Raw genomic sequence first — 121756 nt, 5'->3', positions numbered from 1 at the left:
TTCTACTTACAGTTTTATTTTAGCTTTTTTTCTCCCTGCACTAATTTATTGGGTAAAATTGCTAAAGGGAATTGAAGAAAATCTTGATTAGTGAGATTACTGCCAGGTCATTAGATGTTTCTTGGCAATGAACTGTTGTGGCGTTCATTATAACACTAATTAGTTCCACACAGAGCCCTGCACTCACACCAATAAGCTGGATGGAGATGTTTGCCCACTTCGAGAGATCCCAAATCCTAGGCCAAGGAAATGCCTGGAGCAGAGCAGTTGTTATCCCCATGGAGGAAAATAGAGGAAAGCACAAAGTCTTGCTAGCAGAGTATTCACAGCCTGTCAGGAGAGAGATTATCAGAAGAGAGAGATCAAAGGAGAAGCTCATCAGAGAGATGTTTTTGACTTAATTAAGTTTTTTGGTTTTTGTTTTTTTGGGTTTTTTTAGGAGAATTTAACAGAGAAACAAAACACAGCAGGGTTTTTTAATCAATCAGTAAAGAATATTGCAAGGATTCTGGATGCTCCTTGCCTTTCCACAAGACTGCATTATACACTAAAGTATTTTAATAAGCACACAGGATACACTCCCTGATGTGGAAAAACTACAGTTTGCACTCAGGATGTTCAGTTTAAAGCAGCTTCTAATTAGTTTTACAAATTTCAAACAGTAATTAGTTCTACAAATTGACAGGACATACAAATTTTTTAAGGTTTTACACCATTCCACTCAGTTCTTTTATAGAGTGTTGTGGTTTACAATCACCTTTCCATAGATTCTTTTGGGGGTTTTGTGATGTTTATAAAAATTTCTGTATCTTTCATGTATCCTATGAGTCATCTATCCTTTTCCTTTGGTCCAGATTTTGTAATTCTTGAAGTCTGGGATTTTTTCATTACTGTCTATGTGAAACATGATGCCACCGGAATTAATTTCAGCAAAACGTACTGGAATTACATTATCATGGAATCATGGAATGGCTTGGGTTGGAATGGTCCTGAAAGATCATCTAGTCCCAAGCCCCAGTGCCATGGGCAGGGACACCTGTCCATTTTTCAGACAGTAATACATCTCATTGACTTCAAAGCCACATAACTTCATGTCTATTGCTGTCTTGACTCTGTACCACCAAAATAAGAAACAGTTCTTGAGATATTTGCCCAGGAAAGCAAGTTAGATTCCCATCTTTCATCCCACCTGAGAAAATTTCTCAAATTCACACTGGTGTAGTGTGAGCTCTCACTAAAAGAAGTTACAGCCCAGACCTCAAAAGTTTCTTGTTGAATAGAACTAATGACTAATTAGCTACCTACAAACTAGCAAACTGTTTAAAACGGTAGCACAAACATGACCCAGTGGAAGTTGTTCAGGCTGAAACAGCAGAAGAGAGGTTGTTAAGGGCAATTTTATTGTACAGTCAAAAAATCTAAAAAGCCAAACAAAAATTAACAACCAGAGGAAAAAGTAACATCTAGTACTCATTTAAACAAAGAACCTATGAACAACAAAAACAACAAAAAAGGTATCCCCAAAATTAGGGAGACAAGAAGAGAGAAAAACAACAGACATGTTCTGGTATTAAAAAAAGCTACTGATGCTCATTCTTCCAGGAACTGGCATAATCCTTGTGTTTGTCTGAATGCAAGATGCTGTGGTCAGGAAAACATTTTTGCAGAATTGGTCATGTTGCAGTGTTTTCAAATGGCTGATTAAAAATAAAGGAAAACAAGTCTTTGCATCCCAGAAGTTTTCTTTCTTTTTCTATTTTTTCCTTCCTTTTGCAGCATTTTATTCAATGAATAATTGTAAGTTTTGAAGCAATGGTGTACCTCACTTTTTCTAACCAGCTGTATTTTGGTTTTGGAAACTACAAAGCCAAGTGGATTTGGTTTTCAGCAGCCTTCCTTTAGAGCTTTCAAGTCATGACTTGTGGTCCTCCAGTGGTCTGGAGCAATGGCAGCTGGGGCTGCTGCTCCCCTTCTCTTTGCCCCTACTCACATGTGTCTGCCCCAGTGTGGCTCATGCTGGTAGAAGACTAGTCCCATGTTTAAAAGTTTTCTATTACTTCAGTCTCCCCCTCTCTAGAAGTGGTATAATGGTATTTAGGAAGTCTGTATTGGTAGAAAACTGGATGATTTTGAGGTTCTGGCAGTGTTTGTAAGCTTATGAAGGCATCAACGCTCTCTCCTCCTGCTTTCTTTCTCTGTGAGTGACGTAGGTAGAGAAAGATCCATCCAAGACCTTGATGTGTACCCAGATCCTGAAATTGCTGTTGTCTGTCCCAAACACTGACGAGTTACTTCCTTTCTCCCATGTTCCTTCCCCTCTCAATTTCTTGGCAAGCATCTTTCTCACACAAAAATGTTATCTCCCCCTCTTCACTGGCGAATTCAATCCAGACCCTCCTACTATGGGCTACCATCCCAGCTCTTATTCCCAAGGCAGGGAACAGAAGGCAAGTTAACTCTCTGATTCCCAGGAAGAAATGCCTCTGCATCCCTTGGATGACACAAACTTGCAGTACAGTAATGACTGCCACCACAGAAATCTTTCTGGTGCTTGCCCAAGAAACTGCCAAAATCTCTTAAAAGGAAAGCAGCTGCTGCTGAGCAAGCTGTTCTTGAGTGGGAGGAGCAGCTTCCAGCTCCTAGATCCCATGTAAAATCCAGTGGTTATGAAATGCCTAAAATTCTGAGACATGCAATTTTTGTTTGTTTGTTTGTTTACTTGATCAAAGTGATTATTTACTAAATCAAAGTTTGCTTACTTAAACAAAGGCAAAAAAAGGACTGCCCTGGAAAATCATCATGAGAGCCCTGGAACATGAAAACCAGAGAAGCACAGGAATGACGTGGTGGAAATAAGAGCATCAGTCTGATTTCAGCTACACAGGTCTTAAGCCACTGCAATTTTTTTTTTTTTTTTTTCACTTGAGAAAGGTCAATCCATTTCATTGCACATGCAAAAAGTGAATTAGGTTCTTTATAACCCACTGGTTCCAGCATTAATGCCAGAAGACTATGTAGCTGGCTGCTACTTCATTTTGTTGTAGTGTTGCTTCATGTTTTAACATCTTCTGTTATGGCAGCTAGATGGTCCAGTCACTCCCTTCTAAAAAGAAAAATCTGCTGGAAAAGGTTAGAGGGGAGTAAACCTCTGCAAGATGCTACTTGCAGCTTGACTGCCAAGAACTTTGAAAAGCGCTGATATTGCTGTTGAGTGAAACCTGGGAATTGTTTGTGTAAAGCTTACCAGCATGCTTCTTGTTGAACCTTGTAAGAGATGCACTGTTCCTAAAGTGTTTGGGAAACATTTTGACATCTCTGGCAGTAGAGATGCATGTTTGTCAAGAGGGTCAAGTTTATTCTGCTTATTCATTGCTAATCCCCAAGGCAATCTCCTATCAAAGGAGTGAAAAGTGGTGCAAAACTTCTCATTCTTTGCAAATGATGTCCCATAGCCTCAAGCTGGTGATAGTGCAACATTTCTCCACTGTTAGATGGGGAAAGTATTTTAAAAAAAGCTTTTTGCTTACTTCGGAAAAACAGAAGCTGTAGTACAACTTGAAAATGCTGCAAATACCATAGCAAATTATGCACCAAGAAGGGACAAGAACTAGCTAAGGCAAAATAATGGCTCAATTAAAGAAGATATGTAAATTAGCTTCAGATGGATTTCATCCAGAAACTAGGATTAGGGCCTTCTAAGTCTTTGAAAAGCTCAGTCAGAGCAGTAAATGAAAAGTAAACTAATTTAAAGGCATAGCCTTATACAGGTAAAAAAAAAAATCTGATAAAGCAGAAGTCAAGATTTGGTGATACAACAGATTATTTGTCCATATTGCTAAGTAAATTGGCCAGTGGACTGTATTTGACTGGGGTAGAGTTATTTTCTTTCCAATGTCTGGGATGGGGCTGTGTTTTGGATTTTTGCTGAACACAAATTATCAGGGTTAGTAATACAGACATGTTTTTGTTATTGCTGAGCAGGGCTTACACAGATCCAAGGCCCTTTCCGCTTTTCATACTGCCGTGATGGGGAGGGGGCTGGTAGCACATGGGAAACTGGGAGGAGACATGTCTGGGTCAGCCAACACCAACTGACCAAAGGGATATTTATATGACATCATGCTCAGTTTATAAAGTGTGGGAATAAGGAAGAAGGGGGGGACATTTGGAGTGATGAAGGTTGTCTTCCCAAGTCACTGCCATGTGTAATAGGGCCCTGCTCTCCTGGAGGAGCCTGAACACCTGCCCGCCCATGGGAATCAGTGAATTCATTCCCGTTTTTGCTTTGCTTGTGTGCACAGCTTTTGCTTTGTCTATTAAATGGTCTTTATGGGAACTCATGAGTTTTCCAGCTTGTACCCTTCTGATTCTCTCCTCAATCCCACTGGTGGGACAGAGAGTGAGTGCCTGCCTGGGGCTTGGTTGCTAGCTGGGATTAAACCATGACAGCCAGTCAACACCAAATGTTAAGGCTGGACATCAGGGCATAAAGGAGTCAAGTCAGAGCTCTTTCTGCTGAGATTGAAATCACCTATGTGATTTTATGGAATCAGTGCAGCAAAATCAATCCAGTTGCTGCATCCTGTACATTCCTTATACTGTATGAATTCATACACTCAGTTCTTGATGAAAGCTCTGTATCTTATTCTTAAACTCATTTTCCACATGAACCTTATGAAAACACTGATGTGAGCCCTCAAGGCTGCACGAGTCCTTTGTCATGTATCATTCTATACAAAACCATGCCTGACCATGCAGGTGTTTGCAGTGTAAACACCAATCCAAACAAAAAGCTATTGTGATTTCCTGTACCAAGGCATGGTTCAAAACAGGGGGTCACTGACTGGGGCATATTCAAGGTTGCAATTTTGATGTTTCCATAGCTCTTGTAACATGTTCTGTTTTGCAGGTCATCATTTTGGGCTACCAGTTTTGAGAACAGTTTGTAAAGACAGCATGATGATTGTCCTGAATGAGTCCCTGGAGATGACAAGAACTGTCTCAGTTTACTTTTGGTGATGCTGACATTGGCTTGCTCAGTTGCTTTCATGCTTCTGGCATAGGTGACACCTGTTACTTGCTGCTTGAAAAGGGAATGTGAAGATCAGCTTCACCCAACTATCGGTTGTGTGGTTGGAGTGATAACTGGAGATCTCTACCTCAAAATTCAGGCAGTCTTTGCAGCAGGTTGGTGATACCTTCTTGCCTTCCAGCTCACTGCAGGAGCTGCCCAGCGAGGTTCTCATAAATTACAATTGGATTTACTGAATAGACATGCTGTTTCCTTCTAGCAGTATATTCCACAGTACACTATTCTTGTATAGAGTGGTGCAGTATCTGGTTTACCACCATTAGCTTTGTATGAGGTGAAGGAGCCTGTGTTTACTACCAAATGAAAGGAGAGCATACACAATTCTCCTTTTAATTAAGCTTAGCCTTATAAACTATGAAAAGGGTTTTATATTAAGGCCAAAGTTTTATTGTCAAGCAAGTAGGCTTCTATTGTGCATAGTGCCAAGGAGAGATAACAGGGCTCTTGTACTTCAGAAATTTGTCCTGCCAAGTGAGCATCAGGTTTGTCTAAAACATACCCAGCGTGTGCTGCCAGCCAGAGTAGGTTTGAACTTCACAATGATTTTTCTCATTAAATCCGCAGGCAGAGAATGTACATTGATGGGTTCTTCCTCTGCTTACAGAAGACCCAAACAGGGACCTCCCAAACAAGGCTCAAATGAAAATTTTCAACTGAGAATGCACCTATCCATCCTGACCTTATGATAGTTTAGGCAGTGAGAAGGGTGTCTGTAGCCAGCTTGTGATGTCACTCCTACCTTTTTTTCTGCATCAGTGGAACGTGGTGTTCATTAGGAACACTCATGAGGCAACTGCAAAGGAGAAATTAAAATCCAATTGTAAGCCAAGTGGTGAAAGAGGAGACTTATGTCTTAGTCCTTAGTCTTACATACTAAAGTTGATTCCTTTGTTTAGATTTAACAGTGAGAGGGATCTTTGCACTCCTAAAAGAAAACAGGAAAACAATACGAGAAAGGAATTTCAGAGGGAGAAAAATCTCATAATTTTGATGATGAGAAAGAAATTCTCATCAATCCATAAAATCTACAGGATAAAAGATAGAGTTCCTTTTTTTTCCCTTTTGTTTTTTTTCTGCTATGAATAACATTCTTGTGTGTTGAAATGAGTTTAACTCATATTTTGGGAGTGTGACCTCCCTTCTTCCCACCACTAGTATAAACAGCCCTGAAATGCAAAGGATTTTTGATGTAAATTCCAAATTCCCTTTTTGGCTCTATGTCCTTTATGAGGAAAAATTAACTCTTAAAGAAACCTGCAGTTTTGCAAAGTTTTGACCACACAATTTATAATTATTTCTGGTGATGATGATGCATTTTTCATTTCAGGACAACTCTTTGCTCAATATTTATTCCAATTTCCTTGTACAGCAGTGGTAGACCTGCCTGTTTATGGACCTCACAATCTTGCTCCAACACAGATAATCTGAGTTTGTTCAAACCAAAAAATAAATAAGTTAGTGTGCTAACTTCTTTGTTAAAAAACTTGGTAGGTTTTTAAATTATATTAATATAATATTTTACAAGGGGGTAAAGAATAAACTTATTGATTGATAGCTTTAATTTTCTAAGGAGGAGTAATAATATAGTAATCTCTTAAAATAAGTAATAACTTGTCAGGACCTTAACTGCACCAAGAGGTGCTGATTATCCTGACATAACTAATAGCTAAGAAACTATCTTGAGGAGCAGAAACTGGAAATATGCACAATACAGCCTATTTTATAAGTCTAGCTACTTTACACTCCTTCTCAATCAGTTCTTGTGGTTTCTTTAAAGATGATGGGTGCATTAGGTCCAAAAATCCTGCAGTGCTCTAGGAGGCTTAAAATGTCATTCTTAGGGCAATTAAATGCAAAAGAAAAGTTCTATACTAGGTCTGCACTCTAAGGGTCTGCAGACTTGCCTTCATCACACATAGATCATGGAATCCTATCTCTCAATTTCACAGTTAGAAAATCTTTAAGAATAGATGAGAATAAAAAGAGTAATGGAGTAGTAAGTTGTGAAGGTATAGCTCAAAGAGAACTAGCACTAATTCTCTTCAGCAAAGCAATCAGCAAAGTGAAGGCCAATCTTCAGAACAACCTTAAAGAGAAGATACCATGGTCATAATCTTTCCTATGATATTAGAAGGGTCTTAAAATGGATTAGAAAATAAATCTGGTGCTCTGGCAGAGACAAAATATCATTTCACCAAAACCCAAAGAGTCAGAAGTCTCATTTTGGCACTAGGACATATTAAAAAAATCTAATTCAACTCTTCAAACCTTGGCTGAAGTGAATCTGAGCTAGTAGTGCCAAGTAATTCCTTAAAGTAAAACAGGTGGCTGAAATGGCAGTGTGGTCCCTGACCCACTGATCCAGGTGTTCATGCAGTCAATAGCAAGGGAAGAGCCTAGACTGTGAGCATTTTGGACTTTATGTGAGCCACTATTGTTGACTTCTGGGCATGTGACTTGACTGTAATTCCTCTTTTTAAAAAGCTCAGATAAACTGCATCTTGGTGGGAATATCCCTTTGGCTGCTACATGGAGAATGGGAGCACTTCAGCATCTGGGTGACTTAGGTCATAGCAATTTCCAATAGCCTGAAAACTAAGGAAATCAGACCACTAGAAATAAGAAAGGATCTGGGAAGCTGGGTCCCAAATGATTTGCACAGAGGATGGGGAAAAAATTGAACTACTGTCTGGCTTTATCCTGCAGGAAGGGAAGGTTAACAATACTGTGGGAGTTCAAAGAATTCCATCCAGATGCAGAGATGCCTGGGCGTGTTAACCCACAACAACAGAAAGTTCATAATATCTTATTTATTCCATCACAGGAACAAGGACATGAAGATGTCTTTGAGGAGGACACTTATGGCACACCTATTTTTGGACTTGTCACCCAAAAAAATAAGCTCACACTGAGGGCTGTTTGATTGGTTTACCTAGTCCAAGGGAAGAAGTATGATAGGCGAGTAATCAGGCTCAATGTACGTGTGCTGTGTTAGTGGCATATCAGGAGAGAAATGTGGAAGAAAAAGGAATGCAGAGATTTTTGAAGATAAGATTACTTAAATCCTGCCTTAAAGCAAGACATGTGGCTCCCTGCTCTTATCTTCATGAAGCATCTGTCAGCAGATCAAAGAAACAAAATCACGCTACAGCTTCTTTTTTTCAAGATAAGCCAAATTTTCACTGCCTCTCCTCTAACTTGCACTGGCATGCTGTACACTGCTTGCTTTTATGTTTGCTTATCAAAAGCTATCATGAGATAATTAATGTATATAAGTGAGAGCTTTCCAGCTGAAATAATTTTTCCTTTATTCTCAAGCTCTTAAAATCCTGAAGTTTTGTTCCATGACCATTCTGAGAATTTTACAGATTAACTTTTCATGGGTAGCTGAAGGACACCACAGCAAGCACAGCCTTCTATTTAGTCTATTTCTTACTGAGGCAAATTATAAACTAAAATGTTCCCTGTGTATATAATCTAATATAAATCTTAAAATGCAATTGAGGGAAAGGATGTAATACATTATTTGAAGCTAATCCATCAACCCATAGGTTAATAGCATTCATACCCTTAAAAAAATCCCATTTGATAGGAAATTCAGAAAACTAAATAACATCTTTGGAATATTAGTTATCTATACACAGGTCTTGTGAAACAGCAGACTACTTTCCAAAGGAAAAGGTGGAAAGCCCTCTGAAGACATTTCGTCTGCGCTGATTCCTGTACCAAATCCTTTCCAGCGCTAGGGGCAGACCTAGAGTCCTTTTAGCTCCTTTAGCAGGAGAGTTCACCTTGTCCCCTTCTGTCTGTCTTGTACAAACCTGAGTCTTGCAAGCTCCTTCTCCTCCATAAAACTCTTACTCTTGATACAAGGCATCTACAGCCTTCCTTTCGCTAGTTTCACCATTATTCCAGTAAGCTGTCCTACCTCACAAATGCATGCATTTTGCCAAGGGAGCAGTTAGGACTAGGCAGGGCCAGACTAACAAGGTGGTTATGCCCTCGGAGTGCATCTGAGTGGACAAAGCAGGGATAAAGGCAGAATACTCTGTTCCTACTGTTTAGCAAGCAGTATATGATAAAAAAGGATATAATTCTTGATCAGGAGTCAAAGAAGAATCAAACATAATGTATTTATACAGGTGTTTCATAAATGTAACAGCTTGATTTTTAATAATGGAACTCAGAACAGGATTATCCCTCCTGCCAGTATGAAGCCCTGTAAGTAGGGCTCAGTTTCTCAGTGTTAGAGCTCCTTGTTCTCAGTACGAGTGGCTTCTTAGTCTCAGAAACAAAATCAGCACTGTGGTTTTCAAAATACTGCCTGGAAGGAGATGCAAACAGGAAGAGTGCAGAGAGGGTGAGGTACATGCATGCAAATGTACAGTCACAGCATACCCAGCTCAGTATGCTTATGGATGCCAAATTAACAGCAAAATTGCATTTAAATAAAAATGTTGCAGCCACTCCATTAGGGAAAAGATAGAATTTTCTTACGTGTTGCAGCTGCAGACAGTGTTCCTTTAAATCAATGTTATTTTTATTAATTTTAATAGTTTTCCTGTCTTTTACTTCCAACAAGTACTCTGACTGTAGTCTCATTGCCAATGGAATATCTGAGGGTGAGTGCTGCATCTTTTTTAGTTTTTATTATTCAAAGGGGTTCACTGGAATAAATGACAGTTGGAAATATACTGAGTTTCTCATGGGCTAAATCCATCTTCATTCAGAAAGAAGATTTCCTGTATGCTGTGCTTGACAAACATATTACACTAAATCAGTACTTTGATCCCACCCAAATTCCAATACCACTGTGCATACTTTGTCTGTCTTACTTTATGAATCACTCAATAAAACACACCCAGTTCAAGATATTATTGGCAATGCTACAGTGTATGTACATTAAATCTCTTTTTAAACAGAAACCTTGGAACCTGGAATGTTGCCAGTGCTTGAATCCAAGAAAAAATTGAAATGCATAATGTAAAGCTTCTTAATATACCTGACACCCTTCAACTGTTCCCACAGTTAAAAAATATTACAGCTTACATTTGTACCTCAACCAGGCACGCAGGAGATCAAGCCCTATATGATGGTAAAAGAAAACTAAATAATCATATTTATATCAGGTGAGCAAGGCTGATTTGGAAATTATTGAGAAAATCAGGCTAGTCAGGAGCTCCTTTAGGGCTGTAATTGCTCTTTCACATCATAGCTAATTTAATTAAACAGAAAAACTATTTTTGGACTAAACAGCTCTTTAAACTTTTGGTACCTTCTATTACAAACCATCTGGCCCTGTATGTAGTCAGATTTCTTAACTCATACTTTATCACTGTCTTCTTCAGAAATTGTACTTGGGGTTTTGTGTGTATTTGTATTCCCTACAATTCCGTGTACATTTATTTCAGATAAAACAGTTAATTCTTTGGATTCCCTCCCAGTTCAATAGCTGAAAATTTCAGTGTAGGAACCAACACATGTCAAGAACTGTTATTCAGTTCTTCTCTTTATTTTGGGTAGCAATTTGGTGGTTATTTCCTCTGTTATATAATCCTTTCCTCATAGTCTGTAATACTTTTCTAACTCTGTAAATGAGATAAGCATTGAGGGTTTTTTTTTTATATTGTCAGCCTTCATTTTGACAGGAACAACAGTTTCAGTTTTAATTAATTTTTCAGTGAAAGCACTTTTGCTATATTTTGCATATATTTGGCTAGTCTCCAAGTGTTGTGCCACAGTCTGTCCATACCTCTATCTGGGCCCAGTGCTACATGAAGTGTAATTACACAGTTGCTGATTGAGTTGGAGCAGAAGCAGAATGAGTTCACATCTGCCCTCAAAAGACTGAACCAGCACACACATCTGAAAGCTGCCTTCTCCAGAGGTCTAAAATACACGTGTGTGTAACTGACCCTGAAATTCAGTGTTCTTCCTGCAGCAGCCAGGGTTATCTAAACAAAGGGTTCTTAGGAAGTAACCTCTTGACTTCTCCACCCCTCACATTTTTAAGGATTGACAAGTCCTAGCACTTGCACAGACCAGGGTAACAAGCCGTGTCCCGTAACAATCATTCTCCTGACATGCTTCCCACTGGCACCTACCGCCCTTCAGATCAGCAAAAAGAGAGCTTGGCTGCCACTTGGCTGCCTGCATAGGCATGTACCCAGTCCTCCCTGAATAAATGGATTACACCGTTGTTGGCTGAATATGGTGCCAAGAAGACTCCCAGCCAGCTTGTATTCATGTGGGTTATGAAAGAGTGTTACTCCTAAGTCCAACTTAAGTCCAGTTAAAACATGACAAAGGTCTGCAGACAAGGTGCCAGACTCCACTTCTGCCAGGATTTAGGTTTTGTTTCTGTTTTATTTTGGAAAAATGCAATGTCAGTATAAGAAAATAAGAAAGAAGGTTCCAAAACCATCAACAATAACAGAATTAAATGTGCTGTACACAGCAGCCTGCTGAGAGGAGTTTAGAATGAAGGAGAGTGGGGAGAGTTGATGCTGAAGTAAGAAGAGAAAGGATCTTAGGAAAAGAACAGTTGGAGGGGTATGAAACACATGTAAAAAGAGGTTTGGAAGTAGTGATAATTCAATCCCATTTGTCCCTTTGAGATATGTTTTGGGATTTTGGTAACTCATCTCTGGTTCAGAAGAATGTGAGCCATCAGCTCATATGTGTACATATGCCAATATCGAAGCAGATCTAAAGAGATGCAAATTTAAACTCAGTAGACCAGGAAGCAAAGGAATGAATAAATGCAAATATATTAATCTGAATATCAGGTTAGGTATTTCTAGGCAGGGACTAGTTGGGTGGGGAGGGGAGACTGCGTGGGCTGAGGATAGGTTGGAGAGCCTGGCTGGCCCAAGGGCTAATCTAACAGGGAGGGTCTGGCCTGGCATACAACTGAGAGCTGGCACAGTAGGAAACATGCATTAGATTGCTACTGTCATAGTTGTAATGGAATCAGATAGCAAAAAATAGCACAGAAGAATTTTTTGTGTGTATTTTATTTCATGCAGACCACTTTGCTTCTTCTGTTCTCTGTTTCTTTACCTGTAAGATGACAATAATTTATTTCCTTTCAAAATGATTTGCAGATCTAAGATGAAAGGTTGGGGGATAAATGTATCTACAGCAATGGTATCCCTGCTGCACATAGAGGTGGTTGCTGGAATTTCCTGAAATAGCTAAAATTCACCCTTTTTTTTTCTCTTATCAAAGCAAACAAAACCAAAACAACAAAACAAACACAAACAAACAAATGCTTCCCTCCCCCCCAACCAAAAAAACCAAACAAAACAACAAATTCCCCCCCAGGCAATACAGTCAGGAGAAGATTCAGTCTCTTGTTGCTCAGTCTTGTTCCCTTCTGATATGACAGTGAGATAGACACCTCTGAGAACCAGGAAATCCAGAGCTAACATAGAGCAGTACAACCTGAACTCTGCATTGTTTGATCAGTGATTCAGTCTTCCTGTAACACATACACATATGCATGACACCATGACTCCTGAAGCAGAACATCTCAGAGCTGCAGCACTTTAAGCGCTCTTAAGGAAAACTTTATTTTAAGTGCTCTTAAAGGAAAACCTGTGTCCGGGTGAGTACTACTAAATGAAGAATCCTGCACATATGCTGCAGTCAAACTCTGAGACCCATCTCCTTGGAGCAGCCTCTGATGCAGTAATTCTTTGTGCTTTTTCATTGTCAACTTCAGCACCTGAAGGGTAAGATACAGACAGAGATTTCCACTTCACTGCTATTGAGATGACAGACCACTCTTTCTTTGCTCTTTGGTCAAAAGAGTTGTGGATATCACCACTGGTCATGGTCTGAATTGAAAAATGAGGCATCAGGACTTGTCTCCTGACTTGCACACCTCTCTTCCTTTTGTCCACTCAGCTGCCATCCCCATGTCACCACTGCAAGAGATTTGCTTGTAAATTAATGCCAAGAGCCCCGGCAAGCTCCAGGTGCAGCCTTATTTTCGCACTAGGTGGGTATTTCCTAGTTTTAAGAGGTTTGATCATCACTGAACTTGCCACAGAATTTGATGCTGACCTGGAATGATATTAGGAACCCACAAGACAAACTTTATATTAACCAGGCTCTTTCGCAGCAAATTTAGGTGTTAATTTATTAATGGTTGGCATATTGTGTGTTTAAAATCCTTCTGCAAGGCCTTATCTGAGAGCAGTGGTAGCAGAACTTTAATGCTAAAGTCACCAGGTTTGCCAGTAGTCACCAGCTCAAACTCTTGCCCAGGAAACAGCAAAAATTAAAAAAAAAAACAAAAAAAAAACCAAACAAAAAAAAAAAACCAAAAAACTGAGTGATGCAGTTAAAAAGTTTTGTAACCATAAGAAATACAGATATATAAAAAAACCCAACCCAAACCAAACAAAACTCCACCCCCTCCAGTATTTTTATTGGAGAGGGAAAAAAGAACAAGAGTAGGAAAGGGAAGGGAAGGGGAAAAGAGAAGGAAAAGGGAAAGGAGAAGAAAGGAAACGTTTCCTGGTGAACACCTCTTTTTAGCAGAAATGCTTTAGTATATTTTCAAATGCATATTGACTGTAAATGCCAGACTTCAGCCACTGGGTTTTCACATGCTTCCATACATATTAAAGTTATGTGTGTGCTTCTGTATGTATATGTATCTTAAGCTGTATATTTACTTATGGGCCAAATTTGGTCAAACACTCTGTAAAGAACAAAATGGCAGTCCAGAAAGCAAAGAGGGAATGGTTGAACCATCAAGGACAACACATGCAGGCAGATGGAATCCTGGGGGTGGCCAAGAAGACAATGAGTCAGGATTACTCAAGAGGATAAGCAGCTGCCTTGGTGCACCAGCAGTCTAACCCTGATCCATTTCTTGATAGGCTTCACAGGAAAAGAGTTTCACAGAGAAATCCAAAGGAGGATGGAGAGATGTCTGCAGATATTTATGGGAAGCTCTTCCCACACATGAAGGTAGCCTGGGAGAAATGCAAAGCAAGTTAATACATGGACACTGAAAGCTGACACTATCTGATCAGACCTGCTTCTTCAAGCAAATGAACAAAAATAGATAATACCTTAGATAATAAATAAAATAACATGGGTGAGTTCCATGTGGAGCAGTGTTTTTGAGCCTGAGGTCCTTAGAACAGTTTTAAATGAAAAGATGTCACCAATCAAACTATAGAATAACTTACTGCAAGTATGTCTAGGTGGATGTCGGGTATCTTGTGTACAATGTGCAAGTATGAAAGGATTTATATAGTACTTTATGTAAATACTACACTTTATGGAAATGTCTTGCTGATTGCTATGGACTTTTTTGAGATACATCCTGGAGATAACAATACAGGTGTCTTTTATCATGTGCAAAGGATCTTGTCAAGGAGTCTTCCATTTGTATCCTTCCATCCCTAGCTTGAAGCAGTGGTGTAGTGTTTGTAGTGTGGTTTTTCCTTGAGATAGAGTGTGAGAATGTGAATTTATCATTCTTCAGTTCTTTACTTCCCAGTGCCTGTAAGGGTACTTAAGCTGACTATAAGAACTCCAGCAAAGTCTGCTGGAACGTTTTGGTAGGTACTATATTATGTGCTCCTTAACAGGTCTCGTCTAAGAAAACAAAGCTGTCATGAAAAATTTTTTCCATAATTATGTGTGCTGGTTTGGAATGACCCCTCATCTGCAAGAGCCAGAATGTGTCCTACACTTACAAGGCTCTCTGTCTGCCTCATCTGTGACCAGTGGCAGGGAATCTTACCATCAACTTGAACTTTGGATCAGGCCCTTGAAGAAGTACCTCTGGATTTACTGAGGACAAGTTTAGAAGAACCTGGTTACTTATTTATTAAATGGGAATGTTCATTGCGTCTTGGTGCTAAGACTTTTTTTTTTCTTGTTTTAATTAAATTATTTTCCCCCACCATGAGTGTTGTGACTGTATGAGCCAAAGGTTTTGACAGAGTTCCTACTCACAGAGGGAGAGACCTATCCTGATGGCTCCTAGTGATGGTGCTGTGCCTGAGGAGCAAAGTCTAATGCTGTAGAGGTAACACCAAGCACAAAATCCCCTGCAATTCCCGGACAATTATAATCTGTAGCACACTGATCCTTGTTATCTGCGCTATTTAAATACCACATGGTCCTGCCGACAGAGAAAGAACCAATGACCACTGAAGATCACAAGCACATAGGAAGTAATTTAAAAGTAATTTGTGTGATCTTATGTTCAGTATGACTGCTTGCAACTGTCATTGCTTTATTCAATAAATTATACATCCTCTCTTTAAACAAATACATAGAAATTAAAAAAAATCCTAAATACTCTAGAGTATTATATATGGAGCAGTAATTAATTGATGATAATTAACACTATTAATACATTTTAAGAGCAGAAATTCTGGTCATTGTAAACCCAGTGCTCACAGATGTATCTCATTAAGTTTTCCTTATGATAATAACTCTAATAATGCTTAAGGTAACTTTGATGCTCTCAGATCACAGTAATCTATGGCTTGTGAGCATTAGTGCCTTTTCCTAAATGGTTAGAAAAAGGAGTCAGACCCCCTTGATTCATTCAGTAAAATGAAGTGCATCAAATTATAGTTGTGAGAGAGATTCTTAGATTCACTTCTACTGAATTCAGTGGGAGCAAAACTGATTGTAGTGAACGATGCAGAGGAGATGTGAGAAAACTTCCTGGAAATAACTTGCAGTTACAAAGATAATAAAATTATGTCTTGAAGTACACCTTCTGTTTTAAGTCTACTTTTCTGTTTTAAGTCTACTGCTATCTTACCTAGCATTGCCAGAGATTTGTGATGTCAAATATTTCTCCTGAATCCCTTCTTAAATTACACTGGCAGAGAATAGCATGGTTCATATAACTTAGTCACGGTGAATTTACTTGATTTACTCAGTATTTTGAGGTTATATATCTGAACAAAAGAAAATGTTAGATAATCAGTATCCAGTAGGTCCTAGTGGCTCATCCAAAGATTGAACAGGTGTCAAATAGGACAGAGCTTATTCTACAGGATTGTAAGGAAAGAGATGTATGGATTTTAAAAGAAGATTACACATTTTCATTCACCATGGCAAAGAGAATGAATGACTATGGAGATTTAATCCTTGTACAATTCACCAAATAAAACAAAAAATTGTTAAAAAGCAGCTTACAAGACATACTATCAAACACACAGTTAAAAATAGTGCTAATGATATTGCATCTTTTTTTGCAAGCAAAAAAAATTATTTTGCTTTTCTTTATTTTTGCTTTTTGTGTATTAACAACTTCATCAGTTATTATGGAGGTTCAAAACAAGACTGTGGAAGACTCAGGTAATATGCCCACATAGCACTGGTACCAGTAATGGTCCTTTCCTCTATCAAATGCCCAGGTTATCAACTGAATAGAGCGTTTATTTCATCCAATTTACAGTGTGGAAAAATCTATTAAAACAGTTGAATGAGAACCATCAGCAGTGACCAAAAGGTACAGCCAAAAAAGCAGAAAGGCATGTGCACCTTTGTGTCTATGTACAACTAAACTGCCTGTTTTTAAAGCAGAAGTCGGAAGGCACAGTGCTGCAGTGGGGCAATATCCTGGGTGTTCAAGCCATGGGATCCCAGCTGCAGAAACTTGGCAATTCACATGAGAAGGATGCTCGTGGGCTACGCAGTGGTGGTGGCACAGCTGCCTGTCACAGAAGCATTAGGGTTGGAAAGGACCTCTGGAGACCATCTGGTCCAAACCCCCGCCAAGCCACGGTCACCTGGAGCAGGTGAAGCAGGAACACATCCAGGTGGGGTTTGAATGTCTCCAGAGAGGGAGACTCCATGACCTCCCTGAACAGCTTGTTCCACTGCTCTGCCACCCTCAGTGTGAAGTTCTTCCTCATGCAGAGGTGAAACTTCTTTGTTTCAGTTTATGGCCATTGCTCCTCAACCTGTTACTGGGAGCCACCCAAAAGAGTCTAGAACCATCTTCTTACCATCTGCTTTTGAGATAGTTATATGCATTAATGAGAACCCCTCTCAATCCTCTTTTGACTAAACATTGCCCGGCTCCCGCAGCCTGTCCTATGAGAGAGGCTGCAGACCCTTAATAATCTTTGTGGCCCTCCACGGAACCCTCTCTAGGAGCTCCTTGTCTTCTTTGTACTGAGGAGCCCAGAACCGGACACAGCACTGCAGATGCGGCCCCACCAGCGCCAAGCAGAGGAGGAGGACCACCTTTCTGACCTGCTGGCCACACTCTGCTCTCTGGTAGGTCCCGGAACCCTTCTCCCCAGGTAACCCCAGGCGCCGGCGGCAAGAACTACTGCGGCCCCGCCACCGCGTCTGGAAGCGACCCCACAGTGACCAGGGCGAGGAGCACCGTCGGGGCCCTTCCTCCAAGTGGCCCCACCAACTTTGCGCAGCGGAGCCCGTCGGTGGGCGGCAGGAGGAGCCCGAGCCCCGAACTGGCGGAGGAGCGTGGAGGGCAGGTGAGCGCGGGCCGGGCCGTGTGGCCGAGCCCCGGCGCTCTCCAGCCCCAGGGCCGGCGCGGGCGGCTCCGGCCGTGAGTCAAGCGCGCCGAGGGTAGGCGCGGCCGCCCGAGCGAGCAGCGAGCGAGAGCGGCTCCGCCGGGCGGAGGCGGGGGCAGCGTGTCCGGCCCAGACCCCTCCTCCCGCCTTCCTCCGCCCGCTCCCTCCTCTCTCCCTCCCTCCCTCCCTCCGTGCGCGGCTCTCCCGGGGACGCGGAGAGGCGCCTCCGGGCCCAGGGCCTGGACAGCACGGGTGCCCGCCCTCTCCCACCGCCGCTCCCACCGCCCGGCCGCGGGCTGGATGTAGCCGGGCGCCCCGCGGGGGCTGCAGCAGCAAGATGGCGGGTAGGCATCGCCCCCCTCCCCCTTCCCGCACACGCCGCCTCCCCGGCGAGGCGCCAGCCCTCCCTCCTCTATCCCCCTCCTTCTCCTCTCCCCCGCCCCGGCTTCGGGAGCGCTGCCCGCCGCTGTCCGGGCTCGGAGCGCAGGGGCTGCGGGGCGGGTCGCTCGGGGTGGGGGGGGGGCGCAGCCGCGGGCGGGGCAGGGTCACGCGTGGCACCGAGGGTCGGCGGGAGCACTGGCACATGGTGCGCGCGTGTGTGTGTCTCCCCCACCGCAGATCTGTCGCTGCTCCAGGAGGACCTGCAGGAGGAGATCGACGGATGTGAGTGGGGACGGGGGGAGCGGCGGGGCGGCTTTGGGGCGAGGAAGTGGCTTCCGCGGGGAGCGCCCAGGGTGCATTGTGGGAGGCGGCGGGGAGGAGGAGGAGGAGGAGGAAGCCATGGCCATGCTCCGCGCTTGGCGGTGTCCATGACCCGGTCCCGGTCGCGCGTGGGGCTGCGCCGGGCGGTCCCGCGGGGTGCGTTGGGCGGCGGGCGGGGCGGCGGCGCCGTTAGCGGCCGCCCCGGAGGGAGCGAGGGAGGGGGACGGAGGGATGGAAGCAGGGGAGGCTCTGCCTGCGGGGCGGCGTCCCTTCACGGCCCGGGCACGGCGTCCCCTCACGGCCCGGGCACGGCAGGGCGCCGGCGGGGAGGAGCAGGAGGAGGCTAAGGCTGCTGCCTCTGCAGCAGCATGTGGGTTGCTCGTTCCTTTTATATCTCTATTTGTATATCTTTTTTTTTGTGTCCCCCATCCTTCCTTCCCTCCACCCCTCCCCCTCAGGCTCTCTCCTCCTTGTGAAGGGTCTGGAGCACATGTCCTGTGAGGAGCTGGGGGTGTTTAGCCTGGAGAAAAGAGGCTCAAGGAGGGACCTTACTGCTCTTGGCATCTCCCTGAGCGGAGGTTGTGGCCGGGTGGGGGTCGGTCTCTTCTGCGGGGAAAGCAGCGATAGGAGAGAGGACATGGCTTCAGGCTGTGCTGGGCAGGTTCGGGTAGGACACCAGGAGGAACTTGTTTTCAGAAGGGATGCTTAGATACTGGAATTGACCGGCTAGGAGCTGGTGGAGTCACTGTCCCCAGAGGTGTTTAAGGAAAGTGGACGTGGCGCTCAATGGCATGGTCCAGTCGACAAGGTGGCATTTGGTCCCTGGTTGGAGACGACGATCTCTGAAGTCTTTTCACACCTAAATGATTCTGTGAATCCTGACCCTGCTGGAGAGATCTGGGGAGAAGAGTTAATGTCAGGGTGCAAAGTCGTAGAATTGTGGCTGGGGTGGTGCAAAAATTAGTAAGTCAGGGCTGAGTAGCCTTAGCATGGCAGACTAAGATGTTACTCAGATGAGAAGGTGTCTGTTGAGCGTGTAGATACTGAGGGAGCTTCTTGGAAGCAGAGGAGGATGAATTTTGGGTGCAAAGTGAAAATGGAGGTAGAGGCAGGCGCCTGCTGTGGGTGTGCAGACCCCCTGGTTGCTGCCTGAAGGTGTTTTGTTGGCTGTGCAGTCTGCAGGGCATCCTCTCACCGGGGCTGGAGTACAGGAAAAAAACTTGTGTTTTGTGGCTTACATTTTTAGAGAACAGCTATTTAAACTTTTCAGGATTTAACTGATACATCTTCTTTTTCACATTTGTCAGCTGACATTTAGAAGGCTCCTATTGTGCTTTGCCTTGCACAAAGAGGGAGCCTTTCCCTCAGGCTGCTTTTTTTTTTTCTAATTCAGCGTGATAAGTCGCTGTTCGAAAACTCTCTGTGATTATAGAGGACTTTTTCAGAAGAGTCACACTTAACAAAAAAATGAAATGCATTCTTAAGTTTCCACTTAGATTATGGTTTTAGTTGACTATAAGACAGTAGTTGAAATTATCTGTAGTCCTTGGAGGGGTGACAGAAGCTGTGGGTTCCTGGTGCTGGTCTTACTCTTACGGTCTTCAAAAATGGAAAAAAATGAATACTTCGAGATATGACTCAGTCCAGATGAGAGCATCCTGAAGGCAGAAACCATAGAAATACAAAGATTTGAAACCTCATTAAAAATTACTGAGGTTTTGATGGAAGTAGATAAAAGCAAATGTCTCAATAATTATGCATGGTATTTTTGGAGGAAAAAAAACAGGACTCTCTATGAATCAATATGTGCTATTTGGATGTAGTTCAGTCACACAGTGACTTTTATGGTTCTAAATTATACATAATTCTGTTCTTGGGTGGTGTCTGTGTGCTAAAGAAAAATAAGATCAAGGAGACTGTACATATCTAGTCAAAAGTACTGTTTCTTGTGCAGTATTATTTTAAATAGCTATGTTTTGTACCCATATACAACATCTTTTGCACAATTTCCAGTTGATTGGTTGCACATATGAAACAGACAATTAAATAAGACACAAAGTTTTAGCTCCTGCTTGAACCCTACCCTACACTATTCCTCTGTTGTAAATATTTTAAATGTTTGCAGCTCTTTCAAGTAGCAGAGTTAGACACCAGTTTAGCGGTGTATTACTGAAGTAGTAGAATGCATTCTGCTACTGAAGTAGTATAACACTAAAACTGAAGTGCTGGCAGCTTTTATGTCTGTGTCATTCTGCCAGCTGCATTCTTGCTAAAAGTGTACTAAGCTATACTTAAATAAGAGAGAAATACTTGCAGGCATACCTGTGGTCCTGGTTGTGTAATTTAGGAGGAATTAGATAAATACAAAATAGTATGATTGATTGACTGGCTATTTTGAAAAGTGAACTATGTTCTCAGTGCATTTTTTGGGCTTTTAAGGGATCTGATATCAAGCAATATTAAGACATCTGTGAGGGTTTGTTGGAGAAATTGGGAGTGTTTAAGACAGGGTGCATGTGTCAAGGTCTGATTTGGACATCTGAAGCTGAGTCTCTGATTTTGCATATGGCTCAGGACATTTCACTAGATAGGTATTCATCTGTAGCTCATCAGTGAGCCTAGGTTTTAAAATTTTTTGTTGTTGTTATATTGTTTTGGTTTTTTCCCCTTTGGGAATAAGAATTTCCAGTGTGATTCAGTGCTTCCTCCTAAAGAAGGAATCATTAAAAGGTGACTTAAGAGCTACATTCTGTTGGTCATGTTCTAAAGTAATAGGAGAAAGTCCTGGAGCTGAGCAAACAACCATGCACAGTTCCTGCTGAAAGTAATGAACCAAGCATCTGTGCATCTTTTAGACAGGCAGAGTGAAGAACAGCTGTTTTATGATCTTTGTCTTTTAGGGTTTCTGGAGTCAAGTGTTTTACTGGCAAGTTGGAGTTTAATCAGCAACTTGTGTAACTGTAGAGTTCATTCTTCTTATTTGTTATGCCAACTTGTTGGAAGCTAATTAACCTGAAATATAGAACAGTAAAATATTGTCTCTTTGGAGTACTGTTTTAATAGCTGCTTTTGAAACAAAAGGTTACCTTTTCTCTGAAGAAAATGTGATAAATATTTAGGTTAATGAAACATTCTTAGATTTCAATAGAGAACAGTAAATCTGCTGTTGGAGTAGTGGAGGCCTTCAGAATATATGCTGTGGAAAGCATCTATTAAAAAAACCCCAACCTTCCTTTTGTTGATTTGTTTAAAGGGTCAGAGATTAAACAAGAGCTATTATAGAAAAGGCTTTCAGAGAGTGGTTGATAAACCAGCTGGGTTGACTTTTAAATAATTAATTTCAGCTTTGGTTTGCATTTCTATTTTGAAAGCGTCATATTATTTTTCTGCTCTTGGTTGCTTGGTAACCACTGGAAAGCTCTGATTTTTTTTTTCTTCTTGAGGTGAATGCATACTTTACACCTGGTACATTAAACAGATGATTGCTTTAAGTAGTTACATAGCTTGCAAATGAAATGGCATTTCAGTATTTTGATTTTAGCTGATATTTCACTTCTGTATATATAACTCCTTATGTCAAAGGCTGTGATAATTGAAGAAATTCTTGTTCTTCCAGAATTCTTTAGGCAGTGGCTTTTCCTTGTTTGCTTGTTTGAAGGAAAAGGAAAAATAACCCAAACCCAAGACAGTGAGTGTACCCTAGCTGAACGTACAGAAGGCTAGAAAAGAAAAATTAATTCCTAGATGTGAGTTCTTACTGTGAAAGACAACTTAATTGACTCTAACCCCCCCAAATAAGGAGCATACAATTGCATTTCATTTATGTGAAGATAAAGCTAGGAAGAATCCTTATATTATCCATTAAAGGAAAAAAAGAATAAAGGCATCTCACTCTAAAGACAATAGAGTGAAAATTAAAAAATTCGAAGTGGAAGCCTGAAGAAGAATCTCCATCCCACTCCTTGGATTGTTGATTTCCTTGCTCTTCTGTCTGAAATCTTGCACAGTATACAAAAACTCAGGGAAAATTTGGCTTTTATTAAAATCTTTTGTGTTGTGCCTACAAAATCAAAACAGAGTAGTATAACTGTCTTAAGATAAGTACAGAACAGAAAAGAAAATAGGCAGCAAAAATGGATGAAAAGCAAACGTGGGCTTGTGGAAAATTGTTCTTTATGACTCTTGCCAGACAGTTTGTGTTTCCCCCTCCCCTGGCTGTTTCTGAAGGCTGAGCTGATCAGTCCAGATAGATGAAATGAAATGTACCATGATGCTGACGTCTTTCAGTCTGACCATTGATGTGTGCAGGATGTGTGCTCTAAAAAATAGAGCCATCTGCAATTAGAATTCAGATTTGAGAAGGGGATAGCTTTAGTCAACTCATTATTTTAATTGTGATTTAAATCAGGAGAGAAAAGAAATCCTGATCTGATAACTGGTTTTAATATTGTTTTACATTTGTTTTCGGAAAAAGTCTTTGTCAGTGATAGCTGACAGCTGCATTTGCATGCAGTGTCAGGACTTCTGGTAGTTGCAAGTATACATGCATGCTTTGGTGGTTATGGAGCTTACTCAGATTTTGAAACTTTACCTTTTGTTGTGCTGACAATGGTGAATTTCCTTTTTCTGTACGCTTAGTTCCCAGATAATTTAAATAAAAATGCAGAAAATTGAGTTTTAATATCTACACATTGTTTAGACAGTTCTAGTTTAATACTGTTAAATGGGTTTTTGCATATATATATATACATACGCCTAAGTGTGAACTTGTTTTCTTTAACACAAGTGATGGTGTGATGGATTGTTTTCTTAACACAAGTTTAATGGTATGATGGATTTAAAATTCAGCAATAAGGTAGTTTTTGCAATTGGCAAATCTAATGTTGGATTTTACTAGTGGATGAAAGAGTTCTAAAAACTAAAACCAGAGTAGTGCTGATCCAACATGGCTCTATTTTATAATTGAGTTATTTTCCATTGATTAAAAAGGAAGGACAGATCTTCCTAGCCTCTCCTCCCAGCAGGCTTCTCAGTGAGTGAAACACTTTTTTAGCTGAGCTGAAGAAAATTCTCTTTGTGCATCTGCAGATGTCAAAAGCTGTTTTATCATTGATGCTATGTTCTTTTTCCAGGTGATGAGCAAATCATCTGGCATTAGCAGTGAGCTTGTGTTGGTTGAATGCTTTTAATTGAATTATTCTCTTAGACTTTGAGTAGGACACAAGTCTCTTTCTAAATGGAAGCTAATTTAAATTTTTAACCTTTTTTTAATGATAATTCAAGTTAAAAAATGGGTTTTTTTCTGTTGTTGTTTTGTTTTTATAAAATCAGTCTGTATTTCCCTGTGGTGTCAAATCACAGTCACAGCTTGATGCTGTGTTGTAGTTTTTATTCTGTGGCAGTGAATTATGCTGGCATAACATGCATTCATTATATTAACATTCACCTTCCCTTTCCCACAGCTGTTCATAGTAATATCAGAAGGTTTTGCACCGTGGTTCCTTTGTTCCTTCACCACAGAATACGAATTAGCAGATTTTATTATGCTGGTAGTTGTTTTGTGTAGGCTGAACATTGTGTCACCCTTAGACTTAATTCCAGCTTTGAGTATAGCTAAATTTCCAACATGATGTTCAAATGCCCTGTTGCAGTACTGACCTTTTGGTCCCATCAGAGTCTGAGCCCTGGTGAAAGAGTGCCGAGATAGTTTGAGTTACTGGGTTGGCATTTAAGCATTGCAAAAAAGTAATAAGAGAAATTAATGGCAGACTTTCTGTAGTGATTGGAATCAGTTTTCTGGTGTGACTGAGATTCTGCTCCTTTGGGAATTCAATAACCATTCCTTAATGCTAATGAAGCACACTTGTTAAGTCTGTTTTCCCTGGCGATCAGGGTTTAATTCTCCCAACACTTCAGTTCATTTCTTTGTCTTTTAATGTGGTGATTGACCCTCATTGAAATTGGGAGACTCAGGTGGATGGCTGTGTCCCCATGGAATTCTGGTGTTCGTGGTCTCGGGTGGGTAATGGTTAGTCTCTCTCCTGCAACCTCTTAGGATCCTAGAGAAAAGATGATGATGATGTGAGGAAAGGATTGTGCTTGATTTGATGTAGGCTAATGAACCTTTCTCGTGCAGCTGCACATTTTTTCTCCATTACACCTAGTAGAGGATTGAAAAAGTAATTTTCTAGGCTTTCAGCTTTCTGAGGCCACTAGCATCACTTCTGATGTGGGAATGTGCTTTTCACCAGCCAACTTTTATTATCCCATCTCTGGCAGGGATCCTCAGTTAAAGTTGCCAGTTTTGTTTTTTTTTTTCCCCTTGTCTTATGGTTTATCTTCCAGGGCTTTGGATATTCTCCTCCTTCTCTCTTTCTCTCCCACTTGCAGCTAAAAAACAGAGGGAGTGAGAGAGTTATGAAGGGGCTGGAAATGTTCAAAATCCTAGGCTTAAGATAGTGAAACCCTGGTGCTTAGTTATTTCTGACTGCTGACCTATTGTGGAGCTGGCAGGTTGCAGTGTGTTGAAGCTGAAATGCTTTTCTTTCCTGTGTGCCTTTTGCTGCTAAGACTTTCCTCTGTGTGGGCAGGAGGTTTTCATTGCAAGAGGTATAACATGAGCAGAACTGGATGAAAGGATAGCTTCTGCTTCAAGAGCTGGGGGAACAGTTCCCTCTTTGGAAGAGCCAGGCAGGGACAGCTGCCTCTAAAGGTTCCCAGAATATCAGGCCTCCTCTCTCTGCTTTAGAAGGTACAGTATAAGAGAAACTAATGTGGCTGTTCCTTGGTTTGAGAGGGATGCTGCAGTTCTTTCTGGCAGTAGGGTGTTAAAACCCTACTGGATAGGTTAAAGTGTCAGAGTATGTTTGTGAAGAGTTTGTTTGCAACAGTGGAACAACTTCACTGGCAGCTGAGACCACTGGTTTGGTGGGTTTTTCTTACTGTTTTTAAGGTAAAGAAAATAGGCAAATAATACCATAAATATGCATTTTTCTCTGTACAATTTCTGCAAAAGCTAAATAGAATAATGTCTAAAATGGACGCGGTATATGAGTGATATTGCAGGCTGTTGAAACATTTTTCTCTGATAAACAAATCCGTTTAGGGAATTTTTTTTTGTGTTGTTGCCATAGCGTCTGAATAGTTCCAAAATATTTGAATGGAGGAGAGACTACCTTTTCCTTCCTCTGTAGCCTACAGGAGGAACAGCTTGATTAGTCTGTAGGGATGCATGCTTGGCGCAAGTCATGTAAACATTAAATTGCATTGAAATGAACACCCATGAACACCCCAACCATGTTCATGCTTTTTCTAAGAGTGAATCCACTGCATTCTGTACCACTCAACCTTCTTCCATAGACCAATTCTAGACTATATACTGAGCACAGACAGAAAGAGTGTGGAGAGTTGCAACAGGAATTTCTCTGTATGCCCAGAAAACACAGAGGTTTATCCCACCTAGAGTTTTGAAAGCTGTCAAGCAGTATCTCAAGAACATTGTCTGGGATTTAAGCAGAGAGAGGAAAAGTGCAGTTAGAAAGTTGTGAAAGGGGTTTATGTTGCAAAGCCATGTTTTATAGCTTATGGATGTCCTAGTTGTAGAGCTAGCCTTCTCTGCAGTGTTTAGCCCAAGTAAGTGTATTTTAGTTACTGCGATGAAGATGTCCAAGTCCCTGCACAGTGGAGCAACACTTAGTAGCTGATGTATCATAACTCATGGTGTCACACCAAGCATTGCCAAGCTTGCACAAGTCTTTGGAGTGTTTGAGCTTCAGCTGCTTGCTTCTTATCTCTCCTCCTTCTAGTTAGTCTAACGTTAAGGCACATATGGTTTGAACTTGGTCGTTTTGCGTATACCAGATACTCAGTTGTGTGGCAGAATTTGAGCATAGCCCCAAGTGCAGTGAATGCATGTGTCCTATTGTGGTAGGACCAGAGAGAAGTTGTTGGTTGAAGATGGAAGTAGGATTTTCCCCCCAGCGCTACAAAATTCTCAGTCAGTCATTAGGTCAGTTAAAAATCCCGTGAACAGCAGTGCTTTGCAGAGAGAAAAGGGATACCTTTCTTTGACGATAATGACCTTGTAGAGGAGAAAAAAGTACCTTAGAGGAACTTCCTACTTAAACTAGCTGGCTTTTGCTTCACTCCTACCTCGTTCCACAATTCTTAAGTGCATGCAATTGTTTGCAAGGGGTAGAAGACAGGGACTTAAATAGCAGGGAACTTGAGTGCCTTGGTGATGGGTGTGACATGCTCCTTACAGGAAATAGGCAGCCAGAATATAAACTGTTGATTGTTTAAACTGGTATCTTGAATATCCTTCTCTTTGTTTCAGTTTCCTCTGGAGCAGCATTTGTTGCAGGTCAAACTGTTAATCAGTACAAGGTACATTCAGCTGTTGTGCCAATAAATGACTAGTGAGCAATATAAGATCTATTCATTGTTTTCTCAGAGCAAATTAGGATATTCAATGCTGCTTGATTATGCCTGAAAGAAACAAACTTGTGTGTAGCTCCACCCCTTATCCTTGGTTAAAGAATTTTGTACTGCCCCTTGTTTCCTCTGATGCTTGATGAGAAATGCAGCTCCGGTGGCAGCTTGATAGCTATCTTTTGTGAAGGCCTTTGCTAAATTAAAAAATTCTCATAGCCTGTTATATTTAGATGACTGGGTCTTTGAAATTTGTTTTTCCATGCTTGCATCAGTTTTGTGTGCAAACAGCTGCTGATTTTTTTGATTCCTGTATCTTTCATCTGCTGAGTGCTCCCCGTCCCTAGCTCCCCAAACCTGTACTGAAACTTTATTTTAAAGAGTTTGCTTTGTCTGTGCTTCCAGCTGTTAGCAAGCTCTGCTGTCAAAGTGCTGCATAGGAGCTAATGTGGTAATTGCATCAGAGCTGCTTTGCATTTCCACCTTTCTTATCTTCTTCCTTGCTCCTTCCTCTCTACTCCTTCTGCCCAACCCCCAAAACCAGTCCCACCAAACTTGGAGTTCAGACAACAAAGTCTGTGCATACAGGAGTGGTAACTTGACATTCATAAGAGGCTCAAGTCTGATAGTGATCCATGGTTTGAAGGGCTAATTTAGGGGAGAAACACAGAGAACAGTGGTTCTTGTTTCTGCTAATAAGGTAGGTGGGCTGGAATCTAACATTACCACTTGCAGTGATGACTTTTGCTGAGTAGAATCACACATCTTGTGGTTTCTCAGTTGCATTTTCAGTCTCGGACTACAGCAGGAGGAAAACAGAGAAAGTAGATTTTAAGTGTCTCATGGAAAAAACAGCTCCTGCTTTCTGATGGTGGTTTCTGTGATGACCAGTGAGTGATGCCTGGATGGGGCAAGCAGTGTGGTAGAATTCAGCTTGACAAGAACATTTTGTAAAATTTGTGTGATTGCTGTTGCAATAGCTGTTGGTTAAGGTTACTGAAGCAGTGCAGTAAATATGTGGTAGCAGATTAATCTGAAATAATGTCACTGATGCTTTGGTCTATGTTGTCACCACAGAACCAGAGCTGGGACATGGTGCAGTAGGAAAGAGTTGAGTAGTGAGTTCAGCTGTGAACAAGTGGGGTTGTGGAAGCATTAGTGCTTATGCTAAGGTGAATTTCTCTTTGCAGCATATCAGATGCAAAGTGACATTTCTTACAGAAAGTTACCTGGAAATTAATGTGTTTACAATATTGGAGGGCTGAGAATACTACTTGTGTTCTGCAGAAGTCTGAACCTAAGGTGGATTTATTCTCTTGTAGCATGGAGGGTAGTAATTTAGAACAAGACTTGCTGCTCTTATTTTGTGGTCATGATATCAAATGTCTGGGCTCATAAGATTACAATTCTTGCTTTACAGTTAAGCAGAAAAACTACTTGCCTGAACAGCAGAACAGAGCACAGTTCTTTCTGCATATAAGTGCTGTATTATCCTGAATATCCATATGATAGCAACTGATGTAGAGTGCAGTAAGTAGCTTATACTAAAATAGAATAAAAATTTGTCTATTTTAGTAGATATATCTGCCACATAGTTTTTGCAATAGATCTTGAGAACTTCTTAGGGATGCAGAAGATAAAATGAGAGAACTGTTAATATTAGCTGGAAATCCTGACTCCTTAAAGCTGTTTGTTGTTCAGCTTTCAGAATTGAAAGTTGCTTATTTTTTTAAAGTAGACTTCTTGTCACTGAGTTTCTATGCCAAAACAAAGAAGAATATGTTTCTGCCATGGGGCTCATGGGAAATACAGAAGAATAAGAATATATGTAGGCCTTGTTACTGAACAGTCTGTGGCAGAGAATTGTTCCTGCATTATTAAATAAGAAAAAATGGTAGTTATATTTTTTAAATGTGATTTTGTGCACCTCTGTAAAAGATTTAGTATGGAAGACCTTTGTGAAAGATACTGTGAAGGGGAGATACATAGTAGAAAAACCAAATCCCTTGAAAATTGGCCTAGGGGCTGTGGTTTTACTGGGAACTGAGTTTTTAAATGGACCACTGTATTATTGTTGTATGGTCAGCCAAGCTTGGCAGTGGTTGACTAAGCACCCTAAATGTAGTCTGCCTCAGCAAGATCGCTGTATAGCTCACATTAGTTAATAACTGGGTCTTGTTACTGTTGTATCCTTGCCATAAACCAGAGGAAAGCTTAAGGGAAACAGGAGAGCTTAAGGCAGGGAATGTTAATATATATTTTCACACAATGCAGTATGGACCAGGTGCAAGATAGACAAGTTTGAACAGCTTCTACAAAAAATACCCAAACAAATGTTTTCATAGGAAAATGAAGGTACACAGAGAAGTTACTTGGCTTCTGTAATAAAACAGAAGTTAATGGCAGTCAGGCATGGAAGCAAAAGGCAGTGCCTGTCTTGTTATGTGATGCTTCCTTGTGTTTGGCAGTCATTTTTTAAGTTTTGAAGAGAAGCTTGTAAAGTTTGTCTGGATAAATTATGAATGTATTCATTTTGCTGTGCTTTGGTACTTGAATGTATTGAAATAGAAGCACTGTGGTTGCTTTTGACATCATTGTGCAATTGCTGTTTCTCCTCCTGACACCATTAGTGACTTTGAACTCCTGGGGTAATGTGTTCTTATGGAAACTCCTGTTTTCTCTAGCTCTACTTTTGCATGCTGGTATGAAAGACCAGATTAGAAGGTAGTAAAGGCTCTGCAGTAGCAATAGTTTTCACTGGTATCTTGTAGCTTATATGCTTTCTGTGGATTTAGTCCATACTTACACCTATTTGCAAAAGTGCAGAAAAATAAGAAAATTGACCCCTGGTTTTTCTGCAGTAGATAAGTAATACGTGGTCCTGTCACCTGGTCTGCATTCTGAAGTGGGAAAAAATTTGTGTATTCTGCATTTGAATTAGCCAAAATTTGTACTGGTTTTGACTGGCATAGAGTTAATTTTCTCTATAATACCTTATCTGGGACAATGTTTTGGATATGTGCTGAAACTAGTGTTGATAACTCACTGATGTGTTAGCTACTGTTGAAGACAGTGCTTAAACACTGTCAGGGCCTTTTCTATTCCTCATCATGCTCTCCCAGCGAATAGGTTGGAAATGTGCAAAGTATCCCAGTATGAGCTACTGTGGAGAACTTTATTGCTGTTCCAGCCAAAACCAGTACAGGGTGTGGCTTGCATCTGTAAAATTCACAGAAGTTCCTGTGGTTCTTAGTCAAGTGCTCAAAGTTAGGTGGAAAGCAGGGTAGGGCTGAAGAGGCAATATTCAGTTAACAGCCTTTTTGGTAACTGTTTTAGTGTAACATGGAGGGAATAGCACAGTGACTTGGTTTATTGAATAACACAAAGTATGTCCTTTATGCGTTTTAGATCAGGAGTGGTCAGATGCTGTTGATTCATGTTTGTGGCAAGTAGAAGACAAGCAACAACTTGAGGGGCTTTGTTGGAATGGGAGTTCTTTGTTAGAATGGATTGTCTCTTTTGACTTGGACAGATCTTGTGAAAGTGAAAATAAGTATGTAATGTAACTGTAACAGTACTTTACTGGAACTGTAATACTTCATGTGCTGATTGATTTATTTTTACTACCCTTTTCTTACCTTTATTATAGTTGTGTTAATCAAGATGCTGTCAGTTGAATTATCTCTTCTGTGACTATGAGCTGAGATGCTGGAATTATTTAAATAATAAATGTTGTTTGGTAGCAGAGGCACATCAGGCTCAATGTAGTGCTAAGCCTAATTTTACAATTCATAAACTCAGCAGAGCTAAATCTACACAACTCACTGTTTGAACTAGTAGGAGACATCAAACAGATAAATTGGAAGCAGATGCTCATATTTGTGTCATTGGTGTTTATATCTGATATAGAGTGGATTTAGCAGTTGGGTTGATTTAACTGGTTTTATGAGGCAAAAACTAGAAAAATAAATGTAGAGGGTACAGGGAGGAACACAGAACAAGGCTGAGATTGAGAACAGGGAAATTGTGTAAAACTGGTGGTGCATGTAATGGTCAGCATTTTATTTTTTTGTATTCGTGCATTTGATAGCTAAATAATTATTGTCAGCAGTATAATTATTTTCATGTTTGTATTTTGACATATTTAATATTTCTTCAATTTATGTTTTTAAATTTACAGTGTGAGCAGTAGACACTGAAACTGTCATGGAAGTAATTTTACTGTCTAGTTTGGAGAGAAGGAGGCTGAGGGGTGACTTCATCACTTTCTGTAGATTCCTGAGACTGGGAAGTGGAGAGGGAAGTCTTTTAAGTTTTGGTCAGCCCTGAGGTGGTTGGGCAGTTGGACTGGATGATAGTTGAAGATATCTTCAACTGAATAGTCTAGGTGTGAGATGGCAGAACAAAAAACACAGAAAAATCCCTGGTCTCTGTTGGATTTGTGGGTTGAATTAAAGGCCTATGAGCCTGTGAAAGGATGTAGCCTGTTCCTTGTTAACTTAACCTGGCATAAAGTCCTAGTTTGGACTATGAGTTCATTTTTACTCGCCTCCCACTTCCTGTGAAAATAAAGCGGATTCTTGCAAAAAAGCCCAAACTAAACAACAAAAATTAAACCCAAACAAACCCACAAACCCAAACCAAATACAAGTTCAAACAGTTATGTAAAGCTGGAGTTGCTAAACACTTTCCTTTTGTGTTGCAATAGCTTTTTGCAGCTGATCTTTCTTTTCAGCCTTCCCTTCCTCCCCTTGCAATTAGTTATTCTATCCTCTACCTTACAAATATCTAACAACACTAATTCCCCTTCTCAGATTACTCTTCCATTTCCTTTAGCTCCTAGTACAGTTTTTTTCCTTTCTTCCATCTCCTACATGGTTCTTACACACTTGCTCTTTCCCCATCACTTTCTGATTTGATTTCTGGCAAGAATTTCACATCCTATCAGCAACTGCAAAATCTGGTCCTTTGTGCAAGATTGGGTCAGTGGATGTCCATGGATTCCCTATGTAGAAAATGGGAGAATTACTTTGTTGGTAAAAGGATGCCATTAACTTAGTTTATGTCTAAAAATATAACTCTCCCAGAGCTCAGTGTTTCTTTTGACATTTGAAGTTCAGTAAGGAAGATGTTTAGGCAGTGGTAGCTGTTTATGTATTCTGAATGTTGAAAATAATGACAAACTATTTGGTAAGCAATTTATGTAGCACAGCATAATTGTATGGAGGGTAGGAGGACAATAATATTTTTTCTTCCTTTTGTAGAATTCATTTTTAAAAAGTCATTATTGGGCTTGTAGGTCTGTCTTCTGATTTTCTCTATTTGCAAGTTATGAAAAGAGATTTGGCTGGACTGAAGAATAGGGGTACTGCACTGTAGTGTTGTGTTTTCAGGACTAATGGAGGTGACCTTACCAAAAGGTGATCTCATTTGCAGCCAAAAGTGTGTGTTTGCTATGGGATTTAGTTTTAGAGCAGTTTTGAGGACATAAGAAAACTAAAAAGGTGGTAATTCAAATCCTAAGCAGCTCTGCAGAACAGTATTGGACCAATTCTTTCCACTTCTTTGATTCCATGTTGATCAAGGGGTCTGTATATGAAGTTCCCTGATGATTTGCTGGTTAATAATTATGCAGTAGGTGAATTGTACCCATTTTATTTCATAGTCAGATGTAGCTTAGTTTAGATTTCTCTGTTTTAGAACAAAGTCTTTTTGGTCTGTTAGATCATGTTGTATAAACTCTGGGCTACCGTCAGCTATGATTTGAGTATGTATCTTCAAAAAGCTGACTTTACAATTAGGTAAGAGTAATTTGCTTGAGAAAAATATAAGGTTTAAAAATGCTCAGGAAATTTAGTGATGAATCTTACTTGGGAACTTAGAGCAGATGACTCAAAATCCATTTATACATCATCACTCACACTTGTATAGAAAATACTTTATGGGGGCTGGGGAAGTTGGTGGGAACAATGTGATGCAGTTACTAAATATGTTGTCAATGGGACCTTGCCTAGGCTTCTATATTTCAGACCAACAACAGACATCATTTTAGTGTCAAACTACTGTGATTATAAGGAATATTTCTGATGTCTCTGATAGTTGGTGTGGATGACTACAGCTCAGAGTCTGATGTGATTATTATACCTTCAGCCCTGGACTTTGTCTCACAAGATGAGATGTTGACGCCTTTGGGAAGATTGGACAAGTACGCTGCAAGTGAGAACATATTTAACAGGTATGCTTTTTAAATGTCCTCTCTGTCTAATGGTATGCAAACTGTTCATCTGATTGAATCTGACAGAAGTTAATTTGCATGGAATACAAATAATTTCAAAAAATCCAACACCTTAACGAAACTTCAGTTTCCACCCCTCCTTCTGTGTGCTCATACAGCTCCTACTTAGAGAGAGCAAAATATTAATAATAACAGAAAAACATTAGTTGACTTTTTAAACAACTATAGTTGACTCCTTGAACTTCATTAATTGGAGCAATCGTTTAGGGTTTTTTGCAGGTGCTAATATTCCCATTGGTACAGGACTGTAAGGTGATAGTAAACTCCATCCATAACTTTGTGTAAAAGGAAGTTTAATAAAATACTATATGAACAGTCAGAAGAGTACTATAAGCAGCCAAGAGAAACCGAAGAACTTAACTTGAGAATCAGTCTTCTCTGTAGTTTACATTTTGAGTATTGCTACTTCTGGTTATTGAAAGTGAACTTGCCCAGTTAATACTGTGTTCTACAGTTTCCCCTTTTTATTTCTGTAGTGCCACCGAGGTGGTTGTTTCATTTGAAAGCAGGTATTGTTGCACACTTCAGACCAGCACACATCCCCCTCATCCCCTTGGACTCAGATGCTCTGCTCTTGAATAGAGAAATTCAAACCCATAGTTTATTTTAATTGGAACTTTAAACAGTAACAGGATCACAGAAATGTATAAAATATGTTAACATCGAGATTTTCTGGTATTTTATTTGAACATGGTTTAGTTTGGGCTTCAAGCTTTTAATAAAGTGTGTTGGCTTTAATGTTGAATTCTTAATACAGTAATATGCAGAAGCAAAGTCTGTGATCAGCCACCCAATAGGATAGCCTCTGTTTTGTTGTTCATGGCCTGGGTTCGGAAGGGATTTAGCCCTGTGTTCTTATCTTCAGTCACGTGAACTGTACTTAAAATTCCACACTACATGTGTGAACATACCATTGAATCAAAGCTGAAAATTGCAGAATGGTTTCCTCTTCTTCTAACCTGCATAAACATGTATGCATAGATTAGTTCTGAAATACACTTTATTTTCAAATTTTGTTTTTTCCTGAAATCCAAAATTTGCTGTTTTTTACAATTTAAGATGGAATTGGCACTTACACTATCAGGAGAGAATTTCTGCATGGTTTGACTTTTCATGGGGAGGGAGGGAAGAGGAGCTTTCAGGGCTCCAGGTGACAATTATATAATAAAAGCCATTATGGAGGAGAACAAACTCAGAAACTCAAGTTGTTTGTCTTGAATTTTAACTAAGAATGCTGGTCCTAATATTTTCTTTGCCCACCAAAGAAAAATCTGTGTCCTATTTCTCAGTATGGATTGCATTGGATATGGACATGCCTAAACTGGAAATCCTTTTAATTGTTCTGTCCAGCTTTATGTGTCCTGTGCTTTCCTGCAGGGGAGGGTGGTCAGGGTAACTGTAGTTTTTCCTGCGTTTGCTTGTTGGATTATTTTTGCTGGTACAAACATGTTTTTTAATCCTAGCTCTCTTTGTAGGCCTATTGTATTATGTGGCATAAGAAAATATAGGAAATAGCAAATGATAATTATTAGTGGTATAATTGAGTAGCACTTAGAATAAATGATTAGTGACTACTGCAGTCACTTTATGATGATTCAGCATTAGTCAGTCTCAGAATAATAGGAGGCATTTCTGCTAAGCAGAGGAACCGGAGCATTTAATAGGAAAAAGATTAATTAAATTACATTTGTTTATTCCTATGTCTTAGTATGGTATCAGCACATCCAATTACTAACGAGTAGTTTAAAAGTTCTAAAATACTATGATTGAGTTAATAATGTTTCAGTTGTTTCTGTGACCTGGCACCTGCATTTCTGTAGAAGCTTCATGTTACACATTACAGATTCTTGAAACATAATCATTTAATCCAGGTAAATAGGGTAAGATTTTTTTTCCCCCTTTAATTGGATGAATTTACTTTTAGTAAGGCAGTTTTTAATCTTTAAATTTCATTTTAGGTATTCTGTTTGCATTTGGTTTTATTATCCTTTTCTATCTGGTTAATCATCTACCTGTGCAGCATATTTGCAGTTTGTGATTGCATTAAATGATTAAAATGAAGGGATTTTAACAACTGCTGCAAAAGTCTAGTCTCCTTTAAGTGGATTTCTTGAGCACTCATGATTTCTCAGCCACTTCTTCTAAGATGGAGATGGGTCTACGCCTGTCTTTAAAAATTTCAGGAGATGAGGCTTGGAAGTAGGAATGTCTTCTTTGTCTAAATATGTAAGATTTTTGATAGGATTAACTGAAAAAGAGAGAAGTGGGAAAACCTTTAACAGCTTCCCAAGTGGTGGAAGGAGTTGCTTTGTGACAACTTTTGGTATGTTATAGTTTACATTTTTACTGATTTAGGTGTTGCTCGTAAGCACCACAGATGTTGCCAAGAATGGAGGGGAACCTGACAAATATTACAATAAATTATCCCTGTTTGTCTGTAAAATAAGGCAAGTGGGAGTCTGGCTATGGTATGATTATTGAAGAGGCAGCCTCCAGACCAGATTTGAGAAGCATCTCTAGCAAATGTCTTAATAATCCAACATCACACTGAGCAAGAGTAGATGTTGAGCAGAAAGCCAAAGCCTTCACCCTAAAACACAGGGTCTTGTGTCTGGTAGCACTGGTGTGTGTGCATACATACAAGGATGCTGATTCCCTTTTGCTGCTTGCTTTAAAAACCAGTTGCTAGTTGCTGGTGCAGTTTGGAGCATAGCTTTTGTTGTCTCTTTTTTTTGTGTTAAAATCCCTTGTGGGTTTTTCTAATCCTTATTGCTATGAACTTGCTTCCATTCCTCATTAGGAAGGCTCAGAAGTGTAGAGCACTCACCTATAAATCTATTTGAGTAGTGAGGCAGTTCCTGAACACAGATCCTTCATTTTCATAAGCCTGTGAGGAATTATTGCTCCTTTTTCTCTTCAGACCAAAGCACATCTTTGCAGGAAACTCTGCTTCATGAGTATGGTCAGTCTTGGCTATCAAGACTGTATCTGCATATCGATGTAGATTATTTGAAGCTATCCACTCACCAGACTTCTTTGTGTTTTGAAGTACATTTTTGCTTTTCCCTTGGGAGAATGCTTGATGTCCTTCAAAAGAAATTTTTGGCAACAGTCAAAATTCTCATAGAACTGCAGTAAGTGAGGATATATTGGATCTCAAAGAAGGATTAAGCATGTGTGTGTACTCACAGCTTGTAACACTTTCACAGGAACTTCATTTAACTGTGTATTTCAAAACTGGGACTTGCATGCATGAAGTACCCCCACTAAAACAGGAATGCTGTAATTACAGGATCCCTGCTGTAATGTATATGAAAAATCTCTCTAAAACAGTTTTGGGGGATGTCGAAACTACCTTGCCTTATTGTCATTTAGGTAGGGTCAGATTAAAGTTAGTTGTGTATTTGATTGTCCACAGCTGCAGTTGTTTTTCTTTTGCCTTCTGTCTCTGTAATGTAGCCCAGTGTAGTTTCTTTTTGGGTATTTGAGTACTGACAGTAAGGAAATGCTAAACTCATCTGAAGACATGCAGGTGAAACTATACTGGCTTGGTTCTGATATGGTCATTTCTCATCATTTTAATATAAATTAGGTTATTTCTCCTGATCTCTGACTTTAGTTTGTTTCTGTCTCAGTGTTTCTGATCCTACTGGATGTCAAAAATTAAAATGTAGTAAAAAATGAAACAAACTTCAAAAAGGGTTTTTTTTTGCACATAAATTAGCAGGTCTACACATACCAAATAAATTACTTAAATATAACAATATGGCTTGAGAAATTTTACCTTTTATATGTATGTTAAAATGATTTAAGGTGAAGTAACAAAGGACAGAACTATCCCAAAGCACTAAGAAAAGTCGTAATTGCTTCAACAATGCTTGAATGTATCTCTGCATGTTTACCCTTTCTTCTTAAGGGTACAAAGATGTTGATTTTGATATTGAGAGTTTATTCTGTGTATTCTCTGAGCTTGTTTGGGGAAAACACTGCTAAGCTCAGTTACTACTGCCAGTATTAATTTAAACACAAAATCTCATTGCTACTCTCAGGCATGTGCTGTGACTCTTGTGATGTCTTGTTCAGGGCTTATGGATCCCTTCCAACTCAGCATATTCTGTGATTCTGTGAAATTTTGATTTACGAGTTCTGAAAAAATGGGCAAAAAAAAAGTATCTTTTTTCCTTTTATTTTTCTCTGGGATTGCTTCAGTTTTTTAAACATATGGTTATTATCTAAATGTGCTCCTTGTGCAGATGAAGTAATTTAAATTCTAAAGTAGAAATTTCCTAAAGGCCTAATAATGTTCAAAGGAGTTTGAATAAGCAAAACAAAGATATTTGTAGTTCTTCTCAGAGTATATTGTCACATTTTATATTATGTCTGTGTGTACAGTCTTCAAAATACCTTTCACCTGCATGTGAACATAAAGGCAGGGTGTTTGTAATCCATTCCCATTTTGTCCTGCTGGTAATTGCAGTTAAATCTACCTACAAGGTATCCTATCAGTTTTTCCTAATGTTGGACAGGCTCATGAAATTTTGAATTTTGCTAAATATTCTCCACTTCTGCACATAATATTGGAAGTGTTTTACTGCATGCTACATTGCAGCCTTTGACCTCTGGCCTTTCTTTGGTGTGTGAACTGTTTAATGGATAAATAGATGCATAGCTGCTTAGGTGACAGTCATAGACCAAGCACACCTTGGCAGAACTAGATCACAGGCTATAATGTTTGGAGAACATGAGTGGCCATCATCTCCCAGAACCATGGATGGATGGATGAATAAATGGAGTGAGTTTTGTATTTACTCTGTCTATCCAGTTAGGTTTGCTAACATGAGTTTATCTTACTCTGGTGCACTTCACTGTTTTGCTTTTTACCAAAATTTGCTAATTGTGAAGTAGACCCATTGATTCCTTTACAAGCTAAAGAGGGAAATGCCGTTGGGATGCAGGTAGGGGCCATCTTATATTTAGTGTACAGAAGTTGAAAGGGTTTAATAGATAGGTCAAGTCTACTTCAGGTTAGGATTTCTGTTTTCATCTCCTCATCTTGAGCAGGTTTATGGCCATCTGCATAGCCACATGTCCAACCTACAGGAACTAGTGAAGACACTGTGAGATTCAGCCACTACTGTCCAGCTCTATGAGGAAATGAGAGTCTTCTCAAAATTCCCAGCATAGTAGAGAGCCATTCCATAGTCCCCAGGAGTCAAATGGGATTTTGAGCTTTTATTAGATGGGTTCTAGTGCTGTTTGCTGTGCTTCCTTACTTGCTGAGACTCAGTGGGTTAGTTGATTTATCTCTCACTTTCCAAGACTACATTTAATATGTAGGAGACACGTGTCCACATAGGCTGGTTTATGAAATTGCTTCATCTGTTCCTCTTCTCTTTTCAGAGGTGTCCAGCTCTTTAAAAAGACCAAGTCAACTCTGCTTCTAGGTTAGTGTGTCATGCAGTCTGTTTCCCTTCATTAGGGCTTTTATGGCTGTATTTTAACTGCATATCACAATCTCTGCTAAGACATGTACTTTTGTCGAGTTGAAAAGAGTGAGGGATTCATTAAAGGCAAATGGCTTCTTCAGTTTGTTTTTTTAGAAGATTTTATACATCTGTATGTCAAAACAGTTTAATTTAAAATAGTTCTGCAAGTGGCCAGTATGAAATATTTAAATTACTGATTTTCAGTAGGAGAAAAACAAATGTGTGCTTAGCTTTGGGAATTCATGGAAACCTCCTGCCTTTCTCTGCATAGAATTGTGAAGTTCTTGAGCTTCCCTTGTGCACTAGGAATGTAACCATCTGTTCCCTTATCAGTTGTTGACCACTGCTTATGTTCACTGCTTGTAGTAAACGTAATAAACTTTAGGTATGCATCTGCTCTTGTCTATGGTACTGCTGTTTGTCAACAGTGCTTCTACCTAGGCTATATCCTAGGAGTGTTTCTGTCCTTCAGTTCTGGAAATACTTGGCACTTGACACTTCAGTGTTTAGTTGAGTTGTTCCAAGGCATTACCAGATCTATGGGTGTCTTGGATGCTGTTCCTTGGCCCATTCCCATTCCATTATCCAGGGATAATTCTGCTAGCTCTCTGAACTGACATGTAACCCATGTTATCCAGTAGGGTGAGAGAAGAGTTATGCCATTGCAGGCTGTTTTTGAGGAGAAAGGTTGATTGCCACACATTCCCAGCTGCATTTAGGGCTATCTAGGTACCTGATGAGTATGACTTTGTAGCATAGCCTGTGACAACCTCAGAGGACAAAATCCCAAATCGGAGTATATCTTGTCACTCATAAATTAATCCATAGAAAATTTTCTTATGCATTCGAAGTAGTAACTGAGTTGATAGACTTATTTCATATTTTCTTAATGTTTCTACTTTGCTTAACGTATGTCTCAGGTACACATGGGTTGGGTAGTATGTGTTATTGTCACAGTGTGTACCTACCCCTCACAGTACATACCCATAGCATTCGAATGAAGTTTGACTTCCAGATGTCAATCACCATTGGTTTAAATGTCAATTATAACACCATTGGTATGAAAATGTTTGGCTTGAGTGTTCATGCTTTTGTGAAATAAATTCAGAGTTCTGTTTAAAAATATTTTAACTAGTGTTACTTTGTGTTGTATGGAGCAAGTTAGGGACTTCATAGATGAGGATGGAAGGATGATTCTGACTTCCTAACATTCAGCTTATGTTTGCCCACTTAGTAGATGATTACTATTTCTGGTCTTGGTGGCTGATTTCTCTTATCCTTGTAAGTGAAAGGGATACTTTTAATGTTAAGGCTTAAAATTCTTTAAGATTATGCCAGGTATCAGAAGTAAGAATTCCCAAAGCAGGACTAACTAAATTTACTATAATTTATAAATTAAATTTAAAGTGAGTATATATGAAATTCTGTTTGGTGTAAGAAACTTCTATGATTCACAACTTTTTGATTTAGCTGTATTTCTGGATACAAATAATTCTGATTTTTAATCTTTCTTGTAAACTAGGCAAATGGTGGCTCGAAGTTTGCTGGACACTTTGAAGGAAGTCAGTGATGATGAGAGAGATTGTATTGCTGTGTTGGAGAGAATCAGCAGATTAGCTGATGATTCAGGTAGGTAGCACTAAACGTTTTACTGGGTTGATGTGGGAAAGTCAGAGCTGCTGAACCTGTGTTTAGCACAGGAGCAGTATGTTCTTTCTCCAATATTCAAACTAGGCTTCTGCAAATTCAATAAAATAGTGTAAAATTTAATTTTTCTTAATCATGTCCCAAAGATTTACTCTTTTTCTTACTATTTTCATCAACAGATTTACAGCCCATCAAAATGTAGGACTGCAGCTTTACAACAGTACATTTTTTAGTAACTTTTATTATTTACTTTTGCTACTCAAAACATCTACATGATTGTTTCAGATTTGTAGATGAAGATTAGTTTCTTTCCTTTAAAATAAACTTGGGAACCATCTGTGCAAAACTCGCATAAGTTTTGATAGAATTAAATACTCAAGTTGTTCCTTTACACCTTTTTGGGTAGCCAGGTGTGCAGGTAAGAGAAGCAGCAAGAATTGGTAAATATATAATAAGAGGATGGTTTAGGTTAGAAGGGACCTACCATGGACAAGGACACCTTCCACGAAACCAGGTTGTTCAAAGCCCCATCTAGCCTGATCTTGAACACTTCCAGGGATGAGCTGTCCACAGCTTCTGGGTAGCCTTTTCCAGTGCCTCACCATTCTCATAGTGAAGACTTTCTGCTACCTGTTGTCTTTCAGTTTGAAGCCATTACTGTTTATCAAGTCACTACATGACTGTGTAAAAAGTCCCTCTTTAGCTCTCTTTCAGGCCTCCTTAGGTACTGGAAGGCTGCAGTACGGTCTCCCAAGAGCCTTGTCTTCTCCAGGCTGAACAGCCCCAGCTCTGTCAGCCTTCTCTCATAGGACAGATTATCTCTCTGATCAGTTTTATTATCCTCCTCTGGACTTGCTAATACAGGTCTACATCCTTCTTATTCTGGGGTCTGCAGAGTTGGATGCAGTGCTCCATGTGGGGCCTCACCAGAGCAGAGGAGCAGAATCCCCTCCCTCGTCCTGCTGGCCAATTTTGCTTTTGATGCCGTTCAGGATGTGTTTGGCTTTCAGGGCTGTAAGTGCACATTGCTGAGTCATGTTGAGCTTCTCAGCACCTCCAAATCTTTCTCCTCAGAGCTGCTCTCAATCCATTCTCTACTAAGCCTGCATTGGTACCAAGGTTTGTTCCAACCCAGGTGCAGGACCTTGTTCTTGGCCTTGTTGAAATTCATGAGGTTTGCGTGGGCCCACTTTCTCAGGTACATAAAAGTCCCTGTGGCTGCTGTCCCTTCCCTGCAGCATGTCAATCCCACTACAGACCTTGGTGTAGTGGGCAGACTGGCTGAAGGTGCTCTCCATCCCACTGTCCATATCACCCAGGTTGTTGAACAGTGCTGGTCCCAGTATTGATCCCTAAGGAGCTCCAGATCACTGGTCTCCCCTTGGATATCCAGCTGTTGACCACAGCTGTTCGAGTGCAACCATCCAGTCAGCTGTTTATCCACTGTGTGGCCATCTGTCAAGTATATATTGTTCTGATTTAAAAACAAATACTTAATGAGATAGTGTCAAATGTTTTGCATGAGTCCAGGTACACTATGCCAGTTGCTGTTCCCTTATGCACCAGCACTTTAACCTCATTGTAAAAAGCCAACAAATTTGCCAGGAATGGTTTGGCCTTAGTGAAGTTGTGTTAACTCTTACAGATTACCTCTTTATTTTTCATGTGCCTTCTCGCAGTTTCCAGGAGAAGCTGCACCATGATCTTGCTAAGGCACCAAGGTGAGACTGGCCCTGTGTCTTCTTTTTTTCTCTTTTTGAAAATGAGGGTTTTGTTTTCTCTTTTCAAGTTGGTGGGAACTTCCACAGTTCTCAAATGCAACGGATAGTGGCATAGCCACTTCTTCCACCAGTTCCCTTAGGACCTGTGGATACACTGCATCAGGTGCACCTGCAGGTTCCTTAGACAGTCTTGAAACTGATCTTCTTCTGTGGGCCATTCTCCCAATTCCCCACCTTTGTCTTCTGGGACTCAGGTGGAGAACTTGTCAGTGAAGACTGAGGTAAAAACATTGAGTATCTCAGCCTTCTCCATGTTTGGGGTAACCAGGTCTCCCACTTTCTTCTAGAGAGGGCTCATATTCTCTACTATTCTTTTATCACTGGTGTAACTATAGAACCTTTTCTTGTTGCCCTTGACATCCCTGACCAGTTTAAATTTTTTGAGTCTTGAGCTTTCCCAATCCAATCTGTGGCAGCTCGGACAATTTTTCTGTATTCCTCCTATGCTACCAGTCCTTGCTTGCACCCTCTGTAGGCTTCCTCTTTTTTGCTTGAGTTTGTCCAGGAGCTCCTTGTACATCTATGCAGGCCTCACAGTGTTTTTGACTGACTACTTCTTTGTTGGGATGTTTTGCTCCTGCGCTTGGAGGAGGTGGTCCTAGAATATTAACTAACTTTCTTGGGCACCTGTTCCCTCCAGGGCTTTATCCCATGGTACTTCACTAAGCAGATCCCTGAAGATGCCAAAAGTCTGGTCTTGAAGTCCAGTGTAATGAGCTTGCTTGTGCACCCTCTTTGCTATGAGTAGGAGGGCTTTGCAGATCCAGTGTGTCTGTTGCTAATCGATATATTTGGACTGCTGAGTGAGTGAAATAAGAGGCAAAAGCAAGAGAAAAATGGAAAACAAATATGAAAGGAGTGCTTAAAAAGTCATGGGGAAGTGGATGAAGGGAAAAATGATGTGGACAGAGCTGTGACAAAACTCTGGTGTAAAGATTATCTAGAAAGAATTAAGGGTATGATTTCAAAATAGCTAATACATTTGACATGCTAGAAGGAAGGAAGTCTAGCAACAGAACATCAGAAAAGGTCTGGTCATTTTTTTGTTATTGTTGATGTGCTATGGAGAGAAATTTGTATTAAATCTTGAATTATTCTTTCTTCCATTTAATGTCTGTTATTTTTTCTCCCTTCTTCTGGAACTGCAGAATATAATGCTTTCCAAGGGTAAAAATATATTCTGCTGATTTCTGTTACTCTTTATTAATTTAAAATGCATGGTTTTATTTTTCTGAGGGAATGTCCTTGCTTAGCCAGGAAAAGTAGCCTGTTGTAAGCATTACATAATTGTATTGAGTACCTCTCCAAGGATTCTTTAAAAAGGAAAAAAAGTCAGCATTCACTTACAATAAAATGTGTCTTTAATTGAGAACAGTGGCATTTTACTGTTTATAGAGTGCTTTCCTTGCAAAGCTCTGCTTCTGAAATCTGCATATACAGTTGCCTGTTTGTGTGGCCCTGTGAATAGTTCTGAGCATCAGAAACTTTCTGAAGCTCCACTTCAGTTTAGAAAATAGGACAGATGTGTCCAAGGGAAAATGGCCTCTTGCAGCAAGTTGTAGCCTTAGGCTTTTCATTGGTGACCAACTAAGCGTTTCAAATTGAAGTTTATTTAGGCAGAAGTGTAGTGGAAGCCAAGAGTTGAGCTCAAATCAATTTGTTGCCTTTAACAAGGGTGGGGTACATTTTGAGTCAGGGCTGATATTTTCTCAGCGTCCGTAAAAGCAGCAGTTCAGGCTTTTCCTGCATTGTAGAAGTTGTCTCAGATCTGCCAAACTAGTAGCGCTGGATTCTGCAGCTGCCCCACAAATTAAATTTCTGCAAACTTAACTGTGAGTCTTGTGCCTTGAGCAGTTGCAGTATTGGACTTGGCTGGTTTCGGTAAGACAGGTTATTAGAATATCCTTGTGTTTTAAACCATGTGCAAATTCATTAGGGAACTTGATCTACTTTGTCTCTTCTTAGTATCTGGGCTTGACTGTAATTCATATTGCAGCACAGCGGGTTTTAGGTTGGTTTTTGTTTGTTTGTTTGTTTTTTTGGCTTTTTGATTTTGTTGCAGGGGTTTTGGTTTTTGTGTGTGTATGTTTAAGGTTGTTCCTATTAGACTTGTTAATTTTTGTCTTGCTTCTTGCCATTTACATTATTTTTTTCCAGTTGTCCATAAAACATAAAAACCCTTGAATTTGGAATAAGAAAACATTGTAAAAGTGCCTGTGTGTTTAAACTTGCTTGGTTAGAGCAAGGTATCTGTATGGGTAGAGCTATCCTGGAGTCAAACCTTAATGTTTAAATGTCTAAATAAAAATAAAAACAGACTTGGAAGTCAAACTAAACTATGATGAAGTACAAGTATTTTCATTTCTAATTATTGATGCTTATTAGCATCAACAGTTACACCAGTTCTTTTAACATTTGGAGCTCTTCGTCTTCTCTTGTCAACTCAAGTCACAGAAAGTGAGGTACTTTTCCTTTTTTTTTTTCAGTAGTTGGTATAATGAGGTTGGGATTGAAAAATATACCCAGGATACAAAATATCTGTCCTCTTTCTGGGCTCCTGATGCTAATTTCTAAAACAGAGGTACAGCAGTGAACTAAAAATACCAGCTATCCTAAAGCTGCCCAGAGAGTCCTCTGTCTTGTTACTACAATGCAATTTCAGAAGTCTTGTAGTTGGATTGATGTTTTTCAGACATGGTCTTTGCTCGTAAAAGAATCAGTCTCAGGGCTTTTTAAAAATTCTTTGGGTTTGTGGTTTGTTGCTTTGGGGTTATTTTTAGCTTTTTTCAGGTTTGTTTTGGTTGTTTTTAATACCTTTTAATAAGCTGGGGCTATGCTGAGACAACCATTTCTGTGTTTAAAAGCAGGAGAATTTCCAATTATTTTCATTATTCATCTACTGTGATAAAACTTTAAGAACCTAAATGTTATCTTGGTTGCACTAAATACTGTTTTAATATGGAATAAAAATAATCTTTACTAGAAAAATATCTGGGTCCAAATATGATAGTAGGATGGAAGAAAATTATGAGAGTATAGTTTGCTATGATTGATAGATATATTGACATACCAACTGGCAAGCCAAGACACGTTTTTTGAGGCATCATGGCAAAAGGAAATATCGGCTCTAAGACTGGTTTTATAAAAGCTTTTAGTTTAAAAAAAAAAAGGATTAAAAGAAGAAATGGCTTTTGATGGAAACTCATTTGGACCCTTTGAGTAGAGGTGAAATTAATCGTATTTTGTGAAAGAGTTTTGATTACCATTGTGTTTGCACATACAAATTATATAAAGTGTGCCTTCTCCTGACAGGGTAGTTTGGACTCTTTGTAATGAATTAGTTCCAGTTTACACTTGTAGCCTTAAAATCAATCACAACATCAAAATGTTGTGTTTCTACTGGGAAAAAATACCCACTTCAGGTGGTACTGGACATGAGCTGCTCCTAGTGCTGGCAGAACACAGCATTTGCTCTGCCCTGGTGTTACGTGCTGCTGTTGTACATGGCAGCACAGAATAGCTGTTCCATGGAGGATACCCATCAGTGGCATTTGAGGAATAATCATCTGCCCCCAAGGCGCTTACTTGCTAAAGAAAGTTTTTCTCTGAATCTGAGTTTGTAAGATTTCAGTATTTGTCTTCATTGCTGTAGTTGGATATTGCTGTAAAATCTGTCATTCTGCTGTGGAATTTGGGTATTTTTCAGTCCTAAACTGGACTTCCTGCTTTCATTTGGTACCAAGTTTCCTAGAGTAGTGACAGCTAAGAAAGATTCCTTGTACTGCTTATGAATCTGCTGTTCAATCACTTTGTAATTTTTCTGTTTCTTTAGAGATGTTGGGTATGATTTCCCACTTAGATGTTTTTATGGTGTCTTTGAATCTATCTATACAAGCCAAGAAGTAGTTTGGCACATAAGCTCAGTGCTTGGCAAATGTTAAGTTATCGCCCATAAACCCTTGTTAGATTAAAAATGCTTATCTTTGTATTAGGATAGCTGGGTCTTCTTCATTCTCAAATGTACACTAGTCACAGGCTTGTGAGAGCTTGAACAAGGGCCTTATGTCCAAGTTATTGACTTAAGTAAATAAGTATAATTCAATTTTTTTTTTCTGGTACCAGCTTGTGAGTGGCTTAGATGACACAAGATTTCATCATTGTGTGTTGAAGTGCAATCAACTGGTTTTCAAAGTTAGCCCTAGCCAGAATTACTGCATTATTGGCATTTTGCTTAGTGTGCAAGAGGCTCCAGAAGCTTTAAAATTTATTTTCTGAAGTTACTTTTTAAAAGCCTGTATCTTCGTTTCTAAAATACATGTGTAATGTAGCTTACTATGAAATAGATACACATAGATATCTTCTTAAAAAATTATGGGGGGAAAATAAAATGACATCCTGAAGGGCTGGTGCTTATTTGTCTGAATATAGTCAACTGGAATGTTTTTCTTCTGAACAAAAAGTAATCTCTTTACTGCAAAGAATCATTTGTAAATGCAGTTTCCAGAACAACCTGATTTTGTAAACAATTATTAGACTAATTGGTAATTAAATTTTTAAGCTCTAGAATCAGGCTTAATGTGGACGGCCTCACAACCCTAATTACTTAATAGTGTATGTAAATGGCTTTACTAATGTAAGTTCAGTTACTACTGTTGGTGTTTTGAGACATGCCAACATTACCTGTCAAACAGCACACACTGCAGCATTTAACAAAAATCTTCATATGTAAGAAATATTAATGGGGATGCTATTATTTGCCTTTCCCAGCTGCCAATATCTCCAGCTGCATTTTCTTCCTTTCCCCATCTTCATATTTCAGGATTTTCCATACCTCATCTCCCACCTTGTGCTGCACTAAGAATTTTTTCCTGTGCTTGATGTAGACTTCTTTTGCCTCTCTGTGCATCTGATGAGTGATTAACGGTGACTTTACTCTCCCTCATTAGTCTGTGTTTCACTCCTGGCTCTGCTGGTCAGTAATGAAATCCATTTCTGGTTAGTAGGGTAAAAGAGCCTGACTACTGAAGCAGCACATGCATCAGACACATCAGCCTTTCTGCTGGGCTTCTAAGCTAAAAGGGATGGGCTCTGGTTGCAGGGTATTTCCACTCATCTAGCTTTTATTTTATCTTTGAAAGTGGTAGGAGAGTATAAAATGGGAAATAGTAGAAATCAAAAGAGAAAACACATATGTTTGTCGAAGGAAAAAAGGAGGGAAATGGAAAGTGATCTTTGGGGAAAGAAGAGGATAGATAAAGCTGTGTCTGGGGGAGGTTTAGGTTGGATATTAAGAAAAGGGTGGTTGGGTACTAGAACAGGCTCCCCAGAGAAGTGGTCGCAGCAGAAGCCTGACAGCGTTCAAGAAGGATTTGGACAATGTTCTCAGGCACATGATGTGTCTCTTGGGGTGATCCTCTGCAGGGCCAGGAGTTGGACTTTGATGATCTTTCTGGGTCCCTTCCAACTCAGGATATTCTGTGAAATATTCTTTAATAAAATGGAAAAGTTAATGCAAAGCCATGCACTTACACCTTTCCGTGTTGCTCACGACTCTTTAACAAGAACAAAGGGCAATATGATTAATATTCAGATGTACCTAAAACAGTAGTAAAAATTGTCAGTTAAAGCAGCTTTAACATCATCAGTGGTTGTTCTTCATATACAGTTTTACAACACAAAAACCTTACAACTCCTCACAAATGTAGTGGAAATTTGCTGCTTATATTTCAGAATGGTCATAGTGGGATAATGAAAGCACTGCAGACTTTTTTTCAAATACTGTATGTAGCTGCAGAATAAAGCATTGTGAAATAAATCTATTTGTGGGGTGGTTCTGGAGTAATGACTTGATTTATAAATAGCTGGTCTGAAGCAATTAGTTGGTATTACACTGTGCAGTTCTAGAATAATTCCTTTTTAATTTCCAGCATGCAGCTGATGGTGGTGCTTTGTTTCTTTGTAGCTCAAGTGGACTAAAGAGTGAACTGAAGCCTCAACAGGGTTGAAATAAACATTACACATTTATATATCCAAGCTGAGTGTATGTGCTAGGAGTAGCCAAGTGAGCATGCTGGCAGTTTACATGAGAGATGGTGTCAGGTTTTAGGAAAAATGTGTTTTTTCATGGATGAAGAAGAAGCAATTACTTCTATGATGTTGGAGTCAGTTTAGGATATTGATATGAATGGTCATTTGTGAAATAGCTAAAACTGAGGGTTTGTTTATGCAGAAAAAAGTCTACCCAGGTTCTGGAGATGGTAATTTGAACATCTTGATGGTCTTGTGTGGTCTGGAAATGAAGAGACATTTTATTCTGGAAACTTCTTTTCAAACTTATTTCATGAACAGAAGAAATGGAAGCTAATTTCTGTCTTCTGACATTCTGTTAATTTTGCTTGATTCTTAAAACTCAATTCAGTGTAATTCTATACCTAGATAATACACAAGAAATAAAATGCTAGTGAGTAAGGAAATCTAGTCTTTTATATTGATATTTAATTTCAAAGGTCTTGTTTTAACAAATTGCAAGGTTTCTTTTTAATAGATTGCTACTTTAAGGAATAGATAGGCTTTGTACTTTCAAGAGATCCTTTGAAAAGATCAGCATTTAAAAATACTTCCTCTGCCAAATGGAAAAATACTGTTTGAGGAAAATGTTATGTAGAACCTAGCTGTATACAGAGATTTTTCCAGATTGCCTAAAATAGAAACTTGAAGCAAAATTCTGCTCCCGATTTGTTTATACTGTGTGAAAGCCTGGTCCTTGGCTGTGTTGTACAGTGCAAAAAACCACAGATTACAGATGTATTCCCCATCTGAATGAGTTTATGCTTTACAAAGCAACTTGTAACTGCTGCGCACTGTTCACTCTGTTGATAACAGCTGGTTTTGGAAGAGGTAAAGTTAATTTTCTTCATAGTAACTAATACTGGGACATGTTTTAAATTTGTGCTGGAAACAGTGTTTAAGTGCCTTAAATTTATAAGCACAGAACATAGCAACCAGGGTAATGCTCAAGCCTTCACTGCAAATGTGAGGAATTCATACATCATTTCCCATGGGCAGGCAGCTGTTCAGCCATCCCCAGGAGAACAGGGCTCCATCACACCTGGCAGTAACTTGGGACCGTAACTGCCACCATTCCAAACTTCCCCGTTCCTCCTTCTTCCCTCAGCTCTATGTGATCAGCATGACACCATGGTCTGGGGTGTCCCTGTGCTCGGTTGGGGTCAGCTGTCTTGGCTGCGTCCCCTCTTTGTGCATCTCCTGCTGATTGCTGGTGAAAGGCAGAAGAGGCCCTGTCTCTGTGTAAGTGCTGCTCAGCAATAACTAAAACATCTCTAATCAGCACTGTTTCCTGCAAAAATCAAAAACATGGCCCCGTACCAGCTACTATGAAGAAAATTAATGCTGTCCCAGCCAAAACTAGCACAATGACCAAGCTGTAAATTTGGATTTAAACAACAGGGAGGCTTAAACTGAAATGGCAGACACTGTTATGTATTGAAGCCTCCTGGAATCCCTGCTTGGAGCTGCCATCTGTTCAAGCTGAAGACAGAGCTGAGGAATAGATGAAGGGAATGAGAAAGCTCTCTGACTTCAGTGGATTTTTTTGGCATTGTTGCTTGGATCTTAAGGAAACATAATGCAAAAAAAAGCTCTACTGTAACTGCATCAGACTGCAAGATTAGGCTCTATTCAGTACACACTGGAACATATGCTTCAGCCTTTGGAAGAATTGAGCTCTTATCTAAATTGGTAAGCTTAAGGTTCAGGTTCTTGCATAGCAGCAGTAATTCCCCAGAACAGCACAAATGCCTTTTGATGGCGAATTACGGTGTTGTGTTACACAGCCAGTTCCCTACACAGCACTCCTTGTTTGTTGCTTTGAATTGACCGTACAAAGATCCCAGAGCCACATAATTAAAAGTTAGGGAATGTAAGAACTAAGGTGACTTTACTGTTCTAATTCATTCCTGGGCATGAATGTTTCAAGTCTTTAATTGCATTGTCTCATCTGCCTGTGTTCTTCACAAAGCCAGAGCTGACTTAGTAGCTCAGGAAGGGGCTCACTTTACATCTGCAGGTCGTTAGTATTGTTAGGCAGCTGACATAAGTGCTACATAATAGATGAACCCTGTTCTGAAGGAAGAGAATCTTGTGGTTTTGGTATATCCTGCACTCTTACTGGAGTGCTTCATAAAAAAAAGTATGAATCCAGTTTCACAGCAAACTTCAACAATTTAGGGAAAAGGGAGTGTTGCCATTGCATTATCAGTGGGCAAACTTTAGAGGTGTCAAAGACATATGGAAACAGTCTCTCCATTTTGAGTGCCTGGTGTCTAAAGTATGTACACAGCTGTTGATATGCTTAATACAGAGTTCTGATTGGTTTTGATTGCAGAGGTATTTCTTCAGCATCAAGACAGAATTGCGACTACAATCAAATGAGTAGTGTGCAGTTACTCTGTGAAGAGCTTGGCTTGAACATTTTGCACAGTTTCACATTAGGCAAAGGAATAAATTGGCTTTCTCAGTATTTTGCTTCTTCCCCTCAGTTCTAGCACCTTCTTTTACCATTGCTTGCTTCCATCCTCAGACAGTTCTGCTACTTCAGGGAATGGTGTGATGGATCAGGGAGATCAATATAAAGTGCCAGTTCTTGCTGTTTAATGATGCTGCTGTGGTGAGGCAAAAGCTGCATCAGCTAGATCAGTTCTTTGATAAGGTTTATTGTCTGGCTGCATGAGCAGTAGCATTGGCATAAATGGAACCTACGGGTTTTGTGTCTGGGAGGGTGGGAACTGCCTGAAGCAAATTTAGAAGCCATTTAAGAAGCACTGCTGCCAGGCATGCAGCCTTAGACTGATTTTGCTTACTTTCCATCCCCTTTAACCTCTGCTCTCTCTCCCTCCCTTCCCCCAGTCATCTTCTGTCTGCCGTAAGAAACAAGGCATGAGTCCTAAGATGGGAGAGCAATACCCTAGGGATAAGTCTTGTTACATAAGTCTCTTGTGCTACTCAATCATGTCTTGGGCATATCTTGAAATAACAGCTTTCTGGGAAAGGTGGGCATGAGTTCCTCCAGCCCTTGCTTTGGGCGCGGGTTCCCATTTCTTGTCCATCAAGTTCCCGTCCTCCTTGCCCAGCCTGATGGTTCTTCATCTTGCTGTGTTTGCCATCTACACCCTTTTCAAACAAATTGCTCTTGGGAGTGGGGCTGTGTACAGCCTGTTTGCAGAGATAATGTCTTTATTTATCTCAAAATGTACTCAGCAAGGAATGACTCTTCCACTTGTAGTTGCTCTGCTTTCAGTGGATACTGGGCAGTTGCAAATGGAGGGTGCAAGGCTTTTTTAAATCAGCCAGCTTTGGACAGGTTGTCACACAGGTGGAAAAAACCACATTGATGTGTCAAAGTTGGCATGTGCAAGGACTCCTTTCTCAGGCACACTTCAAGCCCCTCTTCCAGAACTGAAGAAGCCAGGCCTTGTCAGATAAAAGGACCAGAACTGAATTAAATGTAGGAAGAAAATAGATATTTTTGCCAACTTGACTCTTGAAAGCACTCAATCTACTTTGGTTGACACACCCACCCCCCCAGCCCCCCCCCCCCGCCACCCTCCCTCCCACCCCCCCCCACCTCATCCTAGTGAACAATTGCACCTTCTCTTCCTTGTGTTCTAAGGACTGCTCTGGCAAATTTTTATAAGGAAGCAAAAGATTATTTACTTATTTACTACAACAGGAATATTTTCTGTCTTTGCATTAGTATGATATGGAGACTTCAACTTTCAGAATTAATAATATCATTAACTATTAATTTGTCCTTGTTACAGGTGTGTATTTTGGTCAGCTGTTACATTTACTGCTACAAATGGAGTGTTTGATCACTAGAGTTCAGCATTTTGTTAAGGTGTGAATTTTTGTTAGATCTACTAGAACTTGCACATAGTTTGTTTAGTGTTTGTTCGTCAGGATCTGACTTCTTCAATGCAAACTTCAGGATGCCGATGTTGCTCATGGAGTTAAACCTGCACGTGTTTCAGAACATCTGAAGTTTGAATAAAAATGTTTTGCTCCTGTGTGTTCCTGGTAGCATTTGGGAAGAGATACAGAGCATATAGGAAGATGTTTTTTACTTTATTGTCATGAACAGCAATGAACCTATACAGTATTGATTTGTCTGAGACTCCATTTTGTATTCTGCAACTTGGACAGGAATTCATAAACTTTCCAGAGCATCCCTGGAAGTGTTCAAGGCCAGGTTAGGTGCAGCTTTGAGCAACCTATCTAGTGGAACCCCAACCCCCAGGGGTTGGAGCTAGATGATCTGTAAGTTCCCCTCCAACTCTGATTTTGGCATGTTTTTCTATAGGAAAAGTAATTTAAGTCTATAGTGAAAGAACTGGAGCCCATAGGCATTTAATTACTTTGTGTGCAGTGATCTTTCCTGTTCTCATTGTCCTCAGTGAAGAAAAGACTGCACACAGCAGGGGACTTGTTTTGTCTTTGTGTTTTATTCAAATTGAGTTTACACTTGTAGCCAGTGTTCAAGAAAGCCAAATGCTGCCCACATTTGCTATATTAAATACAAATGCCTATTGAATGCTTCTGTTTAACAAAAGGTTGTATTTTTGATAAATCACGTTAGTTGAAAGTATGCCAAGGAAGATGGTTCAAGTTATACTATTAAGTTTTGCCTGAACAAATTCTAGGTAAAAATTCAGTAAGGTGAATACTGTGACATATACATCTTATTATTTAAAATATTGTAAATCAAATTAGTATAATTTGAGAGTAACTGATGTTATGTCTTATTTCTAAGTAATCAGACCAATGGTAACTGCATATATCAGCAAACCCTGAAAGGGCAGAAGTACTTAGTTGTGATTTTTTTTAATTCCCATGGAGAAGTTAGGCACACAATAAGGTCCTGGTTCTTAAATTGAATCTGTTTTTCTAATAGTTGGAATTGAATCTACGTCTGTATTGTTTCTCTTGATTCTTCTCTCATCCCCAAGATATACGTGCATATTCTGTGGGGATTATGATTCATCCAGGCAGTGTGCTATTTCTTGAATTTAAATATTGAATTAAATGTTTTTTAAATAATCAGCAGCCTTGGTGAGAAACACATCTCAAAGTTTTAACAGAAGCAGCTGGAAAGATGCAGGACCTTTTCCATCTGACAATTACATCAGTAGCCTTAAAAAGCAAAGAATGAAGAACAGCATCTGTGGTTATGGCTAGTTGTCCTGCTCAGTGGGATCTTTCCCATCTGAGAGGCCATGGCCCAGACTCCTCCTCAGTTCCTTTCTTCTCACGGTGGCGCCAGCTCTGGGCTGAATTTCAGCGTAGGAGGTTTCTGTGAAGTAGGTGATGCTCATAGGGAGCATGGACAATTCTGATACTCACAATGTTCATGACTGGCTGTCTGTCTTACTCCTTTTTTATTACTAGGAGTGTGAGATGGAACTTTTTAGTAGTTCAGCAGCACAGAGTGTAGTTTTATCTGGTTTTGTAAAAAGATATCAAAATGGAACTTAACAAACACACTGACATGAACAGTGGAGAGCATACTTTGTATGTAGGGTACTGTAAAAACCTTACTTTGGCAGGATCTGGGAGCATGCTTGTAAACATATATTGTACCATTTTTTTGGTTTTGTTTTGACCCTTACAGAGCCAACAGTGCGGGCAGAACTGATGGAACAGGTGCCTCATATTGCTATGTTCTGTCAAGAAAACAGACCTTCAATCCCTTATGCTTTCTCCAAATACCTACTACCAATTGTGGTGCGATACCTCGCAGACCAGAATAACCAGGTATGTTTTTTGTAGGAGTAGTTTACTAGCTGGTGAAATACTGTTGTGATGCCAAATTATTTAAATGTAGCATGGTCCAAGTGTGTTATATTTTGGGATATAAGGATTTGGAATAGACATGAAATATGTGGTACTATAAATTCATTTAAAGAAAATATTAAAATATTTTAAAGAGAATGTAATGACAGTTTTTTACATCTAATGTGATCTGTCCTGATTTGGGGCCTTTTATCTGATATTTGTATGACAAAATTAGTCATTTAGACAAGCTTACATAATTTAAATTCTGGCAAAAAGGAACGGTAGAAATGAAAAACTGAGACTTTTGTATAAATCAGTTTTTTAACACCATGATGTACCTTCATCACCAGATAATAGTTTTGGATTGAACTCATGTGGTTTGTTCCTCTTCATGTATAAGTTAGCTTGTCCAAAGCTTTCTTTAGGCTTTTCCAGTCATTTCAGACTAGATTAAGGCTAGTTGATACGTTATTTTCAATATTTTAGGCCTTTTGAGTCTGTCATTTTTTGCTTGCCCTTTTCAAAATTTACATAGTTAAAAATAACTACCCAAACATATTTTTCTTAGTAGTAGTTTTGCTAATTCATGTATAATACAACAACCTGTTTGATGTTCTGCTAGAAGATTCCGTGATTGTTTTCATTGTGTTAATCTCTGTTGCATAGATCATTGGGCTGCAGATCTATGAAAGAAAGAGCTCAAAGGTGTTTCCAAAATTGCTGCATTGCAGTATATGTAGTCTCTTGCTGTATGTAATGTTTTCTCTTCTGGTGAAATTACTCCTTTTAGAGGCAGGAATTCACAAACTGTGAAGTCAATAATGGTATCTTATTTTTGCACATTTTTTTTTAAATGGGACTTAGCAGAATTGTGTCTCAGATTTAAAAGCATTGGAAATAAACACAATTTTTCCTTGCCAGACTATTTCTTGTTAATCTCAGAAAAAGAGGATTTGTTTCATTAAATTAATCTTTCTTAGATATTTGTTACTCTGCATTAATTGTCCTGCTTTTTCTTCACACATTTTTATGAGATTTGCCATGACTGCTCTTTTTGACATTAAAACAAATAGTGCATGAACCCAAGAATCACCTGCACATTGTCAGCTGAGGCAGGTATCCACCTCCATACTTCCCAAAACACAGGAGAGCAAACATGAAGTGCTTGCAAAGCACTTGTAGAGCACGTATCCTCTCACTGTGGGCAGTTAGTACTGCCGTGTGTTGCTATATAGGTACAGCTTCCAAAATACAGTACGCATGTATTTCAACAAATAAAACTGTCTTTGGTTCAATTTGTCTTTTTATGGCAGGTCAGAAAAACAAGCCAGGCAGCGTTGTTAGTGCTGTTGGAGCAAGAACTCATTGAGAGATACGATGTGGAGACCAAAGTGTGCCCAGTGCTGATAGATCTGACAGCTCCAGACAGCAACGACGATGTGAAGACAGAAGCTGTGGCTGTAAGTAACAGCAGTGCCAAATCAAACAGCCAAAAGTTTGCCTGAATGCTTGATAGTGCAGTGGTGATGGTGTGTTTCCAAGTTGCACAGCCATTACTAAAGAGGAAACGTTATATTCCCTCTCTGTAATAAATCTGTAACTTCTTCTGTGCTGTGTCAGTGCTGTACAGTCTGATCAAGTTAAGATTTAAATTCAGTAATTTACATATGCTATTAAAAAAAACCCAACTGGACAAGACTGTTTTATTGACTCCTAAAGCATCTGCTATGTTGGCTTTTTAGTTTTTTGAATGTTTGTCTGTTTATTTTATGGGAGTTTAAATTGCCTGTGTGGAAAATTTCCATCAGTTCAAAAGCTTTAATGTCTCAGTTCTGTTGCTCCTCGCTGTATATCTGTTCTCTTTAATGATTTTGTTGTGTTTTATTGGGCAAAGTAATAAGCATCTGAGTTGATTAATTCATGGTTGGTTGGTGGTGGATTTTTTGCATTAGACGCAACCTTTGTAATTAAAATGTATGTGTTGAATTAAAATAGTAAGCAGATTAGTTAATTTATAATGGAGAAATGGCAGATGTAGGCCCTTTTGTTTCCTTTTTTAATTGCAATTTATATTGATGCTTTCTGCTGGGTGAATTTTTTTGCTTTTCTTTTTGCTTGAGAGAGACCTCATTTAATATTTTACTTTCCTGCAGTGGCTGGACTAATGAACAATAAAAAGGCTCCAGCACCTGTTGCATTTAGCACCAAATTTCTAGTGCTTCTTGATGCAGTTTACAACTACATAAGGGAATAAAGTATAAGCAGATTAGTTTTATCTGTCATCATGGTTTTGAAGGCATTGAAACTTGACAGAAATTTCTGTACTTCATCAACCTCCTAGAGGTTAGAGAAGCCATCATTTGTTATTGTAGGGGAATGAATGTAAATTGTTCTACTGACATGATTGGGAATGGTAAACGTAAAATTCTTTCTGCTTTTTAAAGCTGTTTTATTTTTAAGCTTCAGTACAAATTAAAATGAAAGAGCAGCTAGAGGGAAGAATTCTTTTTTTGGTGCAATATGTTTCTTTGGGAATTTTATATTTGGGAGTTGCATATATGCAGGGCAGTGTTGTAATTAATTTTAAACCATACGGGACTCAGAAGTCTCTTAAGCATATTAATTATCAATAATTTTGTGTTAATTGTACATATATAAGTTTTGTATTGAAGTAGTAAAAGAATCATGAACTTTTTCTTTAAGGTCTGTTGGGTAACACAGAATAATTTCTAAGAGCCTGGTTATCTTTGTTAGCTGGGAATTTGATTCAGTTTATTGGAAAATCAATGTCATCTTCTACACCTGTATTGTGTCATGACAAGGAAATGGGAAATGCTGTTCTTTGTAGAAGTGGCCAAACCTTTTCAATTCAAATAGCATTTTGTTTTCAATATTTTTCACAGTTTTCAGTAAAATTATGTTCATCAGAATGGAGAGTAGATGTTAAAATCCTGTTTAGCTGACACAGAATAGTGTGTTATGCAAGCATCTCTGATTAGTGTCTGTCTTGTCATTAGATTATGTGCAAAATGGCCTCCATGGTTGGAAAGGACATCACAGAAAGACTTGTGCTTCCCAGGTTCTGCGAGATGTGCTGTGACTGCAGGATGTTTCATGTTCGTAAGGTATGAATTATGAGCATCTGGTCTAGATTCTGTGAAAAAATATGTCATGTGCTTGGAACTTGCATGTGACTAAGAAACTTTCCTGTAGATCTCATTTGTGACATGTATAAGTGAAAGCTGTGGAGGGTTTTGTATCTTGCATTACCATAAATTTTAATATTTGACACTGAGATTTTTTTTCCAGAATCACTACTCTTCTTACTAGAAAAAAAGAAATAAAGAATCTTATTGTCCTTGTGCTATAGATGGCTGCAGTGTGATTGGGCATCTGTGCTTATGATCATGTTGATAGTCAGGAAAATGTGAACCAGCTGTGGCTGGTAAAGCATCAGCCACCTGAGCTCATATCTCTGTGCAGTATTCCATCATGATGTTTAGGTGTGGATGCTGCTCTTTGGTCTCATCCTGCTTTTGAAATAGCTTATTTCCCTTGATAGCTCCATGTGTTCTTTATTTGACAGCACCTCAAATAAATTTAATCCTCTTTTCATTTAAGTTCTGGGGTTTTTCTGTGATTAAAAAAGACTGACTAATTTCTAAGAAAAGAAAATTGTTTATTTTTTAAAAACCATGGAAAATGATGGAATAGGAAAGTTGTTCATAATGAGTTTGCACCAAAAGACATTTTTCTGATTTTAAAAGTTGTTTATTTTTTTTCCCCTTGGATTTCTCTGTATTAAAACTGTGGTCTTAGTCTTTATTTCTTGCATTCTGTCTGCAAGGTATGTGCAGCCAATTTTGGAGATATTTGCAGTGTGGTTGGACAACAAGCCACTGAAGAAATGCTGGTAAGCCATTTCTTAAAGAGTTTTTAATACTATTCAGGAATAGAGCCAGATAAGCTACAGAAGAAAGGCAGCACATGAGAGATCGCAGATACAGGGGAGCATGGCAGGGGAGATAAAGTAATGGGAATGCTGGGGCTTATGTATTGATTTCATCTCTTCAAGACAGTTTTCCTCAAACAGCCTCCTGGAAAGGAGGGAAAGAGAAAGTAAAGTAAGGGAAATAAGTGAATCTCAGAAATAACAAATAAAATAAAGGAAGGAGAGACACATTCAAAATGTAAAAGCAGGGAACTGGATGGAGTGGCGAGAAGAGGATCCTTAACTGTGCACACATTCCCATGGTGGGTCCAGGGAGCTCTAATGGATGTTGATAGATTTGGAGATGTGACGAGGCTAGGGAGCAGAAATCAGCTTGGCAGGCTCTGGGATCCCTCTTCAAGCTTTCTCCTCTTGGGAATGTGGACAGTGAGCTTGTTGAGGGCCAGCAGAGGCTGATTAGTCAATGCCCTGAATTAGTGAGGGACTTACGTGGACAGAGTGTAAATGCAGGCGTGTCTTCAGCCAGAGGCTCTGCAGCTTTTTGCAGTGGTGTTGCGACAGGTAAGCCTATTGTGGCTCTCAGGCCATTTCTTATGGTCTTAAAGCATTTGCTGCATTCTCTCTAGCTATTGAGTGATTCACATCATTTGGTAGTGAAGTTTAGTTGTGTGGATTTGCATCCCATGTGCTTTCTGATTTGGGATGGAAATTGATTTCTCTCACACAGCTGCCTTTTTAGTGATTAGTGTAATGAATTTGGATGAAAACTTTGTAGACTACTATTAAATAAAAAAGTGATGATTATTTCATTTGAAAACAGTAACGTGTGGCAGGACAGCTGGGGTTTTCTTTCTATAACAGAAAATGCGATTTTCTGTTCTTCTTGGATTATTGTTAGGAAAAAGGAGGAGTGTAAAAAGCTGAATTATAAGACTTCATGTTTTAATTTAGATGTTGTATTCCTCTGGGAAATGGTTTTTCCAGCCCCAGAGACCCCTGTAGTGTAACCATGTTAGTTTAACCCTTCCTTCCTTTCTTGACCTCATTGGCTGAAAGCCAATTATCTTTTCCTGAGCAGGAGTCTAGATAAGGCCCTGTTCTTCCTTGTTCACCCTCTTTCCCTCTTTCTACCTGGAAACCTTTGAGTATAAATGTCTTGGACAGCACTGGGGGAATCTTTTGCCTTGCCCCTGAAATATTCCCCCAAAGCCCTCTTGGATCTGGACTAGTTTAGTAACTCCAGGGGGCTGTGGGGGTAATTATTTCACTAAAAGCTTTTTTTAATTAGAGGCAAAGTCCAGAATACTTGATTGCCGAGAGTAGGAACAGCTGAACATCAGTAACTGTGAACAAGGCTGTAGCAACAGCCATTGGTTTACTTGTGTTCTGTCACTGTACCTGTTGCAAGCCAAGGCAGCTGTGCCTCACCTGTACTCTGTCCACCCATACCAATACTGTGTCCAAAAAGCCCAAGCACCTGAGCACCTTCAAAATGCTTCAGTTTTATTAGTAAAACCACTGCTCTGTTCAAACATGTTTTCTCTTGAGCAAGTGCAGTAATTCTCTCATTGCCCTGTTCCTCTTGCTGTTCATGGTCCTGCATTGTAGATAGACGGTGGCAGAGGTTACTAAATCTTAACAATGAGAAGTGTAGGTAGAAAAGGAAGTTTTTTCTTTCTGAAGATGATGTTCCTTTGCATTTCAGTAAGAATCTTAAAAAAAATCTGAAGTGGTCTCTGATAGGTAAAGTGTTAGTCATAGAATCAAAAAATGTTAAGGTTTGGAAGGGACCTTAAAGATCATCTGGTTCTAACCTTCCTTGTCATGGACAGGGATGCCTTCCACTAGATTAGGTTATTCAAGACCTTATCCACCTGGCCTTGAACACTTCAGGCTTGAGGCATCCACGATCTGCTTGGGCAGTGTGTTCTAGTGCCTTACCACCCTTGCAGTAAAGAATTGCTTTCTAATAATGCACCAGTATTATTTTTCTTGTCCCTTCTTTAAAAGAATGGTGTAGACATGAGGTCTTGTCTTATGATAGGTTGTTGGTCTTGGGGGTGTATTTGAAGTTGGGCTTTTTAGGGACTTTTTTTTGGGTATAAATCAGTCTTAAGAGTTAATACTTCCTTGTTGTTCTCCAGACAAGTGAATTTTCCTTATCTGTATCCATAAGTAATATGAAAGCAGCAGGTTAGAAGCTACTGAATGTGTGTTCTTTCTCTTGGCAAATGTTAAATTGTGTATATGAGTATGAAGGTGGACAACCAGGTGAAGAAAATGAATGTGAAAAGAGAACTTGTTTTGAAACAAGTGCTACTTATTAAGACTTGCAAACTCACTTGCTATATTCCTAACAGCTGCCGAGGTTTTTCCAGCTCTGTTCTGATAATGTGTGGGGAGTTAGGAAAGCCTGTGCTGAGTGCTTCATGGCAGTTTCTTGTGCAACATCGCAGGAAGTCCGGAGGACAAAATTATCAACCCTTTTTATTAATTTGATTAGTGATCCTTCACGATGGGTAAGAATTGCTTTTTATTTTTTGAATAGCTGTCATATTTGAAGGATTTTACTCCAATACTCTATGTAGAACTTCCCATGGGTGTGGGTAATCTAACTTGTTCAATGCCCCCTCAAGCAAAATTGGTTAGTTCAGTGATGGGTGTAGAGAGTCCCTGCAGCATGTAAGGAAAACTCTCTCAGCGGAGTAACTTTTTTAGCTACAGAATCGCCTGTGGCTTAACATTGCTGAGAATCATTAACAAAACTGGAAAATTAATTATGATATACTTGTACTTCTTCAGGTTCCCTACCACCATGTCGTTTTTTGTGGGAGGGCATGGTGGAGTTTGCAGTTGTTTTGGAGGTAGATTGGTTTTGGGTTTTGTGGGTGTTTTGGATGTTAGTGGTGGGGAGCTTCTTAATAATTAAATTTTTATTGTTTCTTAGGTGATGGGTTTTTATGTGTGGTTTTTTTTAGGGGGGTTGGGTGGGATTTTTGTTGTTGTTTGGGAGGGGGTTTGTTGGTTTTTTGTTTGTTTGGGTTTTTTTAATTATTTACCATCTTGAAGATTTACTCTTAAACCTTAGGTTTGTTACTAAGCAGACTACTTCCAAGAGCAAAGGATCATCTGCACAGAAGCATGAGCTCATGCATCTTGGAAAGTCATGCAATTTGTAACCCAGCAGAATTAATCAAATAATAAAAATCGAGATAGAGAATTGTTGAGAAGAGGAGAATAAATAGTAGGAGAAAGGAGGAGCAAATTCATGGCATAGCCAAATAAAAAGGGAAAGAAATATAATGCTTGTCAGTCAGTTTCTGGAAGTGAAATGTCTGTTTGCTGTATATGATTTTTTTTCCTTTCAAGTTGTTAAAATTCTGAGCTGAGCTCTCAAATTTACCTGCTTCTATTATTTAAACAGATTTTTACTACTTTGGTTGTGAGGAATAAGCCTGTCAGTTTGGTTACCTGTGATTTAACTGGTTTCACTCTGCTTTTTCATTTTTCTTAACATTTTTTTTAAACTTGGCACTCTGTATATACTTGGCGGATTCTTTCCAGACAAGAGCCTCTGCTCTTGATTTCCTTAGTAGGCTTATGACCCTTCCAATTCCTAGGTTCAATTCCTAGTAGCAGGCATTATGTTTTATAGGACAGCAATATTTATATATATATATATATAATTTTGTTTTTTTCACCTTGGACCCTTTCCATTAGGTTCGCCAAGCAGCTTTTCAGTCTCTGGGGCCTTTCATATCAACTTTTGCTAATCCATCCAGCAGTGGCCAGTACTTTAAAGAAGAAGATGGTAAAAACCCAGAAGATTGTGGTTCTGCTCAGGAAAACAGGTAAATTTGCTGAATCTCCAAGTTATCTTGCCTCCTTGTTCTTCTTCTTCATGAACTATTAGAAAAATTAAGTTTCCTGGATAAATTGAGTATTTGGTAAATGGAAAGATCTGGATCTTCTCATCTTCATAGACCAGAATTAGGATGTATGTTCTGTGTTGAGATGACTGACTTTGACAGACAAGGGAGGGCAGTGTATACCATATACCTGGATTTTAGGAAGGCTTTTGATATGTTCTCCTGTAAGATCCTTGTGGAGAAGCTGCTGAAGTTTGTCTCGGATGAGGAGATAGTGAGGTGGGCTGAGGATTGCCTGGCTGGGCCCACGGGCATTGGTCAGCAGCCTGTAGTTGAAGGTCACTGACCGTGTATCAAGAGGGGTCAGCATTGGGTCCAGTTCTGTTTAACATGCTCTTCAGTGACCTGAATGGTGGAGCAGGGTGTAGCCTCAGCAGGTCTGCTGATGGCACAAAACTGGGAAGAGTGGCTGCTTCACCCTCGCAGTCATGCTGCCATCCAGAGGGAGACCTGGAGAGGCACCCTGGAGAGGGTGCAGTGAAGGGCCACAAAATGACAGACTGTGAAATCTCTCCTGTCAGGAGAGTCTGAGAGACCTGGGACTTCAGCCTGGAGAAGAGCGGGCTCACTGGGTGGGGGTCTTACCAATGTTCATAAACACCTGAGGGGAAAGTGAAAGGAGGATGAAGCTAGACCCTTTTCAGTGATGCCCTGTGACACTTCCAGAGTCAATGGCCACAACCTCAAACACAGGAGGTCCCCTCTGAACATCAAAACCCACTTTTTTTTTAATGTGAGGATGACTAAGCACTGGCAAAGGTTGTCCATGAAGGCTATGGAGTATCCATCCTCTGAAGTATTTAAAACCTGTCTGGTCACAAGTCCTGGGCAACTGGTTCTGGTTATCCCTACTTGAACAAGGAGGTTGGCCTAGGTGGCTTCTAGAGGTCCCTTCCAACCTTGACCCTTCTCTGATTTTATGACTTCTGTTTCATTATGGTGTAAATGAATTTTCAAGAGCATAACAAATCTAGTTTGGTTTTTTAATGTCCATTTTCTTTGGCATTCAACAGTGAGCAAGTCAGAACCACAGAAGATGCCACAACAAATGAAGAGCACAACAGGACAGAGGGCCTGTCTTCATATTGTGATGATACTGATGATTTTTCATCAAAACTTGAAAATGTCATCGAAGATCAAAATACAGCGTCAAATAACTCCAAGAGGGAAAGTGATTTCCAGACTGAATCATCCTTCCATTGCACTTTGCCTTCAGAATCTTGTGGGGAAATGGCTGATGAGAACGAGCAAAGTTCTCATTGCTGTACAGCAGATGTGCAGGAGGCTGGGCTGAATTCACAGGAAACCTCTATTTCAGAGCAGGAATTATACAACTCTTTCCATTTCTGGAGGACTCCACTTCCTGAAATAGATATTGACTTTGAGCTTCAGCAGGTTTCTGATATAAAACTCGATAGAGAAATTCAGGAACTCACTATGCCAGTGTCTCCAAGCATTCCTATGGCAACAAGGAAGGAATTGGAAGAAATGATAGAAAATTTGGAACCCCATATAGACGATCCAGATGTTAAAGGTATGGTAAATATACTGAAGCATTTTTGATGTTTGGAGATATGTATATGTTGCTTCATCTGTTTGAGCTTTAACCTCTTAGTTGTTTTAAAAGTCAGAAGTACTGACAGAAGTACTTAGTTGTTTTAAAAGTCAGTGTTTTCTCGTGGTCCTCAAAGAGATTGAGGAAAATTGATAGTCAACTAAAAGGGAATTTGCATTTGTGTAAAGATGTTTAAAAGGAATATAATTCCTTCTATAAACTGAATGCATGTGCAATTAGCAGTATAAAGTTCTGACTGCCTGTTTTGACATTATAAACAAATAGATGGTTCAGAGGCATAAGCTGTTGATAAGCAAGTTTATTTCTAATTAGCATACATGCAAAATAAGGCAGATTAAGAGAGTTTTATTTTTTTAATTATCAGTGTGAATTACAGTTTTCTTTTTACGCATTATCCGTTTGATTTTGGATGAAATAGTCTCCATTTTTTTCTGCAAGGGCTTTTTTATTGCAGTCACATTTTTACAGCTTTAATGTGACAAGTTTGTCAGATCAGGCTGATAATTGATCAAAGCAGAGTTCTTGAAGTGAGCACACATTCTCCATTTTAAAAGCTTTTGAAGAATGGAGAAGGGTTTCCTAAGTGTGACAGGGTGGTGGAGCAGCACTTCAGAGACACCTCCTCAGCTAAAAGGACTTGGCTCTTCTACACATACTTACTGGAAATAGGTTTTTCACTGGAAGTAGTTTCTTCTTGGTATTCATATGCTGAATAAATTCTAAGACACACTGGACTTGAGAGTCACAGTCAAAAAGTCTGGAGGAAGCCATGTTATTTTGGAGCTGAAGAATCTCTAGGGGGGAAGCATGCCTCTTATACCAGAAAAAGTAGGAGGAAAAGAAGGGGCAATTTGGGGAAAAATATTTTAGAATAAACTGATACGACTTTCGACTTCATTTTATTGTTAGTAGGTTGATATGCTAATAACTTTTCTTAAATCCATTTTGTACTTTTATTTAATCGCTTGTGAAGTCAGCAGATAAAACATTGCTTTAGGGGTGCTTTGGGCACTAAGGAAGGAGGTAAGAAAAGAAATTCACCCTTGCTAATGACTTGAGTTTTCATATAACCCATTTCTGAAGCCAGCTGCAGAAGCTTGCACTGCTGTTCAGGTTTACTTTGTAAAGCTGTTCTGTCTATAATTAGAGAACATACCTTAATGCATAAATTACAATGGTTTATGTAAGCATGTAATTGTACATCCACAATCATCCTGTGTTACGAATTTGTTTATCATGTGTGTTCATGTCTTGTTTCAGAGTAGGTTTTTGGAATTATTTTTGTTTGTTTGTTTGTAGATCTCTTGACTGGGTGTCAGGAGATTTTCTGTGGAGTTATTGACCAGCATTTGCACATATAAGTAGAAGAAAGCTGTTACTAGGTTGTCAACACCATGAGTTCCCCCACTCTGACTTGGTCAAGACTGTGTAGTGAAGCTCCATAAAACATTTCTCCTAAATATTCTACTCTTTTTCCTTTTGTCTGTGCTTTTGTTATTTGGTCTAATACTCGAGAAGCTGGAATTTAACAACATGACTGTTTCAATTTAGTAACATTGCAATTTTAATTTTGCACAAAGTGCAAGTAGTATTAATTTTGCATGCTTGTCTCAAACACTGTAGCACACATAGAAGTGGTAGATATCCAGACTTGAGTCTCTGAGTAGCTGACTTAAATGCCTGTTCTTTGAATCTTATGCTTCCTGAATTGTGACAAAAGATAGGCTTGCTCTGGGGGTAATCCAGGAAATCAGAGCCCCGTCTCTTTGCTCATGGCAATATAATCTAAAACTGTTGTCGCAAACTGATGGTATAAATATTCAGTCGAGAACTTATCTTAATTGCTTTTCATGGAAATTTTATGAAACTGCCTAAATTCACAGAAAACACTGTCTCCAGTATACATGGCTTCCAAATGTATGCCAAACAGCTCTGGTCCCAAATGGTCCATAGGGTCTTAGCCTGCTTGCACTTCCCCTCTCTGCAAAGCTGACAGCTATGTTTTTGAGTCTCCTACTGTGAGTAGGCTTTGCTTTGACAGCAATGACTGAGCAAGCTAGGAGGGTTTTTTTCCTCACTTTATTTCTTTTTAAATCCCTATGATCTTTTTCTTGCACTTATTTTCTTCATTGGCTTGCTGTCACCTAAGTCCTGGACTCCTGCTTCCATGCTGTGCTCCTGTCTTTATTGCTGCATTCCCAGCCAAGGGATGGGAGTGGAAGATGCTGTGTTCTCTGTGGTGGGTAAGTGGAGGCCTGCCATACTGGAGAGCTTCCATGGGTACACATCTTCTGGCTTCTATAGCAAATTGACCAAGGATCCTGAAGGCATGACAAGATGAAGTGATGAAGTGTGGTTTGGGAATGAGACTGTGGTATATGATGTTTTGCATGTGTCAGTAAGATAAAGTTGTTCACATGACCTTGTCTCTGGCTCTACCTTGCCTCTCTATGCTTGACTGTGCAAATTCAGCAGCCTTCTTTTGACATGGATTTTTGGTTGGTTTTTATTTTCTTGTTTTCTTTTTTTCTCTTTTTCTGTTTGGTTTTTTTTAATGTTTTAGATGTTTGCGAGAAGAAGAAAATTGATTCCTGCTGTGTGGAACCATAATGGCACAGGGTTTTTGAAGTTTCTTAAGATCACACTGAATTTTTATTATTTGACTCTGTGGGATATCTGGTGATGGTAATAAGGTGCTGTTCTTCACTAGTCAGTCAGAGGAGGCTGATGATTTCTATTTTGCTAGTTGGCTTAGAGCCTGTCCCTGACAGCTGAGGCAGATGTGGAGATTTGGTGCTAAAGTTCAGCTAGCAATTATTCTTTCCGAGTCAGAAAAACATGGTTTTGTTGGGGTTTCATAGTGTTTTTTTGGTCATCGTTCCTTCTTCCCATCACCCTGTACTTTGCACTGGGTGTTCATCCCTAGCAGCTACTATACCTTTGTACCTCTATCCCCTTCCCTCCACATGTATTCCACCTCCTATTTCCTTCTTTATTTTAATTTCTCTTCCTTTCTGGGTTTGGCATTCCTCTACTTCACATGTCTCACTTCATCCTTCTGTGTTGTGTAAGTTGCTTTTCCCCTCACCTGCTTGCATCATTATAGCAGAAGTATTGAGAAAGAATAACTCATTTTTTACCTGAGGGGTACCTGAGTGTACCAGGCCAATGAGAAGAGTCAAAGGAAAGGCATCACCAAGCTGTGCAGCCCAGAGCCATGGCATGTTCAGTGCATATCCCCATCTTCCAGATGTCTTGGGTGGCAAACACTAAGGAGTTACTGTTTGCATACACACTGGTCATGGTTATGTGGTTTTGGTTTGGTGTTTTGTGTTGGGTTTTTCTGGCGGGGGGAGGGGTGGGTGGTATTGGTTTGTTTGGAGTTTTCTGCAGTACACCTCAATAGAGCAGTTTCTATTTCAAGCCTTAGAGCTTGGCTTCAAGGCATGAGGACTGATGAGTTCTTCAGCAAAAACACTTTTTTAACAGTAATCAGTAACCATCATAGAATATTTTTTCCCTAATCTCATTCTCAAAAAAGGATGAACTGCTTCACCTGAATCTCACTCTTTACCCTGGGGTTTTCCTTCCAGAGCTAGCTTATTGCCAAAGTGATAAATCTGAGTAATAGGTGATTGAGAAATCAGCAACCAAGATAAAGAGAGCCTGTGTTTTCACAGGCAAACTGCTGGCTAGCAGAGCTACATGGGCTGTGCAAAGTTAAGCACTGCTATTCTAATCTCCCTTGAAAGGACCTTTCCAATCCACTGGCCAGACATCTGGAAGGTCTCAGACTGGGAGATGGGAACCTGCACGTTCCTGTGAAATATGCCAGCTTTTTAAAAGTTATCACAGGATCTTTTTTCAGGTCACGTTTTTCCAGTTCCCTGAGACTGCTGCTGTCTTCACTCCTTCAGAGATTACTTTTCTTTTCCTCAGATGTTTTTATTTTTTTATTTTTCTTTCCACAGACACTTTCTTCAACTGGCTTTATCTTACAATCTGCATAGAAAGGGCTAAATCATGTAATGTCAGCTTTCCTTAATATTATTTGGGGGACTAGAGGAGGCTACTGAGGCTAACGGTGGCCTAAGCCAGCTGGATACAAGCTGCTTGGCCAAAAGGAGACCTAATGTGGACAAACCAGCCATTCCCTTATAAGAACTATGTTTATAAGTAAGTTAGGTTACTGGTGCTGCCTGCAATAAGTCAAAAATATGTTGTTAGCGGAACAGGTGAGGGGTAAGTGGAGAAGAAACTCTGTTCTTATGTTTCAGTTACTTCATCTCTGTACCCATTATTGCAGCTCATAGCTTTTGAGTAAGAAGTGAGGGTACAGAAGGCTGATCCTTTAGCAAAAAAGAAAGAAAGGGGGGGAAAAAAATCAATGTCTTCTAGTGAAACATCAGGAGAAACAGAAAAAAACAATAAGGTTTATTGAAAGGACAGAAACTCCTGAAAACCAGGAAATTCAGTAAGACCAGATAAAATGTGATTTAGAATTTACAGATTGTGACAGTTATTTTAGGATGCAGGTACAGTAGCCAAGACTAAATACTTTTTTGTTTAAAAATACATCTCACCTAAAGCAAAAGTTGAAGAAAGAGTTAATGAATGGTCTGAGATCCAGTGAACATTGACTTTACCTGAGTTCTGTGCTATGTGCAAAACTGACCTTTGCACTCCAGTTTTTACTGATGGTAGTTGTGAAAGCTGGTTAGCCAGAGATTCCCTTCTTGAAGTACTGCTCTGTCATGCAGGAAAGGGGAGCCTTATCCTTGACTTGAATTTGAAATGATTTTCTGGAAACCATTGCCTATCTCATGTCAGTAGGAAATCTCTTCATGAGAGATGAGGAGCAGCAGAATGTAACTGTTTTTCATTTTCTTCTTTGATTTCTTGAAATGAAAATAGTTTGGAAATAAGCCAGGCATTTATTGCCCTGGCATAACCACGTATTTTGCCTGGTTTTGGGGGTAATTTATTTAACATTTAAGTTTTCCAGAAATTTATTGACCTTGATCTGTTTTATTCTCATGGGTCTTAAAGTACATAACTTTATTGTCAATGAAGTAATACTTGAAGAGTAAGGTTGTAGCAGTCTCTTACTAATCGTAGAAATTGTGAAATTCCTTATTTTTATATATTTATGTTTAATTATAATATATATAATATATATTTAAACTATATTTTTCACATGTTGTATAGTGGAAGTATTAGTATAATGTTGGTTATACTTGGTTTTTAGCAGTTTTTTTTTTTCTGTGTCTTGTTGAGGAATACAGTAATAAATAATACATCAAGAATATCTTCGGATTATTTTATCAGAATTGGACAGAGTTAGAGAGTTACCATTGCATATTGTAAAGAATTGTCTTTATTCCTGCTCATCAGACTCTACCAACAAACCAGTGAATCCACAATGTGTTTTCCAAGTTTTGCTAGATTTTGCTAATGCTTCAAATCTAAGATTTTACTGAGTTAACAATTTTTGTTTCTTTTAACAGTTGTATATCATATCTGTTTCTTCTGTCTAGAAATTAGTCCAACTTTCTTTGTTCAGTACTTGTTAACAACCATATTCAAAATGCTAGAGGGAGAAATTCAGAATTCTGTTGTTTAGTATGGCAATATGGAATTAAAAACAAGCATATGGGTTGTCATGTAATTTCACAGTGAACATTTAAGAAACCTTGGAAAAGACAAAATCTATGAGGAATAGATCTTCCGTATGGCTGGATAAATTTAATAAGTGAGGAGATGATTCCTCCTTGCCTTCTTGGAAAGAAGTGGAGGAGGAGAGTGGCAGGGTAGACTAATCTGCACTGGATTCTGTGTCACTTGTGCAACTGAGATTGCCTGTGATACCTGATCTCAGGTCAGGCTATATCCAAGGAGCATTGCTCAACAGAGCTTTTTCTAATTCCCAGTAAACAACGGGATGGAAAGCAGAGCAGCCTCGGAACTGCTGGATCTTTACCAAAAGAGTGGGTAGCAGAATATGAAGTGCTAATGCCTTCTTTAGATGAATAAGAGAACATCAGACAGTGCAACCTTCTTATTTGTTTGGAGGATCCAGGAAGGCTGAAGTATTGGGTCTGACATCTTTCTATATAGATCTTCTTTTAGAGTTGCTATTAAAATGTAAGAATTTAATTAACATATATAGAGGGAGAAACAACTTCTCAGAACTGAAATCCTTTGTGTATTACAAAACCTGTTCTTAATCTTTATTTGAATTACTTTATTCCTCTTTCTCTTAGTCCCACCTTCCACAAATGGCCCAGTCTGTAAGTTATTATTCATAGGCTGTTCTGCCCAAAAAAACTACTTGCACCATTAATATTTACTAAAATTGTTAGAAGGCTGATCCTGCCGTAACAGCAGTCTCTTTATTCTTCTTAGGTTATAGGGTTTGTTTGTTTATTTTAGCTTTAGGGACAAATTTCACTGGACTGTGGTTTGGTTGAGTACCCTAGAAAAAGAGTGGGGTGTTAATCTAGTGCTTAATTGCTCCCTAGTTTGGGATTTACCAATATGATCTTAAGTGGATGTGACTCTCCTGTAGTTCCTCTGCCATCTTTTAATTAATTAGTCTCTGTCTAAAAGTTGATCTGTGGACTTGCTTAAAGTTATATTGCAGTTTAGTCTCTCATGTATTTCTCTTTCATGTACTGCAGCACAAGTGGAGGTGTTGTCTGCTGCACTCAGAGCATCCAGTTTGCATCCTCAAGAAGAGACGATGGCCAGTGTTGGCAAGGGAACAGATTCACAGACTGAAATAACCATCAATGACCAACAAAGTTTTAAACCTATACTGAGTGATATTGTGCCTTTAATTGGTGACACTGTTGAGGTAAGAAGAGAGTTTTCTACTTCATTTTTTCCCATTAGGATTTCCAGGGCTCTAGTAACAGAGCTGTAATTTGCATTCATGTGAGGATTGCAGCCAAATGCTTTCTACTTTTGGTTACTGTGGCATTCCCTTTTGTTGGATGGTATTGAAGTGCTAGCTACTAAAATAAAATGGGTTGTGTTGGATGGCTTTGTTTTTGCCAGTTCTGTGCTTGTCCGTGTAAATTATTTAAACTGTTTCTGTTAAAATCTCTGTTGTGACTGTTGCATTTGAAGATGTTCTAATGCTGCCACATTTTATTCATGCGAAAGTGCCTTGCTTAAAACAGATGCTCTGCCAATAATGAGTGAATCTTCTTCCACAGTGCCCCTCCCTAAAGCTGGAGAATGAGATACTTTTTTCCCTTTACTCCCTGTTGAGTTATTGTGGTTTACTGGTCTGCATCAGAGAAGTTCAGAACCTGCAATTGAGATGTTGTGTTTCCTGCTGAAAGAGAAGGTTATTCTAGCACTCAGTAACACCTTGAAGTTTTCTGCAGTTACTTCTTCAACCCTTCTCCTTGTTCCCTGACGGACTGTAGTTCTTGCATTTGATACTCTTTTCTGTTCTTTGCTGTGTCAGGCCAAATCCACTATGTTCACTGCAGATAATGCTACAAACTCAGGTGGAATTAAATGCTGCTGTTGCAGAAGGCAGTGGTTCCAAAATAGGCTCCATAAAATTAGAGCAAGTGATTTGTTGAATTATACTACTGAAATTGTGTTTTCCAGATGAAATTTTGACAAGCGTCTTTGAAATGTCTAGGAGTTAATATCAGTTCAGTGCAGACGTTTTCATCCTTCTTTAACTAGAGCAGTATTTCTTGATGACATTGAATTAACCTTTTCTCTAAGCTGTTGGACTACCATCTAGACCAAAAACATACAAGGAGCTCAGGAATGTGATATTTACTTGGATACTGCTGATTATACACAACCGTAATTTAACTTTACAAATCTGGTTTGTTTCAAAAACACCTGCCTGTCTCCAGTTTCTTTATGTCAGGCTCAAAATGCTTTTTTTATTATAGGATCTCTTATTTCTAATGCTAACCTAAAATGACTGTGTATATTTATCCTCCATTCTTAAGAATTTTGAGGAGTGGTGAGGGTGGTGTTTGTGTGGAGGGACCTGTCCTGTGTTTTATGTTTTTGTATACAGAATATAGTGCTGACAGAAAATTTAAGAACCAGTCACATTGCTGGTATATGTTGACTTTTCTCAGTTTTATGCTTTAAAAGAATGCTCTTAATCTGTCAGTTTCTTGTTTGCTACTGGCACTGAATCAAGTCCTCATTTTACAAGTGAGCAGATATTATAGAGATGACCTAGAATTCTGGAAATCAAGGTGTGATCTGTTGAGCAAGTAGACTGTTGCCCCTAGCAGTGAAGAGACCTCTGATTTTCACAGATGGTTATTGGGGTTTTTTAGTTTAGTTAGGGTTTTGTTGTGGTGGTGATTTTTTTCTTCTTGTCTTCTCTTGAAGTCTCAGCATAGCAGTGTGTCAGTAAGACACTTGATACTTCAGAGAAATCAAGCTCTCCAGCATTTTATATTTGAGTGCAGCCTGCACAGTTCTGCACATATACCATTAAGGAAAACCACAGTCTGCTTGTCCTTTGGCAGCTGTATTGGCTTATGAAGGAGTTACTGCTGCATGTTAGATATTCTCTGTTCAAATGAAAATAAATTATGTAATAGAGTGGACCAGTAAGATTTTTGGGATATGATGAAGCTTGTTTGTTGAGGTCAGCTGTTTATTTTTTCTCAAGAGGCACTGTTTTTATTTTCTTTAGGTTATATGTTCTTTATAAGGTTTGATAAGGGGATGAGTGCTAGAGTCTGTTTATATTTGGAGGTAGAGGGAGAAAGGAAACTGGACTAAAACCCTTCCCACTCCTGTCTGGCACAGTATCTCTCTCTAAGAATGGGATAGATGCCAGGAGGAGATGGGCCCCTGACACTGGCCTCTTCTTTGTTTGGGCCAGCTGCTCTGTCAGGAAGCACCAGCACCGCTTATCCTGGTGTGCAACCCTTGACACAGAGCAGAGATCTTTGGAGCACAGCCCCAGAGCTCTTGTTACACAGCCAAGGGAAGCTTAGCCTTAGAGATCTGTAAGGCCATGGCAAAAATTTTGCGTTTGGTACACAAGAAGCTTTCAGGCTTAAACCCTGCTAAATTTTTGTGTCCTGGCTCTCTGCAATGTTCAGTTTGGTGTGTGCATGGAGGAAGTACAGATGGAACTTACTTTTCAGGGGTGGAGATACTGCATCACCGAAATACAGACTGATGGCTGTCGTTCCTCTCTACTGAAGCTCTTCCTCTCTGGAATGCGTATTTAACTTTAAAAGTGGCTGAATAAAAATGTTCCCATTTGTTGACACCCTCCATTATTTTCAGTTGTTTGACTTGGTTCAGTCCATAAAGTATGATACTTTTAAGCTTAAGCTTTTAGAACTGAGGTAGCAGGGATTATGAGGTGGAGTCCTTTCATTTTTATTGTAACAGAATAGATGACTAACCTCTGGTCCCATGCAAACTGGGAAGTCACTAGGAAGTCACTAGGTTTTGAGTGGGCTGGCTGCCTCATAATTCCTTGATTTGCATGATACCAAAGCTGGTGACTGGCAATGCTGAAAATAGTCTCTTTTGTAGGGAAAAAAAAAAACAAACAAACAAAAGGCTAAAAAAGAATGAAGGAGGAATTGACTGTTAAACTAAAATCCTGCAGAGGTAGTTTTCAGAGCCTCCGGAGGTTTTACAGTTGGAGCTGTGTGCTGCTGGACACATTTATTTATGGAGTTGCTTGCAAATCTGTTCTTTCCTTGGGTCTTTTAAGACTGTCTTGCTGCTGCTGCTTCCTAAGCCTGACAGGTGACATGGACTGCTGTGCCAGAGATACGCAATTGCCTCACAGCTCTGCCTGTTCTTTATCACCTGTAATTATACCTCACCAGCTAAAATTACAGCCCAGTGCTTAGATGAAAGCAGCTTGTGCAGAAGGAAAAAAGCAGCTGTCTGAAGTCAAACCAAGGAAGACAGATTGTATCCTGGAGGCTTTTTTTGGAAGAAGTTTGTAGTTTGCTGGAAAATTCTCGTTGTCAAAACAATCTGAACAGCTTGTGGAAGCGGGCATGTTCTTGTTTCTTGTGTTGACCCTAGGAGCTCACCCTGCAGCATTTGTGAATAGATAGATACCTTGGCTCAAATCTAGCAAAAATGCCTTTGTCCTGTTCCGTCACACAGCAGCCTGATCTACCTTTCAGATATTCATCGCATACTGCTTGAAATTCATGGTGTGTTACTCGAGGCCCTTTGTATTTGGGAGCTGCACTTGTACCGAAAGCATCGGTGCTGCATCCCCCCAGCAGGGCAGGTCATTGCAGCCCATCACACCTCTGCCACTCCTCAAGGCCCAGATGTGCAGCCAGGGTGCTAAAATGAGTGCTGAAAATTATTTTAATAGGACTGCTGAGAGAATTTATGACTCTTGTCAGTAGCTGTGGCTAAGTAGGACTCAGTTTTATAAGGTGAAGCTTATCCAGGAAAGATTATAAAATAATCACGTCCAGGAAGGGTGCAACAGCATGAGTCTCATCAGGCTCTCCTCTTCCGTGTGAAGGGTGGCTTTGTTTTGACCATTTTCTAGCATAAATCCAAAGCAAAAAATTCATCAAAATCAGCTACAGGTGTTTTCTTACTTTCCATTCAGGGGAGAAGCAATGGGACCCACATGTTAATTATATTTTCCTTAATGCAGTCTCAAAAGTACTCCTCTCCTGTGATTTTCATTCCATAAAAACCAAAATGGAGCAGAGTAAGAGGAGCTTCTGTTTGAAATTAAAAGCAGATTTATCTTGCAGACCTTTTGATTTTGAGCTGCAGCAAAATTGTATTTGATATTAAAACATACATTCCTTTAATCTAAGAAATAGACTCTGAGGTGAGGACAGCACTTCTTGATGTTGGTATTTCTTTTGTGTTTAATCTTAGAGTGTGTTTTATGTGTCTTTTAATTTTCTTTTTTTTCCAGAGTATGGATTCTACACTTCACTATATTCATAATGATTCAGATTTGAGTACCAACAGTAGTTTCAGCCCTGAAGAAGAAAGAAAATCCAAAGTACAGGTAAATGATAGTGACTTCCGATTTTCTTATATGTAGCAGATAAGTGATTTTTTTAACATATATGGGTATTTCCTTTATCACCTTTTTCATTCAGTCATTTCTGGCATGATCTAGTTTCTATTAAATATCTCTAAGTTAAGTAGTTTTAAAATAGTCCTTGTTTCCAGAGTCAATGGCTTCATTTAACAGTTGCTTCTGTTACATTTATGCATGAGAGATGACAATATTATTTTGACATGAGATAATAGTTTTCATAGATCCTCAGACTGTGTTTCATTTGGTTTAGTTTTCGATGGGAACCATGCTGTAATGGGACTTAGGTTATTGAGGAAACAGGATGGTTTTTTTATTACATGTTTTAAGAGGAACCACCCCCACCCCTTGATAGCTTTTTTCTGAACAGTTTTGAAAGTGTTTCATTAAGCTGGAACTGCCTCTGGTATTTTTTCCAAAAGGAATCAAATGTTTGTTGTTCCATAGTCTGGTATTACATTGCCACTGTGCATCAGCGTGACTGCTTGAGTGGGAACCTCAGTCCCTCACTTGTTCTTGTCAGTGGAGCTACTCAGCAGCTGTGTTAGGCAAATGCTCTTGTGCACCCTTTAATAGACTCAGTCCCTGACACAGCTGAAGCAAAGGCATAGTAAAAAGGTTTTCACAGAATTTTTGTTCAGATGCTTTGATTCCTCAGTGGACAGAAGGGTAGTTCTTCACCAGAGATCTCTTTGTCTCTGGAGAAGCCTCTTTCTCCCTGTTGACTGTTCAGGGAGTTTGGAAGCAGTATTGAACACACTGTACTCAGCTCACTCCGCTTCCCTGCCTCCCCAAGGCATTTTAATTTATTTTTCTTCTCTCCACCTTCTAAAGATTTGGAGAGAATTAGGAAAGGGTTTTTTGAGCAAGTCATATAATTTGTGTTTACTTGTCTTTATGGATGACATTAAATGGCCAATTTGCACAACGTGTGAGCTGGAATGTTTGCAAAGGGTAGAATGCAGTCTTTCCATTTCCTAGACTCCCTAAGAAGACTTGTCCACTTGCTCCTCTCTTGAGTTGGACTGTATATTTTCAAATAGCCCCCAGTCACGTTATTGTTTCTTTGGTACCTTTTGGTGGAACTCAGCAGATACAAAACTGTTGTGCTCTTATTAAGGAGCTGTAATTAAATAGTATTCTATAGTTGGGGGGAAAAAAAGTGGGAAGAGTGCCCAGGAATTATAGTGAGCCTTATGAGGAGTAAGTGAAAATAGTGTGGATGCTCTGCCTCTCTGTTGCTGCAGGATGTTGTACCTCAAGCCTTGCTGGATCAGTATTTATCCATGACTGATCCATCCCGCGCACAAACAGTGGACACGGAGATTGCCAAGCACTGTGCCTACAGCCTGCCCGGCGTGGCGCTGACCCTGGGCAGGCAGAACTGGCACTGCCTGAAAGACACCTACGAGACTCTGGCATCTGACATGCAGGTGGGCTCAAGCATGAAAGTCTGAAATTCTGTGATATGACAAAGACTCGTTGGAGCCTCTGTAGTGGCTGCTCTTGTTTGGTGGATGTTGGGCTGCTGTGCTTTTTAACACAGAGCTTTCCATCACTGGTTATCCTGTAAGGAATGATGGTGCAGTGCTTGTTTCAGAGGAAGCAGGGGTATGTGGTGCCCAGGTAGTAAAGAAATGGGCAGTTTAGAGTGGGATATGGAGGAAAATGAAGACAGGTTTCCGATTTCCTGTGTGTGCTTGAGATCTTATGGCAGAGTCTGGGAGCCTCCTAGGTTTGAGAATTTGGGCTGTGCTGCTGAGTAGACATGCCCCTGCAGACATGTCTGGAGCTCAGTGAGTCAGCCTCACACCAGGCCTTGGTGCCACATCCAATTAGTCATACAGGAATAACATCGCTATCACCATGCAGCAGCACTGCTGCTTTAAAAACAAATCCTGGAAATAGCAGCATTTGCCTTGTTGTCAGGTGGTAAGGAGGTGGCCTTCTGCATTTTGTGGTTTACAGTTGTTTCCCAGACCTCCTTTGTTTCCTTTTTTGGAGATGCTCTTTTAATTTTTTAAAATATTCTCAGACTGCTTCACCTCTCTTGAACTTGCTGCTTGTTCTGTCAGAGCAGCAGTTCTCAGTGATACATAGTGACTAATTTTATACATGGCTATTGCTCATGTTTTCCAGGCTCCTTTACAGCCATTAAAAACAACCAGCTAATAAATTTAAAACATAAGTAAAAACAAATTCCCCTATGTTCAGAAGTGTCCAGAATTTATCGCCAGTCTAATCTGAATTAAGACTGGATCACCAAACCAGGGCAAAAGAACAGTGTTCATGCTAATTGGAGAGTGCTGGCTAAAGAATAGATGCTATTTTATTTTTAAAATACTTTTTTGAAATAATTACTTGAATTAAACAATGTGCCCTCAATTTAGGGTGTCTGAAAGCTTCGCTCGTTCTTGGGTTGCTGGGCACTAATTGTGGAAGAAACTTAACCTATTATGGAAGCTAAAATATCCCAGCTGAAATATTATGGTATATATATCTTACTAATTTAATTTTAAAATGAGATAATTTTAATTTTAGAATGAGAGAATAGTAGCATGAAACTAATTTAAGCTAAAGAATTTAAAGCAAAAAGTAATATGTGCAAGAGCACTGATGTCAGGAATACTATTTTGCTTCCTGGGACTTGGAAGATTAAAATATTTTGATTAATATTATTTTATTAATTCCTTGATATTCAAGGTGATACCTTGTCATTTGTCTTCTCTTGCATTTCTTTTTTTTTCTACATTTCAAATTTCCAGTGTAATTTTCAGTTGTTACATGAGACACTATAAAGATTCTGTAAAGATATTTGTAAGTGGTGGAATTTGCTGGGAGTCCAGCTTGGATACTGATCCTCAGGTTTGACTGGAGCACTTTGGATCAATAACATTGATTTGTTTATGTTGCAGTGGAAGGTTCGGCGGACACTGGCATTTTCTATACATGAACTTGCTGTCATCCTTGGAGACCAGCTTACAGCTGGAGATTTAGTTCCTGTCTTCAATGGCTTTTTGAAGGACCTAGATGAAGTGAGGATAGGTGTGCTCAAACACTTGCATGACTTCCTGAAGGTATGTCTGTGTTCCTTCCCATGTAACTCTGTGGGAATCTCTGCAGATATCTATTGAATACTGTAATATATGTTGCAAAAGATCTGTGTTGCTGCTACTTTATTTTCTCTGAAGAGCTTTGTTCATGTTTATTCAGTATATGATTTTTTTTTTTTGGGCTTTAATCTGCCTACACCTTACTTGTCAAATTTCTGTAGAGGTTTCTCTGTAACTGCCTCATTTCTGGAGCTGAGAGACACAAATCCTAAAACTGTCTTGTCTGTTTACACCTCCTTTCTTAGAGTAAAGGGAGAGACTCATCACATTTTCCTTTCAGTAGTGTGCCCCATGTGATTTTAGTCTTAAGCATTACATGGTTTAGCCCAGGAAAGCAACACTGTTGCTAAAGATTAAAGTTTTTTTAAATAAAAAGAGTGTTTCATTAGTTGTATTTAAAGCTCTTGTTCTGTCTGCTGATTGTAGCCTGTAGCTCTTTATGTAAGTTTGTGTTTACTGTTTCAGCTTCTTCATGTTGACAAAAGACGAGAGTATCTTTATCAGCTTCAGGAATTCCTGGTGACTGATAACAGCAGGAACTGGCGTTTCCGTGCTGAGCTGGCCGAGTATGTGATTTTCAGAATGATTAGTTTTATTACTGTGGATATTTAAAAATGTGAAAATCATATAAGAGATGTTTTGCAGTGATATTCTTAATTTAATTTTTGATTAGTAGGTGGTCCTTCTCCTCCTCCACATGTCCTCCTTGCTTAAAAATTCCCAGTAGTTGTACTGTCAGTATTGTGAATAAGTGGCAGTTTGGTATTTGCAAGTGACCCACAGTCCAGATGATGGCAACTGAAAAACAGATTTTATTTCCCAGTAACTTCATTATGGCCACATTGCATATTTGATAAGTGTTGTCATATAAATGATGATTCTCAGTTAAGCTGCCTTTTTTCTTACTGTGATATACTCTCTTTGGTTCTTTCATCTTGTAGGCAGCTGATTTTGCTTCTAGACCTGTACAGTGCCAGGGACATCTATGACTACCTGCGGCCTATTGCTTTCAGCCTCTGTGCAGATAAAGTGTCCTCTGTCCGCTGGATTTCCTACAAGCTGGTAATGCAAGCTAAATAAATTTAGGATGTCAGACTTCTGAGTGTTGGTGGTCAGGAGGTAACATTTTTATTTACTTTTTTTTCCTTCTCCTTTCTTCAAGGTTAGTGAAATGGTAAAAAAGCTGTACATGGCTTCAACACCAACCTTCGTGGTAGACCTCATGAATGAACTTGTTGAGAAGTTCTGTAGATGCCACAAATGGTCTGGTCGGCAGACTTTTGTCTTTATTTGCCAGGTGAAACATCTTTTCATTTATATTCTGGGGTTTGGGGGAAGTTATTTTTGTTCGTTGCTTGTTTTTGTTTGAGGGGTGGCGGTGATCAGAATTAAGGGGACTGGAACTCTCCAGCTGTCCATTGACACTCTATTGGTGAATATTTGAGAACATGGTTTCCAAGGGAATAGTTTCATGTCTTTTTTGTTCTCTGTTTCTCTATAGATGAATTTGACTGCATCTTTAGCTCAGCATATTAGCTCCAGGTCATCAAATCTGATATTGAATATAGAGTGCAAAATAATCGCTGAGTTGGGAAGCTGTTTTGTTGCTCAGCATGAAGTGAGATTTGTATAATAAATCTTTAGAAGTCAATGAGTATGTGCTGCCTGTACCTCTTCAACCAACTTGTGCAGCTTGGTCAAAACCAATGCATTCTCAGCAGAACAAGCAGGAGTTGAAACTAGTTGGGATCCCAAATAAATGGTCAAATTTGGAGGCTGTAGCAGAGGTGCAGACTGGGAGCCACTGTGGCTGCTGCCCAGGTGGACAGTTCTTTGAAGTGTTTGGAGAAATGTGAGCTTAGAGCTTATTTTGAGAAATGTTTTGGTATAAGAGGTGTTTATTGATAATAACCATTTTTGTCTCAATATAGTATCTAGTTTAAACAAAGACTTAAATTAACTGTGGCAAGGATTGTAAAGGTCTTCTGCTTTTCTCTCCTGTTTTCAAGTGGTACATTGATTAAAAAAAATAAAAGGGAAAAAAGGGAGTTCCAGGTTTCTGATTGTGTTGAGATTTCATCCTCCCTGTGCTGAAATTTAATGAAATTGCCTCTGTGTTCCTGCCAGACTATCATTGAAGATGACTGCCTGCCCATGGACCAGTTTGCTGTGCATCTGTTGCCACACTTACTACACTTGGCGTCTGACAAGGTTCCAAATGTTCGAGTCCTGCTCGCAAAAACATTGAAGCAAACCCTTTTAGAGAAAGGTTAGTGGCAGAAGGAGTTGCAATGGGCTGACTGCATAGGGGTTTTTTGTCCCTCAGCTTTCCTAATTCAGCTGGGAAGGAAGAAGCAACATCAGATGAGGCCCACTGTTGCTTTTACCGTCTCTTTGGTGTGAGATGTTACCTTGGCTGACATGAACCTGTGACCCTGTTGTGGTATCCAACCTGCTGTTGTGTAATGCTGAGGAAATGAGTTCTTGCTCATGTGCCAGACTGTTCCTTTGGTGTAATTTTCCATGAATGAGCTACTTGGTAGAGGTGTCATCAGAAAGCACAAGTGAGCAACTAGCATCTATGAAGTTGTTGAACAGTGCCCTTTATTTAGTTACCAAAAAAAAAAAAAAAAGTTGATATTCTGTGTAATAAGAATAAGAAAAATACACACAAATATAAACCACCATTTGTTTTCTCACTGGGGGAGAAGAGATGGCTGGTTTTTTTTTGGGCTTTATATTTTATGGTAGCAGTGGGAAGAAAGCTCCTGGATTCTCTTCAGGGAACTAAGACATGCAACTCTCAAATTGCAGAGAAAATGTGCTTAGGAAAGCATCCCCGGTGCATTGCAGGTGCCAGCAGAATCACCAGTACTTAAGAGTCCAAAGCACCATAAAGGAAAGCAGCATTAGAAGTATTAGGCTATTCTGTAAGACAGCAGAGTGTCCACACTTGGAATACTTCATCCATTTCTGGTCACTTCCACTCTCAACACTATACACTGGCTTGAGGACTGCTGAGCACTGGGCTGCTGGGAGCTGCCTTGTGCATGCTGACTGAGGAAGCATATGGAGACAGTTGAGATGAATCAGCTGATGGGCAGATTTATCGTCTGTTAACTGTGCCAAGGATGTCACTGTTCTTCCTGCTCTCGTGTGGCATTGGTATTTGATAGTGCACCTCCATTCTGCATTGCCATTATGTAAATTTAGGGCACAGGTAGCCTCTGCCTCAGAGGTGTTCTGTGTATGATTAGGAAGGGTGGATAGGTTGGGAAAGGCAGATTTAAAAAATCAGTTCAGGAGTTTTTAAACCTCAGATCTCAACTAATCTTCCTGTGATCCATTTGTATTTATGCTGCTTTTATGCACGTTGTGTTCTGTGCTTCATCGAAAGTGTTGAATGTTGGAATTTCTTCCACTCTTATTTCGTGTTACCTTAGGTCTGTCGTTTGAAAATTACTTGGCAAGGCTGGCAGGGAGTTGAAGTGGCATGGCCATGTATTGATGGTATCTTTCCTCTGTCACAAATACAAGCATTCTCATCTGGAGTTGTTTGCAGGCTTTTCCTTCCTCTTTGGCCATGGAGTTTGTTACCCTTTTATACTGAAGAAATCCTGTACTTGAACAGCATCATAGAACAACTGCACTCTGAAACGTGGAATGATTTTTTTCATTAAGGTGAATTCTTGTGTGCCTGCTCAGATATTCCAGTTGGACTGTAAGAGTGCACTGTCCTCTGAAATTTTATGTCTCACTTGGTACACTGAGGTTGGCATTGAAGTATCTGCTGTCCTTTCCTCCCATAAGTTTTGTGCATTTTCTCTTACAGAGTATTTCCTGAATTCTGCCAACTCTCACCAAGAAGCTGTGGAACAAACAATTATGGCTCTTCAAATGGATGGTGACAGTGACGTCAAGTACTTTGCGAGCATCCACCCTGCCAGTACCAAAATTGCGGATGATGCCATGAGCACTGCTTCATCAACTTACTAAGTTCTGAATGTTGCTATAATTAAAAAAAAAAAAAAAAAAATTAAACCAACTATCCTCAAATGCTTCTATAATGGTTGATTTAGAGCAACCTCTTTGGAAGGAGGGATTTCTTGCCAGATTTAACAGGCGGATGTTTTCTAAACCTGATAACCAGGGATTTTAAGTCAAGGCAAAGTAAATGTACCTGTGTCAGCTTGACTTTAGAAAAACACTGCTCAGAGGATTATTTTTGCCACCGAAGCCTTAAATCTTCTGTCTTCCTGAACAAATGAAACTTGAATTGGCAGATCATTTTCATTTTAGAAAGGATGTGATGATTTCCAGAGGACCTGCATTGTTTCTCCTGAGGAGTTAACTTAGCAAGTATTTTCTGTAGCAGCTGATGGGTGGAATGGCCAGAGAGGCGAGTTTGTACAGGGACTGAGACCTCCAGTATTAAAGCTAAAGTTTTTATCAGTCAAGGACTCGATTTGTGTGCAGCTCAGCACACCCTTAAGTGAGAATAGTTTTGATGTTTGTAAATGGCAAAAGTAGAAATTTGGATTTCTCTTAAGGGCTCAGTGCTAACACTAAACTAGAATCTGATTTTAATCCTTAAATGCAGCATATTGCTGTATCCATTAGCAGAAAACTTTGCTGAGTACCCGTGTCCTAATTATTTTCATGCTGGTCATGACCTAAAGGAAATTTATTAGCACATATACTTTAAGTCAGGTATTTTTAATTTGATCATGATCAGCTCTGAAGGTGCAACTTTTTTCTTCATATACTGTACATATCTGTGAGCCTCCTTGGAGTGCTGCAGTCTAATCTTGTTGTTTAAAAGCTGTTGTGATACAAGTTGTTCTTTACTTGTCCAAATAAAATTTATTAATAAGATGGAAAGAAATCTTGTGACGTTTTTAAGACATTAAAAAAACAAGTTTGAAATTTAAGTGGACTTTTTATTTCAGTTTTCTGAACTTTGGTGGCTATTTCAGGGGCAAGGAGTTTGCTTAATGATCATGAAGAATTCTGCAGTTTGGGATGGAATATGCTACAGCACAGGTGTGCTTTGACCATATTGTTGAGGTTTTGCTGGGTTCTTTCAAGTGTCCCTTTATGGTTGGGAACCTGTTGCCTCCAGCCTGAAATGGCATCTTGGCTAGAAGTAACTCTGAACATCCACCTCAGTAAGATTTACAGAAAACTGTGAGTCCAAACTGCCCTTAACCTGCCTGCAGTCCATTGACTGCTTTCCTTTCCTCTCATTTAAAATTACTGATCCAGTATCTCCTTTGTCTTCCAGGGACAACTTCCTTAAATTGCCTTTCTTCCAGCCTTCGGAATCCAAAGTGTGTGAATCTTTTTTTTTTTTCCCCGGAGGAAGTAGAAATGGCTGTGGCAGCTTATCTTTGATGTATTTTAGCAGAACATTTTCAGTTATCAGTCAGGTACCTGATGCTCTGGCTGAGCCTTAGGCTGATATCTTTTTCACCTCCTGTTTTTTTTGAAAATAGATTATTCTGCAGTTTCTTCTCTTGTAAACAGAAAGTTGCTGTTTACTCCCCAGCGGCTGCTCTTGTACTCCTTAACACAGCCATGGAGGTGGTTAAGATGCAGAATCATCTCTGTCTGCCTTGAAGTGTTGATGGGTTTAGGGTTTTTTGGAGTAGGTTTTATTTTCTAAATTGCAGGGTTTTTTTCTTTTAGGCTTGAGGATTTTTGTGGGCTTTCTTTATTACTTTTTGTAGGTGTGTTTCATCTGCTTTTTTGGTGTGGATTTTTTATATATAAATATAAATAGGTTTTTTCTATGCGTGACCCTTTTTCTTTTCAAAATTGGCAAAACCTGGAGGACTAGGCAGAGTGGCAGTGCTGTGGATGGCAGCAGGATGTGGGAGCAGTGCAGCTCTCCCTGCTGCCCTAAGGAGAGCATCTGAAAGTGACTCATCTTCTCTCAGACCAATGGTTCCCATTGTAGCAATATGCATTGAAGTCCAATCAACTTCTGCATTTTGTTCAGAGAACATAAATCCCATCATCTGAGGGATTTTTTGCCCGAGTTTAATGGCAATTAAATTGTAGTTGAATCATGTGTGCAGTTCCTGAGGTGAACAGGACCTGTTCAGACCAGAGGATAGTCCAGGTCATCGTCTTAACTGTGAATGGAGCACAGTGTTTGCTGGAGGAGAATTGGGGTTTAAATCCCAGTGTTTGGAGTCTGAAATTAACATGGCCCAACCTAATTCCATCACTGTATTCATGTACTCTTCCACTAGTCCAGTAAAACGAAGGATTATATCTGATCTCTAGGTATTTTCTAGTTACTTAAAGGTAAAACACTTCTATGCTGAAAAATGAGACAGAACTTCTGGATGCTTTTATTTATGCAGTGGTGGTGCAGGCCTAGGAATCGGAGGGAGAGTTTGAAGCTTTTCCTAAGGAAGACTTGAGTGTTTCCAGTTTCAGAGTGCCTGAATCCCCTTTTCATGTAACAATTGAAGATCATGTTCAGTGAAGAGGAGAAATGGCTCTGTCCTTTCTCCTCCACCCAGCATGTCATGGATCTGTATCTTTTCTGCTCCATTTGATGATTCCCAGGAAGCAGAGGGGAAGGAAAGACTTTGTTTTATTCTCAGCATTTCCCATGAGCATTTTGATCTACAGCCTGAGGGTTGTGGACTCTATTGCTGAACTCTGATAAGGGATTTTCACATGCCATCAGTGTTAGCAGTGCCAGTAATTCAATCTTCATTATTCCCTAAGGATATGGAGTTTGGGGAACGTGCATCCTTGTTCTTAGTGCTGCTGAAGGGCACTGTTTCTTCTGTGGGACAGTGCCTGGGGACGCTGCCAGAGATCCTGCTGAATTGCCTCCTGGGTGCCATTCCTGAGGAAAGATTTGAGTTCTGTACCTCAGTTAATTTCTCTTTTGATCAGGATTTCCTGAGCAGAAAGGGAGGTGGCTCCCAAGTTGTCATCTGTTGGTTCATGGTTTTCAAAAGCTGTATCATCACTCAACCTTCACCTGCTTGGTCAAGTACCGGTCTGGTTCTTCACAGGCAATTTTCATTGTTTGCCATTTAATATTTTGGCTCACTCATCTTGCATCTTCTTCATGAGACTTCTTCACAGGAAACTTCTTTTATTTCCATGTCTTGGTTGCAGCGCATAACTAAGACATGAACAAGGCTTGGAAACTTTTTTTTCCCTGTTCTGAATGTCCCAGATGGCTGCTGCACAAGGTCCTGGCCCCGTGGGCTCATTAGGACAACACAACAGCAGGGTACTTGTTACAGCCTTGTTAGTGCTCAGCCCCTTGGCCCTGTACTGGCAGAGGCTGGGCTGCAGAGGTGGCTGATTGGAATTGGCAGTAGAGGGGCAGGAGGGCAAAGTCTGTCCCATGGCTCAGGCACTCTGAGTTCTCTCATGCTGGCAAAGGCTCCTGTTAGTCCCTTGTCTTTTGCTGGGGAAGCTGGTGTGCAGCTCATGTTTTCTGACCTGGTTCCAGCCCTCTTGTGAAGGACGAGGAGTCTGAGTCAGGCAGGTGGGAAAAAGCTGGTTCTGTATTCCACTTACTGTGTCCTCCCTGGTACTGATGGGAAAGGCTTGTCTCCCTGTCTGTGCCAGCACGGAGAGGATATTTCAAGTGATTTATCATTTCTTTATGTGCAGAGTTAGGACTTACTGAGAGACTGCCTTAAAATATGAAAGTATGACAGAAAACCTTATTTTGCATGACCTTCTCCCTCCACCCGAGTGCCTCCAGATTCTGCCTGCTAGTTTTAATTAAGATTCTATTGAGATCAGAAAAATAAAGAGCCCAAGTTAATGGGATTATTTGAGGGTTCAGTTGCTGTTGAGGTTGAACTACATCTAGCTGATTAAAATACCCTGTCACTTAGCAGAGATAAATAACCAAATGTTTAAACATCTTACAGCTCTCTGATCATTGTCTGCTTGAAATTCCGTGACCCACTTCTGTAGACATGTAGTAATGGCTCTGTGTGGGAAATGCCTTAAAGGGAGTACCTGCAGGTGCTTTGGGATCATGACTGACAGGTGAAAGTACAGAGCACACTTCTCTGCATGTTTTTTAGCAAGGCTGAGAGGAGGAGGGATGCACTGTTTGAACATCAAAAGGAATTTCATTTATTTTTCAGTCAGTCTGGGTTTGTGGTGTAAGAAAAACCCAAATAAACTCAGTTTGGGTAAGGTGCCAACAAAGGCACAAATGGGGCCCAGGCGCCATTTCTCTTGTGTGTGCTGGTCATTGATCTCATGGTTTCTTCTGGTCTTTTGGCTGAGGGTTTTGGTTTTTTTTTTTTTCGTTTTTTCCAGCCACCTCCTGGATCTTTGTGCCTGACACTGTTTCCTATAGGCAGTGCTGTCAGCAGGAATGTCCTGCCCCCATCTTCCAGCCCTGCACTGGGATGACACCAGGCAGCGACTGAGCAGTGGGAGTGTGCAGCAGCAGAAGCTCCTTGGGACTCCCAGGCACATCTGTGTGTCAGCAAGTGGTGCTCACTGGTGCAGAAATCTGGGATGCACTATTCCCTTCTCTCAAATCAAAATGCTGCGACTGCAGACTTCCATGGTCATCTGCTGAGTTGTGAACAAGGCTGTGCTCAATGTTTTCTTCCCCCTCTCCTGGACTAGAGTTCATAGAGAAGAGGGATTTGGGAAGGGGAAGGTGCATGCTGAGCAGCCCAGTTTGCAGGTCTGGTCTGACAGCTTGCGGTTAGGATAGGGAATTTTTCCAGGGTGTGGGATTGGGGCTGCCTGGTTTAAAATCATATGTTTGTGCAGTGTAATCCTTTGGCAGACCTTCTAGCTCACGCTGTTAAGGCAGCAGTGCAAGAAACTCCAGAGGAAACGTGGCAGCAAGTCCTTTGTGTCAGCAGTGACAGTGCCAAGGCGGAGGCAGAGTTCCAGGAGGAGCCTGTCCTGACAGGTTCTGTGGGTCTCCACCTCTGAGAGGGTGGGGCAGCAGTGGTCCGAAGGACAGGAAGGACAGACAGCCATGCTCTGGCCCGGGGCATGGTGCTGTGCCTTGTGCTGTTGGAGTGTGTTTTAAGAACACAGTGGAGAACCTGTGCTGTTGGATATAAGCCATGTTTGGTCTGGATGAGGCAGTTTTCCCTGTGCAGATGAAGCATTGGGAGTAAGAGCTGCTTGCTGAGAAATTAAAACCTTGACAGATGAAGCTTGGTTAGACCTTTTTGGCAGAGGTTCAGGTTGAGGCTTTAATTGTTATCTATTTTTTTAAATTGAAAGAAATTAGCTTTACATGGTCAGGTATCAGATTCTTGGCTTCAGTACATAGATTTTAAAAATTACTACTTAACTCATTAATCTGAGGGGACAGAGAAATAAAAATCTCCCCAGGGCTAGTGTAGGAACAGGGAACAGAGGTGGAAACCTTCTGTACAGGAATCCTTTATGTCCATGGTAAAGGACAGTGAATTTCTGGAGGCCCATCTAACATTTTATTTTTTCTTACCTTTCAGTAAATAAAATAAAACAACCCCAGTTCTTTTCAGCTATTCAGACAATACCAGTTCACTTCAGGCTGCTGTTTTTCAGGTAAAAAGAGGGAGGGAAAAATCCTGCTTGTGCCAGATGTCTGAGGCTGTTCCAAGTACAGCTGCAGTGCTTCAATGGGTATAAAAGCTGTCATGATTTCAGTAAGCTGTGGGCAAACCCCCCTTTGTGTCCTGGCTCACACTGGCACAGGAATCCCAATGATTTGTTCATGCGGTGCTTCCTGATCTCTTGGGCTTCTGACTGACTGATGTCAAGGCCTGTGTTGTAAAGGGCCATCAAAACAAACAAGGTGTGTCATTGTCACCTGTCCCATCATGCCACCTCTAGGGGAAGTGCTCAGATTTTCAAGAAGGAAGCCAACGGGCCAATCACTCTCACAAATGTTAAATCCAGGACAGTGGAATTAACGTTGTGAGCTTGTTCCTCCCTCTTTTCAGTAAATGTAAATCAGTCTGGTGTTTTGTCCAAAGAGTTTGACAGAGATTCTGCTGCTGCACTTGGCACACACAGGCTCTGTGTTGCAAAGAGGCTTATTTTAAGTCAGCTCGAATGATACTTTGGCTTAGAGAACCTGGTCCTTTAGGACAAGCGTGTGCTTCATGCAGGTGGCCAGGCTGCTCAGGTATTTTTCTGTGGCCCTTGGGACTGAGAAGTATATCATGTGATCTGAACAGCACACTCTGATTATTGTGCTGTAGATGCTTTTCACTTTATTTGAAATTAGCTTTGGCTTTTTTGGCTAATGGTTCACAACTGCCACAGGCAGGCTTTCAAATGGCTGCTGCTCTGTTGCTTTTTCATTGCAGGCATTGGGGTGAGGAGGCTGAATCTGTTCTTGGGCTAATCAGGTCCCTCTGCAGAGGAGGAGCAGGTGCCCAGCCGCAGCCTCATCCATGCACAGAACAATTCAAACATCTATCGGGTGGTTTGACACCAAGTTTCTGCTTACAGGAGCTGTGCTGCTGCAGGGGCAGCAGCTCCACCTCTGTTTCAGACCTTACTTTGAGTAATTTTTCATAGAAACGTCTCAGCTGCAGGCACCCACGCGAGAAGAGTAACTGTGATCTGCATTATGAAGTAGATGAAGGAGAAACTACTTTCAAATGGCTGTTGAATTTATTTGCTTGATAAATACAATCCTAACAAAATAAAAGTTAACCAATATTAAGAGATTTGTCTGAAGAACATTAGAAAAATCCATGACAATTCAATAGGAATTAGTGTGAATTAAACAAACAAACAAAAAGTTTAAATATTGCCAGCAAATATAAAATGTATGTAACAAAGGCAAGGGAGAATGCTTTAGTTTACATTTGTAATCTGATCACATTTTCTGTGTTTATAAACTTTTTTCCAAATTTTAAAAAAATACTATGCTGTTTTTTTCTATAACATATCAAAGCATTATTTGTACAAAAATCAAATCATGGCCAATGATTCACAACAGTGCAATAGATAAAGAATACAACCACATCCAACAGGTGCTGAAAATAAATATCCAGATTAAAAAATAAGATAGCCTATATGCACTCTGTGGAGTTTCTGTCTAAATATGGATTGAGGGCTGAGTCCAATAACTGTATCTGAAACATTAAAGGCCCTTAAATGCCAGTGTGAGTGGAGGATTTTGAAGGGTAGAAGCATTAAAAACAGCCAAACCAAAACCAAGTCCCAGGTAGCGCTGGTTGGTTTGTTAAACACCAACAAAAAGAGGCTATTGCTGAACCCCCGGTGCCTCCCGTTGGCGTAGCTCTTCGGGCTCGTTTGGAATCACAAGTGACTGGCATTTGTGCGGGGAAATGCTGTATTGCTTGGTCAGGCAGATATGTCCTAAAGACATAACCACTCCCATCCCTGCCCACAAGCAGTGGCTTTTTCCAAGAGATGGAAACATTTAAAATGGATGAAGACAAAGCGCTTGGCTACATGGCAGCAGTGTGAACAGGGCCTGTCTCAAACAGGCGTGATGAGGGTGGTTAATGATGAGTCAGTGAGTTACCTACACCGCTAAAGGACACGGACATTTCCATCATACGGGGACATAAATAACATCTCTCAGGTTTTTACACTTAGTACATCTCAGAACAGAAATGAAGCTTAAGGGCATGTTAGGTGAACACAATACCCCACAGTCTCCCACTGTTTCAGCCAACCCAGAATAAATTTAAAGCTCCCTTGTATATAATCTGCATCAGAAAGGTATCAAAGGCACAAGCAAGAAGTGACTAGGTTAATAAGCAGAAATAATGGTGAATGAGGATGAACAGATCCACAAGGCAAATTATTACTAAGTGCATGGGTGGGTTTTGTTTGTTTACTGGAAAGGAGATCTTCCAATTCTGCTCCAGTGAATGTAAATAATGATTTTGGTTTGAAATAAAACTGTTACTGAATTATTTTGAATCACCTGAAGGAAACCAGTTTTGAAATAATCTGATACTAACTGGAAAACTTCTGGCCTCTCCAAACTCACCTGAGTCTGATGAGTAGAAGCCACAAGTATTAGAGACAAAAGTCTCCAGGGCTTAAAAGAAAAGTTTCTTTACAGAATGTACACAGCCACCAATAATTTGTGCAGTTTGACTCAAATTACAGTAATTTGCACAGTTCGGTTGATTTGATGCATAGCCAAGGAGCCGGATCAAATCGGAGTTTCTTTCCTGTCTTTACTTGGCGATGGCTTGACTTGCTGCTCCTTGCTTGCTTTTGGCTGCTCTTTGGCTGCTTTTGTCTCCAGGACAGTGTCTCTCTGCTGCTGAGAAACGCCCCCGCGCTTTTCTGGCTCCTCTTCCTCCTGCCCCTGCTGCTCGGACTTGGCGCGCTGCAGCAGGCGGAGCTGCACCCGCAGCTCGATGATGGCCTCACGCTCCTCATGAATCGCTTGGTTCAAGTGATTGTTCTTGATCTTTTAAGGAAGGGAAACAAACGTCAGGGAATGACAATATGTTCCTCTGGCACAGCAGTGCTGTAGCTCAAGGGTGTTTAGCACTGCTGGCCCAGGCAGCAACAGGGATTTGCACACAGCAGTGATTTAAAAGCCGTGTGTGGGTCACAAGCCTGGGCAAAACTGACGCACACAACCACTTTGCACCTGTGCACTCACATCGCCACCACAGGAGAGAACTAGTGAATGCCAAGAACCAAATGCTACCTCCAGTTCCTCGTTCTGTCTCTGCAGATCTTCCAGGATGACCTGCAGTTCCTCCTCATCTTCACTCTCACTTTCACTCTCAGAAGAGTATTCCTCAGTTTCGCTGCGGCCGTGCTGCTGGCGACTGAAAGACCAAGGGCAAATTCCACTTTAAACATTTTCTCGAGTCTGCCAGAACTGTGGCAACATAAGAGACTTAACTTTCATCCCCTCAATCATCTGCCAATGGTTTATAGAGCAAAATTAGACTTCCCTTCCAAAGCTTAATTTAATAAAGCAGTGATTTCATAGGGGGACTTTTTTAGTTCACAGGGTCAAGTGTCCTTTAAATCATAATTCCGTTGTTAAAACAATAGAAAATATCCTGCAAGCTTCAAATTTGTCAAGACTTCAATAAAAACAAGTGGCTTTCAACTGTGATGTTCACTGGGTGAGCTTTTAAGTGTGGTTTACAGCATTCTTTCAGCAAAGCATTTATGTACTTTTAATCACAGCATGCTGTCCTGGCTGGGCTCTGCTGTGAGCTGTCCCCTTTACCTTTGTATTTCAGCTATTTCTGCTCGGAGCCGATCTATTTCTTCCTTCTCGGAGGCGATCTGTCTCCGCAGAAACTGCTCCATGGCCAGCAGCTCTTCCTGTTCTGTTAAAATCTCGTTCTCCTGCAATGACCAGTTAGTTCACTTAAAGCCTTGACTTTATTTCCTACAGGAACATACAATAAGTATGAGATGATGACGTTCTCTGAAATACTTTCAGTGGCAGTCTGCTTTGAACTTTGATCCATCAAGACCTCTCAGCAAAGAAGAAGTTCAAACCCGACAATGCCTGTTCTAAATCCTCAAGATAATCGCTATACTGGATAGTTGTGGAGATGACACACCAAATCCTGGCATGTTTGACTGCCTTTCCTTAAATCACAGGGGAAAGCTCTGGCCAACCAGTAAAATAACTAGAAAAACTGAATTACATGTCTTTGATCTTCTCCCCTCTGTACTTTCTTCCTTATATTCCTTTTCAAAGCTACTGGGGGAAGCAACAGAAGGCAAAAAAGCCGAAATAGTTGCTTTATTTCCTTTGATCAGCAAGAAAGCAGTTAACAGTACCGAACCTGGCTACATTGAGAAGTGGTGCTTTCTATGTACATGAACAACAAAGGCCACTTTTTTCTTTCACAGTGTTTCCTTTCTGCTGTTAACAAGAGTCTCCTCAGCTCTGGGCTCACTCTTGCTGTCAGCATTCCTTCCCTGCTTCATTGGCCGTTAAAACAAAGCCTTGTGGTTTTAATGGACATAGAGACCCCTCTGAGCCTGCAATGTCCCCTCTGCATCAGAAGGAACACAGGAGTGTTTAATAGATCTGAAATATAAAATACCATTACCAGACAAACAGGTAAGTGCCTGCCAGCTACCTGTGCAAGCAGAATATTTATAACTTCTTCATTCTCATTCATTTCTTCTTTGGAGACATCCTCCTTTGAAAGGCTAGCAATTTCTTGTGCAATCTTTGTTTCACACTCCTGCCAGAGAAAGGAAACAACATTTAAAAGGACGGCAGCCCTGGTCACTGTATTTACGCTAAAAATTTTTTTTGAACGTGTTATTTTCCAAATTTAGAACCACCATCATACTTCTCTTCCAAATTTTGAGCATGGTCTGTCCCATCTGTGGGACACAAAATAGTTTAAAAAACACTTCTCAGATTTGTTAACCTCAAGTCTTTCAGTAATTCCTCTTGGTATTCTAGGACTTGATTTTTAAGCATGTAATGAGCATGTGCCCTAGCAAACACTAAGGTTTTAATCACACACACATTTTTTTGTGAACAGCTGTGAAGATCTCCCTGTCCCTAGGGAGAGCCAGCTAAGCACAAAACACAATTGCTTGTCAGGCATGTAAAGTTAAAATGAGAAAACCTGCAGCAAAAAGACTGAAAGGTGTTTTGATCTAACTGTGTGCCTCTGCACTGTTATGGATTAGGATCCATGCTTTAGCTGTCTGGCTAATAAACAGGAAAGTTACCCACCTGTCTCTTAGCTTCTCTTAGTTTCCTCTTAAGAGCTGTTAAGATTCTCTGCACCTCCCAGAGTCTCTCTTCTTTGGATAAGTCTTTTATCCCTGCCTGCAAATCTCTGTGTAAACAGTTCAGAAGGAACTCCTAGAAAGATTGCCAAAGAAATTGCCTTTAAATATATTGTACCAGGGTAAATTGAAAAGGAAGATCTTTCTTGCTTTGTAGCAATGGGCTGGGAGATCTGGTTTTCAAACCTTGACATGTCCATAAACAAGTGTTAACGCACACCCAGCACAGATCCAGAGCCAGCTGAAGAGCTGTACTAAGGAAACCACCCTCCCTAATGGGCTCTTCTGACCTTCCTCTCACAACAAAAGTATTGACCTACAGAGCAATGCACTGCACAGATGACACAGCAATCAGCATCACAAGACCATAACAACTTTCCACACATGAAAAAGGAAAGGAAATCACCAAATTCTTCCCAGTGGTCTCACCGGCAGGATAATTGTGATTGACTTAAAAGTGCACGTTACAAATTTAGGAAAATTTTCTACTAAATGTATAAAAGCAAGGGCAAAGATAAACAGAAAAACACTCAAGTAATTGCCAACCTGTCGCCTGATTTCTTCTTTGATGCTCTCTTGTGTTTCTGGAAGCGCTGGCATTGTTGCCATATTTGACCAGCGAAGAGGTTTTGTCACCTGCTTGAGGGTCACATTTCCAAAGAACTCTTGAACATGTGTAAAAAATACATACAGGACACGGTTGCTGATCTGCAAAGGATGGACAGACAGGATATTGGTTAAAATTATTTATTCACATCATCTTTATCTGCAAAGTCCTCCAGAAACAGCAGCTTTTAAACCTTTTTGTGAGCCACAGTCATCTCAGTTTGTATTGAGATTAAAATCTGCATTGAAAATTATCTTTACTTTCAACAATGTGGTGCTGGCCTCAAGGGATCACTTCACTGTTTCTCTTATCTGTGCATTTGAGGGATTTTCATACTAAACTCAGCATCTTCACATCTCTTAACCTACCAGAATTATTTCCATTCCTGGTAGACATAGAAATGCATTTTATTAAGTCTTTGTACTCGTGTAAAGATAGTAAAAGAGAACATCAGCCCTACTGTGTTATATCTGATGGCTGGCTACACCTTCTCTCTCTTCCCCCAACCTTTAAGTATTCTCTACAGTTTCTCTCTCAGATGATTTAATATAGTAGGAAAAAGTAGTATGAAAGCATCTTTTACTATATTCCTTGTTTTAACCTGAGACAGAAGCAAGTATATTTATTTTGATACTTTATCTTCCATTAACATTTAAAAAATTATCCTGAAACAAATATTGGAGTTCTGTCACTACCTGCACTTCAATTGCTAAGATCTTAGGTACCAAGAAAACATGATTCAGCCTGTTTTACCCTAATTGTTACGTCTTTTTCTAGCTAGAGAGATACCTGGCATAGCAAAAAAGCCAGGAAAAACAGCTGGCCCTTCTGCTATTGGGTTTCCACTTGGACTCCTAATTATAAAGTAAGGCTTTCCTAACTTGTGGGATTTCCTCTAGAAGATCCACACCAAATAATGCCACATTTTCATCATGCACAGGACTAATTCTGAGCTGTGTTTATTTAAATATTTCCAAGATGTCCATTAAGGAATCAAGCAATCCAGAAACCACAAAATGGAACTGGAAAACCAAGTCAGTTGTTATTCCCCAGCCATTTGGCTGCAGAGAACAAAGTCATTTTACCTAAGTCATTACTGCACCAGGAAGATCTATGTGCAACACAGGGTTCATTAACTTGATATTAAAATTAAGCAACAATAGCTTAACTAAACTATCACTGAATCAAAACTCCACAGAAATTGTGTATCTGTATGAATTATTGAACAAAATCAACATTAAATGACTTCTCTTGACAGAAGTGAAAGACAGCAGTCTTTTTAATACTCTGATAATAACCCAAATATCAGACCTACAGTATGCAAGCCCACATGCAGAAAGTCTTTTGTTCCCCCCTTCCCAGCACTTCAGGTTCCTGAGGCATAAACAGGAGCTGTAATTTAGCTAAACTCTATCAGACAATACACAATTCCCACCTGCAAAAGAATTCCTACAAAGAAATCTTTCTTGGGCGGCAGTTGTGCTCTAAGCCTCCCTGTGTGGTGCACGTACCTGGACAGTAGGGCTGAGCACTATAGAAATATTCTGGATGTTCATTTTAGTTTCCAGTTCCTTTGCAATAACATGGTCCATATGCACAATCAGCCAAGAAATCAGGAGATGGTTACACTCTGGCAGCTCTTTGAGCAGCCTCTGGCACTCCTGAACTTTCTCAGCTTCTGTGCTCTTTCCACAAGCATCTTCAAAGCGGGGCATGAGCTCTTTGGTAAGCAGATTTTCAGGCAGTTCCCGTAGGTATTGTTTGAGCAAGCTGGCGACTGTATTGGGCTCATATTCTTCCAGGTTTGGAGATTCTTCACGATCATAGGCTGCCTTCAGCTCGTCAACTTTTGATTTTATTCCTTAAAATAGTTAGATCAAGAATTAAGAGAATTTTGACTGTAAATGTCTAATAGTTATATTTATACTTTTTTTTTTAGATATGCATTTATTTTACCTCTCCTTACAATTTAGGGTAATTAAGAAACACCTTCTAGAAGTTATCCACATGCAACAAAGTGAAAATCGTGACTCAAAATTACATGGTCACTGGTTCTAAAAGTACTGACTACTCCTATGAAGCAAAACCAAAGGACTGACAAAGCTCTGAATCAGAACTGGTGCCAGCATTCGCTTTCATCAAGAAACATAAAATAAGGTGAGGAAAGGCTGGGGAACTCAAGGTCAATTGTGTATTTGCATTATGTTTCTTTCTGGCTGTTCAATTATCCATCCCGACCCCAGGCAGCAAATATGCTTTTAGTTCAGATGCTGTGCAACAAGCCCTACCTATAACAGCTTTCTTTTGTCAAAACAAATCCCACACTTTTTAGTTTCCAGTTTTCCAGCTGGCCCTCCTCAGCAGAGGAATCTCACATAGAATCCTTGATTTGAGGCACCACATGATTAAAAGTTTGTTCACAATTATTCAACCCAGCCAAGATTTTCTACAAGGTGTTTGTATAAACTCAGTGACATTCCAATCTTCCAAAGCTTGGGGAAATTTCATTCTTGCAGCTCAAACACCCACTCAGGTTACATCAACTTGGTGCACAGCCCTGGCTTGGCTCATACTCAATGAGCACAACTGGGCACACTCAGCCCCTGGAAAATGCCAGGAAAACACGCTCAGTTTCATGGCCAAAATGAGCCATTGCAACAGCTGCAGGCCACTAAGGCATGGCAGTGCTCTCTCTGAGCTCCCAATTTAAAAAATCCTACACGCACAAGAGGGAGCTGTTGCACTGGAGAACAGGTACAAAAGACACGGCAGAAATTAAGGAAAACACACCTGTGAAAATTCTGAACACATCATGTGTAAAAAAAAAAAAAAAAAATGCAAACAAAACGTGTCACTAGGCAGGACTAAGCAACTGCTTAAGGTGCTGCAGTATTTCTGCATGCCTACCAAACACCATGCAGATGGACAGCATGAAGACAGCTAATGAAGCATTTAAAATAATTTCATTACTGGTTTACTGTGCTGGGTAACTTGATTCAAAATGCTTTTTCTGAAATTCCTTTCCTTGCTTGTTCTTGTCCCCTCCAATATACCCACAAAAGTACTTACAGGAGCTGCATTTCTGGTGCAGCTCACAAATAAAGTGACTCTTTTGTCTAACGTGACTAAAACTGAGGTTTCACTTATGTAAGCTGGTGTTACACAATTACCACAGTTAATTAGCTGCTGTTGCTAACCTTAGTGAAACTTGCATTTTCTGCTTATTAGCAAATTTGGTGAAAGAAAATTAAGTTTTCAAGAAAAAAATATACAATGGGAGTAACTGGAAAAAGCAACTTAGTGGGAAGCATAAGCAATAAAATGGTTATAGCTCATCTTCGCTTTTGCAATCAGCTACAATTGTATTTCTAAAGCAGAAGAAAAAGAATATAAGTTGGCCATACGAACACGTTTTACTGACTGCTACCATCCCATGACAAAAGGCCAAAATAGGTGTGTTTTCACTGCCATTAAGTAGTACCACCACATTACCAATTATTTCTGGTACATCAGACCTACAAGTTTGCTTAACTTTGGCTACCTGATTACCTTCTGGATAATTAATGGAGCTATAAACAGTGTACCTAGATGTTGGAAGCGATAAAATAATGAGAAAATTGCAAGTAAAGACCTTAGGAACCTGCATGTCAGTGTGCCCAGAGTACCTGAAACTCTGTAGATGCCTTCACATTTCATGCCATACTTCTCTATGTAATCTATACATTCACGGAAAACTGCTGGCAGGCGGATGCCATCATACATCATGGTCCTGTCTACCGCATCAGACAAAGGAATGCCAAACACGGGTCTGTGACTTGGAACATCCACTTGAGGTATCTCTGTCTCTTGAATTGGCTTTTTCTTTTTCTTCTTCTCTTTCCACTGTTTTACAACATCTGCTGCAGTTAAATCTTTTGACTTTTTCTCTTTGTGTTTGTCTTCCTTATGTTTTTCTTCCTTGTGTTTTTCATCTTTGGGTTTCTCTTTTATTTTAAAATCCTTCTCCTTCTTTTTGGAAAAGCTGGGTTTCTTGAAGACATGTATTCCCTTGGACCGCTTCAACTTGGAAGGACTTTCAGCTTCATCACCGGAACTGTCCTCTTGAAACGCAGCATAACCTTCCGCTATTGGGCAAAGCAGGAGAAGGGAAGGGGACAGCTGTGAGTCTGTTTACTTTCCTGACAGCAACAACAAGAAGTTGCATGTAAGGAGGAGAAGGAAGAAGCAACATGAACTAAAAAACAGTGCCCATCTGACTCCTCAGAAGGTTTTCTTTAGTTGTTACACACTTGAGTAGACAAGGATTAAATCAAGTTGTATAATTACATCAAAGATAAGCCACAGAGCTCCTGAACAATCTAAACAATGAATACTTAATATACTTACTCATAATGGCTATGTCCATCTTTATGGGCTAGATTCCCATCTAATAGTCAAGGAAATGCAAAATAAAAACAACTGTCTGGCAACTTCTCTATGTTCCTGTAATCAACAGTATAAGAGTTGCTGTTAAGGATCATCTACTGCATACACAGAAGTCTAACAAATTTCAATTAACAACAAACTAAACTCCAGCCACTTATATGAATTTAAAGACAAGTACAAAGTTAATAAAGTTTCAGCCTCAAATAAAATACAAAAAACCAACCCCAAACATAAACCAAAAAAGCACTAGCACTTACTTTTCACTAGATGAATAACACAATTCCAGTAACACTAGAACAATACCTGCCCATGAAAGTGCAGATTTGCCTTAAAAAGCACATGGGAGAGATTCAAACAAGTCCCTGGGCTGAGCACACCATTCCAGCAGCAAACGTCCAAGTGCCGTCTAAAACATGCACCAGGTGCTTTTAAGTCACTACGCCTCTGCAGTCACTACGCCCTGCCTCACCTTCAGGCAAGAACACAAAAGTCTTTAAAGGTGGATTACAAAAAAACCCCAACAAACACACCAACAAAAAAAAACCCCACAAACAAACCCAGCAACATGCAATCCAACACAACTTTCAAGTCCACTAATTCCAATTATACATACACAGTACCCCATATAAGAAAAATAATCCTGAAACCTGGTCAACGAAGGTGACATCTGACACGCCGTCTGCACCAGCCAGGTTCCCCAAGGCACTGGGCAGCAAACCCTCATTAAGAGCCCTTTGAGGCTCTTCCACTACCTACAGGCAGAGCCTCTGCTTGAGTGAGGCAGCACTGACAGCCAAGTGCTCTTGCTGCCTGAATAGTTTTGGGTAGAGAAAAATTACCCTCTTGATAATATGCGAGCATATCACGCACGAGATATGTAATTTCTTCCAAGAGGAATATCTGCAGAAGAACCAGGGGGCATTTAGTCTTCCTTCTTCCAATTCTGAACTATACCAGACTGCCGAGTTTTTCAGCATTTTTTTAGCATATAAAAGAACTGTCTCTATTTTGAAGCCTCCTTGACTGCTCTGTAGAAGATGGCTTGTAATTGTCAAACAAATACATGCATTAGAACACGGCACTACCATAAAATAATTACAATTGATGAATCAGCTCAGTCTTTGTAGCAGATACTCTTCCCTAGGACTACCAAACACACTTTTCTAGAAGACTGAAAAGACTGTAGAACTGTTCCTGTTCAAGTGAATCTTAACATAAAAATGCAAATGTTAACTGAAGGCCAATCAGCAGCCAGGTCTTCTCCTCCCTTCTTACTGGTTATGTCATTTACTGGTTTTTGCAACCTAAACCCAGAAATGGGCAAAGATTCAAATCTCACTCTGGTACAGAAGCAACTGCGGATCCACCAGCAACAGGACAAAGCAGGAGCACACATCTTCACTGTGTTTTATGAGAACGAGACAGGCCTAGCACCAAGGTTCAAGATGAACTTCAGAGATGTAATTACCAAACAGAGAGGCAGATGTCCCCCAGAGAGAGCCTGGAACAATCTGCCCTCAGTCTTTCCTCCTGGATAGCTGGGACAGCTCCTAGTCACACAGTGTGGGGTTCCCACATGCACACCAGGAAGTGTCAGCACTGGAACACAGGCTGGGAGGTTGATGCCACCAACAGAGCACTGCTCACATGTCCCAACACTCCACTCTGCAACACAAGCCTCAGTGCCTTCCTAGATCTGTGGTAATGTAACACCAGCAAGAGCACATTACCAAAACTGGTATTTCTTGAATTCACAAGAAGACAAGAAGGAGCAAGTTAAATACAAACACAGCCTTTTAAAACTGTCTCAGTAACATAAGTCAACAAAGTTTAGAAACATATGCTAATACAGATTCACACAGAATATCCCACCCATACCAAGAGAGGATCTGTATGTCTCTCAAGAATAGCCTGATTTTCTTTACTATACTTTTGGTTATAAAATTGCTGTATCCCTTTCAACAGTGATACAATATACTGAAATATAAACAAGTTTATGCAGAAGGAAAAATTACCAAAAGTGCTTGAAAAATCAGACAATTTTAAATATGCAAAGAGTATTACCTAGGGTATAGTAAACTGGCATTTCTGTCCACTGTTTCCTCAAGATTTCCAGTAGTAATATAGACTATTACTATAGCCTATATATATATAATAGGCTATAGTAATAGACTATTACTACTGGAAGTCTTGAGAAAACAACATTTCCATCTTGAGGAAACAAGACTTCTCCATTTTCCCATCACTCTACTCTATGCCACTGACATTTCCCTCCATCTATATGAGAACAGTACTAATGTAATAAATACTCCAATTTCACCAGCATAATGACACAGCATAATCTGTCAGTTCCTTTGTTAGACCTTCCTTCCATAAGCATGCTTTCATTGCAGTTATTTTAGATGTAATGCCTCAAGTTACATTTCATTTAATGTAATGTTTGAAATTCCTTTATCTTACTGAGAATTAGAAAACACCCTTGTGAAAATAATAATAATAATAATAACAACATTCCAGCATTACTCTGGAAAAATGTAGTTTACAGGCTTATAATCTTTGTCATGCAGCAAGTCCATTGACTCTATCAGTCTGCATACTTGGGAATACTTCTGTGTTCTCACTACAAAGCTCTAAAGTCATGCTGTAGAATTTATTATTAACTCCAAGGGTGGCATTATTCAGAACTACTACTAATCAAACCTACTGCAAGAGATATTTTGTCCACTGGGTCTCTGATGGGTTTTTAAGTAATTTGTAACTCTACAGCTGATTTGGCTCCCCATGGAAATCTGCAGTATCTGTAATTAATTCATTGAAAGAAAACACGGATGGCTTTTACATATGAAAGATTAGTAGGTCAAATATGACTGAAGTGCAGTGCAAGCATTTGATATCAGTTTGTCAGAGGGATTGTCATCAGATTGTACAGCATTTCTAAGTAAAACTAAGACACACAAATGCACAATGAACTTGGATAGATGGCTTCTATTTCCTCTCTTTGCCCACAAGATGCATTTTTATTATCAACAGCAACTTCCACCTTACAGACACTACTAACACTCACTATCCAACTTTTAATTAGATCAGTTGGTCTTTAATATTCACTTAATTCACTGATGTCAGCACAGCACTCCAAACAAATTCTGCATTTAGATTACTCTGCAGCACCCTGACAGCAGAGCAAATGAAGCTGAAATAAGAAATCTGTCTTACTTTATTTTGACTTGAAATAATCACTGGCATTGAAAGGCAGACTTTCAAACTATCTGCAAATGATGCTTTGCTAGATAAATACACAGTGGTATACAGAGACACACAATGATTTGTCAGCAGAACAGGATGTGGCAGCACACCCTATTTATCCCAAAGAGAAACCCTGATATGAAGAGCCTCTAATCTTTATCAGGTATAAAAAAATCTAATAACTTCTTAGTTTGTAGATCTGAAAAGTGTATTCAGAGCTTCTCCACACACCAGACAGTAAAAACAATTTTGTTTAGCAGTGGTTCGCTTTAGTCCTCATCTACATACCAAAAGAATATACAGGACCCTCTGTCCAACACATTAAGGGTCTGGTCTTCACAAATATTTCCTGAAATTTTCTGAAGAGTGCATACCAATGATCCTACTAACCTTTCATATGATAGCACAGTACCATTCAACACTTCTCTGTTTTCTTGATAATTGTACAAAGAAAATCAAGATTCTTGTAAACACAAAATCCTAGCTGCATATTGAACCCATCCTGCTCACCAGCATCAATCTCAGAAGTAAAATGAATAAGCAGAGTAAGATCTGCTACATACAGACTCTTTATCTACAGAAATTCTAATGGGTAAAGAGCCTCTTCAGAAGTATTTTATCATAACATTTTTCTTCTGCAAGGAACTGCATTTACGGCTTTATCAACACGTGATTAGTGACAGGTGGTTAAACATTTTCAAAAATCAATTACAGTGGTTGCTGTCTCAGATAATCCATTACTGCTTAACACAGATCCACATTTGTTCTCCTGCTGTCACAGGACAAGTTCTGCTTGAGTCAGGGAACTGATATGATTTAAAACTATGCCAGTAAAAAGAAAATTCCTTTTGATCTCTAGAAAGTCCCCTAACCTAACTCACTCTACAGCCAACCAACATCCAGTCTATCATAAAAGAGGGGAGAATAAAAATTAGTGTCTGAAACATTTTTCCAGTAGCTGATATTCCACATAAAAAACAATATTCCATTGAATTTTCTATTAGCTCCAAAACATTTTTGCACTTTGCCCCCAGAATAATTGCTGTGTATTGTTAGGTTACTGACACTAACATAAAAAAATCAAATCATTAAATAACTATGTCTATATAGAAAAATATGGAAAAGGATATTTTCTTAGCATACAAAAATGGTTTTTGATATTGGTGATAATAATGAAGCTAAGAGTACATTACTCTTGAAGAAATTATTTACCTGAAAAACTAAACTGAGTAACTTTGGGATATTTAACCTTCCCTTCCCTGCTACTCTTCAAGCACTTCTGAAGTTTACATTTAGAATATTATCAAAATAGCTCAAGACTTTTGTGGGATTAAACTTAGATACAGTTTCAGGTGTTAGAATGACCTTGTCCTTAATTCACTAATATTGCAAGTTCAACAAACACTCACTCTGTCATAATGTAATGTTAACTTGTCTTTTTTTCATTGACATTTTCAGTTATATTTGTTTATACCCCAAACTGCATGATAATGGCAGGCTGTGCCCTGCTCAAAACCAAAGCATGTAGCCAGAAAAAATGAAAAGAAACAATCAATCTAAAGACATACAACAGAACTGAAAAGGTGAAATAAAATGAAGAATCAAAAGGATGGGAGGAATAACAAAAGCCAAATCTGGAAGGAAAACTTAAAATCTACCATGATAAGCAACTGTACAGAACACTTGTAATTTAGACAGGTAAAGTGTCTGTTGAGGGTATAGTCACAAATATTACAATTTACAGTATTACAATATTGATTATTTTTGGAGTGTATGAGATTTGGTATGTAACTTACTCTTCTATCTGACTGGCAATTATATGACACACATGTATTAGGGCCAAGAAACACTGAATGCCCTTTACATAAGTGCTGAAAGAGATGATTTTCTTCTTCCCAAGTTTTGCATTTTTGTCTTCTTTGAGAATTTTTTCATACCTTTAAAATTTCTTTTAAGTAACAGAAATTGCTTTACATCAGCTATAAAATGTGTTGCATTCTCTTGTGGAAAAAAACAGTTGCAGTGCCAATGTGCACAGACCTGTGTGGATTTGCTGAAGTAGCATTTTTCCTTCTAACAGCCTTCAGCTACACTATCACCATGAGACATCCTGAATTCCATACAAAGAAATCCACACGATGCAAAATATTGGCAGGTACCAATTCCAGATTTAGAGGTGTGCAATGCAGAGCTCTAACAGAAAGCTCGACAGTAAAAAAGCAACTACTGACAGCCTGAATTTAGACCTATCCAATCAATACCAAATTTTCATTGCCAATCCAGTAATCTGTATTAGGTCAATATTGTTTACATTAGAGAAAATCACTAAGGAATCACTTTTCTTAGAACCTGTAGGAATTCTAGCTGTTGGTTTTAACTTGAGGATGTGTTTTGAGTTACAGTATTCTTTAGGCACACAGTTTTTAGTTAAAATAGCCATAGTCCTTCTAAACTGTGGTAGAAACAATTCCTGCATTCCAGGAAACTGGTTTGATTAAAAGCAGTGCATTGACAGCAGATTCTTAAGGAGTGATTCTTTAAATATGTGCATGCACATTATAAATAGTCACCATATTAATTCTAACAGAATGCTGTGTGCTGTCCCACTGTTTCTGATCTTCCAAATTCCACATGTAAGAAGTAGCAGGATAGACTGGCATCAGAGATAGAGACATTTTGAAATTTTGCTAAAATAAACATCACTTACAAAGTACTAGCACTTGGGCTGTGATATTTATGTTTCAAAGACTTGGACAGGAAGGGTCATTCTGGTACTGAGAGTGCTCAGTATCAGCTTAGTATTTCAAGTGCTTTGCTCTTTCAGAATATGTAGAAAACCTTCCTTGAATAAAAATTATTTCATATTTCAAAATTTTTCTGCACAAATCTAAAGGTGCGAAGTAAGAGTTGTGTTGTTTTGGAGGAGGGGTAAACATTTAAGAAATTTCCACTCTGGATACTGATACACTGACAAAGGATTCTATAGTCAAAGCTTTACCTTCTTCTAACCTTTGCTCAGTGAGTTCTGGAAAATTCAGATCTCACTGTTGGTTTCCACATTTTTGATCTCTGCAATAATACTTTGGCACTGTTGGAGGAAACTGCATGATCAGACTAAACTGAAAAGCTAGAGAAAAAAAAGACAGGTTTTATGACTGCTCAAAAAATGGTGCAGTGTGCACATGAAAACTTGGGATGATACACTGAACAAGGCAAATACTGAGTAAGGGAGACACATATGAAAAGGGCTACAGTTGTTGAAACTGGTTCTTCCAAATGCACAAGTGTACAATTCAGATCAGACACTAAGTTTTATTCTAGCTAGCAACTCAGCTATGATTAAAAACGGATGTATTTGGAAACACATTTGAAAACCTCCACTTAGAACATGAAGAACCACCCCATGCCAGGATTTACCAATGCATCATGAAAGGTTTTGGAGAAATGCATCTATTAGTAATTCTGGGCACATCGTTGGCACCTGTATTGCACAACAAAAAAAAAATTAAGGTGTGGAGTTTTTTTGCAAGAGAAACAGGTGCTGCACAAAGTCTGTAGCAAATGAACTTCCTCCAAATTGAAACAAATTTAAAAGAACCCACTGAGAATACTTAGCAACTTTGAGAGAGAAAAAAGGAAAGAGAATTTGAAAGCACTGAATTAAAAAGAGACATTGTCTACTCACTTCTTTTTTCTTTTTTCTTAAATTTTCCTTTCTTCTTCCCATGCTCCTTTTCATCATCAGATACTATATCTGGAGGCTCATGTAAGCTGTCGTGAGGTGGTGAAGGCTCACCAGTGCGGTACAATCCGGGGAATTTTGTAGGACTGATTTCTTCAGAGCTGGGAGTACGAGCAAGTCCCCCACTGTGTTCTACCCGACGGTGTTCACTGGGGCTGCTCGTGGGAGGCAGGAAGCACTCGGTCATTCTGATACCCAGATATCAAAGTGAAATCTTCTGCTACCTGTCCATCACACCTGCATCAAAAAAAACCAAAAAGAAAACCCACACAATTTTAAGCAATGGGTTTCAGAACTCCTTTTTTAGATTTAACCTGAAATCATAAACAGCAATATCTTCTATAACAAGAATTCCAACTTCTGTCAAGACAAATTAACATAACATCAGGTCTTAAGCTCAGTGTTTGCAGAATTTGCTCTCTAACTCCTGAGCCATATTAACGTGAGATCTGCCATTTTAGCCATTTCTACTTTATGATACATAAAACATATATATTAAGTATCTGAATATTTTAACTGTTGAAATAACTCTTACAAAATTCATAGGCAGCTTGCATACTGACTGGTAGAATTTATTACAAGTTAGATTGCTAACTTTAAATTTTTTTGACATCAGATAGATTTGCCTGGAAGCTCAGAACCAGTTTGTGAGCACTGCCCTTAAGGCAAAGATCATTTTCTTCTTTCCCAAGCATATTTTATAGATGCAAATAAGAACTCGCCCAGCCTGTTGCAATAAAGCAGGGAAATAAAATAAATACAGCAAAAACAAATCCATCTCTTAATTATGCTACTGCAAATTAAATAAGGTAAAAAAATAATGATTATGCTTTTCTGGTATACAACAATTTCCTCTCTGAGGAGGCTGTATCAGGTCATCTGCACCCAGATGCTGGTACATTGTTTGCTTGGGAGTTATGGCCAAATAAAAGCTTATACAAAAACTGCTAAAGGAAGCCAACACACAAATTCTCAGCAGTGGAACTCATAAGAAAAATCTCTTCCTAGCACAGATAAACTTCAGAAATTCCACAGAATGGATATGCTGTATGGGACACCACACCTCCAGAGTCCACTTGGCTGGATTTGGCCCCTTGTGTCTAAATGGTCACAAAGGACACATTCCACAACACTCTTCAGCAGTATCACTCAACTCCTGGGCTTTTATTTACAGATTGGTAGCATACAGAAAAAATATGACATGGTGTTAATAATTATAGTCCAGCTAAGTGGGTTTTGGGGAGGGTGGTTTGTTCACTTTTTGGGGGCTTGGCATTTTAATTTTTTTTTTTAAATTCTCATATTTCAGCTCTCTGTATGCAGAGCAGAGTGAAATTTTACACTATGTATGCAACAGTATCTCCCTACAGGAGATCACTCAGAGTGCTTATGGAAATTGCCAGTTACTCAGATCAGAATTTGAATAGAATATGGTAAGACACAGAATTATGATGAGAAAATATTAATGAAATCTTTATTTAATACTGTTCATTCCTTATTCTAGCTAAAGCAGAGGCACTGGCTAAAAATTAAGAAAATGGGGTGTATTTCCAAATGCAACAAATTAAGACTGTACTTATGCTTCTTATTTCTTTATTTTTATTTTATTTCTTTTATTTTCTTTAGCTTCAGAAAAAGCATTACTTTCCTAGATGCATCATTTCCTAGGCCTTTAAATAAGGGAGAAATTCTATGATGCTCAAATTATATCAAGACCTATCAGCAGAAGAGAGCTTTTAAGCCTAATGAAAAAAAACTCTTCCACTTTAATAATGTGATGATAAATCTCTACATTCTTTTGGCTTTTACAATTTTCTTCTGACAGCAATAAAAGACTGAAAAAATCAGGGACTTTTTAGGCATTTTGGGAAGGAACATTTCTAACAGGCTTGCTCTTCAGCCAACTTCTCCCTCTCAGACTTTTTCTTCCCAATCTCTTACTGCTTCAGTCCTGCCGCCCCTGTGCAGCAGGTCCCTTCCCTCAAACTGCTTCTCTTCACCCGTGCAGTTCTCACGTGCCAGGAGATTCAATAACTCACTGCTGCCACATGAGGAAGGTCACACTACTTCCCCCATTAACTCTCCTCTGCCTCCAATTGCAGCAGTTTGCTCCTTTTGAGATGATTCAAGTTGCTAGGTGCTCCAACAAGCTTCTGCTGCTGAGCTGGCTTGTGGAAGAGCTCAAGAAGCACTAACAATGAAAAGCAGAGAAGCAGCAGAACCACGATGACAGGAGTGCAACCTCCTCTTTGGGCACCTTTGTTTTGTCATGCCGCACACAGAGCTTCATCTCCTCGGATTTCAGTTATTTCTTAGTATTTATAACTTAAAGCTTTGATTTCTTTACCACCAAGTGTCAGTACTCACATAGCTCTTGTTTTGACTTACCACTCTGTTTCACCCTCAGTGTATCACAGACAATCTGATCTTCATCTGCGTTGGTCTCTATGACTCAAGCTTTCAACTTTCCCTCATCTTGTTTTTTATTTGGGCAGTTCCTACTTTCCTGCTGCACACCACTTACTTGCAGATAAAGCTCGCTCTCTTCTTCCTCCACTGTTTCTTCTATCTGATTAATTACCAGTTCCCACTTCTTCCTGGATGTTCTCTGCTGCTGTTTTTTTTCCTCATGATTATGTACCTCATCCTTTTACCTTGTCCCCATTTCTCCCACTGGCTCTCAGTCTCTCCCCAGTATCATAAGACCCTTCCTTACCCCCCTGCCAACAGCAGGCTCCTTGACTCCCACCACTTCTCCTTCACTTGACATTTGACTCTTCTTCCACAGGAGCCACAAATGCTGTTACATGACAGGATCAGAGAGCTTCTCGCAGTTCAAGCACCTTCTTAGACCCAGCTACTTTTTCAGTACTCTGAAAATGCAGTTTCATGAACCACCTTCCTGTTCAACACTGAGTCGAGCCTTCAGAATAACTGGATGTAAAATAGAAGACTTCACTGAAAATGGACAGAATAGTGACCTTTCCTCTATCCCCCAAGGAAAGACTAAATTCTAGGAGATTTTAAACATGGAAAGAAGGTATACCATTATCACAAAATCTCCTAGCCATCATGCTACCACCACCTTTCTAGACCATAGACTAAGCACGGGAAAGTGGGTTGGGGAAAGGAAGGAAGATACCTGCACAGGCAAAATAATGTGGTTTTTCAAGCCTCATTTTTGAAAATAATTGAACTCTTTCCTAAAAAATTCAGTGTGAGCTGCATATTTAGTAAGTAAAGACGAGGTTTGGCAAAACCATATAAAAGGGAAGACAGAGACTTGACAGCCAGCTTTAATAGATCTCACTTTCAACAGTGTATCATCTAAATCGGTATGAACACATTAAGGAGAGGCACAGTCTGAAAGACCAAATTCACAGTTCTTTCATTCAGTACAGAAGGCTCCATTATTTCTGTTTTGCACTGAGTCTGTACTGTGAATTTGTGCTTTGTAACCAATTGCAACAGCAGAAGCAAATTAGAGCAGGTGATTGCATGCACAGATGTTATTTTGTAAAGCTTCTGGGTGGAATGAAGGATGTGGATTTTTTCTGCAACAAGTATTATGCAAGACCACATCTGAAGCACAGTGGGTGTCCCCAGGTCACTCCATTTTGCCACAAACAGACACCTGAATACCCGGGTGTTACATTGAAAATAGTCCCAAGAAGTCACTAATCAAAGGATGGAGACAGAATGAGGACACTCACTGCTCTATCTCAATTATCCAAAAGCAAGACAGTGAGCACAGCAGTAACTCATTCCACTGACAACAGACCTTCAGTCCAAAATATCTGTATATGGGTGAAGGACCTGATTCTTGCAGAAATGAGGCACACAATTTTTGGACAAAAATATCATAGTAACAAACACAGCTCAATTTTGGAAAGCAATGAACCATAAGAATAACAAAAACTTGTGGGCTAAGTATGTCAAAACACTTCAGAAACCATGAGTGGAACTCATATAACTGTTGAAACTTTTGAATAAGATGATAAGAAGATCAAATTAGAATTTATTTACTAAGAGTATACAAGGTCTGTATCACACCTAAGTTCTGTATCTATTGCATTTTTTACAACATACTGAAAAGCTTAATACAAATCACTGTTTCCATTTGAACACTTCTTAGATGGCCTCTGACGTAATTTTGACATTTGACTGCATGGCAGCGTTTCAGTCTGTTTCATTTAATAAGCAACGACCAGGTATAAAATCAGTGCCTTTTCTCTTCTTTAATAAGGCAACACAGCCACGAAAGAAGAAGGAACAGGGAAGTACTTCGTGTAGACAGGCAAAGCAAGTTTAAAATTTCACAAGTCACAAGTAATCACACAAATGCAGCATTAAGTAATTCCCCTGTGAGTCACACACTCTTTACAATTGGCAAAAATGAAAGCATCAAGAAGGGACTTCACAGAATTTTTCTGATAAAAAGAATAAAATACAAATTGTTTAGCAGAATTCAGCTTCTCCACCTCAGATTAGTTTACAGGATATGTGATGCCATGAGAATGTTGGAAAATTTACTTGAAAGGCAGGTGTATAATCATACAGTTGAAGTCACACAGGAGCAAGCTGTACATTTTTCAAATAATGCTAGCATCAGAAGACCTCTAAGAGTAACAAAACTAGCTTTTGTGTGGTCTCTCATTTACCTATAGATGGATAAAGTCTGCCAGTTACAGCACCATCCACGGCATTTCAAGTTTGGCTCCGAGAGTCCATTCCAGCTCAGGAGTGATATATAAACAGACAAAACTACTTAGCTCTCAGCAATCAGTGTGCTACAGACCACATCCATATCTGAGTGGGCTCTTGGAGGAGCCAGCTCACATTTAGAATATGCAGCTGTATCCAGAACACTCCCTATTATTGAGGGTATTCCAGTTCTTCAATAATCTAATCAGTAGGGAGCCAGCCTTAAAATAAAAAATTAAGTAATACCCTAGGCATTTTAGAAATATCAAAACCAAGGTTTCCAATCCCATTATGATAAAGTCTTGCAATCACATGAAGATAACATCTCCAGATATGTGAAAGCATGTGCTTTCCAATTCGGTTCACTTCAGGGAAAACAGTATTAAAGCCCCTAGCCTACAAAATTCTGTAGAGCTCCATCAGGATGCAATTCACAGGCTGTTTCCAAGACACACATTTTGGGAAAAACAAAAACTTGAATCTCTGGAAGGGGATGGATGGTTAAATGTTTTTCTCCAGAAGAGAGCACATTGAAAAGAGATGGACCAGAACTGTGTAGGAAAAGACCCTGTTCCATGATGCTGCCTCGGCACTGGCTATACCATCACATTGCTATTTTGCTGAAACATCCTACTCCCCTGGAGAGGCAGGCTGTGACAATTTATATCCCACTACCTCTTCAAAGCAAGCAGTCTACAAGAAAAGTTTGGGCACAGATCTTTGTCACACGGTAACAACCGAAGCCCTGCACAAACTATGCCCTACATGTGCTTCCCCCCTTCCCCATGTGGCTCATTCCATCCTTCCAGGGTACCACAGCAAGTCCTCCCACATCTTTCCCCAGCTGAACCAATGGCCATGGAAGCAGTTTCAAAGCAATTATGATCACAACCAAATATATGAGGCATTCTTGCAAATAACTGTCCAGCTAACAAGCTGTTTAATTGCTTTGCATGGCAGCTTTCTCAAGTAACAAGCAGAAGGCCTGAACTCTGCACCACGAGGCAGATGGGCACTGCACACAGACTAGACTTCTGCAAGAGTATCTTGACTGATCAGCCACCTGCACTGCAACTGCTACTGCCCACCCTGAGAATAATTTCTCATTCTCCAACCTTCCAGGCCATGTGCTACTCTGCTATTCAGGATTCTCTGTTTTTAACCCCAGCAAATCTTGCTCCTGGTTCCCATGGTCTTGTCGGCACAAAGTAATCCAGTACCTCCAGTAACAGTACTCAAGCCCAGTACATTAGTTTCCCACTCCATGGTTTAGTCACCCCAGGCTCTCCACATTTGCTTCCTCATCTCCTTTCCTGCAGTGCAGTTCCTCCACAGTCAGGACTGCACCACATCTATCTCACAACCTCTTCCTCCCAGCAGGTGTTTACAACCTAGACCTGTGCAACCCCAGTTTCGCCATTCCTGTTCTCCACACCCAATGTCTCATCTAACCTCACTCTTGGCTGCTCACTGTTTCCCAGGTTTCCCTCACCACCTTTTATTTCTCCCACACTCAGTTCTCATTAAAACTTCTGCAAATTACGGGCTACTCATAAGCAAGGCAATCTGGGAGGTCTTCTCCAGCCAAATTTAAGTTTCCCTTCTAAATTACAAATAGCACTAAAAAGGTTTGCCTCATTACCAAAATACTAATTATTATAGAAAAGAGGTATTTTCTTGCTAGCTGAATTCTCAGAAATAGTTTGAAGAATTTGGTTAGTGCTTAAGAAAAAAAATTGAAGTACCAGACTCTGAAACAAAACTTTTCAGAGCAAATTAAAATATATTAGCTTTTGATAAGAGCTGAATTACTGAGAGTTGATTTGAATATCACAACTGTCTTGCTGACATATTGAACCCTCCTATACTTCTGGAAAGAGCCACACTGTGCAACATATATAATACCCACTATTGCTTAGACTGGCCTTAGAAACTTTTCTGGTATGACAACCCTGTCCCTTCTCTCTTGTCCACCTCTCCAAATTCCACTAGCACCACTAACAGAACATAAAGTTTTACTTTTACTACTTAAAAGAGGGAGGCAGAAAAACACAACAAAAGGTATACAGTTTACTCTCTTAACAATCACTATAAACATAGTACCAGCACAGGTTTTGTTTGCCCTTGGAACTGTATCCAAGTATTTTTACAATTCACATTTTCTGACAAGCCTTTCAAAGAGTTGTCTAGTCCCCAAAGGTCTGCAGCAGGTTGTACAGACATTATGATTCAGCAAATTAACACTAATTGTTATACTTTAATCAGTTCCTGGACTGGATCTATTTAATGACAAATTCCCCTGATTAGAGATTTAAACTACAGCATTGTTTAGTCACACTCCAGTACCTGAATGCAGCCAGCTTGAGAACAGCTGCCAATTAGTGGACTCGGGGGAAAAAAACAAAAAACCCATGACTGGTAGAGCTGAATGTACTACAAATGCAGTTTAAAAAGCAAGTGCTATTCAGAGTAAAAAATGCAAAATGAAGCAGAAGAAAAACCAATGGATTCGGCATAAAATATTTCACAGGAATTTTAAGCATTTCTGCTGTTCTTTCAACAGCATCTGCAGACTACCTGTGACAGATCAAACAACAGAGAACAGAATCTAGTTTTCCAGAGAGGCCAGAGCTCCACACACTCAGTTCCAACACCCAGTAAAAAACAACTAAGCCTATAAAAACTCTTAATTTTGGGTTTTGTGGGGCTTTTTTTTTTTTTAAGAGTGTCTGAGCTAACACATGCTAAAATACTAGAAATGGCAAGAGTAAACAGCAATTAGCAAAGACTCTTTGCTTTGGATTCAACAGTGGCAACAAATCTGGGAATGCCCACACACCAGAAATGTGCACTATAATGCACTGGCCTTTCTGTAACAGCAGTAATTCACCTGGCAAATTCAACAGCAGCAGCGGAGAGGCAGTAAGGCTTTGTGAGGCTCCTGCCAGCAGTAGAGTTCAGGCTCTGTGGAACTCTTGGGAACACACTCAGCTGACATGTGCAGGCAGGTGCCACTGCTGCTGCCTCACCATCATCTTTCGTACCCATGCCAATTACAACAAAGCCAGGACTGGTGTGTGCCCCTCTACAAACATCACTTCACTGGTGTTTCTGCTGGTTTGCCACCCTCAAACACAGAGTGCCATAGAGAGCCTTGCCACACTCCGGCAACTCCATAAACCTGCTTAACACGCAGAAGGAACAGCAGAGCACGGGTGCTGCATGGAGAGCTGCATGCACACTGAGTCCAGATAGTGTGGCTTTTTAATCCAGCATTCAGCTATCATCTTTCAGACTGGATACAGAACAAAATCAACTAGAAGCACCATGCTTCTTCACTGAACTGGGTGAACTGTGATCATTATTTTATTCATAGAATTTTCAAACAGCATTAACTTTGCAGAAGTCACTTCATAATCCTTTAACTGGGAAGTCAGTACAAACAATTCAGTTCACCTTACCAAAGGCAAAGAATACTCAATTCTATGGCCTTATCATACCCAGAAAGAAGACATTTCTGAAAGTATATTAATAACACACAAACCTTTAGGCCTTGAACTGTGAAAATTAACTTTTTTATGCTTTACATTACATTTTTGCCACCACCTATTGAACACAGATGAAAAGATCTATCAGTACAGGATGCCACTTGAACTGACAACTCTGTAGCATAAGAGGAAGTAAAGAACAGCTTTGCTTGGATCTCTTCATAATGTGACACATAACACAGATTATCAATTTCCATGTATGATTCTTTTCATGTTTAAAACCCTGCATGTTCCAGTGCAACAATGGCAAAACATGTTCAGCTTCTAGTGAATATTCAATGGAACTATGGTGGTTCAGATCAAATCCATTCTACCATAACAGCAGAAAGGAAAAGTAAAAGAAGACTTTGATCCAGAAACACTGTTTATTTTTAGTGATTATTTAATAACTGTATCTTATCAGCTGATTATTCTTAGTGATTATTTGATATCTATGTATACCACCTTTGTTTTTGGCTTAAGAATCCTATTTATTATCAAGCTAACATCAATAGCTATTGACCTGGATATCAGCCTTCACTGGTTACTTTATTAAGCCAAATTTGAGTAAAATCAAGCAAAGACTGGGCTGCACACAAATGTTTTCCCAACTTAACAATAATGGACTGATGTGTAATATTTCTGTGCTTCCAGCACAGCAGATTTTAGCACAGCCTTACTGTTGACTCAGTTCTACCCACCAAAAGGTTTATTCTGATGTAGCTTGTTTTATTTTGAGATCTGTTTCAAGACATGCCAACAAAATAATTGTTCTACTGATCCATGGTATGTCTGCAGCAGGAACCTGAAGGAATAGATGTCAATGTCTTTCAAACTCATGTTATATGTATTTAAAAAATAAATTATTTTTAGCATGGTATGTTATGTTTCCATAGAAGAGTAGGGCTGTACCGTCTCTTCTTCCTAGACATATTCCCATTAATGCCAGTGACAACTCTTCATCAACACCACATGAAGGATTTAGCCTTTCAGCAAATCTATGAATTTTTAGTTATTTTTTTCAGTACCATATGTAGAGACGGGACTAACAAGTTCTGTTTTTCATGTCTGCCCCAGATTCACTCAACACCCAAGGGCAAAGTCAATTTTAATATTTACAAGTTCAGCAGATTATTAATTATGATTAACATCATAACCTCCAGGGCTGATATGTTGCAAAATGTCATGCATGTGAACACAGAAAACATTCAGAAATACATGCAAGGCAAGGTGTGGCACCACCCACCATGGGGCAGCTGCTGGTCTCTGCAGAGAAAGCAGGAATCTGTCATCCGCTAAAATGCCAATTACTGGAACAGCAGCAAGACCCACAAGTTCACAGCATTTGCCTTGTCTTCTATGCCAATTTACCTAGTCAGCCTTAGAAGAAAGCTTACATGAAATACTTGCCTTCTAGAAAGATGTATAAACATCCTTAGAATTTAAAATTAAATTCACATATACTTTCTAAAACAGGCTTCATTTAGCTCAGTCTGTAGCATCTACTGCAGCAGTTTTCAGCAATCCTATGTCTTGAAAATATTACAAAAAACCCTCCCCATACCTCAAGATTGATGTTTTCAACCTACTGCCAAATATAATAAAAATTAACTGAATAATAACATACAACACTAAAAATACTGTATGCTTCAGAGATAGAGGAAAAGTTTGGTATTTGATAGCACAAGACCAAACAAGTTCTGATTGCCATTCCCAAATCTGTTGTGTTGCCTTGTCGAAACATAAGTCATGCTGCTTTAATTAAAATTAGACCAGATAGTTTAATGGAAGTAAAAATATACAAAAGACCAAAGATGGCCTTTGTTCTATCCATCCCTCAAAAGAACTGTCTCCATCATTGTAAGGCAATCTTAAGAGTGGTGAAATCCTTGCACATAAGTACTAAAACCAACCAAATGTTATAAACTCACTTGTCAAAATGTCCACAAACAACTGACTGTACTAATCATACACACTAACTGCAAACTTCTTTTACATGTTTATATATCTTTTAGATGTCTTTGAAGTTTGACTGAAATAACATTAAAACCTTTCTTCCTAAAGGATTTATCAAAAACAAGCAACCAAAAGAAGCCCATAGAAAACTGCAAAGAAATTCAATCATAGACCAAATAAAATATCATAAAATTGCACCACAGAAAATGAATGATGTAGGTAAAACTGATGTGCCTTCATCACTGCTTTTTTTGGAGGTGTATACCGGTTCTGGCATATACAAAAGTTACGTCTGTAAAAGCCATTGCCAGAAAATTAGTTATTATTTATCTTTGTGAAGGAACAAGCATTTAAATATACATCCTAGTGTATCAGGCACACCAGTACACTGAACCAGCAAAGAACTCCACAGGTTCATCACTTCCTCTTTCAGCTGGAAAGATGAATTTGTTTCCTCCAATGATGTTTGAAAACCTGACTGCTTAAAATGCATCTGCTCACCAGTGGTACACACTGCATGAATTTTGGAGAACTGCAACCCCAAATTTCAGGATGAAAACTACAGAAGCATGACTTGTGAAAGATCTCTGCATCTAGAATTAGTAAGTGGCCAGCATGGAGAAAGCTTAGAGAATTTGTCAAGATTAAAACACCTAAAGAACAAGAAAAGATAAAACCACTGGATTGAAATAATCCAAGGAATTTCTGGGTAAATCTATTCAATCACTTGGTATTTTTCCCCCAAGGTTTTAGTCCATTCAAACAATTAAAAATATCACATAAAATATAAAAAGGTCTTTAGGCTATCTTAAAAGCATAGTACCTCCTTTGAAGCCACCACAATTGAAACTCAGAAAAGGAAATTACACTCTTCTTTGAATCCAGTTTTTAAAAAAAAAGTTATTTTGGGTTTGGTACAGATTAGCATTACACTTTTACATACAGTATTTGGTTCACAATATTAAAATCTACTGGAGTAGATACACTAAAATATCTGTCAGTTTAATTATCTTTTATCAGTAATTATACACTACATTAATACACTCAGTATTAAGTATGTGAAAGCAGTATATTGGATATAGGAAAACAATACCAGAGAATTATGAATTTCCATAGTATTCATGGTAGAAAACCACTACTACTACCATGAAATGAGAGAGTTTAATTGCTGGCATGTTTAGCACTAGAATTTACATTTAGTACTCAATTTAATTCATGCTAATAAAACTCACTGAAAATTTATTTTCATGGCAACATCCAGAAAAAATCTGCACCTGACTGCTGATCCTTGTATTTACAAAACACACCAGGGCAGGCTAGAAATGTTAAAGTAGCAACAAGCTTCACCACAAGGGTAAGCTAAATGTTAAATTTCACAAAAGCCATTAGAGGATAAACCTTAAATTATAGCTTCAAACTCATAGGTGTAAGTCCTATTTTACAAGTTAGATATGATTTTAAAGAGAAGTAATACCCTTGACATTTTCATACTTATTTTTTTATGAGAAAGAGAAGCTGCAATTTTTGCCACTGTGATATCCTTTTTTCCACTAGTGTCAAGTTAACAATTATCATAATATATTGCGTTTTCAAAAGTCATCCTTCGAGCTCTGGTAGTAGAGTTCTGTGATCAGTTCCAAGAGCTCCTTTCTGCCAGATGTCCTGTCCTTTAGTACCAGGAAAAGTCCAGAGATCCTACTGAACTGTGAAACAGGAAGAAAACCTCACAAGCTGCATTCACCTAGATAACAGAAACCCGTGCATTTTTCATACTAGAGAGGACCAAAATGTACAAAAATACATTTTATCTATACATAACTACTGGAATTGACTCAAGAATTAGTCACTGCTAAGAAATGTGCAAAACAACATGAAACTAAATTTATTTTCCTTAAAATAAATTTCAGTTTGGTCTAAACCTGCATTCTGATTTGGAATGTCAAACCTTACCACCCAGCACTCACTCCTCTTTCTTCCTCTCTAGCAACCATCTGGCCGCTCCCACCTCATGCAAACAGCCATCACTCATCCCTTGCGTTCCTTGTGTGCCTCCAGAGACCAGAATAGCCAGTCTAAAAAAGCTCTGTTCTTTGTGGGTGAGGAAGAGAATAAAGACAGCAGAGTGGATATGAGGAATCTGCTCCTACTGTTTGGGAAGCTGACCCCTCCACTGCACTGAAGGGTGGAAATATTCCTATGAAAAAGGATAGCCCCAGCAGCCAAAACAGGGCATCTGTGCACCTTCACACGGGGTCTGCCCCAGCACTGCACTCCTGTCGGGCTGCAGCCAGCAAGAATCATTAACCACTCCCTGCTTCCTCCAGGGAAGACAGAGCCTGGACACAAGCAAGGCAGGGATCACCTACAAGGTTGTATCATAAATTAATGTGTACCACCAAGGATCATAATCCTTTTTTTAAATACATTTTCTCTTTGCATTGATTGCGTAAGGTCTGTATTTCTGCCTACCTTCCTAGCCCTTACAACAAATGGACAGACAGCAAGGTATTAACAATTAAATTGACTTACATCACATTCTACAATTATTACTATTGTATCAGAATAATTGCATTATTTTATTCTGCATTATTTCCTATTTCTGTAGAAAACAATACTAAATTTGCTTATTTAAAACATTTTCTCTGTAAATATTTTTTTAAACTGGGCTAAATATCAAAATACTATTAACACACATTAACAATTTGCTGTACCTACTGATTTATATTATTACTGTTTTAGCATCTGGTAAGCACTTTTTCTTTATTATTATAAAATTATGTGTTTAGTAAATAATTAGTTGCTATTTTTTAGTCAGGATCCTACACCAAGCTGCTTCTGGAAGAAACTAGGACATCTTCATTATCTGTACCTTTGTTTACTAAGCATCACAGGAACTAGACAAGGAAAAAAAATCAATTCATGTTCTCTATTTAAATACACCTTAATTAGTTATCAAAGGAAATACTGCTTGTAGGTGGTGAACTGATTGCTCTAAATGCTGTGATCTCATGGCTTTGAATTTGCAGATCTCTGTCTCTGATGTATACGTGGAATTCATCATTAGATAAGAAAAATAGATTCTGTGTTTTTTTAATGCACAGTTAATAATAAAAATCACTAAGGACCCAGTTACACATTCCATATATTTTTGGTCAGACATACTTTGTTCAGGTATTAAGTGTTGTTTTTACCTTCTTATTATCCACTGAAGTCACTGTAGCTCATATTTATCTTTTTCACAAATTCTTCCCTACTAGTTCAAAATTGTCACAGCACTTTACTGATGAAACCTAAATACATTTTTTTCCTAGTACATTATCCGCTAGTAACAGGACAGAACAAACTAGAAACTCCTTGGACATATTTGAGCCAATTTACTGCATGAGCCAACTTACTGGATCACCACTCCTTACTTGGGTAATACCATATAAATCCTCCACTTCGCAGCAGCTGCCCCAAGTAAACAGTCATTCCCCAGTTTTTACTGCAGCCTAAAGAAAAACTGGAAGCAGGGAGCACTGGATCCCTGCTGCTATTAAGCTTTGCAGACTTGCTCTTGCTGCCACCATCAAAATCTGTTTCACCCTTCTGTACCTCCACACCTTCAACTGAGTTTGTATTCCCTGATGTCATGCCCAAAAGGTGAGGGATGGCTGGGATGAGAAGGGTAAGTATGGACAGGAAGGGAGTCATACCAGTCCTTTCTCTAAACTCAGCCTGCATCCTTATGCTTCTGGTTTTGGCCATGGCAGGCAGAAGATGTAAACCTTATCTGCACAGCAGTCACCCTTCAACACCACCACTTCTGCGGACGCAGCCAAACTAAAACTTCCTACTCCATAAGGTGCTTCCAGCCCAACTATGGGCCCATTTGATATATTTTTTTTTTTTTTTTAGCAGCAATTTGAAAACTATGATCCATGAGGCACTGGGGAACAGCAGGAGTTGACGAAGGATAGCAAACCATGCACATAGCAAACCATGACTAGTTGTAAGAGTAGCCAATCATTCACTGATTCAACACATTAGTTCAGAGATAAGCTTGGTAGATTATGCTACATTATACCACTATAAACTGAAGGTAAATATCATACTATATTTTAGCATTCTGAGGCTAACCACATGACATCAAGCTTTACAGAAGGAAAATAAATTAGCATTTGGTGGTATTTATTGCTGAACAGCAACATCTTCCACATCAGTCTAAAACCTGCCCATAAGAAACAGCAGTGTTTATTCAGGAAACATGCAAACCTTTTCTGTAAGAAAATACAGCTAAAACTTACTGGGAAGGGTGCCTGAAGGACACAGTGGAGATGAGAACCCCAAAGAGTTAGATGCAGCGCTTGTGCATGTCAGTTTTGCTTTAAGGACATCTGCAGAACCAAGACACACAGCTCCAAAGCAGGAACACGGTTATTACAATTCCAGGACAACATACTCCAGTGCAGACATGCCCATATAGAAATGGAAATAATCTGCCCTACAGAAAAAGAACTTTCTTTCTCACATAACTACAATCACACCAGCGGTTTCACTGGGAAATCCTTACTTTGGGGAAAAGCCCCACCAATTCAAACTACAAAGTATGCCCTCCTACTCCTGAATACACCTTAACTAAGAACAATGTTGAAGTTGTGCGTGGAGTATTAAGATTTTAAGGCAGCTATTCCTATGCTCCATTTCAGATGTGGGAAGACTAAAGAAAATTTATTTTCTCCAAGCTAGAAATAAGACCCATAGGACAGGGAATGTAAAGTTCCCTACTTCAACGTAACAGACACTCTATTCTTGCTGTAGTTAGCTAGAACATTACAGCAAAAGGGTTAATAAATTTCACACACCTAGAAGTACTAAATGCTCAAAACTACAACAGTCTGGAAGGGTTTTGGTTTTTTTATTTCCACTTTATTTCTCTGTGGAAAAGTGCCCCCCAAGAGCTTGTCACACTGACTGTAGGGATTATACCCAGACTGCGCTGAAATGAACTGAAGCACAGCACCATTCACCACCAGCTGTACACAACACTCAATCAAAACCCAAATCTAAGGGATCTAAGGGATCCCTCTGCCATTTTCCTGTAAGCTGATTAATAAATTTACATCCATTACTGTTCTGCATCATATCCAATGAAGCCTTAACATCATTCCTGACAGGGTGGGTTATGGCAATGCAGAACACTCATGGTAAGCACATCAACCTGTTTCCAGATCAGAAACCTGTTTAAGGGCACAGTTAGGGCTGTTTTGCTGTGCTGAAACAAGGGACTTGCACAAATCACCCTGGTTTATGTAACAAGTAAAAAGGCCTTAGCCTGTTTTTTTAAAAATTACTATTTTCTATCAACAATTATCATTAACCTCAGGGACACTGGGGTGGAGGAAATCCACACCACTGTCATGAACAGATACGTTCAATGTGGATTGCTGGTATTTTCTTTGTCACCTGTTTGAACATCTGTTAGCACTTAAAAAAAGATGTATTTGCTCATATATAACCCACTAACATATCCTTGGAAGTGTTCAAGGCCATCTGGGATGGGGCTCTGAGCAGCCTGGTCTAGTGAAAGGTGTCTCTGCTCACGGCAGAAGGGTTGGAACTAGATGGTCTCTGAGGTCCCTTCCAAACCATTCTGTGATTCTATGATGAACAGTAACACACACTTTCTGAGCAACATTATCAGGTATGAAACACGACATTCTTAGAACCAGCTAATCACACTAGATGCAGAAAAATTACAATAACAGTAAGTTTTCTGGGTTTTAAGATAAGACTTCTAGGCGAAGGTAAAAGAATAAAAATCCCTGACCTCTCCCTCCCCACAAAAAAAAAAAAAAAAAGAAAAAACCCAAAAAAACCCAACGAAAGACGACCTTGCTGAGAGCCAACCCACAGCCCAGACTGAGCTGCAACGAGCCCCGCACGATCCAAAGGGAGCAGCCGCCTACGGAAACAGGGCGCACAAGGTGCCCGGCGCCTGCCCCCGTTAGGGCAGGAGGGACAGCGCGGGGAGCGGAGCGGAGGGAGGAAAGCAAGGGAAGGTAAACAGCCAGGAAAGGAAGGAGCGCGATGGAGGAGCAGGGGAGGCGGCGGCGCAGGGAGGGGAGCGCCGCCAGCGGGGCGGTGGGCGTGGCCGCCGGCAGCCCCGCCCCTCCCGCCGAGCGGCCGCGCCGGCCCCTCCCCCACCGGCAGCCGCGGGGCGGTGGCGGCTCGCGCCGCCCGTTGTAGGCGCCCCCCTCCCTCCGCCCCCGCCCGCCCGGGCCCCGGACGGCCCCGCGGCCCTCACCGGCGCGTCGGGCCGGGCCGGCCGCCCCCCGCGCCCCCGCACTGACCGTCGGGGGGTCCCGCTCGCCCGCGCAGCGGCTCCGGCTCGGCCTCACGCGCGGCGGGCACGCCCCGCCTCGCGCCCCATCCCGCCGCCGCCGCCGCCCGGCGCTCGCAGGGACGGGCGGGGAGCGGCGCGAGCTCACGCCACCGCGCACGCGCCGCTGCCTCGCTCCGCGCGGCCGCGAGGGCGGGGAGGTGGGGCGGGCGGGACTGGGCTCCCCGCGCGCGGAGCACGACGGGAGTTGTAGTTCCCACTGGGAACGCTGCCGGCAAGGGCACTCCAGGTTGCTGCTGGCCGCCGCACTACAACTCCCAGCGGCCAGCGCGCTGCGAGGGAGTTCCAGCTCCGCTGCCCCGCATCGCTGTTGAAGCTCCGCGGGGTCCGGCTGCTTGAGGAGACTCCGGCGGGATACGTGTGCGAAGCCCCCTCAGCAGCCGCCGGGAGCCGGCAGCCAGCAGGTGCATCAGTCCTCTGGGAACACAAGGAACGCAAGCGCCCCTGAGCCATGCGCTCAGGGCCCTTGTGGTCACGAACGCCAGGGATGTCCTGGGCTGCAGCGGGAAGAGCGCTGCCAGCAGGTCGGGGGAGCTGATCCTGCCCCCTGTTCGGCACTGGTGGGGCCGCATCTGCAGTGCTGTGCCCAGGTTTGGGCTCCTCAGTACAAGAGAGACATGGAGCTCCTGGAGCAGAGCCAGTGGAGGGCAGCAAAGATAATTAAGGCACTGGAGCATCTCTATTATGAGGGAAGACGGAGGGAGGTGGACCTGTTCAGCCTTGGGAAGAGACAACTGGGAGGGGACCTCTTCAACGTATATAAGTATTTGAAGGAGGGAGGATGCCAAGAGGATGGAGCCAGGCTCTTTGCAGTGGTGTCAAGCAATAGGTTAAGAGGCAACAGGCAGAAACTGATTCACAGGAAGTTCCACTTGGATATGTGGAAGAACTTCACTGTGCAGGTGACCATGCACTGGAACAGATTTCCCAGAGAGGTTGTGGGGTCTCCCTTGCTGGAGATATTCAAG

General features: G+C 40.0%; 2 protein-coding genes across 9 annotated transcripts; one reads left to right on the top strand and one right to left on the bottom strand.

The window, feature by feature from the left end:
• Positions 1 to 17800: 17800 nt before the first annotated feature.
• On the top strand, positions 17801 to 82323 carry PPP4R1 (protein phosphatase 4 regulatory subunit 1). Of its 5 annotated transcripts, none has more exons than XM_021525160.2 (20): positions 17801 to 17972; positions 18247 to 18291; positions 32911 to 32995; positions 40064 to 40170; positions 53656 to 53798; positions 55133 to 55279; positions 56837 to 56944; positions 57667 to 57732; positions 60132 to 60290; positions 61492 to 61622; positions 62714 to 63234; positions 69957 to 70132; positions 74207 to 74302; positions 75583 to 75768; positions 77251 to 77412; positions 77914 to 78014; positions 78390 to 78510; positions 78611 to 78745; positions 79576 to 79717; positions 81281 to 82323. In XM_021525160.2, exons 1-20 carry the CDS (start codon positions 17966 to 17968, stop codon positions 81442 to 81444), a joined length of 2802 nt encoding a protein of 933 aa, XP_021380835.1. In that variant the 5' UTR covers positions 17801 to 17965; the 3' UTR covers positions 81445 to 82323. The 5 variants fall into 5 exon arrangements, with proteins under 5 accessions (XP_021380835.1, XP_021380834.1, XP_021380837.1 ...); XM_021525159.2 differs by having other exon boundaries at positions 32860 to 32995; XM_021525162.2 differs by lacking the exons at positions 17801 to 17972; positions 18247 to 18291 and adding an exon at positions 18387 to 18486.
• A 5744-nt stretch (positions 82324 to 88067) lies between these two features.
• RALBP1 (ralA binding protein 1) lies at positions 88068 to 120826 on the bottom strand. 4 transcript variants are annotated; one of them, XM_021525167.2, is made up of 11 exons: positions 120739 to 120755; positions 118693 to 118782; positions 104163 to 104456; positions 96475 to 96933; positions 94321 to 94670; positions 92749 to 92910; positions 92147 to 92278; positions 91533 to 91640; positions 90662 to 90783; positions 90125 to 90248; positions 88068 to 89878 (listed from the first exon to the last, which is right to left on the bottom strand). In XM_021525167.2, the coding sequence occupies exons 3-11, from the start codon at positions 104404 to 104406 to the stop codon at positions 89615 to 89617; spliced, it is 1965 nt and encodes a 654-aa protein (XP_021380842.1). In that variant the 5' UTR covers positions 104407 to 104456; positions 118693 to 118782; positions 120739 to 120755; the 3' UTR covers positions 88068 to 89614. The 4 variants fall into 4 exon arrangements, with proteins under 4 accessions (XP_021380842.1, XP_021380841.1, XP_077640458.1 ...); XM_021525166.3 differs by lacking the exon at positions 118693 to 118782 and having other exon boundaries at positions 120739 to 120826; XM_077784332.1 differs by lacking the exon at positions 120739 to 120755 and having other exon boundaries at positions 118693 to 118969.
• Positions 120827 to 121756: the final 930 nt, after the last annotated feature.

The sequence above is a fragment of the Lonchura striata genome, chromosome 1, assembly GCF_046129695.1.
Source record: "Lonchura striata isolate bLonStr1 chromosome 1, bLonStr1.mat, whole genome shotgun sequence".
Lineage (NCBI taxonomy): Eukaryota > Metazoa > Chordata > Aves > Passeriformes > Estrildidae > Lonchura > Lonchura striata.
Note: the sequence above shows the minus strand (reverse complement) of the source record. Positions and strands in the feature narration are given on the sequence as shown.

What these genes read in the sequence shown, in the direction of transcription:
- PPP4R1 (XM_021525159.2), top strand. An exon ending in AAGCCACTGAAGAAATGCTG is followed by an intron (nt 57,733 to 60,131) that starts GTAAGCCATTTC and finishes TATTCCTAACAG; the next exon opens with CTGCCGAGGTTTTTCCAGCT. An exon ending in GGTTCTGCTCAGGAAAACAG is followed by an intron (nt 61,623 to 62,713) that starts GTAAATTTGCTG and finishes GGCATTCAACAG; the next exon opens with TGAGCAAGTCAGAACCACAG.
- RALBP1 (XM_021525166.3), bottom strand. Translation starts at nt 104,406, where the DNA reads ATGACCGAGTGCTTCCTGCCTCCCACGAGCAGCCCCAGTGAACACCGT. An exon ending in TAAGAAAAAAGAAAAAAGAA is followed by an intron (nt 96,934 to 104,162) that starts GTGAGTAGACAA and finishes TTTGCCCAATAG; the next exon opens with CGGAAGGTTATGCTGCGTTT. An exon ending in TAAATATTCTGCTTGCACAG is followed by an intron (nt 90,784 to 91,532) that starts GTAGCTGGCAGG and finishes TGGTCATTGCAG; the next exon opens with GAGAACGAGATTTTAACAGA.